Below are 144,179 nucleotides of genomic sequence, written 5' to 3'. Positions count from 1 at the left end.
CTGGGCAACATGTTTTTTTAAATTGTAAATCATCTCCATGACAACACAGGAAATGTGCTGATAACAGATACTCAAGGAAGTGGGTTAACACTCCTCTGGTCTGATAAGGAAGTGAAGGCATTTGTTCTTAATTGTTGAAGTGTCACCTCAATTTGATCCAATTGGGGCTGCTATACACACACACATACATATGTCTATTTTCCAAGCCGCTTACCCTCACAAGGGTTACTATCCCAGCTGACTTTTAGCTAAAGGTGGACCACACCCTGAACTGGTTGCCAGTCAGTCGCAGGGCAGTATGTTAATAATATTACGTAAAATGCGTAATGAAATCAGGCCCATGAATAAGAACATCATTCAAATTAGAATGCATACAACAAATGAACCAACCTGCTCTGCGTAGGACAAGTCGAGGCTGCAGATTGAACACAGCGTCCTGGCGTTGACGTTGTGGTCGCTCCTCCTTTGGTGCACAAACTTCTTCCTTGTACTCTCCTGTCGTTATTGCACACATTTTCACACGACTATCACAACACTTTCTGCACTACATAAGAGGGATGAGAAAACCAAGTGAAAATCGGACATCTTATTTATATCACGATTCAGATTTAGATATTATGAGTGAAAGAGTACATTAGTAAAAATGGCAAAGCGCCCAAAAGTCAACAAAAGGAAAAGATAAGCGATAATGATGACGGCTATTTTGTTTTCTTTTACTCAAGGAGAGATCGTTTGTGATGAAACATAGACATTATTCAACAAAAGGATTTAGAATCCATCCATCCATTTTCTGTGGCACTTATCCTCAAAAGGGTCACGGGGCGTGCTGGAACCTATCCCAGCTATCTTTGGGCAGGGTACACCCTGAACTGCTTGCCAGCCAATCGCAGGGCACATATCAACAAACAACCATTCACACTCATTCACCCGTCCGGGCAAAATAGGGTCTTCAATTAACCTACCCTGCATGTTTTGAGGAGACTTTACCCAAACTGGAACGGCTTGATCAGAATTGGCCAATAATTAGCATTTTCTGATGATCGGCCTATCAGTTTTCATGTCATAATTCCGTGATCCGAACAATGACATCATTGATCGGCAAAAAACATTTACATTTACTTACTTACTACTTTACTTTACATTTACTTACTACTACATTTACTACTCGAGGACAGTATATCTGAATCTAAAACTTAGTTTCTCTTTATTTAGTACTATTTATTTGGCTTTACACGATCAGGATTTTTGGTCAAATGATCACTGATCCGATCACAATGTGTCTCTTTAAATGACCTGCTCATTTACTGTACATACAGTACTTGTGTACTTAGTTGTTCAAAACATATTTACAGTAAATAATGTATCTATGTTTCTCGATTTATGCCAGCAAGTAATCGTGACATACAGAACAATTTCGTCTTTTATTAGATAGCAGTAAGTAAATACAGCAATTACAATGTTTATACTTTTTGTGACATTTGTTTGTTTGAGTCCCTTGAGATTTTTCCCGTGGTAAGAATGTCCCTTGGTTCCAAAAAGGTTGGAATTTGCTGCTCATGTCTTATATGTTCATCAGACGGCAGCATGTTTACAACCACAACCGCTAGCATTAGCTTGCTAGGCTACGGAACGTAACCCTTATAAAAAAGTCCTTTCCTTAAATATAGTAATTGTTTCATCATGTGATCGGCTCTTTTTTTTTATTTACTGATCGGCATCTAAAATTCAGAATGTTTAAAGCCGAGAGAAAATCCACACAGGCACGAGTAGAACATGCGAACGCTACACTGGTGGAGCAGGGTTTTGAACACAATCCTTCGAATTGTGTGGCAGACGTCCAGTCGTCCACCGCGCCGCCGAATCCAGAAACCAGATTACGATGATAATGATTTAAAAAAATAATAATTAACGACTCAGAAAATCGAGAATATTTTACCCTCGGACAAAGCCGACAGAACGTAGTGGTTGGTGTGTGTGTGTGTGTTTTTTTTTTTTCAAGCAATCTGAAGTGTGAGTTTGGCCAATCTTTACAAGAATGTACCAACAGACTTTCTTTCTGGTTGTTTGCGAAAAGAAAAAGACTTTACTTCAGTCTTGATTTCTGCTGGGGGGAGTGTTGATCACAAACTCGTCTCTTTCTTGGCAAGCGATAGCTTAACTGGGTCGAGACGGTTCAACATGCATAACTCTAACCGGACACAAAGATTGCAAGAATGATGTTTTAGTCCACTAAAGTAGACGATCAGGGACGTCTCACGTCGATGATTCACAACATTCGATCCAAATTCAGGAAGATTTACTAAAGTCGATCGAGTCCCCTACGCAATGGCAGAAGGACAAATAGATAAATTACCCACGATCCCTTGCGCCACAAATATTTAAAGCGAAAGACCAACGTCGCTGCTCCTTTAAAATTGCCAATATGGGGTGACCCTTCTTTGTTTCTCGATTTGGTGAGCTTGTCGCTTTAAATATTTCTGCCTTAAAGGATCATGGGTAATACAGTTCTCTTTTTTTCTCCTCCTCTTGCTAGGCAGTAGGATATTCGATCGCCTTGAGTAAAACTTTCTTAATTTGTACTGGATGTTGTGGAACGCGGGACGCCCGTCATGACGAAAGTGGATTGTAACATTATTCGTGCTGTCTTCGTGGCGATTGGAGTCGTTTCGTTTACGTTGAAGCTTATCGGCTGAGCTTAGCTTGGCTCGCTAACAAAGGGACGCGTTTGTGATCAACACTTCGTTATCCAGAGATCAAGCGTGAGGTGAAGTGTTCTTCTTTCCGTTACCAACTAGAAAGAATGTCTCCTCAAATACTGAAGTGTTTCGGGAAAGATGAATAAACGATAGAATGAACCAACAGCTAAACTACCTTCTATCAGCGTTGTTTGTCTGAAATTTTAAATAATATCCTGGAACGATTATTTCCTCTCAATGACAGCTGGGATAGGCTCCAGCACGCCCCTCAACCCTCGTGAGGTGAAGCGACAAAGAAAATCGATGTATGAATTATTAACTTAATATTGATTCTGATTCCTTTGTGAGAATCCTCACTATATTATAAACTATAAAGAAACCGTCTCAATCTTTAGTTAATTGTTTCACATATTCGTTTTTCACTTTCTTTTCTGATCCCTCCAAAGTGATCGTGGAGTGAAAATGTGTGCAAGAACGTCAGCAGCGTACCAGGATGAACTTTGGGGACCAAAAGAGGAAAAGAAGCCACAACGTCAACTACTGGACGCTGTGTTCAATCTACAGCCTCGAATTGTGCTACGCAGAGCAGGTGTTAATTTTTGTGATATTCCTCTTTATTTACGAGCCGTTTGATGATGCATATAAAATACCATTGTTAAAGGGGAAATCCAGTGGTTTGCATGAACAATGTATCCAGTAGGTCATGTAATATGTACTGTATTTTGACAATGTGATTTTAAATCCTCTCTCATTTAATTGTGTTTTGAGAAGATTTTTATCGACAATTACGAATTTTCAGGGGCGCTGCCATTTTCGCGAGTTACATGACCTCCGTAGGCGGGTGTGATCTGTCATTCCAAACCCTCGATTACATGGGACACCATTTATGCCCAGCGCTGATTTCTCAGATTTATCCTCATCTGATGAAGAAATAGCAGTATCTGTTGATCGGAAGATGGAGGAGTACTTCCAGACAGATTCGAACCTGTGGCTGTTGTAGGGATTTGCGAGAGTATGGAGCCTATGCATGTTCACGAGTTGAGGAAGATATGACCAATGATGAGAAAAAGTTAACAGCAAATGGATTTATTACAAAGGAATGTGCAATATAGACGTCCGGGTCTTATCTAGGTATCTGCCGCACACGAGACGTGTGTCTTCTGGCAGGATAGCCAACGGAGAAGACAAGAGCTGCCCGATAACACATGGTTTTTATATATATGGGTCCTTGGTAAAAGTGGTTGCCCCCTCGCAGTCTGGTCCTGGGCCGGGATGGTAACTTTCCGCTCCTTATCTGGTGTTGTTTGTCTCCACGGCAACGGCCGGGAGAGGAGGATGCCACCAGCCGGTTTTCTGCGTACAAAGATCAAGGACAACCACCAGCTCCACAACACATCCTTGTCTGATTAGCAAATGGGCAACACTTTATCTGATAAAATGTGTAAGGTAATATTTAAGCAAATAATGAAAAAACAAAAGTAAGAGTCTTCATTCCCTCTCTTGATCTATGAAATGGATCACAAAAACAATCATGAAAATCACAAAAGTAACACTTCAAGAAATATGGAAAACATTAAACCCTCTCTAATCGTCCAACCATACCTTTTATTTAACAAGTGCATAGTATCATGATTCAGAACACCCGTAAGCTTTAAACCTGCAGGACAGTACTAGACAACTCAAAAACAGCAAAACATTTCGAAAAAAGTAATATCACGCAAAAAGTATCAGAACAGAAGGGCAAGGGCAATGCAATCACGGGGCATGTCGACATCATGACAATCAGGAACTGGTGGAAGTTAAGTATCACTTTCAGGGGGAGCAATAGCAACAGTAAAATCATCTTGACAATTTTGTCAGGGCGGGGGTCTAATGAGGACATATAATTACTGCGGCCATCAGATGGGGGACCAGTCGCCTTCTCAATCAGACGGGTTAAAAGAGAACATATGCAAGGATTGCAACAGCATCCACAGAGGGTGAGAATAGAGGTGAAAACAGCCAGAGAGATGAACACTGATGAAATGACACCCTTCCATTTACCAAACACGGTCATCCAGTTCACCCACATCGACGTCTCAACACCAAAGTGTTCCTTCATTTTCTTAGCAAGGGTTCTAAATTCATCTACGGTCTTAGTGAGCCATCCGCCAAGTTGTGCGTTATTCGGCAAACACCTCCTTTCTTGGCCAACGGTGCATCCAATGTGATTCAATTTTGGAAAGCCATTATAGATGTAAGCCTTCAGTTGCTCATGTACAGCTTCAAGTCCTTAAAGGGTGAAATTGCCCAAACGTTGCACATTATAATGAATGTAATTGATACGGTCGACATTTTCGTGAGGAGTACTGGTGAAAAGACTGGAAATTACAGGTATATTTTCAAAATTGGCAGCTACCTGATCAGCCAGTTTATACTCATCTGGGGCACCATGGGGGGTGCCAATTGTGTCAATTTAGATGGGGTTGTCAGCACCGAGCCAGGTTGGTTTGGACCTACGTAAATGGTGAAATAGCCCAAGGGTGTCCTTGATGTGTTCAGGTGCGACTGCCAGATCATCCAGGGTGACTGGAACAACAGAAATAGGCAATTGTTAAGTTACTAATGCACATCTGCCCGTACTGTTGCGCGGGAGGCGGTCGAAGAGACAGTTCCCTCCACACCACCACCACACATCAGCAGGGCTGACAGGTTGGAAGAAAGGTGCTTCCTGGGTCTCTGCACACTGATCATCAGAGATATTGTCAATTGGGGGACCATTACCTTTAAGGAAAATACAGGTGAAGTTTTGGCACGCCACAGCACGATTAAACAAAGGTCTGTTGTTTTGGGCTGGTGTTACGGGGTGGGGAGTATCCCAAATTTTGCATTCATTTTTAGTCCGCACATAATTTTTCATAAGATCTAGAACACAGGTGGAGTTGACGGAAGAGGAAACAACACGAAACAAAGGTCTAGGTCCCATGCATACAACAGGCACTCTGGGTTTTATTAGACACTTGTTCTGTCATTAGTAACCAATTATCGTTTACTATGCTAACTCCTATCAAAACCCTAGACCACACCTCAAGAGATAGGGCTTTGTTTATAATACAACCCTTCTCTGTGATAAATATTTTCTGGGTGGGTTGTGCTAACAGCTGGCACTGATGTGGGTGTAGGTATGGAGTATTTTTGAACGATTTCCCGGATCAAAATAACCAACAACAATAACATTAATAATAAGAATCCCAGAGATTCCCTGCTCTCCCTCTCTTGGTCCGAAAAGCAATCGGACCATCTGTAGGAATCGTGGTTAATAAAACAACAATAAAATAAAAGTGCAAGTAAGAGTCTGTAGCAGGGCGAATCATAGAATAATGAAACCACTAAGTTCCTTTTTCTTCCAAGTAGACGGCTTTGGAGGTACGACCAATCACCTTGTAGGGGCCAGACCAATGGGGTTCTGACCACTTACGAGCCGTTTAAGGTAGACAGATGGCTACTCAGGAAGATCAAGTGCAGGAGGTGGGGATGGAAAAGAGTCTTGGATCTTTAAGGAGACATTAGAAGCAAAAGAATGCAGTTGTGTCCGAAACAGTTTATGAAAAAACTAAGGAGACACAGCGCCTTCCTCCAGCGGTTGGAGTGAGGAGGAAGGGCCAGGCATCAGACGACCTGTAAGAAGTTCATAAGGAGAGAAACCAGTAGGGCGAGACACAGTTTGTCTCACAGACATTAGAGCAAGGAGAAGAGCCTGAACCCAATTCATGCCACAAGAAGTACATATTTTAGCCAGGTTTTTCCTTCACCGTGCGATTCATACGTTCAACTGAACCTCGGTGGGGTGATAAACACAACCAAACTTGTGAGTTAACCCGAACCACTTCTCTACAGTAGCTAGGTGTGTGGATGTGAAATGTGTACCGTTGTCCGAGTGGATGAGAGCGGGAAAACCGTACGTTGGAATCCAGTGGTTCACCAAAGCTTTCATTACACAATCACACCTAGGGGCAATTTTGAGTGTCCAACTAATGTTGCGTGTTTTTGGGATGTGGGAGGAAACACACACACACAGGGAGAACATACAAACTCCATGATTGAATCCGGGACCTCAGAATTGTGAGGCCAACGCTTTACCAGCAGCTCCACTGTGCTGCCATAATATAATATAATATATAATAATATAAATAAGAATAGTCATCATGTTATTTCCGATGCGAGAGGACGCTTCACATCAAATCAACAAGACAGTTTTCACTAACCCCCCGCCCCCCTTCAGCGCCTCTCGCTTCCTCTGTGTGTGTGTGTGTGTGTGTGTGTGTGTGTGTGTGTGTGTGTGTGCGTGTGTGGGTGTGTGTGTGTGTGTGTATACTCACGTGTGATTCAGGGCGCGTGCGTGTGTGCGTGTTCGGCGTGCCTCCTTCCTCATTTTTGCAGTCCTTCACTCGCGTCCACATATCAAATACAACTTTTCTCAGCGCCATCTTCTTTTCCTCATGGACTCATTGATGCTCTCAACGTCACCTTACCAGCACGGGGGTAGTTTCCTGGTCCCGTTTCAACGTCCGTCACCGACACCATCATGAAATGCGCAGTGCGCCTTTCTCTGTTCACCTCTTTTAAGTTCCATGAGCCCTTATTTAATCTGTCTCTTACATCTTTCATAGTCTTATTTACATAGTCTCTGTCAATTTCCTATAACTTCATTGTCTGTTTGTCCCAATTGCGAATTTTACCCAAATTGTGCTTTTGCCATTATTTTAATGTGCGCTTCCTTTCTTTTTCTTTTTTTCAACATTAGCCATCATTTGCCGCTCAATTTCAATGTACATTTCATCTTTAGTTTAAATGTATTCAGCACATTCATGATCAAATTCACCATCCATTAATAATTTTTTTTATTTAGTGGTCACTCTTCTTTGACTAAACCCAACCAAATTCCTATCGCGCAACAAATTAGCCTACACTCTTAGTTTTTTTTTTGTTTTTTTGTACGCCACCTTGCGACGTTCCAGGCTCAAATCGACAGCAAACCCTCTGTTTTTCAGGGATCCCGTCCCCCTTAGGTGTGACGGGTAAACCTCACAGTGCAAATATACGTCTAAAATATACGTCAGCTACGACGGGATATACAACTTCTCTTATTCTCTATCTCTTATTCTCTTTATCTCTTATTCTCAATAACTCGTATGAGGCATGAACAATCTGGTACCAATGACTTCTCAAATTTAGGCAGTTCAATATGCAGAATTCGACAGTAAACAGGCTTCTGCTTACCTTTGGTTTTGGTCGCGACCTGGAGAAGTCAGAAGTACAGATGACCACCCTTGAATTGTCCGTATAACACTCCTTTGTTTCTCATATGTCTGTCTCTCTCTCATCTGTCGACGGCCAACACTCGTCTACCCCCTCGACTTATGGTCGGGGTCACCAAATTGTAGGGATTTGCGAGTTTGGGCCCTATTCTATTGGACTATTCAGCTGGTTCTTCAGGCGGAATGACGCGGAGTCTGACTACTTGTAGGCCTATGCGCGAGAAGCTCGGCTAACTGCCTCCTCGACCGCCGAAGCTCGGCTCGTGGCCCGGTGCTGGAGGTCGCTTGTCAGACTCTATGTCATTCCCGTCCGAAAAACCATCCGCAGCTGCCGGCCCGGAGTTCCGGGGGCCTTTGTTTACGCATTTGTGTCCCGCGCGTAGGCCTCCGAGTTGTCAGACTCCGTGTCATTCTGCCCGAAGAACCAGTCAACATTAATTACACCCACAGGTTCAAATCTGTATGGAAGTATTCTTCCATCTTCCCGATCAACCGATACTGGTATTTCTTCATCACATGAGGATAAATCCAAGAAATCAGCGCTGGGCATAAATTGTGTCCCTGGCATGTAGGTCATGTGACTCGTAAAAATGGCAGCGCCCCTGAAAATTGACCCCTTCGTAGAAATTGCATCATCCACGTCGCTGACCAATCAGAGGCCAGAGATCTGCATAAACCACGCCCCTTGTTGGCATCCGCTATTACCTCAGACAATGTTGCATGGTCCAGTATAGCTTTTGTTAGCGTTTTATCACGTATTTGGGTTCTTTAACAATAGATATGGTTAAGAGCTGTCATCACGGACTTTGTAATAGTGACGACAGGTATACTGAAAGGCTTGTTGGTGGAGTTCAATTCGTACCCTTTCCAAAACCGAAGACCCAGTACGAAAAATGTCTTCGATGGATCAAACTTTGTGGAAGACGGCATGATCAACTGAATCCATCTAAAATCAACTGGAACAGAAGACGACTACGAAAAATGTCTTCGATGGATCAAACTTTGTGGAAGATCGTATGATCAACTGAATCCATCTAAAATCAACCGGTGAGTGATATTTTGCGATGATCTGGCTGCACAAACGTGTCTCTGTTCGGCGGCTAGCGAGCTAAGCTAAACCGGACTATGTTTGCACGAAGGTATGCCCTATATTTGATTTTCAATACATGTCTCATATAAATGAATTAGCAGTTCTTCGCTTGCATAACATAGCTACGTGTGAATGATTGACACACTTGATCTGTGTTGAGCGATATTTTGCCATTATCTGACTGCACAAACGTGTCTCTGTTCGGCGGTGAGCTAAGCTAAACTGGACTAGGGAGTCCTAAAAGCATTCAACGTGCACCGAGACACCAAGACTGAAGAAAGGATGTTTGAGGACACTATGAAGTAGTGATTGTCATACTCAGTCGGGACTTACGTAGGTTCGGCACTAATTCAAGAATAATTATTGAGGGGAGCGCGTGACGTTACACAAAGAAAATGAGAGAAACAACTCTTAAATCAAGCCTTGCCTTCTTTTCCTTCATACGGCGGCTCACAAACTGCTATACAGATACACATACAGATTCTGCACACAAGTGTGATATGTAAGACGAAAATAGGAAACTGTCAATGACGAATTCGTCTTTGGGTTATAATATATTATATTATGTGGCTTCTCGGTCTTCCTCTGACTCCGGAAAGATCTCGCGCTAATATCAATGGTTTCTCCTTCGATATGCATGTAAATACTATTGAAATACCCCTCGCTGAAATACTTGAAGCCCTGCTGTATGCTTTTCAACGATATTTCACTATTCGCTAAGAATGCGAGTGAGAAATCAGCCGGTAAATCGGACAATTTCGCTCTAGTCTTTTCTTCCTGCGCCGCCATTTTTGCTAATTGTTTGTCTGAGGTTAGCACATGTGGGGTGACGTAACTTCAGGAGGCGTGGTTAAGTACCCTGTACGGAGGGCTCAATTGGTAATTGTTGATAAAAATCTTCTTAAAACACTATTAAATAACAAACATCATTAAACATCACATTGTCAAAATAGAGTACATATTACATGACATACTGGATACATTGTTCATGAAAATTTACCCTTTAACAACCGATGTGAATTATGTGGGACTGCAGGAGGGGCAGAGCTACGCGGTGGTTACTGCCACCGATGGGCCACCCTTGAATAATAAAAAAATATATATTTTTGTGAGCCTATCCCAGTAGTAGTAAATACCTCAGCTTGCAGTTTACACAACGTGTGGACTAGCTGGCATCCATGTAATTCTTGGCCTCCAGGTGGTCTTAATTGGCTACATCTTTATAACCTTCTGTGCAAATGTGCCAGGAATCTTTAAGGGCTGCATAGTAGTTTAAATTAGAAGTAACTCTTTATGGTGCAATTAAACATAAAAAAAATCAAATAAGTAAAATAAATGGATATTAAGAGCATGCATCTATTCTCTGAGCCGTGTATCCTCACGAGGGTCTCTGGAGTCCTGTAGCCTATCCCACCTTTCAGTGGGAAGGAGGCGGTGTACACCCTGAACTGGTTCCCAGCCATTTGCAAAACACATGTAGACAGACAACAGTCACACAATCACACCTACAGACGAGTGTTCAATTAATGTTGCCTGTTTTTGGGATGTGGGAGAAAACCCACGCAGGCACGGGGAGAACATGCAAACTCCACAGACTGGATCGGGAATTGAACCCCGGTCCTCAGAACTATGAGGCTAATCCTCTAACCAGTTGCTCCAATGTTCCACTGGATTAAACTCATTTATATTAGTTGTGGAAAAAATATTTCAGCGTTTGAACAAATGGGACTTTGAGCACGTCAAAAGAACAACTTATTTCCCAACTCTAAGTTTCCACTGTATATGTGTGACCGGTGGACTTCACTTAAGCAGTTTTAAAGACCACGTTGTGATACAAGAGTCATCTTGGAGCCAATCTCCATTTATTTGACACAGCTGTCGTAAACAAGGTGAAACAAACACTTTGTAGTATATGTAGCATCAAGCTAGGACCAAAAACTACATAGTTGAAAAGGGGGACACCCAGCATATTAGCAAACATATCTGCTGTGAACAAGGTGAAACAAACACTTTGTAGTATACATAGCATCAAGGTAGGACCTGGACAAGGGAAACAAATATATTATCCTCTATACATACTACAACGTGCGAATATCCCTCAAACACTGTGTAGCTTACCGAAATGTACATCGTTGAAAAGGGGAGGAGTGAAGATGGTCGCGGTACTTATTATGGGAAGGTGTGTCCCCTCTAAGTATATGTAGGGGTGCAAGGGCGGTTTAATTGCAATGTTCCACTCAGGGTTAATATGTCAGACAACTAATTACAAACTAAAATAAACAAATATACAGATACACCCCTCAGAAGAAAATCTCACACATGAATTATTCCATTGGAACTGGGCTCAACCCCTACAACAGACTCAAGTTGTGTCATGGACTCAATCAACCGACAGACATGCCTAATGACCCTGCCAAAGCGTGAGGTAAGCCGGTCCTCAACATCTGATACCAGGGTGCTGTCAGAGGATGCAGGCGTTGGGCACGGTGGGGATGGAGGGGCTGCCACAGGTGAAAGTGAAGGGATGTGAAGACATGGGGGTATGTCATTGATCATGAACCCATGAGGTAGTGCTGCCACCATCCTAGTCAACATTGGAAAGGGAACCAGCTAGGGATGGACTAGCTGTTGCAGCTGGAGAGTCCAACCCCGAAATCTCAGTGCCATCACAGTCAGGCGGAAGAGGGTCATCAATCTCACTAAGAGCAGGCATGGTCACCGGAGCATCGTCACCCAAGGTTGCAGCCAAGGGCTGAAAGTTGACCTGAAGAAGCAGGTCCCGGTGAACAACACATTCATCTCCATCTCGATCCTTGATCCGGTAGACATGCAAGGTAGCTTTCGCTGCCACAACAGTGTAGACATTGGGTTGCCATTTGTCAGAGAGTTTAGATTTGCCTTAAACACCTTTGCACGCCAGAAGCACCTGGTCCCCAAGAGATAGAGACTGACCCTTGACTCGCTTGTTGTACTGATTAAGGTGATGTTTCTGCTCAGCTGAGCAGTTCTTCTGGGGCGTCATGGCGCAGTGCAGGTCATCCAGAAGTGTTTTCACAGACATTATAGTCAGAGTCTCATCATGGAGAACGTTCTTGAAGAGGAGGTCGACTGGCAGTCTAGGGACCTGACCAAACATCGGATAGAAAGTTTCAAACCCTGTGGTCTTGTGAACAGTGCAGTTGTGCACAAAAGTCATGGTCTGGACCATCTGTGGCCATTTCTGATTAGAACGAGGAGGCAAAGACCTCAACATGTTGTCCAGGGTGCGATTGAACCTCTCTGTTCAGCCATTCCCCATTGGATAAGAAGGTGAAGTGCCCAACTTGCCAACTCCAGGCAGCTTCAAAAGCTCAGCAATTCATTTGCTTTCAAAGTTTGCGCCCTCGTCAGAGTGCAGGTCTTGGGGAAAGCCATACAGTGCTTTGTGAAAGTATTCGGCCCCCTTGAACTTTTCAAGCTTTCCACATTTCAGGCTTAAAACATAAAGATATAAATTTTTCCTTTTTTTTTTTGTTGACCATCAACACGCAATCGTGAAGTGGAACAAAATTTATTGGATATTTTAAATTTTTTGTGACAAATAAAAACCTGAAAAGTGGGATGTGCAATATTTGTCGTCCCCTTTATTTTAAGTGTAGCAAACTCACTCCAGAAGTTCAGTGAGGATCTCTGAATGATCCAATGTTGACTGATGATGATAATCGAATCCACCTGTGTGTAATCATGTCTCCGTTTAAATGCACCTGCCCGTTGATAGTCTCAGCGTTCTGTTTAAAGTGCAGAGAGCATCATGAAGACCAAGGAACACGACAAGCAGGTCTGAGATAGTGTTGTGGAGAAGTTTAAAGTTGGATTTGGATACAAAAAAATTTCCCTAGCTATAAACATCTCAAGGAGCACTGCTCAAGCAATCATATTGAAATGGAAGGAGTATCAGACCACTGCAAATCTACCAAGACCCGGCCTTCCCTCTAAACTTTCAGCTCGAACAAGGAGAAGACTGATCAGAAATGCAGCCAATAGGCCCATGATCACTCTGGTTGACCTGCAGAGAGCTACACCTGAGGTATATCTACTATAACGGTCGCGCTCGAAAGATCGGAGGAATTTGTCGTGTCGGAAAAATGCATTTACATCAGCTTTAAAAAGGTGAAATGGGACGATTTTATGGCTTTCATTGAAGCTAACCTGGAGGACGCCCCTACCAACATTTTTTCCGGTGAAACACATTTCCGTACAGTGGTGAATAGAGCAGCCAAACGATACCTTCCTTCCGGCTATATACCAATGGTCTGCCCAAACTACCTTGCCTCAGCGGCCTTTCTCGCCGACGAACGTGACACCATCCGGCAAGCGGACCCATTTGATGCCCGACTTCCCAACATCCAATGCCAGATTATCGTCTGGTGTCCGAGCGCCGGCAAAATTGGTGGATTGAACATATAGAAAAATCCAACCTCCGGGGGCTGAAAAATCTCTGGCCTCCCATCAAAGCCTTGAGCAAGCCAGCCAAACGGCCAGACAACACTGGCATCGAATTTAACGGGGTCCAATCAAAAAACAACCGGGACGGATGTCAACGTTTCAACCAACAATTCGTTGAACATCCACCTTCCAACCGTTCCATTCGATCTATGTTGCGCTTCCTCTATGGAATAGCGCGCGAAAACCATCCTCGCTTCATGACAGCGCAAGTCTGAACAGCCATCAAACCGTCCAAAAACTCAAAGGCGCCTGGGGCCTGATGGCATATGCCTGGTAATGATCATACACCTTGGACCGAACGCAGTCCAATACCGCCACCGTGGCCATGACATCCCACTTCCCAAACCAGGGAGACCCATCGGTGAAGGACAGTCTTATCATCCAATCATTGAACCGATACCCTACACACTGTCTACCCAAAGTCTCCAACTTTCGGCCGAAAAATCATTGGCCACGCTGCTCACCACCTGGAACCTCGAAGAGTCAACAAGACTCGATCGAAATCAGAGGCAATCAGATTCCTACCATCCATAATCCGAAAATTCTTGGTGTCACCTTCGATCCCTCGCTGACGTTCCATGAACACGTGAAATTCGTGCGCTCCAAACTCAATAAAAGAAACAACGTTCTGAAGTGCTTAGCTGGCACCACGTGGGGTCAGACCAAGGAGACCATCCTCACGACGTATAAGGCCATTGGAAGAACGATCCTGAACGACGTGGTAGACGTGTGGACTCCCAACCTGAAGCCAACTCACTGGGACTCCGTTCAGGCAGCTCAAAACACTGCCCTTTGAACCGCCATGGGCTGCCACAAAATGGCTTCCATCGATCACCTACACGCTGAGTTGAAAGTCCTTCTGGTACGCTAGCACAATTTGATGCTCATAAAACAACACGCGCTTCAGTGCTACCTCGCAGGACATTCCAATCACAAGATGACAAGGCAAGACGCGTGCCCCAGAGCGTTGCGCAAAACCGTCAGATATCGAGCCATCAGTCCAGCAGTACATTCATCGCCCATGCGTTAATGCAGAGGACTACAGGCCCGGCCTCTCAGCGATCCATCAAACCGCCGTAGCCGATGGGATCACCGGCTACAAATCCGACATCGTGTTGGGTGGCTACCCCCCTCCAGTAGCCGAATCCGAAAGAAAACTCCCGCGGCCCGTGAGATCGACGCTATCACATCTTGTTCGGGCTGGTGTCACAAGCTCAACAATTATCTGCATCGACTCAACAACAACATCGTCAAAAAATGCCCATTGTGTGACGTCTCATAGTCTCTTCAACTGTCCTCAAAACCAACCACGCTGACGGTGGAACATCTGTGGTGTGCCCCGGCCGATCTGGCTCACTTTCTGGACCTCAATACAGAGTAAAGACCGTCGTACTTAGCTACTACAACAACAACAACAGTTGAGGTGGGAGAGTCTGTCCAGAGGACAACAATCAGGAGTATACTGCCCAAATCTGGCATTTATGGAAGAGTGGCAAGAAGAAAGCAATTTCTCAAAGATACCCATAAAAAGTCCAAGTTTAAAAATTTTTTGCCACAAGCCACCTGGAAACCTGTGGAAGAAGGTGCTCTGGTCTGGTCTAAATTGAACTTTTTGGCCACAATGCAAAATGACATGTTTGGCGTAAAAGCAACACAGGTCATCACTCTGAACACACCATCCCCCACTGTCAAACATGGCAGTTTATTGCTGCAACAACAAATAAGTCGTTAAAAAAATCATACATTGTGATTTCTGAATTTTTATTTTTAGATTCACTCTCACAGTGGACATGCATCTACGATTAAAATTTCAGAACCCTCCATGATTTCTAATTGGGAGAACTTGCAATATAGCAGGGTGGTCAAATACTCATTTTCTTCACTGTAATCCATCCATTAATTTTGTGTCCTGCTTATCCTCACTGGGGTCACAGGGATGCTGAAGCCAATCACAGCTATCTTCGGGCGTGAAGTAGGATGCACCCTGAACTGGTCACCAGCCAATCGCAGGGCGCATATGAGCAATTATTTGTGGTCATTTTTACACCTACAGAAAATAAAATGCCTTCAATCATCTTACCACTCATATTTCTGGGATGTGGGAGGAAACCGAACTGTCTGGAGAAAACCTATGCAAGCACTCTTAAGAATATCCAAACCTAATATGGGAGGGGCTGGGATTTCAACCACGGACCTCAGAACTGTGAGCCAGCTATGCAAACCAGTAGGTTGGTGTGGTACTTATTCACTACCTTTTTGACTAAGTCCAGTATTATATTTAGTTGGAAATTAGTTTTGTAGATTTGTGTGTTGTTTGTAATTTCTTCATTGAAAATATTTCTAAAAGAAGAAAATTTTCTGCCCAATGTGACGAAGAAATAATGTGTCTGAAAAGAGAACAATGGTTGTTAATTTTACAGTGAAACCTTTTTTTTCCTTGTATGCATAATTGCTCTATTGACTGAGCAAATAAACATTTCAATACCCAATGATTTACTTGCAATTTTAATTGTGTACGCCAATACTCGGCAGTCTTAATATTATCAGAGGTGTATGTAGACATAAATAAAAAAATGTGCTCATGAATGTCGATGATCGGCCGAAATTAATTTTGTTTTCACAATTTGTAACACATTAGATCTGGCAGAAAGTGACTAAATCTTCTTACCTGAAAATATAATGGTCAAATTATTTCTTTGTTTAAACAAACACTCTTCCAGCATCTTTCACAATCACTACACCACCACTAATATCACAACTACCACTACAACTTCAACCACCACCGATGATTACATTTACTACTTAATTTGCTACTACCATGACGACAACTACTACGACCTCCTACACTGCACACATTTTTTTAGTGTATCAGGTGAACAGTCCTCTGTGATCAGCCAGAAAAGGGATACAGACAAGACTTAATGTTTTCTTTTTTTTGCTGTTGAGGCTGCTGCAGCAACCCACACCAAGTAAAATGATCCAGAATTAATATATGCAAGAAACCACAGAGATCTCATCAGGTTTCTTCATGTATCATGTTTTCATTGACTTGGGAAAAACTACTCAAGTAACCCACTTTTCCTTTCGGCTTTTACTGTTAGGGGTCACCACAGAGAGTCATGTTTTTCCATTTAAACCTATCTCCTGCATCTTCCTTTCTAACACCAACTGCCCTCATGTCCTCCCTCACAACATCCATCAACCTTCTCTTTGGTCATCCTCTCGCTCTTGTGCCTGGCAGCTCCATCCTCAGCACCCTTTTACCAATATACTCACTCTCTCTTCTCTGGACATGTTCAAACCATCAAAGTCTGCTCTCTCGAACCTTGTCTTCAAAACATCCAACTTTGGCTGTCCCTCTAATGAGCTCATTTCTAATTCTAACCAACCTGCTCACTCCTAGCGAGAACCTCAACATCTTAATTTTTGCCACCTCCAGCTCTGCTTTTTGTTGTCTCTTCAGTGCCACAATCTGTAATCCATACATCATGTCCGCCGCACCATTATTTTATAAACTTTGCCCTTCATCCTAGTGGAGAGTCTTCTGTCACATAGCATACAAGAAGACACCTTCCACGGGCTGTTCCAACCTGTTTGGACCAGTTTCTTCATTTCCTTACCACACTGACCATTGCTCTGGATTGTTGACCCCAAGTACTTGAAGTCATCCGCCTTCGCTGTCTCTTTTCCCTGGAGCCTCGCTCTTCCCCTCCAGCCCTCTAATTCAAGCACATATATTCTTTACCTTCAGCTAATCCTAAATAAACACATATTGAAGATTGAAGATGTTTGTATTGAAACCAAAAAAGGATATTAAGTGCCACTGACAACTAAACACAGTCGACAACAACGCTGGGCCCCCAGTGGACAGTACGTTTTTGCAGCACTTCGGGACCTCCGCTGGCATAGCATCTTACCCCAGGCCTTTGCTAGTGGCAAGGGAATCCAGGGCAGTTGTTAGAGCACTGGTTTGCTGTCCAGCTCCTCTAGCATTGGCAGACACTCAACAGTGTTGAGAGGATTTTCTGAGACTGTTCTCTCTGGTTCGGGCCTCAGAATATTGTTCGACCCAATGTTCCATTTGTTTTGCTCGGTCCTCAAGGATGTCTCCAAAAGAGGAGGGGGCTGCTTTCTTTTGGTTAGTCCAAGAGCCTGCTTGATGCCATCGTACATCCCCTTGATGTTGCCAGTGTCAACTGCAGTCTGGATGTTGGAGCAGAGCTGAAGCAATAGAGCTCGTGCACGTGGTGTCACAATTTGCATGGCGCCACATTGCCGGTCAAACCAAGCTGCTCGGCAGTGCTGGAGTCGTTGAACCAGCAGATTTTTCAAATTGCCCAAGACCTGTTATGCTGTTGGTTGTCACAAGAGAGGAGACAGTTCTTCGAGGATATCATTCTAAAGAATACCAGCTGAAAAGACCAGAAAAGATCGATGGGTTGCTGGTCAAACAAAACTGCTCAGGAGTCTGCTGAATCGGAGCACATTGTTACCAATGTCCGAGACCTATTGTGATTTTAGTTATTACAATAGACGTGACAGTTCTTCAAAGAGATCATTCTATGGAATACCAGCTGAAAAGACAAAAAAATCGATGGATTTCGGCAGTTAAACGGAATGGATGGTGCCCAATGAAATACACATACCTGTGTACCGATCATTTCATTTCAGGTAGGATTTATTCTTCTCAATCTTGAGTTATCAAGAAGTATTTATAATCCCAAATTGACTCATTTGAGACCAATGTGTATTAAAAAGCATGTGGGAGGCAAATTTTTTTTTCCAGTCATCGTTAATGAATACGAGTTTGTGTAAAACCTTCTTTGCTTCAACTGCAAGTCTTATAACCAATGCATAAATTTCAAACCAGTTAGCTGGTTTGTTGATTTGGTTTCTGAATTTTGACATTGCCTAGGTGCAATGTTCCTTCTAATCTTTTACGTCTGAGCAAACACACTGAGGCCTTGAGCACTCCCTTTGATCACTGTGAGCAGCAACAGACATATGCGCTGTGTTCAATCTGTCATCCATTGAAGTTACATGGCTCATTAAAAGGTTCAGATTATATTCCCATCATAAGATTTTTCAGAACAATTTTGCGTTTTTGCAAATTTACACTAAAAATGTCACCAAAAAAAATGCATTGCTAACCAAACCAAGCCAACTATAAATTTGAAACGTTGCTTCCAACTTTATTTCATTTTTCTTTTTTCCACCCACAATAATATCCCTGTATCTTTTCCTTGGTGTAAAACTGAATTATTGCTTCCAGAATATCTTAAGCAATGCATGTTGAAAGTTGAATGATGCCCCCAAACAGTTTTAGGGTTAGTTATGTTGCCTCATATATTTAAAATACAGAATTAGATTTTTGTTCACTGTATCATCTGTGCTTTCATCTTCGATGAGGCTGTGCCAAGGTAGAATTTTAACATTACACCCCATCTCATCCTTTCTGCTTTGGCTTCAGACCACATTTTTGTCGCTCAAAAAAAGATAAAACCTCATCCAGTTTCACCACTTTTTCTTCCATTATTCACATGCTCCAACATTCATTAAAGCAACAGCATTTCGTTTTTAAAATACTTTTACCATTATTATCGAGAGTAAACCTAAGCAGCATGTCTAACTCGTGTTTGCTCTTTGTTGCCCAGACTGTGTTTTCAACTGAAATACTGGTGGTGGGCGGTGTTTGTAATTATGAGAATACCCCTTTAAGTGCGGAGGCGGCGGTGTCAGGTAAACTAGACAGTATAGTGTGTGGCTGAGCAGCAGGTTGTTTTGAGAGGCAGTGTGCTGCCGTGTTTAAAAAAATAAAAAATAAAAATGACGTCAGGCTGTAGTTCACTGCGCTTGATCTGTTTTCATCTGCGCTGAAATTGTGCAACAAGTATGCAAATGCATAGTTGCGCAGCTTAGAGGGAACATTGCTGAGGTGTACACAATGTCCCTCAGGTATTCCCACCTTTCCTATTTATTTTTGCTCTGCCATCCTTTTTGACATTTTACCAGTATTGCGGCAAATTCCGGTACCTTAATTGGATTTCGTGTGCTGGTGGTGTAGATATGGGGTCTGTCAGATTTCTTTGAGCGACATATTCTTCTGGTCTGCAGTTTTACCTTGATGCACAGTAACTAGTCGTCTGTATTGCAATCAGCGCGCTGTTCCTTGCGGGTGAGCTTTACTCATGATAGGCTGCGATGTTTGGTGAGAACCAGAGCAAATTCGTGCCAATGCTTTGACCTGGGGTTTCTCTAGGAAACTCGTTGTTGTGGCTTGGTGTTAAAAAAGGTGTTACACAGAGTTCAAGCAGACGCTGTCAGTTTTCATTCATGCATCAAACACCAAAACGACCCAGACCAGGAGGGCAGAGTTGTATGGTCAGCGCCCACTCTGGCATTGAAATCTCCAAGGACAAAGAGTGAGTGTATGTCAGGAATGTTTCTGAATGTAGAGCTGAGGTCGTCATGGAATGTGTCTTTGCGTCTGTGGAGGAAATGATGCTTGAGGCATGAGCACTCATGAGAGCGGCTGGTTTGGTTGCACTATGGAGCTGGAGGAACAGGATTCTCTCTGTTCCCTCTTTAGGTGGGATGATGTATCCCAGCAGCCTGTTCCTGACTGCAAAGCCAGCGCAGTGTTCCCCTGGTCTCGACTGGTGACTTGCCCTGCCAGAAAAATGTGAAGTCCTTTTCTCTCACGGAGTTCGATCCAGGGAGTTTGGTTTCTTGGAGGGAAACAATATCCATCTGCAGCCTGCTTGGATCCCAGTTAATGACGTATGTTTTGCGGGTGTCAGTAATGGCTTGGAGATTGTCTGAGAAACCCGATGCCATTGTTGTAACGTTCCATGTGCCCAGCATTAGGACAGCAAACTTATTTGCTTTTCTCTTTCTCTTGGTTTTCTAATTGCTAAGTTAAAAGGTGATGACTCACTTGTCGTATTTCACTCTAAACCTCATGCATCCAGTGAGGTTAACGGACCGTAGCGAGGCAGCACCTTGCTGGGTGGGGGCTGCCCAGCTTGAGGCAGGCGATAGTTAACCAATGAGGCGTGGTGGCCTCTCCTACCGTCGTAAGCAATCCCGGCTTCTAACTCTAATCGAGAAGAGGATTTATAAACGGCAGACTGCTGCTTCCCGTGTTTGGTCAAAGCTTTATAGCAAAGCTGGAGTGTCATCCCCAGTGTGTAAATGCCTGGGTAGTAGTGTATGGAGAGCAGACTGTTACCCATGCAGTAGGTCTCCCCTCTACACATCCCAGAATGATCCACTGGAAAAGCAGATGCCAGAACGGGCTGAGAACAACGGTGACCCATTAAGGACTTCAACTCCATCGTCAAGGTTTACTCCCTTAACTTTCTTCTCTCCTGAGATTCCTGCAGGCAGTAAACCTATTTTCCCATAACTGGGGGTTTGCTTTGTGATCCACCAGGGTGTATCCACACGCGAATGGTTCTGCATGCCACACATCTGGGAGCCAAACCTCCTCCAAGTCCTTGCCAGTTCTGCTTGAGACCATGAAGTACTCAGGTGACGGCGGGCTGGAGCTACTGAAGTAAAAGTCGTGTGGTGGTGAGGTTATGTACTGGCAGAGGAATACTTACACATTCTGCTCCCCTTTTCACAGAAATGCTAGCCACAGGTATAAGTTGGAAATGAGAAGTGATGAGCACTACGTTAAAAGCACACTAAGCACATCACACCTCCTTTGCCACCCACGAACGCTATGTCGTATACAGTATTTTGACATGAAAATAATTTAAAAAACACTGAACATTCCTTGCCACATAGTAAAAATGGGAATAGGCAAGTCTTTGTGAGTGACAAATTGCAACCCCCCCAAAAAAAAGATTAAAAATAATCATTAATCATGAACGCATTTTTTTTCTTTGTCATTTTATTTTCATTATTCTTACAGTCATGGATAGAGGTAAGTGTACAATTGTTACACTTGAGGAAGGGGCAGCTTAAAGGGCTACTCTCATGAAATGGATGAGTTTTAGTATGTTATTAATGAAAAACTGCAGCCAATATGCCAACGCCATGCATTTTTTCACCACAAAACATGAGTTTGACGTACACAGCTTTTTGTCACTCCCGCCGTGAAAATCCTCTTGAGGGATTTGTTTTCGAGAAGAAGCAAGAAGTGACATAAAATGTAGTAATGGTAAAAAAAATAAAAAAGTGCAGAAAAAAGAAAACGTATATAATTTCTTATCTACAGTCAAGAAAATTAAGTATTTGAACACCCTGCTATATTGCAAGTTCTCCCACTTAGAAATCATGGAGGGGTCGGAAATTTTCATTGTACGTGCATGTCCACTGTGAGAGAGAGATGATCTAAAAACAAAAATCCAGAAATCAAAATGTATTATTATTAATTTTTTTTATGATTTATTTGTGTGATACAGCTGCAAACAAGTATTTGAACACCTGAGAAAACCAATGGTCATATTTGGTACAGTAGCCTTTGTTTGCAATTACAGAGGTAAAATATTCCCTGTAATTGTTCACCAGGTTTGCACACACTGTAGGAGGGATTTTGGCCCACGCCTCCACACAAATCTTCACTATATCAGACAGGTTTCTGGACTGTTGCTGAGAAACACAGAGTTTCAGCTCCCTCCAAAGAATTTCCATTGGGTTTAGGTCTGGAGACTGGCTAGGCCACGCCAAAACCTTGATATGGTTCTTACGGAGCCACACCTTGGTTTTCCTGGCTGTGTGCTTCGAGTCATTGTCATGTTGAAAGACCTAGCCACAACCCATCTTCAATGCTCGGACTGAGGGAAAGAGATTTTTCCCCAAGTAGGCATGGTGTTCTTGGGATGGAACTCATCATTTGTCCTCCTCCAAACGCGTTTGTTAAATTATGACCAAAAAGTTCAATTTTGATCTCATCTGACCACAAAACCTTCTCCCCTGACTCCTCTATATCATCCAAATGGTCATTGGCAAATTTAACACAGGCCTTGATATGTGCTGGTTTAAGCAGGGGAAGCTTCTGTTCCTTGCATGATTTCAAACCATGATGTCTTAGTGTATGACCAACAGTCATCTTGGAAACAGTGGTCCCAGCTCTTTTCAGGTCATTGACCAAGTCCAGTCGTGTAGTCCTGGGCTGATTCCTCACCTTTCTAAGTATCATTGAGACCCCATGAGGTGATATCTTGCATAGGGCTCCACTCCGATTGAGATTGACCGTCGTGTTTTGCTTCTTGCATTTTCTAATGGTTGCTCCAACAGTGGACCTTTTTTCACCAAGCTTCTTGGTAATTTCTCCTTTCCAGCCGTGTGGAGTTGTACATTTTGGTCTTTGGACAGCTCTTTGTTCTTGGCCATGTTACAAGTTTGAGTCTTACTGATTGTATGGGTGTACAGGTGCCTTTATGCAGCTAACGATCTCACACAGGTGCATCTGATTTAGGATAATACATGGAGTGGAGGTGGACTTTTAAAGGCGGACTAACAGGTCTTTGAGGGTCAGAATTTTAGCTGATAGACAGGTGTGCAAATACTTATTTGCAGCTGTATCACACAAATAAATCGTTAAAAAATAAACTTACTTTGAGATTTCTGGATTTTTCACAGTGGAGAGGGACCTACGATGAAAATTTCAGACCCCTCCATGATTTCTAAGTGGGAGAACTCCCAATATACCAGGGTGTGTATATATATATATATATATATATATATATATATATATGTATATATGTGTGTGTGTGTGTGTGTGTGTGTGTGTGTATATATATATATATATATATATATATATATATATATACACACACACATAATAAGCACCACAGTTTCATATTGAACCTGAAATATATTTATTTCTAACTCTCAGACATAGCGGACGCCTCTTCCCTCTTCCTCTGTGATTGCGAATCCCTGTCCTTTTTTGGCCTTCTCCTTGTTCTCCTTCTCCTTTCTCTCCTCCTTTTTCTGCTTGTTCTAACGCTCCTCTACAGCCGAGGGGCTGCCGAGAGAGGAGGTGGGTTTTGCGTGACCCAACTCGTGGGCTAGGGAGTAGCGACCAAGCCGTCGTTGTCGGGCTGGCTTGTGACGACCAGTTCCGGCCGGTGGCTTGGGAGCTCGTCGTCTGAGTTGGATGAGCCCGAGGGATGTAAGATGCTCCACCGCGTCCTCATTGTTGGCTGGCTCCTCTGTGTCCTCCTTGTGGGCGGGCTCCTCCGCAAGCTCCTTGTCTGCGGCCTCCCACATGGCCGCGTCTGCCAAGGCCTCCCCCATGGCCGCCTCCACCGTGGCCTCGTTGACGGCTTTCTTCTCCTTTTTGTTCTTCTTCTCCTTGTTCCTTTTTTCATTCTTGTCTTTGTTCTTCTTGCCGGTGTCATTCTTTTTCCTCTTGTTCTTCTCGCAGGCCCCTGGGCCTTGTTTGCCTTCGATTTATCAGCGCCGCACTTGCTTCGCTGCGGATAAAAGCAAGGACGCGAACAGTTTAGCTTCGGTTACGGAACTTTGAGAAGGCTATGCATTGCCCCTTCTGCTGGTCCATTAATCGATCGAACATTTCATGCATGTTGCGTTTCCAGGAAAGCTCCTTATGCAGAGCATAAAATTAGCTCTGCATCTTATGACTATGGCATATGGAGGAGCTGATCTTCTGGCCTTCTTCCATGTTTGTTTTAAAATTCTGCAAAAGAGGAGAGGGGATAAGGCCGGCAGGGAGCTAACGAGTGGTAAACAGGGCTGTCATGCGCGTCCGACGCGGCAGCTGGTCTCGCACCCTACTCATGCAAGTGGCCATGGCGCTCCTTTTGTCCATGAGGGTGGGACTGAGAGACAAGCCAATCTTCTTCCACACCTTTTGAAAGTTCCTGACTGGGCCTGTGAAGGCCCCTTTTCCGTAGTTGGCAAAAACATACGGGTTGCCCAGCGCAGTCCAAGGCCACATCTTTAGCCAGCATTTGAACGAGTTGAATTCCTCTTGAGGAATATTTGTGTGTGCCGTTCCATACGTACGGCGCGTCTTGTGCTCCGTGACCTGCGACGGGAGAAGGACCAGAAAAATAAGCGTAAGAAATTACGGAATATTGCATGGGAAGAAAAGGGAAGAGAAAAAAATAGCAATCAAGGGGAGACAATAGGAAAATAAGCAGCAAGGGCAGCTCACCGCTGCGGGCCAGGTATTCATCTCGATCTGATAGCCCTCTTCTGGGCTGCCCCTGGCCTTCTCAACCTCTGCCACCCTCATGTTAAGGAGCACGCCAGACCGGTGTCTGGACAGGGCTGTGAGGTATCCAGCCAGGTATCCAAACAAACTAAATCTGACTTTTGTCTCTTTGGGCTTATCCTTTTCCAATTTATCTGAGAGGCAGGGAGAGACAGACACACACACACGCAATACGCAAATACAAAGTAATTTCTGAAAACGCTTACTTAGTTTTTCGGTGAAGCGAAAGCAATCAATACTTTTCAGTGACATCACACCTAACGTGTTTTATGTTTACAACACCATCTTGGATGGCAACATTGTGTCTACATATCACGGCGGACTCGTCATTGTTGGACCTAAACTCAACCGTTTTATCAGACATTGCAGAACAGTTGGACATTTATCACAATACAGAAAAAATACAAGCAATCTCCTCACCCCACCAACATGTACCTACCAGAAATGAAATTCTAGCTGGAAGAAGAGATTGGGGAAAGAGAAGTTTGGGTATCCCTGCTGAAGCTACTTCCTCCATGACCCGACCCGGAGAAGCGGTAGAAAATATATGGATGGTTTAATTCTAGAATGAGTGTCCTCTTTTTTTTTTTTTTTTTTTTTTTCTTCCCAAAGACAAAGGTTTGAACTTTAAGTGTTTAAATGAAAAATGTGAGAAAATATTAATGCATGTCTGAGAAAAGTTAATTGTGTAGTTAGGCGTTTAAAAGCCTTAAAACATATGGAAAAAAAATCTTGGAACTAAAAACAGGAAATAAAAAAAAAAATAGCGACAGAGTTTCATGTACATGAGAGCCCGTATTCGAAAAGCATGTACATTCACGATGCTGATTTTTTTTTTTTTTTTTTTTTTTTTTTTTGCTTTTTTCCAAATGACAGGGCACATTTATGCATGCTTTTTTGTTTTGCTGTGAAAATCCTCTTGAGGGATTTGTTTTCGAGAAGAAGCAAGAAGTGACATAAAGGACAGAGGCGCCCCCAAGTGGACTCGTTTGTTTCCATTAGTTTTACCTCCGGGAAGGTAGCTTGTTGTTCCTTTGTGTTAGCCAAAATGCCACCTCATTGCATTGCTGGACATTGCTTGAACACTCGGGAGAATGGATTTACCCTGCATAAGTTTGCAAGAGACCCGGTTCGGCGTGAAAAATGGATTGCAGGGGTTCAGAAGACGAGAGCTTCGTGGGTTCCAAATAACAGGTAGGTGTGGATACAGCTACTAAAAAAATAGTAGTTTGGGGCGGACCACGTAATCGGTCTCTCATAACGTAACAAAAGATCTGCGTACGAAATATGTTGATGTGCGTATCGGACGGCGTCGGGCTGCTGCATTGCTTCGCCAACGAAGGCTGCGCTTCGGGCTCCCGGACAGCGGCGGCTCTGAAGAACCCAGCCAAGAATGCCTCACTCAGCCACGTGCGCGCAGTAAAGCGCCCCGGCTTGACTGTGTTGTTCATTGTGTACTGTGGCGGCTATGAAGAACCCACCAAAGCAGCACGGCTCCATGAAATGCCACCACGGCACCGAAAATGAGCCACACCGACTGAGGCGCCGCGTTCGGCGGTCACTGCTTCTGCGAAGGCTGCGCGTCAGGCTTTGCGGACGGCGGCGGCTCTGCAGAAACCAACCCAGAATGCCTCACTCAGCCGCGTGCACGCAGTAAAATGCCCCGGCTCGACTGTGTTGTTTATCGCGGACTGCGGCGTCTATGAACAACACCCTAAAGCAGCACGGCTCGGCTCCGTCATAAGCCACACCGGCCGGCTGCGATGAGCCACGATAGCTCATCTCCGCCGCGGAAGTGGATCGGGCAGGGATGTGGTTTGGCTGTGATCGCATATCATCTGAATATGGGTCGAAACAATAGTGTATATTGCCCTGAGGGCTCGAAACAATAGTGTAATATTGCCCCGGTAACTTCACTCGGTTGTGTGGTGTTCTCCTTTTCGAGAAGAACTTCCGTGTCAGAAGGGGGGGCGCGTTTGTCTCCCATAGTTAGGGTGCACCGCGTGTTTTCATTGGTGAATGTCTGGGTGACATCACGGACGGAGGATGCAGCCAATATGGCGACCACTTGGACATCATAGAATGACACTTCTGCAACTTTGCACATGGATGACGCGGACTCTGCTCACATTTTTTTTCCGTATAGACATTGAAGTGATTGTTATATGCATTTTTCATTACAATATCTATTTTAGAATGTTTATAGGGATGACACTTGGGCTTTAAGTGGCACAGGAGCAGTTCAGAGTATTTGAACTTTATTTTACACTTTTCATGTTGTTCTTGACCTTCCCGATTTTATTATTTCTGACACGTCATCGTTGTTTGGCTTTCATATTAGACTTAATTATAAAAATAAATCATTTTACACTTGTTTATGTGAGTTCCTGGATGCACATGTCATCAAAACATGAATCCCAACCCGGGAACAATGAGTCCCTGGAGCTGAGTGAGGAAAACACATTTGGAAATCCTAAATTAGATCACGGTTCTTTCTTCATGGTCTTATTGTATTGCAGTTTTATAACTGTTCTTACCCTATTTTTATACTTCAATATTTTTATTTTGCATTGGTTTTGTTCTCCCTGTATATTAAATAATGAGGCCTGTCTGAAGATGCAGCTTGAGCGTACATTATGGGCCACTGCTAATTTTTGTGCATCTGAGACACTGTATGGACATCAAATGAGATCCTTGCATAATACACATTAGTCACAACATTTGATTGAAGATTTACCATTCTCTGTCTTCTTGTCTTGCAGACATCACTGAATATCTTCATCGTGAGCGGCAGAAACCAGTGCCCCCTCACGTTATAGAGGAAGTGGAGGATGAAGAGGTCCACCACATCGAGGAAGAGGAGACCAATTTGGTTATAAAACAACGGGAAAGAGCACACCCCCACATCAAGGAGGGAGAGAAATTGGAGCCCGCTCCTGTTAAAAAAGAGGATGCAGAAGAGTACCCCCACATCAAACATGAAGTAGAGGAGGACATCAAGTTTCCACCAATTGGTGTCTCTTTGAAAAGTGTAGATGAAGGTCGAAGTGAGGAGAGCAGAGGGGCAGAGCCCCCAAGCAGCAACTCAAGTCAACACGTGACATTAGAAGGTGATGGAAGCCGCCGTGGAGGATCACAGCCAGGTGGCCTCTTAGCTACCTTATCAGACAGTGATGACAAAACATCACACTCTTCTGACTATGATAATGAAGGCAGACAGTCTCAATTTGATATGACATTTCAAACTGACAACAAACAATGGAACTGTTCTCAGTGTGGCAAAACATTTGTGAATGAGAATATTTTGAAAAAGCACATGAAAACACACAGCGCTGAGAAACTTTTTGCCTGTTTAGTTTGTGGTCAAAGATTCTCTCGGAACCAACACTTAAGACATGCAAGAACCCACACTGGTAAGAAACTTTTTGCCTCTTCAATTTGTGTATGTATCAATGTTATTGCGTACAGCAAATGGACAGGTTAAATGGTTTCATTTACTTTGGTTTTGCAAGTTTTTTTGCTTCCAGTTTCATAACTGGTTGTGGAAATTACAAGTTAAGGTTACATGACTGTCATTTTTCAAGATTGGCAGTTGTGCTACAATAGTTTCACTTAAAAAATTACATTGGTTTTCATTCAGATATTTTTTATGTGACAGACCTTGTGATATAATGACTAGTACCAGAAGAGGAGTTTATGCAAAGACATTTGTTCCTGAGCCTAATTTTTGTCTTTTAATTTTTCACAGGAAAACCAGCAGGTCTTTTTGATAAAACACATTCTAATTGTGCCCGTTCCCTAAAGCTTGCTGCAGAAATGCCTAACAGATCATCAATGGTACAGACACATAAATCTACAAAACATATGACAAGGTACAAGCAAATAAAAGACAGAAAACACCCAACTGCAAAAGGTCTGTTGGAGTTGTCAGGTATACAAGGTGAACATTCATATGCAAAGCAAGCCACACCATCAGAAACATCTGTGACTAACTCATCTTCAGAATGTGTGGACAAGTCACCATTTTCTGTTGATGCGACATCATCTCGATCAGAAAATTTAACATCATCAGAATCTGCTGAAAAACAATCATGCAGTTCCCAGCGATGCAAGATGAAAAGGGATGAATATCAAAGACTTCTTATTGAAAATTCTCATCTAAAGTCAGCATTAAACGATTCAAGAATAACACAAGAGACTTTCAAAGACAACAACAAAAAAGTGAACTATTACACAGGTCTTCAGAGCTACAAAACAATGATCACTATTTTTGAGTACATTGAAGAATTCATTCCAGAGAAAACACACACACATCGTTCTTTAAGTAAGTTTCAAAAGTTCATTTTAGCCTTGATGAAACTGAGACACAATTTTCCTGAACAAGACCTGGCATATAGATTTGATGTATCTCAAGCAACTGTGTCTCGTACATTTTTGTCTGTTATTCATGTAATGTACATCAGGCTACAAAGATATATTTACTGGCCGGAAAGAGAAGACTTGAGAATGTCAATGCCGCTAGAATTTAGAAAATATTTTTCTTTAAATGTTTGTGTTATCATTGACTGTTTGGAAATTTTCATCGAGAGGCCTTCAGATTTGAAATCCCGCGCTCAAACATGGTCGTCTTATCAGCACCACAACACTGCCAAATATCTTCTTGGAATTACTCCTCAGGGTTCAGTTTCGTTCATTTCAAAAGGTTGGGGAGGTCGTACAAGTGATAAGTACATTACTGAAAACTGCGGGTTATTAAAAAAACTTCATCCAGGAGATGTCGTGCTTGCATATCGTGGTTTTGACACAAAAGAGTGTGTTGGTTTTATGTGTGCTGAGGTAAAAATACCTGGATTCACCAAAGGCAGATCTCAGTTGCCAGGATTAGAGATTGAGAAAACACGCAGTATTGCACTTATGAGAATTCATGGAGAGCGTGTTATGAATTTAGTGAGAAATAAATACATGATCTTATCTGGAACATTACCAACCGGTTATTTATTAAGTCCAAATGGTAGCACCCCTGCAGTAGACAAAATTGTAACAGTATGCTGCTGTTTGGCCAATTTTTGCAGTTCGGTTGCTCCTTTCAATTGATGTATGGTTTGCAAACTGTTTTTAAGCACATAGAAATTGTACATACAAGCTGCTTTTCAACATTTGAATATTGTAAAAAACAAGCAATTTTTTTTTTCAATATAAAGTACTGGTATGAGTGTTAACATACATTGGACTGTGACCAACTGAAGATATTCTTTTGAACTATCCGAATTATCCAATTTAAGTATTACCTGCATTATTCTAATGACTATCTTACAACTTTACTTCCTGATGTAGCATCAATATTTTTGTACAAAATGATTTCCAATTACAAAAGCAAAATTCATATTCGTTGTTAATCAGTGAAATATTCGACTTCCTTACGTGTGGATTTTGTTCTATACCTAGTATAGAATTTGAAAATCAATAACTTATGCCCTTTTAATTTTGATAAATTCATTCAAAAATTTCACTCCTCTGCTACTGTGTACAAAAATCAATTTTATTCAATACACGGAACACAAAAAAAGATGTTTTCACAAGCTGTAAGAATCCTAAAATTGCTCTAACACTGAAAGTATGATACACAGGGGTACCTGGACTTATAAAATTAATTCATTCCTGAAGTTGTTTCGTGATGTGAATTTTTCATCAGTAGACATGCTTTTTACATGTACAGTGAAGAAAATACGTATATGAACACCCTGCGAGATTGCATGTTCTCCCACTTAGAAATCATGAAGGGGTCTGAATTTTTTATCGTAGGTGCATGTCCACTGTGAAAGAGATAATCTAAAAAGAAAAATCCAGAAATCCGTTTAATTACTGTATTTAGTTTACAGTAGTTTACTTTGTGCATGTGACACCTGCATTGTTTAAGTTAAAATCAAAGTCACTGGAAAAATAAATTTAAAATACAAATAAAAATATAAAAAAGTCTTATCCTGCTGTGAAAAAAAGGTCAATATAAAACAAAGCAATGTCATTTAAATTAAAATGTTCCTCTAAAAAAATCTGTTACTGTAGCTTCTTGACACTCCTGCAGATCTTTCAGCATTTTGGCTAGAGCTTAGAGCTTTTCCTTTTTCTCAGCCACACTTTTGCGATAAACATTGGATTTGGACACTAATGTGAAGTCCTTTTTTTTTTTTTCCTGCATTCACTGCCATTTCGTCTGCCTCCTTCTGCATCATCTCACTGCTTTTCATTATCCTTCTCTGTTTTACTTTGACATTTCTGTGTCTTGCTGGAGCTCTCTTTTTGTCTCATTTGCAGTTTGTTCTTTTTTTCATCCTCGAAGTACTACACACACACACACACATATATATATATATATATATATATATATATATATATAAAAAAACCCTGGTTTACCAAACCAATGCTCTAACCACTGTGCTACGGGGCCTCACACATATGTATATATATGTGTTGTATATATATTTATATATTTTCTAACTCCTTTGCAGTGTTGGATTAAGTCTTTTGGCGGGGCTTCATCAACTGCATGCTCAGCCATTGAATCCATGCACAATGCTATCGGACTCTTCTCCTTCAAGTTTTCTACTAGGATGTCCTTGTTGATGGAGTACCCTCGCTCCACCGCTGTTTGTCTATGAGACAGAGTGAAGAGACATTTCATCATGTCCCACAGTGCTGCATACTCTGCTCTGCCAAAACAAAACTGACAAAACTGCCAAGAAATTCTTCAAGCTTGCAACCGTATGAAACATTTTGGAATTCTGCATTAAGGTTTGCACTTGCATGCAATGAGAATGGTTTTTTCTTTTTTTTTTATATTGAGCAAGGATTTTGTCACACTCTGAGGCAGTGCACCATCCTGCATTGAGGAGAGAGACCCTGTAGGAGTTTCCCAAACATTGCTATTGCATGCTCAGTCTCTGTCACCATGATCACAGGGTCCAAGGGAGCTCACGTGTTACACTGCTGGGTACACAAGAGGACTTTTCTCCATAATTTTTTTTCCGGTCACAGCAAGGAAGGATACTCATTCCTTCTTGAACACCTGTATGTTCGCTGGATTTTCATGGAGTTTTTCAGATGCCTTCTCTAAAGCTTGTTTTGTGGCAAATCCTGTGTCCAGTTATTTGAGTGGCACATGGATTGATTTGTTTTGGAGGTCAAGTTACAGCAGCTGGACATGTGTTTTCATCTTTTCCAATTCTTCCCTTTTAATAAAGCATGACAGCAAGAATCTCAGGATGGACTGGAGCTCTTTTGCTCAGAAAGGCACGATTGGTGCATCAGTCTGGAATTTCTCCAAAAAAGGTTTCAGCTGTCTAGCAACAAATGCAAAAAAACGGAGCTTAGCCTGAAAAAAGGGTCAGCTGTGGGTTCCCTCTCCTGTGTCTGTTGGAGTCTTTCCCATGAAATCTGTCATTCTTCTCTCCCTGTTTAATTGTCCAGAAATCTTGACATGGCCTTTTCCTCCTGCATGACTCCTGAGTCCTGAGACACCTATGTTACCAATCTCAAAAGGCTTCCTGCGGAGCTTGCAATATGCCCGATGCACATCTCCAGACATTTCTCCTCACCAGTCCCTGAACTGGTGGTGTTGCTTTCACTCAATTTTGAATTTGCACTGTCTTCCTGCCATTGTCACTAATTCCTGCAATTTCACAAATAAACACATATTTGAAAGTCTATTACTACTCATATTGACTGTTTTCACTGTAAATTACTTTCCATAGCTGAGCCTTTTCATATCGTTCATATTCTATGTATTATAAGATATAAGAAGGTTGATTGTCATTGCAGTCAGTGCAATGAAATTCCGTTGAGCATGTCTCTCTGTAGGAGTATAAAAAAGGAAAGAGTAATACACACCAAAGAGCTCCCATATGCAAAGTTTATTTAGCGTGTTTGATGTTTCGAGCGAGACTGCTCTGCCTCAGACTACATTATGTAGAAAAATATAATGTAGAAAAATGTATATTATTTAAGATTCTTATATTCGTATGATGGAGTAATATATATATATTACTCCATCACATATACAGTGCCCTCCATAATTATTGGCACCCCCGGTTAAGATGTGTTAAAACCCTTAAAATAAATTCAGTGTTTATTGCAGAAGAATACTGTCACACTGAAAATTTTAGGAAAATGTAACTCAAATGAATTGTAAGAAAATGAAAAAAATCCCTGACTAAAAATAATTTTTCATTAAATAACCTGTTTCACAATTATTGGCACCCTTAACAATTCCCAGGAAATAAATATATTTGAAACATTTCTGTCATTTCTACAGTAGTTTACAAAGTTTACCAGAGTATGTAGGAACATTTAATTAGTAATTCATCACTTCCTGTTTCCCTGGGGTATAAATATGACGTGACACAGAGGCTATTTCTCTTATCCACTCTTAAACATGGGAAGGACAAAGGAATACAGCATACAAGTGAGGCAGATGTGCGTCGACCTTCACAGGTCAGGCAGAGGCTACAAGAACGTTGCCAGTCAATGGCAACTGCCCATATCCACTGTGAGAGGAATAATTAAGAAGTTCAAAACAACTGGAACTGTGGTAAACAAGCCTGGAAGAGGACCCAAATTTATTTTGCCACCACGCACAGTGAGGAGAATGGTAAGAGAAATCTAAAGATCTCCAAAGCGCAACTGTTACAGAATTACAACAAATGGTAGCATCCTGGGGTCACAAAGTCTCCAAATCAACCATCAGGCGCTGTCTACATGCCAAGAAGTTGTTTGGGATGCATGCACGGAGAAAACCTTTCCTCACTCACAATAATAAACGCAGACGTCTGGTGTTCCCCAAGCAGTATTGGGGCTTCAACTGGGACCGTGTGCTTTGGTCAGATGAGACCAAGATTGAGCTTTTTGGCAACAAACACTCAAAGTGGGTCTGGCGTGCCGCGATAGATGCGCATGCTGAAAAGCACCTCATACCCACTGTGACGTATGGGGGTGGGTCAGTGATACTGTGGGGCTGTTTCGCTTCCAAAGGCCCTGGGAACCTTGTTAGGGTGCATGGCATATACCAAGACATTTTAAATCAAAATCTGTTGCACGAAAGCTGAAGATGGGTCGTCACTGGGTCTTTCAGCAAGACAATGACCCCAAACATATGGCCAAATCGACAGAAATGGTTCACCAAATCAAGCTCCTCCCATGGCCATCTCAGTCCCCAGACCTCAATTGCCACACATTGCCTCCATTTGAAAACCTGTGGGGTGAGCTGAAGAGGAGAGGACCCAGGTCTCTGGATGATTTAGAGAGATTCTGCAAAGAGGAATGGCTGAAGATCCCTTTCTGTCTTTTCCCATCTTGTGAAACATTATAGGAGAAGATTAGGTGCTGTTTTGTTGGCAAAAGGGGGTTGTACAAAGTCTTAACACCAGGGGTGCAAATAATTGTGACTCACATTATTTGATGTCAAATAATTATTTATGTGGGATTTTTTCCGCACTGAATAAATGCACTTGTATTGAAGGTTGGATTATTAGAAGCTACAAAAACACATCTTAACCAGGGGTGCCAATAATTACGGAGGGCACTGTACCACCTAAAATTATAATGTGTACCTTGTGTGACTGTACTCCCAACATTTGGAGATGTACCATGTGCATCATGGGTATTAAAGATGGCGACTCGCTTGTCATTATTAGCAGTCTGACGAAGACCACTCTTGCTCGCTAAATAACCTTTGCATATGGGGGCTCTTTGGTGTGCTAATAACTTTTTCCTTTTTGATTCTTTATTTGGAGATCCAGCACCCAACCCATGTGGTTTCAGGGATGTGTGTGTCCTATTGTTACTATATCTCTGTTGCAATATGTCATAAAATGTAGTAATGGTAAAAATAAAAAAGTGCAGAAAAAAGAAAACAAATATATAATTTCTTATCTACAGTCAAGAAAATTAAGTATTTGAACACCCTGCTATATTGCAAGTTCTCCCACTTAGAAATCATGGAGGGGTCGGAAATTTTCATTGTACGTGCATGTCCCCTGTGAGAGAGAGAGATGATCTAAAAACAAAAATCCAGAAATCAAAATGTATTATTATTATTTATTTTTTTTATGATTTATTTGTGTGATACAGCTGTAAACAAGTATTTGAACACCTGAGAAAACCAATGGTCATATTTGGTACAGTAGCCTTTGTTTGCAATTACAGAGGTAAAATATTCCCTGTAATTGTTCACCAGGTTTGCACACACTGTAGGAGGGATTTTGGCCCACGCCTCCACACAAATCTTCACTATATCAGACAGGTTTCTGGACTGTTGCTGAGAAACACAGAGTTTCAGCTCCCTCCAAAGAATTTCCATTGGGTTTAGGTCTGGAGACTGGCTAGGCCACGCCAAAACCTTGATATGGTTCTTACGGAGCCACACCTTGGTTTTCCTGGCTGTGTGCTTCGAGTCATTGTCATGTTGAAAGACCTAGCCACAACCCATCTTCAATGCTCGGACTGAGGGAAAGAGATTTTTCCCCAAGTAGGCATGGTGTTCTTGGGATGGAACTCATCATTTGTCCTCCTCCAAACGCGTTTGTTAAATTATGACCAAAAAGTTCAATTTTGATCTCATCTGACCACAAAACCTTCTCCCCTGACTCCTCTATATCATCCAAATGGTCATTGGCAAATTTAACACGGGCCTTGATATGTGCTGGTTTAAGCAGGGGAAGCTTCTGTTCCTTGCATGATTTCAAACCATGATGTCTTAGTGTATGACCAACAGTCATCTTGGAAACAGTGGTCCCAGCTCTTTTCAGGTCATTGACCAAGTCCAGTCGTGTGGTCCTGGGCTGATTCCTCACCTTTCTAAGTATCATTGAGACCCCATGAGGTGATATCTTGCATAGGGCTCCACTCCGATTGAGATTGACCGTCGTGTTTTGCTTCTTGCATTTTCTAATGGTTGCTCCAACAGTGGACCTTTTTTCACCAAGCTTCTTGGTAATTTCTCCTTTCCAGCCGTGTGGAGTTGTACATTTTGGTCTTTGGACAGCTCTTTGTTCTTGGCCATGTTACAAGTTTGAGTCTTACTGATTGTATGGGTGTACAGGTGCCTTTATGCAGCTAACGATCTCACACAGGTGCATCTGATTTAGGATAATACATGGAGTGGAGGTGGACTTTTAAAGGCGGACTAACAGGTCTTTGAGGGTCAGAATTTTAGCTGATAGACAGGTGTGCAAATACTTATTTGCAGCTGTATCACACAAATAAATCGTTAAAAAATAAACTTACTTTGAGATTTCTGGATTTTTCACAGTGGACAGGGACCTACGATGAAAATTTCAGACCCCTCCATGATTTCTAAGTGGGAGAACTCCCAATATACCAGGGTGTGTGTATATATATATATATATATATGTATATGTGTGTGTGTGTGTGTGTGTGTGTGTGTGTGTGTGTGTGTGTGTGTGTGTATATATATATATATATATATATATATATATATATATATATAATAAGCACCACAGTTTCATATTGAACCTGAAATATATTTATTTCTAACTCTCAGACATAGCGGACGCCTCTTCCCTCTTCCTCTGTGATTGCGAATCCCTGTCCTTTTTTGGCCTTCTCCTTGTTCTCCTTCTCCTTTCTCTCCTCCTTTTTCTGCTTGTTCTAACGCTCCTCTACAGCTGAGGGGCTGCCGAGAGAGGAGGTGGGTTTTGCGTGACCCAACTCGTGGGCTAGGGAGTAGCGACCAAGCCGTCGTTGTCGGGCTGGCTTGTGACGACCAGGTCCGGCCGGTGGCTTGGGAGCTCGTCGTCCGAGTTGGATGAGCCTGAGGGATGTAAGATGCTCCACTGCGTCCTCATTGTTGGCTGGCTCCTCTGTGTCCTCTTGTGGGCGGGCTCCTCCGCAAGCTCCTTGTCTGCGGCCTCCCACATGGCCGCGTCTGCCAAGGCCTCCCCCATGGCCGCCTCCACCGTGGCCTCGTTGACGGCTTTCTTCTCCTTTTTGTTCTTCTTCTCCTTGTTCCTTTTTTCATTCTTGTCTTTGTTCTTCTTGCCGGTGTCATTCTTTTTCCTCTTGTTCTTCTCGCAGGCCCCTGGGCCTTGTTTGCCTTCGATTTATCAGCGCCGCACTTGCTTCGCTGCGGATAAAAGCAAGGACGCGAACAGTTTAGCTTCGGTTACGGAACTTTGAGAAGGCTATGCATTGCCCCTTCTGCTGGTCCATTAATCGATCGAACATTTCATGCATGTTGCGTTTCCAGGAAAGCTCCTTATGCAGAGCATAAAATTAGCTCTGCATCTTATGACTATGGCATATGGAGGAGCTGATCTTCTGGCCTTCTTCCATGTTTGTTTTAAAATTCTGCAAAAGAGGAGAGGGGATAAGGCCGGCAGGGAGCTAACGGGTGGTAAACAGGGCTGTCATGCGCGTCCGACGCGGCAGCTGGTCTCGCACCCTACTCATGCAAGTGGCCATGGCGCTCCTTTTGTCCATGAGGGTGGGACTGAGAGACAAGCCAATCTTCTTCCACACCTTTTGAAAGTTCCTGACTGGGCCTGTGAAGGCCCCTTTTCCGTAGTTGGCAAAAACATACGGGTTGCCCAGCGCAGTCCAAGGCCACATCTTTAGCCAGCATTTGAACGAGTTGAATTCCTCTTGAGGAATATTTGTGTGTGCCGTTCCATACGTACGGCGCGTCTTGTGCTCCGTGACCTGCGACGGGAGAAGGACCAGAAAAATAAGCGTAAGAAATTACGGAATATTGCATGGGAAGAAAAGGGAAGAGAAAAAAAATAGCAATCAAGGGGAGACAATAGGAAAATAAGCAGCAAGGGCAGCTCACCGCTGCGGGCCAGGTATTCATCTCGATCTGATAGCCCTCTTCTGGGCTGCCCCTGGCCTTCTCAACCTCTGCCACCCTCATGTTAAGGAGCACGCCAGACCGGTGTCTGGACAGGGCTGTGAGGTATCCAGCCAGGTATCCAAACAAACTAAATCTGACTTTTGTCTCTTTGGGCTTATCCTTTTCCAATTTATCTGAGAGGCAGAGAGAGACAGACACACACACACGCAATACGCAAATACAAAGTAATTTCTGAAAACGCTTACTTAGTTTCTCGGTGAAGCGAAAGCAATCAATACTTTTCAGTGACATCACACCTAACGTGTTTTATGTTTACAACACCATCTTGGATGGCAACATTGTGTCTACATATCATGGCGGACTCGTCATTGTTGGACCTAAACTCAACCGTTTTATCAGACATTGCAGAACAGTTGGACATTTATCACAATACAGAAAAAATACAAGCAATCTCCTCACCCCACCAACATGTACCTACCAGAAATGAAATTCTAGCTGGAAGAAGAGATTGGGGAAAGAGAAGTTTGGGTATCCCTGCTGAAGCTACTTCCTCCATGACCCGACCCGGAGAAGCGGTAGAAAATGTATGGATGGTTTAATTCTAGAATGAGTGTCCTCTTTTTTTTATTTTATTATTTTTTTTTTTCTCCAAAGACAAAGGTTTGAACTTTAAGTGTTTAAATGAAAAATGTGAGAAAATATTAATGCATGTCTGAGAAAAGTTAATTGTGTAGTTAGGCGTTTAAAAGCCTTAAAACATATGGAAAAAAAATCTTGGAACTAAAAACAGGAAATAAAAAAAAAAAAAATAGCGACAGAGTTTCATGCACATGAGAGCCCGTATTCGAAAAGCATGTACATTCACGATGCTGATTTTTTTTTTTTTTTTTTTTTTTTTTGCTTTTTTCCAAATGACAGGGCATGCTTTTTTGTTTTGCTGTGATCATTACCCCTCAGTAACAGGACTGCCACCGCGACAAAATGTGGGGTACGCCAAAACGATGCGAGTCTAGCCCCGTGCGGTGGTCTGGTGTTTGTGGCGGTCGACAATGGTCTACAGTCCCTGAGCCAATTTGAATGCACCACACGATGTGAAGTTTCCCTGAGCGAATCAGGAACAGAACACAATGTGCAAAAAAAAAAAAAAACCCTGCTACACTGAAAATATAATTCACACACACGCACACACACAAAAATATGTGGAATGAATGAATGCCATTTTGTCATTCTTGCGTGTCTTCTTGCATGTCTTTTGACGTAAATCTGTAAATATTTGATGGTCAGAAAAGTTATTTAAAAAAAAAAAAAGTGTCTGAGACAGACGTGTACTATAATGGCCAGGTTCTGAATACAAAGACACATTTGTTCTTTCACTGTTGCACTGTCAGACTAGTGGATTAAAAACTTGTATTCTTATACCACAGCATCCAATTCTTTACAATCATTGGGTTTTATTTAGTAAACTCAAATATGACCGCAGTGGCGTAAACAAGAATGGATCGCGCCGACTATTCTCTATGTTCCTTGGCTCCATAAAATTTTGGAAATCACTGCTCGTCGGGTCATGTATTCTAAGTCAAGCAAACATTACGTGACAGAATTTGGGTGCTAAATTATTGTAATTAAAATACTTGATTGAAATAAAATTACTTCACCCACAACGAAACTTTAGAACATGATTCCACAAAATGGATGCAGGTTTACATACAACCATTAACGCCAGAACTCGCTTGCTAGGCTACATAATGTTTTGTTGCCTGCTTGCTAGGCATATTAAAAGTACATGAACATACCTCAAGGAAGTCTGACACACACGTCCCCTCTTGTTCTGAGCACCGGTGATCTCCAACACACGTTTTTCAAAAGTTTCTTCTCATAATATATCCAGAACATGTACCTACCAGAAATGAAATGCTTGCTGCACAGTTGAGAGTACATGGGTTCCATGTCCTAAATATTTATTCCAGTCATAGTTAATGAATGCGGATTTGTGTATGTTTTAAAACATTTCTGATACCTCGCTCAGGAGTTCGGTATCAAATTTTAATAGGATCGTTGGAGATAGGCACTCAGAAATGAAGACAAGACACACTTCTGGCTACCAATAATTGGCACTTTATTGGTCCCACACAGAAATGGTAACACAAGCACAAGCACAAATCACGTGGTATGAAGCTAAGTAATATCCAACCAACTCTTAGAAGAATATCCAGCTCTTACGGTGCGCCAATAGGAGGGAGAGCCAACACTCCAGGTAGAGCGAGCTTCAATACCGGCTGGGCGTCCGTACGCAACCCGCAGCAGACTCTACCAAGAGTATCCAAAGTTCTCCTTTTATACTCTAAGCGTGTGCGGAAGGAGGGGTGAGTGGCCAATTCATCCCACCTGACGCCACACTATTCTTTGTTACCAACAGATGGCGTTGCACGACCTCACATGTTATGTCATCCCATCCTTTTATGATTTCGCTGGTTTATACAAAGCTATGGCGATGATCTTTTAGGTTATACAAAGCTATTGCGAAACATACGAAGCTATTGCGAAACATCTTTTAAATATGGAAAAACAACACAATAAAATTATTCTTACTTCATTCCACTCTTGATGTTTGTTTTAAAACATTTCTGATACCTCGCTCAGGAGTTCGGTATCAAATTTTAATAGGTTCGTCGGAGATAGGCACTCAGAAATGAAGACAAGACACACTTCTGGCTACCAACAATTGGCACTTTATTGGTCCCACACAGAAATGGTAACACAAGCACAAATCACGTGGTATGAAGCTAAGTAATATCCAACCAGCTCTTAGAAGAATATCCAGCTCTTACCGTGCGCCAATAGGAGGGAAAGCCAACACTCCAGGTAGAGCAGCTTCAATACCGGCTGGGCATCCGTACGCAACCCGCAGCAGACTCTACCGAGAGTATCCAAAGTTCTCCTTTTATACTCTAAGCGTGTGCGGAAGGAGGGGTGAGTGGCCAATTCATCCCGCCTGACGCCACACTATTCTTTGTTACCAACAGATGGCGTTGCTCAACATCATATATAACAAAGACATCTTTTTATGACATTGCTGGTTATCCAAACATTCTTTTATGACATTGCTGGTTATACAAAGCTATGGCGATGATCTTTTAGGTTATACAAAGCTATTGCGAAACATACGAAGCTATTGCGAAACATCTTAATTATGGAAAAACAACACAATAAAATTATTCTTACTTCATTCCACTCTTGATGTTTTTCCATCATTCAAAATGTAAGCAATTGATTATAGGTGATTATATATTTCCTTCTCTACCTCAAGCCGGATGCGTCGCACATAATAGCAAGTTCCCATATTGCATAGCGTAAGCACACAAATAACAATCATTAACACGATCAAGGGTGGCAAGAAAGTAGTACACGCAGTGGAGGACATTCCTGTGAAGATGTCCCACCAATGATGAGCTGAAGCCTGTTGTACTAATTTAGCGGCATGCACTACTTCCCCTTTTACTACCATAGTTGACACCATGAGACTGGAAATGTTAGACGCATGTGACTTGATGAGTTTTTGGATGTCTGGAGAACTCTCCAATGCGCATTTGAATCGTTCCAGAGACACTGACCAGGGGGAGCGTAGTACCTCCCACTGGACCGCAGTCAACCTGCGGGACTCCGAATAGTTAGTCAAACGATACGTCATGTTTCCCCAGCGCCATATGTGTACATCTTGAAGGCATCCTACAAAAGGAACCGAAGGTACTTGTGAGTTATTTTGTGTTGTAGCCACACAGAGAGTATGCGGTCCAACTTGCCACATCATCTCTCTGGCTGGCTCCCTAGTCCAATCACAAAGTACAACCTCTGAGTCGGTTAGGCACGGATTCGAGTACGCATGTTGTAATCTGCAAGCCAACCCTTGGTCTGTTAAGTCACATAAATCTGTTTTAAAGGTTTTGTTGGTTTTTGGTTCAAACCACTCTCCGTCCATGTGTAAAAACCAATATCCACTTGTCGTTATAATAGGCAAAACTTGATATTTACAAACCACCTTTGTTGTCGTCACGTTGTACTGAGTCCAATACCCCGTACATTTATGTTTGTCACATTTGGTATGTTCGGGATGTAATGTCAACCACAAAGAGTTGGAAATGTTCCAAACCTTCTACCACTCTTGATAATTTCCCGACGTAACTATCCTTAGAAATGACTCTTTTTGAGCCGCAGCGTGTAGAGTTTGAATACCACATACTGTCCAGCTACTCTGTTTTTCCAAGTTCTGAAACACTTCCCCTGCTTCGTACCATAATTTGATATCCCAATTAAACACTGTTTTCCAAAGTTCTGCATTTTCTTTTTGTCCCACCAGAGCCTTAGGAAGCCAAACCCCTATTTGATGCAAGGCCCTGGCAGAGTGTTCTCCAGTATTGGACAGCATGGTTCAAGTTACCTCATTATCAGCAGTATTTGCCAATCCCAATACAGTTCCCGTTCCCCCCAACAAAGTATCATACCATGCCCTTTTTATTCTGTTACATATCGGACTCGGGGGAAAGTGAATTGTCCAGTATATCTTGGTTTCAACCACTGCTTGAGCTAGGTGTGTACAGGTATCAAGGATGGGAGTCAAGTGTGTTTGAGTTATTTTTGGCGTCATTGTTTCTTTAGAAATGACCGTGATATCATACCCCCACCTCATATCACCATCATCCCCAACCTCCCCGATGGTGAAATCCTCTTCTGCAATTGCTGTCCAAGTCGTTCCTCGATGATCAGCATGACACCCCCTATATCTCCATTCGTCCAATTCCCACATACAATGACTGAGGAAGCGGAGACTGTCACCTTACTCCCCCGTATCACCTCGGTGGTGGACTTACATATCATCATGGGAAGATCACAGGTGATGTTGACTGAAAATCTATATTTCCTTATCCCGATGAACTGGCTTGTCTCGCACTCATGACCTTCGGTCATTCCCCAGGAGAGTCGGACCATGGCACCAACGGCAAGGAGGCAGATGACCCAGTCATTTCCAATTCCTCGGCGCCGGATGTCCTCCATCTCTGCGTCCTCCCGTCAAGGGTCGTCCAATCAGCAGCTCCCACTTCAACAAGCACACACCAAGCTGCAACAGATATGGTTACCACGATTGACAAAAGAAAACATGATTAGTATTCTCGTGAATAGCATTTACTGATGGGTACATTTACCCATTTTTCCCGTCCTTGATACAACACGCTGACTGTTGCATCTGATCCCTGTGCAATAATTTCGGCAGCCTTTGGTGGCCCGAAGGCTTGTTTAACCCATACTTTAGCTCCCGCTTTGTCCGTCGAGCCGAATCCTCCATCCTCCCTCATAGTTTGTAATACAGGTTTTGGAATTTCCTGTCACCAATGTCATATTACAGGTTTAATTATCAATTGAGCCAATTTGCTTCCTTTTTCCAAAATCAAGGTTTGGTCTGCGAACAATTTGCATATTATTCCAATTTCCCCTTGGTAATCCGCATCGATTACCCCTGCTTGGATGGTTAACCCTTTCAGGGATAAACCACTCCTTGGTAGAACATGACCATATGTCCCTTTCGGACATTGTAGTCCCAACCTTGTTCTCACAATTTGGATTTCTTGTGGGAGGATGGTTTCTGTATTTAGTGTCCGCAAATCCAGTCCAGCAGAGCCTGGCGTGGCTCTTACCGGAATTTCCGCATTTGGATCTATTTTCCACATTTTAATGGTTCCCTCAGTGCTTACCGTTTCTTGATTGGAGATCATCCGGATCAGTGGGGTCACTCCTGATCCCACCGGTCGGTTGTTGAGTTGTTCAACCGACAACTCCAATTGCTCTCGCCATTTATTGAGGGTTCTGTCAGAAGCATTTTTCCTCATCGTTTCCTTCAATAGCCCATTCATGTGTTCAATCAATCCTGCAGCTTGTGGGTGATATGGAATGTGATAAATCCATTCCACATTTTGTTCCTGAGACCATTTTCGCACCGCATTTCCTGTGAAATGGGTTCCGTTGTCTGATTGTATTTGGAGGGGTGTTCCATAATACCCTTTAATCAAATTCAAGCACTTGATGGTGCTATTCTGATTGGCATGTTTGCAAGGGTGTACCACCAATACTCCTGAGAAGGTGTCAACAGCAGTACACACAAATTTGCACCCTTTTGATAGGGGCATCGGGCCAATGAAATCCATTTGCCAAATTTGTCCTGAACTTTTCCCTCTATGCAACTGTCCTTGGACATGTTGCGGGACTCCCCTCTTGTGATGTTGGCATTCCTCGCAATTCATGATTGCAGTTTTGACATCATCCAATTTTAAATCAATTCCCCGGTCTCTTGCCCACTGCAGTGTTCCCTGAACGCCCCAGTGTCCTGCCTTGTAGTGCGCCCACCTCGCAAGGCCTGGACTCGACTCTCGCTCGACCACCATGATTTTTGCTAGTTGGTCGGCGGCTTGGTTGTACAGGGCTTCCGCATCTGTACGGTTGGTGTGTGCATCCACATGTGACACAGTAATGGGAATTTCCTTTGCCTTTTCCCATATCTGTGCCCATCGTTCTTTGCCCCACACTTCCTTGTTGTGTATCTTCCAATTAGTAGCATGCCATGTTGGCATCCATGTTAGTAGTCCTTGTACCACTGACCATGAGTCTGAATACAGGTGGGCTCCCATGGGTCCTCCCTGCATTATTACCATGTGCACAGCTTTTAGCTCAGCCCACTGACTGCTCTTTCCTTCTCCCATTTCTTCTAGGGACTGTCCTGCCTGTGGATTGAACGCCCCAGCTTTCCACTTTCGCTTGCCAGCATGATACTGACAAGAACCATCTGTAAACCAGGCATTTTGTTTCTCATTGTCTGTCAATTCAGCCCACTTTTTTCCAGCTTTCACCGGGGAGGCTTCACCTCGAATGGGACCTCATCCTTCTCGGGAACGTCTGCAATTTGCTCGTGCAACATCGACACGCCCTTTATTCCAGTTTTCACTTGCTCTGAAATATACCATTTCCATTTTATGATGCTTGCCTCCTGTGCAGTCCCTATCCTGTGGGTGGTGGAATTACTCATCACCCAGGTCAATAAAGGAATATGAGTTCTCATTATTACTTCATGACCTACTGTCTGTGCTTCCGTCTCTACTAACGCCCAATAACATGCTAACAGTTGTTTTTCAAAGGGAGTATATTTTATCCCTGCGTCAGTCAGTTTTCGTGACCAAAGGCCTAGAGGCTTTCTGATTTTCCCCTGCTTTTGCCACAAACTCCAATTTGCGTAGTCGTTTAACGCAGACACCTGCAGCTCCACAGGTCCTGATTGCATTTTCCCCAAAGATACTGCCTGTTGAATGGCCTCTTTTGCCAATTCAAACGATGCCTGTTGTTCAGGCCCCCAATCAAAATCCTCCTTCCTAGTACATTTGTACAAGGGTTGGAGAATTTGTCCCAAATGGGGAATGTGGTGTCTCCAAAACCCAAAGAGCCCAATGTATTTTTGAGCGTCCTTTTTGCTGTGTGGCACTGGGAAGTTTGCCACCTTTTCTTTTGCTTTGGTTGTAATCTCTCTTTCCCCCTTGTTCCAAATTATCCCCAGAAATTTGGCAGTCTGGGCAGGTCCTTGGATTTTAGCATGGTTGATTTCCCAACCAGACTCTTTCAGTTGCTCAATGATTTTACTCAGCCATTCTTTCACTTCCGGTTCAGTGTTTCCTTGTATCATGATATCATCGATGTAATGTGACACCAACATGTGTCGGGGCACCGGTACTTCCGCAAGGTGCTCTGCCACAATCCTGTGACATATCGTTGGGCTATGCAGGTACCCTTGGGGGAGACGAGTAAAGGTGTACTGTCTTCCTTCCCAGGTAAATGCAAACTGTTCCATTTTGTCCTCGGGAATAGGTATGGTGAAAAAGGCGTTGGCCAAATCCATCACTCCATACCAGGTTCAACTGTGATGCTGTATCCTTTCAATGATGCTAATAGCATCCGGGACAGCTGACGTCAGTGCTGGTGTCAGTTTGTTCAAGCGTCGGTAATCTACCGTTATGCGCCAGGTGCCGTCAGATTTTCTCACCGGCCACAAGGGGTTGTTCCACTTAGTTGTGATCGTCTTCAGAACTCCTCCCTCTAAGTATTCTTTTATGGTGGCAGCAATCTCTTCCTGTCCCCCAGGAATTCTGTATTGTTTTTGGCAAACAGTTTCGGTAGCCTCAGGGATAGGAAACGGGGTCATTTTCACCTTCCCCGCTAAGATCGAATGTTGATTTCAGTTCCAAATTGGAATTTTCCCATCTGTAAATACAGTGTCATTCCAGCCAGAATGTCCATTCCAACTATCCACTCTGGTACTGGAGTGACCACCACTTCAAATTTGCGAATTGGCATTCTTCCGATTTTTAAAGGCAACGTAACTGCCTTCCCATTTACAATTTGACCTCCCAAGCCCCTCAATGGAACTATTTCTCCCCTCATTTTGTCAGGGTTCCCGTGAATTAAAGAGGCCTCCGCTCCTGTATCAACCAGTGCAGATACACGTTGTACCGAATTAGCCCAATAAATTTCCATTGGAACATGGGGCCGGATATCCCCTATGTTCCATCGATGTGAAGTTTTGTTCTCCCTGGTTATCGGAGTTTGACCTCTATCCTAGCTAAGATGATCCAAACTTTTGGACCTTCGATCTTTACTTCTCCCCTTTCCTTTTCCCTTGGCCTTGCCTTTTCTGACGGCAGCCACGTAACTGGGGCCTCTTGTCTACTAGCATGTCGTCGCTTGAGTCTGTATCTTCCTCTTCCTCTTCTTCATCCTCAAATACATCCAAGGGAGGGGCTGTTGGTTGAGCTGCCGGCGTCATCATTCCCTTTAAGATGGTGGCCAGCTGAGCAATTTCTGATTTTCCCTTTGATCCCCTGCTCAAGCAACTTACCTTCAATCCCCTTTGTTTGCATCTTGCAGCCAAGGCACTTGTGTGTAGCCCGTCAATTTCTCCTGCCGGTACTCCCGCTGCAATGAGTGCTTTCCACATTTCCCGCCTACTGCTCCCGCCTTCGGGCGGTTTCGCGCGCGGTTGTCTGCCATCTTTTTCGGACCTGTAATTCTCAGGGCGAGGCTGATGTACTGTGTCTCCCCAATCTCCCAAAGTCGCCAACTCCAACAAGCGTGTTTTCACGTCACTGAAGCTGTTATCGACTGCTCCTAACAAAATGGTAAGTATCGCAGACCTGTAGTGAGGGGGAGCGTCTCGAATCATTGCATCACGCACCACCTTTGGCACTGCTGCTTCATCAATAAAAGCATGACCCACTCGCGATATCGACTCGCGCGTACACAATCTCCCCATCCTGTGAATTGCATCGCGGATGGTTACCCAAGGCCCTTTGATCTCGGGCCAATCATGCCACGTTGGATACACAGATTGCGCTGTCATAGCATACAAGGCAAATAGCGAAAAAGAATCACCTACCGCCATTGCTCTCCCGTTTGCACGGAACTCGGCATTCATTCGAGAATCTGAACTCAATCCTCCAAATCGCGAAAAGTCCTCTGAGTCAAGCTCTATGGCGTCAGCTACTTCCTCATACATCCGCCTGAGCCAAGAATCAGCTGGTTCTCCCTGCTTTTGTCGATACTTTGATGTTAAATGGGCTATCTCTTCCTGAGAGAAGTCCTCTTTTGTTATCGTCATTCTGGGTGGCGGCTGAGGCTGTTCTATTCGCCTCATTATAGGGTTTCCTTCCCTATCAACTATAGGAACATTATTCTCATCTCGCTGTTCTTCAAAGACGGGCAAGACAACATGCTGTTCCTCCCGTCTCCGCGAGATGGTGTCATGATCCTGCCGCTTCAGCACGAGCTGTGCGGCTGCGCTGATTGGGAGGCACACACCTGTGCCTCATGCGGCCTGATCATCCCCCGTATATATAGGACCCGGTGACGACTGGTCCTCCGCCAGTTCGTTGAGCTTTATGTCCCGTTCCAGCACTCTCGTACTCCTGATTGATCCTGTGTGTACCGACCTTCGTCCGTTCTCCGACCAACCCTGTAAGCCTGACTCCTTGATACTTCTGCCCGCGTTGATTGTTTCCCCGTGTACCGACTCCTGCCTGTCCGCTCATCTGCTCTCTCGCCCGACGTCACAACTACCGCTGCTGCACCGGACTGCCTGCTGGATCCCCGACCTCTGCGTACAATAAACGTGTCTCTTCTTGAACTACCTTGCGTCTTCCGAGTTCCTGCATTTGGGTCCTAACTCCCGTTTCCGATGGGACGTGACAGAACGAACTGGCCATCACAGGACCCAGCAGGAAAGACCTGGCGTCGCCGGGATCGACGCAAGGTAGACCGTCTGCCGGAGGACCAAGCCTGTCCGATCCGGGTAGGCTCCCTGATGTCCTCCACTTCCGTGTCTTACGCTCCGCCAGCAAGGTATGAATACGTCCCGAACACAACCCGTCCGGCTCCTCATATTCTTCTAGACTCTGACTTTTCGGAATATGAGGAGAACCGTGATTTGTATTACCGGCTGGCGGAGTACGACTCCGATTATTCTGACTATGAATCTGCTCGTCCGATCTTTCATCCCAGTCAGTTTGTTTCACCTCCCCGCGTTTCCAGCACCCGAACGTCTTCACCCGTTAGTTTTAAGTACACCAATCGGTACGAGGGAACCCGATTGGCCATCTACCCGGGACCTCCGCGGGGCGGCCAGAGGAGACGCCCCGGCCGGGCGCTTCCTGGTGTCTCGCTGCGCGGCAACGAAGATACAGTCCTCCCACTCCTCCGCCGGTAACGGTGAGACCGGCAGACCCGCAGCTGGTGGCGAGGCTTCCAGCCCAGAGGGAGGAGGTGCCGCCAAATCACGAGGCGTTCCGCCGCGAACTGCGGGCGGAGATTGAGCGGCAGAGCGCGGAATTGGCGGCTCTCACGGTCCAGGTCCGGCAAAGATTGGCGACCCAGCCGAGCTACGCTGACGTCGCAACGGCGACGGACTCACTGCTGACTCAGGTTCACGTTGCCGTGGAAACCGACTCGCCCCCTTGCCAAGTGCACGCCACAGTGGGAACAGACTCGCCACCTCGCCAAGTGCACGTAGCTGTTCCGAGCAGAGCTCACGCGGCAGTTGGAACTGACCCGCTCCCGAGACACGCCCACGTGTCAGTTTCGACTGACTCCCCGCCTACTCAGGTTCACGTTGCCCTGGAAACGGATTCGCCACCGCACCACGCCCACGTTGCTGTTTCAACGGATGCACTGCAAGCTCACGTGGCAGTGGGGACCGACCCGATGCCGCCTCACGTTGCTGTCCAGGAAGTGGCGACGTCTCCACAGCCGCTTCTTGTCCATGCTCTGGAGTGGCAGTGGCGACCGGCACGTGGACGCTCCACACTCCTGCTCTGTCGGCGACCGGCCCGCGGACGCTCCCCGTTCCTGCTCTGTCGGCGACCGGGCCGCGGTCGCTCCCCGTTCCTGCTCTGTCGGCGACCGGGCCGCGGTCGCTCCCCGTTCCTGCTCTGTCGGCGACGGGCACGTCCTCACATTCCTGTCCAGGAGGTGGCGACAGTTCCCCAGCCGCCTCACGCTCCCGTCCAGGAGGAGGTGGAGTTGGTGATGCTGCCGCCGCCTTCTCACGTTGCTGTCCAGGAGGGGGCGGTACTGGCGCCGCCTTCTCAAGTTGCTGTCCAGGAGGGGGCGGTACTGGCGCCGCCTTCTCAAGTTGCTGTCCAGGAGGGGGCGGTACTGGCGCCGCCTTCTCAAGTTGCTGTCCAGGAGGGGGCGGTACTGGCGCCGCCTTCTCAAGTTGCTGTCCAGGAGGCGGCGGCGATGGGGTCGCTGCCTTCTCACGTTCCTGTCCAGGAGGAGGCGGCGACGGGGTCGCTGCCTTCTCACGTTCCTGTCCAGGAGGAGGCGGCGACGGGGTCGCTGTCTTCTCAAGTTGCTGTCCAGGAGGAGGCGGCGACGGGGTCGCTGTCTTCTCAAGTTGCTGTCCAGGAGGAGGCGGCAGGGGGTCGCCTTCTCAAGTTGCTGTCCAGGAGGGGGCGGTACTGGCGCCGCCTTCTCAAGTTGCTGTCCAAAAGGGGGCGGTACTGGCGCCGCCGCCCCAAGTTGCTGTCCAGGAGGGGGCGGTACTGGCGCCGCCTTCTCACGTCCCTGTCCAGCAGGAGCTGGGGAGTTCTGTGGAGCCACCCAGGAGCTGGAGAGACTTCGGGGTGGCGGTCATGGCTCTGGTCCTGCTCTCCATCATCCTATTCGCTCCAGATGGCTCCCAGCCGCTTCATGACCTGGCCTCGTTGGCGACCAATCCCTGGTCGTCTTGCAACGACGGCGTGGGAGGTTCTCGTCCGGAGCAGTGGCCTGCCTCGTTCTGGTTCCTGCTTCGCAGTTTTGTTCCTCACAGAGGTCGTCCGCCCGAATCGCCCCGTGGGGCCCCTGGTGCTTGGCGTCCGGGTCGTCCTCCTGACCTGTCCACCCGGACGCCTCGTGTTTGGTGGCCTGGATGGCCACCAGTCTGGGGTTCGGGGGGGGCGTCTTCCGAGTTCCTGCATTTGGGTCCTACCTCTCGTTCCAATGGGACGTGACAGATGTCCAAGCTGTGGGTACAGCGGTTGAGGTTTCATTTCCCCGCCATACTGCATGTCGCCATCTCCCCATACGTCGCCATTCCATCCCTCTGGCTCCCAGCCTTCCTGGAGTGCCACAGCGAAGGAGCGGACCTGTTTTGGGTCGATGCGACGCGGTCTTTTGTTACTTTTCTCGCGCGCCATAGAAGAAATAAAAGCCACTGATTTCTCCAAGATTTTCTGCACTTTAGCTTGGTCAGATTCAAGCGCTTTAATCTTCTCTTCAAGTTGCGCTATCGTTTTATCTTTTTGCATTTCAGAAGCGCACACTTTATCCAAAGCCTTTGTTCTTTCCTTCCAGGCTTCGGCAAAAATCCACAACATCTCTCGGACTCCACCCAGCGTGGCTTTGTCCCTCACATCCACCCTGCTTAACATGCACTGTAGCAGCGGTGGACACTTCCGCCTCCTTCACAGTTTTGCTCTTAAAGCAGCAAGCCATTTCTGAATGTATTTTCCGCGATCCTGCCGACAACGCCAAAAATGTTTTAAAACATTTCTGATACCTCGCTCAGGAGTTCGGTATCAAATTTTAATAGGATCGTTGGAGATAGGCACTCAGAAATGAAGACAAGACACACTTCTGGCTACCAACAATTGGCACTTTATTGGTCCCACACAGAAATGGTAACACAAGCACGAATCACGTGGTATGAAGCTAAGTAATATCCAACCAGCTCTTAGAAGAATATCCAGCTCTTACCGTGCGCCAATAGGATGGAGAGCCAACACCCCAGGTAGAGCGAGCTTCAATAACGGCTGGGCGTCCGTACGCAACCCGCAGCAGACTCTACCAAGAGTATCCAAAGTTCTCCTTTTATACTCTAAGCGTCTGCGGAAGGGGTGAGTGGACAATTCAGCCCGCCTGACTCCACACTATTCTTTGTTACCAACAGATGGCGTTGCACGACCTCATATGTTATGTCGAAACATCCTTTTATGACTTCGCTGGTTATACAGAGCTATTGCGAACATCTTTTAGGTTATACAAAGCTATTGCGAACATATACGAAGCTATTGCGAAACATGTACGAAGCTATTGCGAAACATCTTTTAAATATGGAAAAACAACACAATAAAATTATTCTTACTTCAGACGTTTTTTAACAAAACCGTTTGGATCATTATGTCTTAAACTAGGTATATACTGATCCAATCGTATTGCCAGGGCTTTGCAAAATATTTTTGTATCGCATCCTGTCAAGCTTATTGGTCTATACGAGGAACATTCTGTAGAAGGCTTATTAGGTTTGAGGATCAGGGTAATCAGCGTAAGTCTCAATGTAGGATGAAGAGTCTCCTTATTATATGATTCTATATACATGTCCATCTGAAAGGAGTGTTAATTAGTGATGCTTCCCATAACCGTCGAATACCCGAATGTATTGTGCAACCATGGTTATATAAATTGTTTTTCACTCACCTGCTTTTATATCTCACTTGTTTTTCTGGTCAAGACGTCTTGACCATTTCACTCTCACTTGTTTTATCTCGTTCACATGCATATCTCACTTGTTTTTCGCATACTATCTTGTTCAAAGAAGAACATTGTTGTGGGATATCTTGACTGTTATGTTTCTCAGAGCCTGAAGGACACACTTAGGTGTCAATAGTAAATTGGCTACAATTGTTGCGGCGCCAGGTGGGACGGGTAGGCCACCCGCCCTTTCTCTCGCACGCAACTGAAAATTATAATAGAGAGATGCAGAGTACAAACAGGTAGAGTCTGCTGCGGGTTTCGTACGGACGCCCAGCTGGTTGACAAAGCGGACCTCTACCTGGGTGACTGGCTCTCCACCTTCTCGGCATAGGTAAGGGGCTCATATGATTGATTTCACGCAATGTCAACTGTGTTTTGAGAACTTGCATTTGGTCGAAATAAATATTCCAGTTATTGAGGCTAAATAGCATTTGGGAATGTTGGTCTTTTGTTGAGTGTCGTCTTTGTCTCCTGAGCGCCGACCAGCACCGATCCTTTCAATAAAACACCATCGATGGAGTCAATAATTGTTTTTGACATGCTTTATAAAATTCTATAGTCAGTCCATTGGGCCCAGAGGATGATTAGTGTTAATAATTGAATGGCAGCAGAATTTTTTTCTTCTGTGAGATGCTTATCTAAGTTTTGCTTTGCCTCCTCTGATAGCAGTGGAAATACAAATGAATCAAGAAATGCATCCCTCTCAAATGAAGTCTGCTCTATCTTGTTCATAGAAATCCCTGAAAGTACTCTTAAATTCTTCAGGGTCAACAGTCAAATCTCCATTGGATGTCCTTATGCTATTAATTGCCTGTTCTGTTTGTAATTTCCTAATCCTCCAAGTCAAGAGTTTACCCGCTTTTTCACCTTGATCGTAATAACGCTGCTTAAGCCATAATAAACTTTTTTCCACTTTATCTGTAGATAATTTATTATATTTACTTCTTAAAAATAGCAATTCTTTATGTTTAAGTGGATCATCTACTTGATCTAAATCATTTTCTAACTCCTTTATTTGCTTCTCTAAATCACACATATCTGCTTTTTGTTGTTTATATTTAGAACTTGTATAACTAATACTTTCTCCTCGATTGTAAGCTTTTAATGCTTCCGATGTTGTACAGGCTCCCGTTTGATCTGTATTAATTTAAAAAAATAAATCAATTTTACTTTTTATGAAGGAAACAAAGTTCTCATTCTGCAGCCATATAGATTTAAATCACCAAGTGCAGGGGCAGTGATAAAGTTTGTCTATTTGAATATTCATAGATATTGGTGCATGGTTGCTAATCACTATACTGTCATACCAGCAGTTTTTAACCTTTGACAGAAGGTTTTGAGAGACAAAAAAGTAATCAATGCGCGATCGAGATTTCTGGGAGCCTGAATAACATGTAACTTCCATTTTAGAAGGATTAAGATATCTCTAAATTTGAAATAAATTTAAATCAATACTATATTTTCCTTGTTTTTGCTTTACTTGGATCTAAACCTGAAGTATGATCCAACACAGGATTTAATGTGCAATTAAAGTCTTCAAAAAATTTAGGATTGTCCTCATTAGGACCATATACACATACCAAATTTAATGCGAGAGAGAAAATAGTACCCTGGACTATCACATACCGCTCTGCTGGATCCTGAATTATATTAGAGATTTGTAATGGTATAGTTTTGTGAATGAGAATTAAAACACCCCGTTCATAATTATTGTATGATGCATATAGTACATTTCAGGCCACCTATTTCTAACCTTTTTGATTTCTGAATCAGTCAAATGACTCTCCTGAAGGAGGACTATTTTAGGGTTCAATAATTTAATTCTATTAATAACCTGTTTCAATTTATTGAGATTTTTAAGATCCCTGACATTCCAACTAGTAATCTTTAAATCAATAATTTTATGACTTGTACTTTCCATAAGCATACAAAATACAATATCAAAACTGACTTGGATTAACATGTCTGTGCAACTTAAACTAAACAACACAACATGAACCTTTATAAAAAAAAAAAAATCTATAAAGCATCCCCATCCCTTACTCTAAATAAAACAGATATGGAGACTAACACCAATCCACCTTAAGGACGAGTGGTAAAACTATTGAAGCAAATGAAAAACGGAAAGAAACATAAATGGTGGCATCCACCCAACCCGCCCAAAAAATAAATAAATAATACTGTAGCAACTCTACCTTACCCGAAACTTACTACTCTTTTCCCCCCTCCACAAGAATAAATAAACAAATAAAATCAAAAGAAAAAGTAATAGGTCAAACTAACTAAAAATGAGCAATGTTGACCAAGCACACACTGAGCAATAACTATACAAACTAAACCAAAAACCGGGAGAGGGGCACAACTTATAAAGATCTGACATACAGGGTTCGCACGCGGCCCTAAAAGTCCCTAAAAACGCCTAAATTTTCTAAGGTGCATTTAGGGGCTCCTAAAAGTCCTTGATATCCGCGAAAACTGGTGAAGCCCCTAAAAAGGCCTTAAATTAAAAAAATATCAAAGGGAGGACCTCTACGGCCAAAATTCTCCCTAAAAAATAATCTTTTATGTAAAAAAAAAAAATTGCGACCCGTCTGGCGTCCAAATCAGCCGGAAATTGTCAACGAAGGTCACTGTGTTGACAACTAGTCGCCATCTTGTCGATATTCCATTGTTTGTTTCCATGAGTAGGCATTTCACTTCGTCTTCGTTACGACGTAGCGTAGTTCTTTCATCGATCCAACTTGTATCACGGGGAAGTGCATTTTTCAAGAAGCTTGGGTTGAAAGTAAGGAGTTTGGGAACTGGGTTCGTCGAGATCCAAAAGATCGGCACATGTTTTACTGCCATCTGTGCAAGCAGAGTTACCAGCTTGAAAAGATGTGCGTCAAAGTGCTGGAGTTGCACCGGAAAAACAGGAGACTCTCTCATCTTCCATTGGTATGAATCTGTTTCTAAAATATCAAGATAGTGAAGCATCAACTTCAGGCAGTGGTACGAGCAGTGCCGGCGCACTAGGGATCGCAAAAAAAAACGCTTACTTTCATAACCGTTTTTAACCGAAAAGTTGTAGCAAAAAAAAAACCATAAATCGGTACCATAGTGGTGTTTACATAATTCACCCGCGGGACCTCGACTTGGGGTGCGGGCTTCCGCACGGACTGTTTTTGTTGTTGCTCTTCCGGAGTGACGAGTTCACAGAGTTCCCCCTGTTATGCGAGTAGTCTTTTGATGTCTGCCAATAAAACAAGTTAGACTTAGAATTGAACAATGCTTTGTTTGACTGGCAATATCGCCAGTCACGTGATTTTGGTGACCTAGGTGCACGAGCTCTATACATGCATACAATGTGGCACTACTGATCTAGTATAAATGATGCCTAACCTGAGGAAAATACACTCCATGTAGCCATTTGAAACTGCCTTCCAGCTTCAATAATGAGGACTCTTCATTAGAGGTCTCCAAGCTTGCATGCCGATTACTTAGCTCTCAGAGATCAGTAGAAGCCTTTTTTTCTGCTTTTCCCTACACATTCCCTTTGCCTCTCCTCACTGGCTTTGACCCTCTGCTGTTCACTCGTCAAAGCTTAAATACAGTGGTACCTCGGTTTTCAAACGTCTCTGTTTTCGTACAAATCGGTTTTCGAATGAAAATTTTGAGATTTTTTCGCTTTTGTTTTTGAACGAAAATCGGTATTCGAACGACCCATGACGATTTGTTATTGTGCTTTCGAACACACCCCTAAAAAAAGGGAAACGACGTAACGCGCGGCGCAACCAGTTGACCCACACACTCCTCTGCACGCGGATGTGTCCCGGTAGTGACTTTTTTTTCTTCCAATTGAGCAATATTGACCCCGATCATGGCTCCGAAGAAGGCAAGTGGAACTGCTGGTGCTGAAAAAGGAAAGTGGTGCGTAAAACTGTCAACTTCAAGAAGGATTTGATAGCCAAATACAAACCTAGTGTGAGTGTTTCTGAGCTATCGAAGAAGTATGGCATGGCGAAATCGACGATCAGCACCATTCTGAAACATAAGGATGCCGGCAAAGTAAGTGATGTTGCTAAAGGAGCAACCGTGTTGACCAAGCAGAGGCCACAGATCTTGGAGGAAGTCGAAAAGTTGCTTCTTATTTTCATAAACGAGTAGCAGTTAGCTGATGAGGCTGAAGGCAGGAAGGATGTCTCAAGTGTCGATATAAAAGCTATCTGCGATAAATAAAACGGCATCCATAATTTTGTAAAACTCCCATCACCCTAACAAAGCAGAATGTTGCAGAGCACTGCAAAATTTCAATGACGTTGTTATGAGCCACTTCAGGAAGGTGCTCAAAAGACGCCAGAAACAGTCTACGTTAGATTCTTTCTTTGTTAAAAAGGGTTGAGTCACCCCCACCGAAGACATTTGAAACATATGTTTAGTATTGCTTTTTTCTTTTGTTTCATTAACCCTACCTCTAGTTGCAAGATATTTTTTTTGTACGTTACGTACTTTCTGTGCAAATAAAAAACATTTTGTCTGTTTTTTTTCACCCTCATTATTGCTTGTTTAAAGGTGTTCTGCACTTTTGTTAATAAAAAAAAAGGTTTACAAGGCTGGGGGCCAAGTCGTTACAGATACGGCAATGCACTCGCAGCCTAGCATACTCTACTACTAAAGCATACATTTTATGCAAAAAATAAATATATTTCTTAAATGATTTAATTATATAAAGTATTTCAACTATACATGTATTTTACTATGCAGTTTATTATCAGGAAAATCTAAAAAAAAGAACGCTTTAAAAAACATTTTTCATCATCTATTAATTGTAATGGGAAAACATGCTTTGGTTTTCTAACGTTTCGGTTTTCAACCAGCCTTCTGAAACGGATTGTGTTCAAGAATCAAGGCACCAATGTATGTCCCCCTGCAAGTCCTTACTTGTTTTCTAAGCAGAATTGTCTCATTTTTTGCCATAGATTGATTGTTTATCTATCCATTTTCAGAACTGCTTACCCTCACAACTGTTGCAGGGAATGCTTGATCATATCCCAGCTTTCTCTGGGCAGGATGCCAATATTTTTCATTTTCATTAATTTTCCAATTAGGTGTCTCCTTTAAAGATCATCTTTATCCATTTATTGTTGTTGGTAAACATCTGAAATCATCCTTTGTTTCTCACAGCAGACATTTAAGGACATCAACAAGTCTGTCATTAAGATATATAGTTTCTACTTTTCTATATTATGATATCAATGTAGAGCCAAGCAAGATCACATTTGTTACTATGGCAACAGAGGCAGCACAGAACCCGTCCGTCTAAAAGCAGGTCTGTTTTGTGTCTGTGTTTTTTTTTTAATGGCTGCTGCTTTAACTGTTTTTACTTTTACTTTTGTTGTTGTTGTTCTTGGATATTTTGCATGTGACTCTGTACAGAAATCTACAGCTTGAGTAATTCGCTTCTGGCCACCCCGTGGAAGAAATTGCTGCTTGGCAAGCGTCACTTCACCACTAGCATTGTCAACAACATGTCCTTGTCTATTGACGGACTGGTGCAAGAGCTGCTGGCTGTGCTTAATAATGAAGAGCTGTATGTGGAAACCATACATACAACACACCATGAACTGGTAAACACAATAATCAAAACTGTCATATGCAAGGCTGGACCACGGCAAAGAGAAAAACTCCTCGCCCGCCTCACTTACCCGTCCTGGCGGCGACAACTCCTTGGCCGCCCCACGCAACTGTCTTGATGGCGACCGGTCCACAGTCATCTCACGTCCCTGTCTTCACGCCGACCCATCCACGGCCGCCTCCGTTCCTGTCTCGGTGGCGACAGATATACTACCGTGTCACGTTCCTGTCTCAACAGCGGCAGGTATACAACCACCTCGTGCTCCTGTCTCAATGGCGATGGGCCTGCAACCACCTCCTGCTCCTATCTCAATGGCGATGAGCCTGCAACTGCCTCGCGCTCATGTCTCGATGGTGAAAGGCCCGCGGCCGCCTTCCACTCCTGTCTCGACGGAGACCGAGCCACTGTCGATCCACGTCCACGTCTTGACGCATCAGCCGTCCGATGCTCACGTCCCTGTCTAGATGGCGACCGGCCCACGGCCGCTCCCCGCTCCAGCTTCGACGTCGACCCATCCTCTTCCACCTCACACTCCTGTCTCGATGGCGACCGCCACGAGGCCGCTTCACGCTCCTGTCTCGGCAGCGACCAGCACGAGGCCGCCTCACGGTCCTGTCTCAGCAGTGACAGGTATTCTACAGTCCCATGTTCCTGTCTCGACAGCAACAGGTATTCTACAGTGCCATGTTCCTGTCTCGACAGCAACAGGTATACCACCGCCTCACGCCCTTACAACGACGGCAACCGTCCCATGCCCTGCTCACGCCCGTCTCGACAGCAGCCTCCCTCTCCTGCTTCGATGGCACCCGGTCCGCGGGCGCCTGATGACCACTCTACAGGGGCAACCGATTCCCGGCTGTCTGACGGGCACGCCATGGCGGCGAACGATCGTTGGCTGCCCCGCAACCATAACTCAGCGACGACCGGTCCACAGCCAACTCACGACCAAGCCTCAGTGGCGACCAATTCCCGGCCGCCTCATGACCACGTCCTGGGAGGTCTTCGTCCAGAGGCGTCACCTGGTCCCATCTGGTTCCTGCTTCGCTTCCTCCTTGACGACGTCGACCCGAATCGCTCCGTCGGGACCCTGGTGCCTGGCGTCCTGGCTGACCTCCGGACCTGCTCGGCCTGGCGCCTCGCTTTGGACAGCCACCAGACTGACTGGGGTTGGGGTGTTGGTGCCCTCCCCCGGTCCCACTTCCACCCTCCCATGGTAATGGTTTTTGTTCTGTTTTTTGGTTTTCGTCGGATCTGGGATCTGCACCTTGAGGGGGGGGGGTTCTGTCATATGCAAGGCTGGACCACAGCAAAGAGGAGCATGGCTTGGCCATCGTTCTGAGTGGTTTCATCTATGACACTTGTGACGGTCACAGCTGCTTCACATGAGGCATGGTGATTAGACCATGTATTTAAGTTAGAGTTTCGTCAGAGGCATTTGCCAGTTCGTTAAGTATGCTTTACCACAGCCAGGGTTACTCCGCCACTGCGCCATTATCGTCCAGTCCCGCTTTTGTTATACTCTTTAGTTGTCTCATAGTTATCGGATCATGTTTCTTGTTTTTTGGATCCTGCCTTCTTTGAATGTGTTGTCGTGCACAACTTTAGTTGAGAATAAAGCCCATTGAACATCATCTCCCCATCTTGGAGTCCTGCATTTGGGTTCGCCCACGCACTGTTGGTTCATGACAGAAACTGTATTCAAATGTAATTCTTTAACAGTATAGGTATCTAAATACCTGTCGACGTCTTATAAAGTTGTTTGCTTTATAAGCCTTAGATTACTGTGTAATGAACTGGACTAAACAGATTAAAAATACATAAGGAACAAGGGAGTCATAAATATGAGGACTTGGGTTGTGTTTTTAAACCTTTTGTATTGCAGGTAATTTTTCAAGCAATAATGTGCCACATATACCGATCCGCAACTTCACCATTATTTCCACTGCCAAATAGTTGGTAATTAAAAAAAAATTACAAATGAGTACAAAGTACAAATTTCATATCACATCTCGCAGAAGCTTCTTTTTTCCCTTCCTGGAATCATTACTGCAACTTGTCCCAATACTTCAGTCCACAATGTCTCGGTGAAATTATAGAATGCCTAAACATTGACATGAAAAACGTAGTCTGTTGATAAGGTCATGGTGCCAAATCCCTCAGTCTGCAGCTTGTGTCTGTTGAACAGGAAGTCACCTGATCCTTCTCAAGAGAACCAAGGTGAAGGTTGCAGCAAGTCAATGGTTCGGGCTGTGTCAGCCGTGTGCGTTGGCACTCCTGATTATGGCACAAGGTTGGTTACTAGACTGACTAAGCCTAGATTTCAACAAAGGATCCCCCTGGCTGGGGCTCAGGTCCAGGCTAAGTGTCTGATGCAACCATCCCCACGTCCAGTGAAGCAAATTAAGCGAAAAACGTGCCCTGCCCTGTTCCTGTTTGCATTTTAATGCTGTTTGTTCTTTCAGGACCAATGCAATTATCCTGATGGATGCGGAGGGGAACATGGCCTTCAAAGAGCACACCATGCTTAGTTGTGACACAAACAACTGGTGCACCAGTTCTTTCCGATTCAAGCTGCACACATGAAAAAGTCGTATAGGAAACTTGTGCCTCGGAGCCCAGCTGATTCTGGCTTTATCATCACCCAATAATCATTTAGTTTCTGAAGCCCCTGTCACTCGAGCAATTGAGCAGCACTACCAAACTTGGCTGCTTAGGTTTGGCGTTTTTGTTTATTACTAACCTATAAAACACTTAAAAGATTGCCAAAGAGATTGTTTTTTGATGAAGTTGTTTATAAAGACTGCAAATATGTGAGTTTTATTTATTTTAGTAATGTATCTACAGGTACAATAAATGATAATACTATTAATTGAGTTCAGTAGTTTAAAAAAAATGTCATTCATAGAAATGCACTCCATGCACTTATTGAGTGAAATATTTCACAATTTGGAGAAATGCAATTAATTCATTAATAGCACTGCGACAGAAAACAAAAACTCAAAATCGCTACTATTTACAATATTACATAAATTATCAAGAACCTACCAAATTTTGAATGTAGCAATTAAGCAGGAATTTGTTTGTTGTAGAGTATTTTCCTGATTTGTTTTAATGCATCTAAACCTAAGGAACCTAAGAGTTGTATTTTGTTTTGTCTGCAACAGTGGCGCTAGACTCCTACTTTCAGTAACCAAGCAGGAAACAGGAAGTAGTTCAGCGAGGTTTAGGGCTGTTGATTTTTTTCACTCAAAATTTTGAGCAAACAGCTATTCTGCTTTTTGACACATTATCCTAACAAGCAATTATTATTACAAATGACACATTGTTTTCTTGGGTTATGTAAGATTTTATCCGTGGTAAAAAGGAGATAGGGTTGTCACTGCGTTCCATTGGCTCGGGGGGGGACCACGGGACCCAAAACTCACTGACATTGTCCAACATTCTTCTGATATAAACTTTGAAAACAGCACAGTTGCCAATCATTGTAAACCATTGATCGGTGCTGTTTGTAAGACATGTCCATATATGAGTGACTATCATTTGTCGATGTGTACGGCACCATAACTTTGGCTGGTAAGCTGGAGAATGGCCTCCTCGCTTAAGGCACAAACCTTCTCGGTCTTTTGTCTGAGACTTTGACTGCCTCCTGCTCATCTGATTCTCATATCTGTAGTGGAGTCAGGTTTTAGAGATTCCAAGGTGTGTTTGTACAATTTGTGTATTGGATAGCATTTATTTGTTTTTGGTGAAATCTGTAAGGGTAGGTGTTTAATTTCTGAATTTCATTTTTTCTCAATCTGATATTGTGCTGTTCCTACATGGTGGAGGGCCACATTGTGTGCTTCTAAAGATTCAGATGTGGAACGTCCTTTCCAGCAAACGAACTTTAAAGCAGATGTCCTGAATTGTATTTTAACACTACATTTTAACTAAGATTTCGATGTTATTTTTACTTCTCACATGCCCTGAATTGTATTTTAACGCTACCTTTTAACAAAGATTTCAATGTTATTTTTACTTCGATGGCACACTTGCACAATTTCTGGACACATTTTGAGGATGAGAAAGCCCAGTTTTTGGCATTCAATGTTGAAAAACTGACTGACAATGCTACAAAAACTGTCATTGTCAGAATGTTTAATGAAACTGTGAGTGCATATGACATTATTTATTGGCAGGGTATACATTGCATGATTAAAGGCCAAGCTATGAAGGTGAGCGATGAGGACGGCTCTGGAATTGCACCTGGAGTGTCCCCATTCAACAGTGGCAAGACTCTCGAGGTTTCCAGGGCCTGAAACATCTCCCATCCATGATAGTATTGAGAGAAAACCATGGTTACATTTATTATCAAGGGCAGCCCAAGCTTTGGTACAAGTGTAGTAAGCATGGGCACCTGGCAGAAGCGTGTCAGCAAATCATTTGTGGTAAATGTAGAGAAATTGGGCACACTTTTGAAGAATGTCCCAGTGGCAGAAACTGCAGTCTCTGTGGAGACTCAAACCATCTTTTTAGAAATTGTCCTGAATCATTTTCCAAGAGATTAAAAGCAGGAAAAGGAAAAATGCAAGAAAAAAAGACAATGAAAGGGAAAAAGAAAATGGAGAACCGATAATGAAACTTGTCAACGAAGGATTGGAAACAAGTGAGGTAGAGCAAATGCCAGTTCCCCCTCCAAAACCAGCAAAGGAGGAGGAGGAAATGCGTGGAGAGAGGGGAGGGACCAGTACAATCAATGGAGAGTAATAGAGAAATCAGTCCACTGCAGGAAATGCCTCCCTGTGTCATGATCCTGCCAGTCATAGCTCTGGCTGTGCATGTCCCCCGACACACCTGCAGTCATCAGGAGGCGCACAACTGTGCCTCATCCCCAGTAATTACCTGCAGTACTTATCGGACCCCGTGGACGGTCTTGCTTTGCCAGATCGTTGCCATTGATGCCTCGTTCCCACACTTCCTCGACTCTGATCTTGACTCCTGGCGTTCCGACCCCTGCCTTTCTGCTAACCTACCCCGTAAACCTGACGTCATTATCACTACTGCTCTCGTGGACTGCCTGCCTGGTTACCAACTCTGAACTGAATAAAGATATTTCCCAAACTGCCTCCACATTTCCCGAGTCGTGCATTTGGGTCCAACTCCGCGTTTGGGTTATGACAGAACGATTTGTCTAAGACATGGACCCAGCCGACACAGCTGAGATCCATCACTCCCTACAGATCCAGGGCAGACGCCTGGCCGAACAGGAGGCTGCTCTCCAGGTAACGAATCAGAGACTACTCAAAATATGTGCTATTTTAGAACCGTGGCTCACGCCTAGGACCAACGCTGCCAACGTCAGTCCTACAACGCCCACCGCCGCGCCTCCCTTCCCGCCAATCACGGATGTCCAGCAGTCGGTGTGCACGGCACTCTCTCGGCCCGAGCGGTTCTCCGGAGACACTGGTGATGTTAAGCACTTCCTCGCCCAGTGTGATCTCCATTTTGAATTACAGGCTTTTGCCTTCCCAACTGACCACGCACGGATTATCCTCGTGATATCCCACCTGACAGGGAGGGTGGAGGCTTGGGCTATTGCCGAATGCAGCCGCAATTCCAACACTTGCCACACCTGGACCTCCTTCGTGTGCTCGATGATGCCGGTGTTCCAGTAAGGTTCCCCGGAATGCGAGGCGGCGGCTTCATTGATCACACATTGGCTTTGACAATGTCGCGTAGCAGACTATGCCATTGAATTTCATATTCAAGCAGCACAGTCGGTGGAACAAGGAGGCTCTTCTCGTCGCCTTCCTGCAGGGACTCACCCCGCGGATTCGTAACCATCTCATCGCAGTGGAAATGCCCACTACCCTGGACTCGGTCATCGTCCTGACCCTCAGGATCGATCAGAGGCTAGCGATCCAGGGAGGGGTTGACACATTACAGGAGGGTGAGCAAGGAGCCCTCGCACCACAGCCTGTGCTCCAACCAGTGCTAGCACCTGAGACAGAGCCTGTGTAAGTCGAGGAGCTCAACGGCCTAGCTGAGGAGTGGCAACGACACCGACGAGAAGGTCGATGCTACTACTGCGGAAGGCTGGGTCACCTAGTGGCCCATTGCCCCCTGTCAGGTTTGACACCCAACCGCTGGACTGAATATGCAATTAATTAAGGACAATGAAGAGGTCTTTAATTGGCTCATGAAGAAAATGGGTTTGGGTAACCAGCTGCACCACCAAACCACGTTCTAAGTCCGCCAAACTGTTGTTCCTCTTTTTATTGCTTTCTCAAGTTATATGGTTACACAGTACAGATGGCTACACCCACCTCAACATAAACACTAAGGTACATGTTTCTTCAAGGTTGAACAGTGTCCTGATAAACCCATGAGAGGAAACGGCATTGTTTAAAGACATGTTTATGGCATTTGGGAGTATCCGCATGTGGTAGAAGGGGAACATTGCCTCCCCGTGTTGAGGAGTATCTGCTTAAGTTCAGCAGGGAAACACACTGAGGTCACAATGGAGAGATTGCTTCCCAGTGTATGGGAGTATCTGCTTGAGGTCGGCAGGGGGCCATCGCCTCCCAGGTGTCACTGGGTCACACCTCAAGTCTCGCACGCTCTCACAGGGAGAACAATTCAGAGCAAGACTAACAAATAAATGCATGATAAAACAATTTGAATAACTAAAATAGTAATAAATTCTTTAACACCCTGTCAGCCCCTGGCTCACAAGACACAACCCACACATCGATTGGTCCACCGGTCAAATCATAGCATGGGGCGCGGAGTGCAGCGCAGCTTGCTTCGGGGCTCCTGAAGAGGGGAATCCTCAGGTCGCCCTGGTAGAGCTGCGGGAGCCACAACCAGAATCGGATCTGTCACTAGTTCCATCTTGCTATTGGGACTTAAAGGAAGTTTTTTTCCGAAACGGCGCCATTAAGTTATTGCCCAGCACCTCACCACCCCGTGGGAGGATTTTTTCGTTAATGAGAGCAATGGAGAGTGTGGTACGGAAGTGAAGAAACGGGTTGAAGTGGGGTGGAACAGTTGGTGGAAGGTGTCTTGTTTTCTATCTGACAGAAGATTATTCGCCAATGAAGGGCAAAATTTATAAAACAGTGGTTAGGCCGGCCATGATGTACGTATTAGAGATGGTGGCCCTGAATAAACAACAGGAAGCAGAACTTGCGTTAGCAGAAATGGAGACACTGAGGTTCTCGCTTGGTGTGAACAGGTTGGATAGGATGAGAAACGAGCTCATTAGAGGGACAGCCAAAGTTGGATGTTTTGGAGACAAGGTGAGAGAGAGCAGACTTCGATGGTTTGGACATGTTCAGAAGACGAGACTATCCTTGACGATGACACAGATGGACCAAAAAATCCTTGTGATCAAATTTGGTAAAGATGATGAAGGGAAAACAAATTGGGGCGACGTGATAGGGAAAGTTTGGAAAAGCCTTGGGTTATGGGGACAAGACAGTTTATTTTTTTAGGGAAAGTGTTAATTATAAAAGCAATTATTTTACCCCTGGTTTTACTTCTTCTTTTGCTTTCGGCTTGTCCCTTCAGGGGTCGCCAGAGTGTGTCATGTTTTTCCATCTCGTGCATCTTCCTCTCTAACCCCAACTGCTCCCATGTCTTCCCTCACCACATCCATAAACCTTCTCTTTGGTCTTCCTCTTGCTCTTTTGCCTGGGAGCTCCATCCTCAGCATCCTTCTACCAATATACTCAATTCCTCGCCTCTGGCCATATCCAAACCATCGAAGTCCAACCTTGTCTCCAAAACATCCAACTTTGGCTGTCCCTTGAATTAGCTCATTTCTAATCCTATCCAACCTGCTCACTCCGAGCGAGAACCTCAACATCTTCATTTCTCCAACCTCCAGTTCTGCTTCCTGTTGTTTCTTCAGTGCCACCATCTCTAATCCATACATCACGGCCTCACTATTGATGTGAAATTAAAAGTTTTCCTTGGTATTTCAATCTTAAGATAATTGCGATTGGTGGACTTTGCAAAAAGGATGGAGATGGCTGTAGTGAACATTTATTTCCAGAAGAGGGAGGAACATATAGTGACCTACAAGAGCGGAGGTAGAAGCACATAGGTGGATATATTATATTTTGTGCAGACGATGTAATCTGAGGGAGATTACTAACTGTAAAGTAGTGGTAGGGGAGAGTGTAGCTCAACAGCATAGGATGGTGGTGTGTAGGATGACTCTGGTCGTGGGTAGGAAGATTAAGCAGAAAAAGGTAGAGCAGAGAACCATGTGGTGTAAGCTGAGAAAGGAAGAATGTTGTGCGGCCTTTCGGAAAGAGGTGAGACAGGCTCTTGATGGACAGCAGAAGCTCCCGGAAGACTGGACTACGACAGCCAAGGTAATCAGAGAGACAGGCAGGAGAGTACTTGGTGTGTCTTCTGGTAGGAAAGGGGAGAAGGAGACTTGGTGGTGGAACCCCAAAATACGGGCAGAAAAAGCGTGTTAATGGCCGCAAGATGAAATTTCAAGAGATGGAGGAGATCTTCTACTTTGTTTGTGGATGCCGAGGAAGTGGGCTGTCACCTCAAGATGGCACCTGAGACAGTTGACTTCCTGTACCAGTACTGGAAGCTGAAGCGCAAAGCTAACCTCAACCAGCTGTTGCTCACGCCTAAGAAGGACGAAGAGGACACTTTTGCCAGATGTGAACACGAGGTGTTGCTGAGACGACTGCAGCATGTGCGCGTGCCGGCGGGATACAGCGACGGCACCCTGCGCATCTTTTGGCTCGCCATCTCTGAAATGAAGAGGAAGCTACATTCCCATCGCATTGCTGTCACTGCTGTCCAGTACTCTGCCAATGGTGATGTGATCCTCTATGGTGGGAAAAAAATGGTCTCATAGCTGTCAGTCGTGCCCTGGATGGATCAACCATTCGCAATTTCAGGGACCACAAAGCGGCAGCCATCACCATCACCCAGTGTGTTCGTGAACAGAGTAAGGACTTTGGACTGGTTGGGAATGAGCTGTGGTTGGCTGCCAACATTGACAGGCGTGTCAGTATATGGGCAGCGGATTGTTTCAAGTGTAAGTGTAATTTACTGGACTGTCTCACACTTCCTGTGCAACCGAATTGCCTTCCAAGTTGGGGAAGACTTCGCTCATTATGTCCTTGGTTGGAGAGGAGTTCCCCAAGGAGGTTCCATCTCGAGCTGAAGAAATCACCATCCCTGCTAACGTCACTCTGGAGAAAGTGCTGACACACATCGTGGACTGCTCAGAAAAAGACCAGAATGATGAGACACTCAAAGCAGAGATCCTCAATCCTTCTAATCATCCTTGTGGGGAACAAGTCAGATCTGCGTTCGGGTAGCTCCATGGAAACCACTCACCCCATCATGAATCAGTTATTTGAGATTGAGGCGTGTCGAGTGTTCTACAAGGAATCTGAAAAACATATCAGAGCTGTTCTACTACGCACAGAAGTCGGTCTTCCACAACATCGGCCCTCTGTATGACTCCAAAAACAAACATCAGTGTGTCAAAGCGCTCAGTTGAATCTTTTACATCTCCGACCAGGACAACCACCACGCCCACAGCATCGTTGAGCTCTTCTGTTTTCAAAAATTTTGTTTTGGAAATCCACTGGCACCAAAGGCCTTAGAAGATGTACAGAGAGTTGTTTTGGAAAAATACGAGCGATGGAGTGCAGGACAATGGTCTTACTTTAAATGGACATGGACTGAACTGTCACCAGCAGAGCTGAAGAATCTCTTCTGTGTTTGCCCTTACATGCCGTGGGGCGCCAAAGTCTACATGACTGTCCCAATTACCAGCGAGAGTTATATCTCTAATCACGGCTTCCACTGTCAGTGGAGGCTGTGTGCTTATTTTGACATCAACTGTTGCCTTTCTCCTACATGTTTCCCGACTGTAGTACCTAGAACATCTACACCAGACTTGCCTCTGCTGCTGTGTCATCGCACTTGATTGGTTCAGAAATTAGCAACAACTGTTTATTTATTATTATTATTATTATTGGTTCTGGTTCACCTCTGGACCTTAGTATTTTGTTATGATGAAGTTCCTTGTACCTGTAATTACTATTTGTTGATTTCTGTGTTTGTTCTGCCTTTTCACGATGCGTATAATCCCACCTTCGAAACCTATGATGGTTAGAGCAAGGTCAAATGTTTTTGTGAACTATGCCCTTCTACAACAAGTAGACCCTGATTATATGCAGCTACAGCCAAAAGGAAACTTTTGATGCCTTTTATACGCTCAAGTGTAAATGATGAACTTTCTGAAAATGCAACAGCATTCTGATGTCCCAACTCGTATTTCCAAAATGATAAACAGGGGGGAAATATTAAAGAAATTATTCATATGTTTTCATTTTGTAACATACTGTGGTTAGTTTCCACATCACCACCTAGCTTCTACCTTAGAACTCATTGTCTTGAAAACAGATGTCATCAATCAGACAGATATCATCAATCAGATCTAGTCAATCAAACAGTCACACACATACTCATCATGTGATTTATGTGAATAAAAAGAAGCTGCAAAGGGACACAAGTTGGAGTTGATTGGAAGCAGGGTGAAGTCCTGTCGCTCTCCTTGCAGCAAGTACAACTTGAAGCCTTGTCTGTTCGCCTTCTTCTAATAGAGAGTCAAGCTTTTTAAACCTGACAGTGTGTGTTTGTGCGGCCGCAATATGCTTCCATGTGGAGGAGCCGACTCCCTGTCCTCTTTTTTTCCAATCATAGTTAATGAATGCGGTTTGTGTAAAACCAGGGGTTATTTATTTAAATATTGGTATTTGTATTGAATATTAGCTGAAAAGATCAATGGTTTCTAGCAAAGGTTAACGTGTAGCCTGTTGCAGAAGCCATCAGTTATTATCTTAACTCCGGTGAATAAAGCAAGTACTTTACCGATTCTGGTTAAAATAGACGACGTGTACAACTCCTTAAAAAATTAGCCTGAATGGAATGATCCGTTTGTTCACAGCACATCAGAATGTTGCCATGTATATATTTTTTTTAATCTTCCGCCATGAAAAATCTGTGGACCGTGTGGGGTTGACAAAGAAGCCGGAAGTGACATATTATCCAGACAACGTCAGCCGCATAGTCAAGTGCATTTAACTCTTGTACTGGCTAGACATTAGCTGTTTTTTTTCTGCATTTTAGCCAAAATGCCGGCTTGTTGTATTGCTGGATTTTGCTCGAATACTCGGGAGGATGGATTCACTCTTCACATGTTTCACAAAAGACCCGATTCGTCGTCAAAAATGGATTGCACAGGTCCAAAGGACACGAGCTTTGTGGGTTCCAAATGACAGGTATGTGTGTATAGAGCAAGTTAAAAAATATTGGGGATGGGGGGGGGGAACAAATTTGTCTCACAGTTTCTAGCATAGCTCAAGATTAATTTTGATAACATCCATGATATTTACTTCCCCGGCATGGGTCCTCCTGAGAACGCTACAGACACAAGACTGATGAAAGATACAGTAACTGGTTAAAGGATGTGTTGAAAAGACATAATAGTGTACAAGTTAATAAAAGCATACAGCGCTTCCGAGCAGTTCACTTAAGTACAGTTAGGAAACTAATTTTATAAATCCCCAGATCTGTTTTGTGCTCTGCCCACTTTGAGGAGTCATGCTTTGACTCACGTCCTGCTCTGAAGGCAAGTTTTGGCTTTGAGGTCCGCTGCCCGAGGATTCTGCTCAACACGGCTGTACCGACTATCTTCCCTCAACCTGAACACGGACAGCGGGATTCTTGTAAAAAAGACGCCCCACCAAGAAAAAGGTCTGGGTCCAAGGCTATTGAGAAGCAAGAGAAGTTACGAGTAAGCTGTCAAATACCTGTAATAAGTTGCCCTCACATGGTTTACATTCAGACTAAAGTTCAAAACCCTCATTATGTTCATTAAAAGGTTTTAGCCGAAGCATGGGCAGTGACTCTGTTACCACAGTTGCCACCAAGGCAGAGGCTTCCTTCCCTGATCAAAATGTAAGTACAAAATTTGACATTCGTTATAAATAGTTGGTTTGATTGGCACTAGTGCTGTCATGATCTTCACTTGTTGGAAAGGGAAATTGAATGGTAAAAAACAGTATAAGGATGGTTTTGGAAGACAATATTGAAGGAGTCTCACAGTGGAGTAGCGAAATAGCAATTTTGTCTTGATCTGTGCATTATATTTCATTTGTCAGCCACCTCATCACTTCCATGCCACTGATTGTTTTTTTTTTTTTTTTTTTTTTTAGATCAGCGACTCAGACAGCCATTCCATCTTTAAAGAACCCCAGTTCTGTTTTTACTTTGGTTTGGGGAGTCGACGTATCATATTCACTGCCCGCTCGTTTCACCAGGATAATGGTTAGGATTAGCGTTACAAATTTCCACCGCACTGTTATTGTTATGGAGTGTTTTCGAGCAGAGGACATTCGCAAGTAATCGAGTCGGTGGTGTGTCGCTTTAAATATTTCTGGCGCAAAGGATTCTGGGTATTACGTTTTTCCACTTTCGCCATGCGGTAGGCGAGGTTCGATCGGCTTGCTTAAATCTTCCTGACTTTGGATCAAATGTTGTGAATCCCCGACGTGGGATGCTCGTGATTATTACTTTAGTCGATAAAAACATCAGTCGTGCTGTCTTCGTTGTCCAGTCAGAGTCGTTTCGTGCACGTTGAAGCTTCTCGACGTAGCTAAGCCTAACCTGCTAACAAAGAGACGCGTCTGCATCAACTCTTCCCTCAGCAGAAAACAAGCCTCAAATAAAGTCTTCTTCTTGCCACCAACTAGTAAGGTTTGAAAGAACGGACACGTAAGTGTGTTTAAAAAAACGGACATCTGTCACTAGAAAGAGCTTTGAAAACCCTTTAAAATATTGCGTAAATGATTTCAAATAACATAAACGGTATGACCATTTAAAGATTGGGGCAATTTGCACTTATTTTCATTATAATTGCATAAAAAGCAACAAATCCTGTAATTTTACCAATTTTGCAATGCGGCCAACTGTTTTGCGAGCGTTAAAAAAATAGTGCGAGCAGTCACATTTGAATATAAAGTTCTATAAATTCTTCTCTGGCAATTTTAAAAATACAAAATGGAGGTTGTAGATGGATACGTGGCCTACAACATCAAGTTCTTGGTGCAATAATAAATAAGCCTTGTATATGCAAAATAGTGATGCACATCGTACTCCAGATAGTTTCATATACAAGCACAGGCAGATCCATCGCACAGTACAATGAACGGCTGGGTTAGTACTTCGTCTGAGTCGTTATTTCTTATTATTATCGTAATCTGGATACTGAATCTGGCGGCGTTGTGAACGACTGGTTAGTGCGTCTGACACACAATTCTGAAGACGGTCGTTCAAATCCCTGTCCCGTTAATGTAACATTTGCCTGTTCTCCTGGTGCTTGTGTTGATTTTCTCCTAAAAACCTTTTGGGGCTGATGAGGAAGTTAAAAACAAAAACGATCCGATCACAAGGTGAAGCAATGACTATTTTTAAAGGGCTCATGACAAAAAAACATGTAAATGTTTTATTTATTTTTTTTTACCCAAAAAATTTAGCTGGAATGGAATGATCCGTTTGTTAACAGCACATCAGAATGTTGCCATGTAAATATTTTTTTTAATCTTGCGCCATGAAAAATCTGTGGACCGTGTGGGGTTGACAAAGAAGTCGGAAGTGACATATTATCCAGAGAACGTCAGCTGCATAGTCAAGTGTATTTAACTCTTGTACTGGCGATACATTAGCTGTTTTTTTTTCTGCATTTTAGCCAAAATGCCGGCTTGTTGTATTGCTGGATTTTGCTCGAATACTCGGGAGGATGGATTCACTCTTCACATGTTTCCAAAAGACCCGATTCGTCGTCAAAAATGGATTGCACAGGTCCAAAGGACAAGAGCTTTGTGGGTTCCAAATGACAGGTAGGTGTGTATAGAGCAAGTAAAAAATATTGGGGATGGGGGGGACAAATTTGTCTCACAGTTTCTAGCATAGCTCAACATTAATTTTGATAACATCCATGATATTTACTTCCCCGGCATGGGTCCTCCTGAGAACGCTACAGACACAAGACTGATGAAAGATACAGTAACTGGTTAAAGGATGTGTTGAAAAGACATAATCGTGTACAAGTTAATAAAAGCATACAGCGCTTCCGAGCAGTTCACTTAAGTACAGTTAGGAAACTAATTTTATAAATCCCCAGATCTGTTTTGTGCTCTGCCCACTTTGAGGAGTCATGCTTTGACTCACGTCCTGCTCTGAAGGCAAGTTTTGGCTTTGAGGTCCGCTGCCCGAGGATTCTGCTCAACACGGCTGTACCGACTATCTTCCCTCAACCTGAACACGGACAGCGGGATTCTTGTAAAAAAGACGCCCCACCAAGAAAAAGGTCTGGGTCCAAGGCTATTGAGAAGCAAGAGAAGTTACGAGTAAGCTGTCAAATACCTGTAATAAGTTGCCATCACACGGTTTACATTCAGACTAAAGTTCAAAACCCTCATTATGTTCATTAAAAGGTTTTAGCCGAAGCACTGGGCAGTGACTCTGTTACCACAGTTGCCACCAAGGCAGAGGCTTCCTTCCCTGATCAAAATGTAAGTACAAAATTTGACATTTGTTATAAATAGTTGGTTTGATTGGCACTAGTGCTGTCATGATCTTCACTTGTTGGAAAGGGAAATTGAATGGTAAAAAAAGGTATAAGTGTGGTTTTGGAAGACAATATTGAAGGAGTCTCACAGTGGAGTAGCGAAATAGCAATTTTGTCTTGATCTGTGCATTATATTTCATTTGTCAGCCACCTCATCACTTCCATGCCACTGATTGTTTTTTTTTTTTTTTTTTTTAAACATTATTGGCTGTCATATATTAACACTACAACATCAAAAGACACAAAAAAAGTATAAATATGACGTCATATTTCACAGATCCGCTCCGAGAAAAACATTTACTCCGTGTTGCCATCGTGCCTGGTATATCTCAATCTAAACGTGGGTTTATTTTCACATTGTCCAAACAGGTAGCAGCTTAAAAAGAAGGCTCTGCCCAGCACGATCATAATTCAATAAATCCTGCTGATTTTAGACAGAATGTTGTGAATACTCGACGTGGGACACTGCTGGAGACAATTTCAGTGGACTAAAACCACTATCTGTGCAACCTTAGTCGTATCGTTCGTGTCGAAGTAGCTTGGCCTAAGTTAGCCTAGCCTAGCTGGGACCGCTAACAATGAAAGCGTCTGATTTTCAATATTTACTGAGGAGGAAAACATCAAACGCTAGTATCTACACGTCCTGCAAAATGTACGTATCCTATACAACAAGGATAGTGAGTACCAAAAAGAAGCTGGGTGAGTGGAAACTGCAAGATAAACTTGCTTATTGGTCTAGTATTCCTTAGCTTAGCTTGCTAACAACAAGATGCGTTTGTGATCAATTCATGGATGTTGTTGAAACATCGAACGTGAGGAACTTCATAACTTATACGAGGAGGGCCGGGAGGACTTAGGAAATTTAACAAGTCTTATCTTAGTACCCAAATTGGTGCCGTATCGTTCGCATTGAAGCTGCTCGGCCCAAGTTAGCCTACCGCGCTAACGTTTTGCCTACGTAGATTATACAACGAGGACCAAACATCAATCATCGACTCAACTTTGAACTACTAGTGAGGGCCATTGTGGTTTGAATCCCCTCCATCCACGTATCCTTTAAATCGCCATATCCTTTATTTTTAACATGGGTAGTATGTGATTTGTTAGAAAAGCACTGAACAGAATGAAAAATTGAAAGACAGTTGGTCCCGATGGCATATCAGTGGAGGGATGGAAGCAATTTGGAGAGGTGGCTGTGGAGATTTTGACCAACTTATTTAATAGAATACTAGCAGGAGAGAAGATGCCAGAAGAATGGCGGAAAAGTGTGCTAGTCCCCATTTTTAAGAACAAAGGCGATGTTCAGAGCTTTGGAAACTATAGAGGACTAAAGATGATGAGCCACACAATGAAGTTATGGGAAAGAGTAGTGGAGGCTAGACTCAGGACAGAATTAAGTATCTGCGAGCAACAGTGGTGGTTTCATGGTTTCATGCCGAGAAAGAGTTCCACACATTCACTATTTACCTTGAGGATCCTCGTGGAAAAGTAGAGAAAAAGACAGAAGGAGCTACACTGTGTCTTTGTGGATCTAGAGAAAGCCTATGACAGAGTACCAAGAGAGGAACTGTGGTACTGCATGGGGAAGTCTGGTGTGGCAGAGAAATATGTTAGAATAGCACAGGAGATGTATGAGGACAGCAGAACAGTGGTGTGATGCGTCGTTGGAGTGTCAGAAGAATTTAAGGTAAAGTTGGGACTGCATCAGGGAATCCGCGCTGAGCCCCTTCCTATTTGCGGTAGTATTGGATAGGCTGACAGATGAGGTTAGACTGGATTCCCCTTGGACCACGATGTTCGCAGATGATATTGTGATCTGCAGTGAAAGTGAGCAGGCAGAGGAACATCTAGAAAGATTGAGGTATGCACTGGAAAGGAGAGGAATGAAGATTAGCCGTTGTAAAAGAAATGTGCGTGAATGAGAGGGGCGGAGGAGGAAGAATGACGCTCCAGGGAGAAGAGATAGCGAACCTGGACGACTTCAAATACTTGGGGTCAACAAGACGGAGCAAAGGAGAGTGTGGTACGGAAGTGAAGAAACGGGTTGAAGCGGGGTGGAACAGTTGGTGGAAGGTGTCTTGTTTTCTATCTGACAGAAGATTATTCACCAGGATGAAGGGCAAAATTTATAAAACAGTGGTGTGGCCGGCCGTGATGTACGGATTCAAGACGGTGGCCCAAAAGAAATAACAGGAAGCAGAACTTGAGGTAGCAGAAATGAAAATGCTGAGATTCTCGCTCGGCGTGAGCAGGTGGGATAGGAATAGAAATGAGCTCATTCGAGGGACAGCCAGAGTTGGATGTTTTGGAGACAAGGTGAGAGAGAGGAGACTTCGATGGTTTGGACATGTTCAGAGGCAAGTATATTGGTAGAAGGGAATAGGATGGATCTGCCAGGCAAAAGAGCGAGAGGAAGACCAAAGAAAAGGTTGAAGGATGTTGTGAGGAGGACATGAGGACAGTGGGTGTTAGAGAGGAGGATCCACGAGATGGAAAAAGACGACACGCTGTGGTGACCCCTAGCGGGACAAGCCGAAATAAAAAGTATTTCGGACTACTGTAAATATTTGAAAGCCAAAAAAAAAAAAAACATCAGCACAATTTGAGAGATGAGGCAGCTAAGATAGCAAATAATGCGCTGATCAGAATACAAGACAAATTTTCTCTTTCAGAATTTGTACTATGTCAGATTACGGCAATAAAAGCTTGTATTCCAAGACCACCGCATCAATTTTTTTACAGTCTGTTTTTATCTGGTGAATTCAAATGTGACTTTCTGCACTCATTACCGTGGCAACAACAAGGGTGCATTGTGGCGAAAATGGGGAATGGTGAAAAAATGGGTTGGTAGACACTGTTGCTCGGGACAGGAAAGGACTTCTTCTAAAGCTTGCAAGAGGTATGTACTTTTAAAGCAATACGGCTTGGAAACCATCAAAATGTTACATGGCCAAGCAAGAAAATGCTAGCGATCACGGTTGTCTGTAAACATGCTGCTGTCTGTCGAACACATGACAAAAACAGAGCAGCGAATTCCACCATTTTTGGAGCCAAGGCACAGTTAAAAAATCTTACGGCACACCAACAAACAAAAACTTCCCAAAAAGTAGGTACATTAATTGCTGCATTTACTTCAGACTGTATAGGAGAATACTTAAATTGTTCTGTATGCCACTTTTCATCACTGGCATCAATAGATAAACATAGATACATTGTTTATTGTAAATATATATTTTTGGAGCAATTAAGTACAGAAGTTTATACAGTAAATGAAAAAGTCATGAAAGAGACTCATGTGATCAGATCTGTGATCGGTAATTGTTTTTTTAAACTCTGTTATTGGCCCCAAAGTTCCTGATTGTGAAAAGCCAAATAAATTAGGTTTTGGAGTCAGATGCACTGTGCAAGACTGTGGCGAGGAGAACATGTCTTTTGTAGAGCTGATTGATGATTTCATTTTTTGGATCGGCGAATTATGGCATTAAAAATGATTGGCTGATCAACAAAAAATGCTAAATATGGACCAATTCTGGTCAGAAGACCCAATTAATATAAAGTCTACTAAAAACATGCATGGTAGATTGAATTGAAGACACTATAAATTGCCCATAGGTGTGAATGCGAAATGTTGTTTGATTTGTGCCCTGTGATTGGCTGGCAAGTAAAATGCCTTCCTGTATCGCTAAATTTTGCAACAATTCGGATAGAAATAATCCGCGAAATGTTCGCTGGCATGTTCTGTCCAGTAAGAAAAAGAATAATTGAAGGACCGGAAACCGGAATGCCCCGGAGAAAACCTACGCAGGGACGGGGAGAACATGCAAACAATTCTCTTCACGCACACACGCACACAGACACACACGCACGCACGTGCACCCACACGCACACAAACTCCACAAAAATAAAATCCGAGTCCTCAGAACTGTAAGGCCACGCTTTGAGAGCTAAGCTACCGTGCTACCTGTTCTGGAGGCAGTATTAACTTCCACAAAGTAATCATCATCATTTAATTCTCACTTGGACCCCGGCCTCCCTGTTGGCTAAAACAACCTTTCCCACAATATAAGACAGGGTTCACACGCGGCCCTAAAAGTCCCTTAAAACCCCAAAATTTTCGAAGGTGCATTTAGCGGCTCCTAAAAGTCCTTAAAATCCGCGAAAACCGGTCAAGCCCCTAAAAAGGCCTTAAATTAAAAAAAAAAAATCAAAGGGAGGACCTCCACCGCCAAAAGTTTCCCTAAAAAATAAATTAATCTTTTATTAAAAAAAAAATAGCGATCCGTCTGGCGTCCAAAACGGCCGGAAATTGTCAACGAAAGTCACTGTGTTGACAACGAGTCTCCATCTTGTCGATATTCCATTGTATGTTTCCGTGAGTAGGCATTTCACTTCGTCTTCGTTATGACGTAGCGTAGTTCTTTCATCGATCCAACTTGTATCACGGGGAAGTGCGTTTTTCAAGAAGCTTGGGTTGAAAGTAAGGAGTTTGGGAACTGGGTTCGTCGAGATCCAAAAGATCGGCACATGTTTTACTGCCATCTGTGCAAGCAGAGTTACCAGCTTGAAAAGATGGGCGTCAAAGTGCTGGAGTCGCACCGGAAAAACAGGAGATACGCTGATTTGGCGAAGACTCTCTCATCTTCCGTTGGTATGAATCTTTCTAAAATATCAAGAACAGCTGTAGCAAAAAAACGGTACCATAGTGGTGTTTACATAATTCACCCGCGGGACCTCGAGTTGGGGTGCGGGGTTCCGCACTGACTGTTTTTGTTGTTGCTCTCCCGGAGTGACGAGTTCACAGAGTTCCCCCCGTTATGCGAGTAGTGTTTTGATGTCTGCCATAAAACAAGTTTACTCCCATACTTTGGAGCGTTTCCTCGATGCCATGTTCGATGTTTCTTTGATTTAACTGAATGTTCTTTTGAGTCCAACTTTACTCTAACAGCAAAACTTGAAAAAAGTGGAAATGATGTTGAAAAAATAGCGCAATGTGGAGTACCGGAACCGGAAGAAATGATTGGAAATTTTAACCGATTTCGAAAGTCCGATTACGGTTTCGGTTTCGAAAACCGGTTATAACCAGTTAGGATCCCTAATGCGCACCTACAGTTGTCCAGCCAGAAGTCAGCCTTTTTGAACGTAGTTCAATACACGAAGACGGACTCGTTAAAGGCAGAGATCGTGTGGACTTTAAAAGTGATCTGCAGCCATTACAGTTACAAATGTTGTGAAAATAATTCGAAAGTGTTTGCAGTCATGCTCCCAGACAGTGACATTGCTAAAAACTACCACTGTGGGGAAAGGAAGACTTCGTACCTGGCTACATTTGGCATCGCTGCCCACTTTTCATCTCTGCTGCCTCAAAGCCAAAAAAGCCAGAATAGAGACTGACATATCAACGCTAATTGAGAAGGCTGACAGGCTGTGTGAGGAGGCAGAAGAAAAGAGGAATCTGAGGTTTATCACAGAGGCCAATGCACTCAGAGGCAGAGCAAAGGACAAGAGAGCCACTTTGGCACCTCTGCAGCAACAAATAGAGGAGGCACTGGGTAGGCTCAATGAGCTAGAGTAGGGGTGCTGAGACAGACATCAGTAGAAGACATTTGTGTATATAGTTGCAGTTGTAGTTAGAATCTGTCTTTCTGTAGACTTATGTGAAGACATTGACAAGGGTCATATCAATGAACTACCACAAGGGGCGACAGGTGATCACTGTCACAGGTACTGGAACATTTGATGAACCAAGAACGGTTGATGGCACCATTGGGTGAGTCTTTTTTCCTTACTCTTGATTTCCCAGGATGGCCCTAAATTTTTTGTGTCTGCCCTAAATTTTTTTTCCGTGTCAGCCCTAAATTTTTCGTGTCAGCCCCTAAGAATGCCCCTAAAAAGCCCTTAAATTTTTTGGTCGGACTGAGTATGAACCCTGTAAGACCTACCTTTCACTAATCGGTTCTCCCATTCTTCTTGGCCACAAGTGCTGTCCTCAGTGCAAGTCCTCCACTGGCTTGCCTAAACGCACTCCAAAATCGATAGGATGGATGAATGGTGCGTCCCGTGTGTCGGCCGACTCGCGTTCTTCATCAGATGAGGATAAATCAGAGAAATCAGCGTTGTCTGGTTGTGTAGGAATGTAACCGAGCCTTTGTTTACGCACTTAATGTCCCGCGCGTTGGCGCAGTAGTCAGACTTCTCGTCATTCCCGTCCGAATTACCATTCGAAACTTCTACATTTATAGCCACAGGTTAAGATCTGTATGGAAGTATTCCTCTGTCTTCCTGATCAACTGCTATTTCTTCATCTGATGAGGATAAAGCCAAGAAATCAGCGCTGGCCACAATAGTTTCCCAACGTAAGCGAGTCTTTGTTGCCGCGCCTAATATGTCACACCCGGCATGTACGTCATGCGACTTGCCAAAATGGCGGCGCCCATGAAAATTCGTAATTGCCGATAAAAATCTTCTCAAAAAAACATTAAATGAGTCTGGATTAACATCACATTGTCAAGGTACAGTACATAAGACATGACCTACTGGATACATTGGATCCACACCACCGGCATTTCCCTTTTGAGATGTCTGATTTTCACTTGATTTTCTCATCCTTCTTATGTAGCGCAGAAAGTTTTGTGATCGTCTTGTGAAAATGTGTGCAAGAACGTCAGTAGAGTACAAGGAAGAGGTTTGTGGACCAAAAAGGGAGGAGGAGCCAAAACGTGAACTACAGGACACTGTGTCAAATCTGCAGCCTCGAATTGTGCTACGCAGAGCAGGTTGGTTCACTTGTTGCATGCGTTCTAATCTGAATAAAATTCCAATTGACGGGGCCCACTTGATGCGTTTTACATCACATTATTAACATCCCAACCTGCGACTGACTAGCAACCACTCCATGGTGTTGGCCACTTTTTAGCCGGATGCCCGTAGATGCATTTTTTGCTTCAAGGGTACTAGTGGAAAAGTATAGAGAAGGTCAGAATGAGCAACATTATGTTTTTGGAGATTGAATGCAGCCCAATGGGGGCACAAACCAGTGCAATCTGTAGGCCGGTCCCAAGCCCGGATAAATGCAGAGGGTTGCGTCAGGAAGGGCATCCGGTGTAAAAACTGTGTCAAACAAATATGTGCGTTCATCTAAAGAATTCCATACTGGATCGGTCGTGGCCCGGGTTAACAACGCCCGCCCCCCCCGGCACTGCTAACCTGCAGGGTGTCGGTGGAAATTCAGCGACTGGGTCGAAGACAAAGAAGAGGAGGAAACCGGATCCATCGTCAGAAGAAAAAGAGGAATGCACAGAGCCTACAACTGAGTGGAGGGACTTTTAATGTTGGGACTATGACAGGAAAAGCTCAGGAGCTGGTTGACATGATGATTAGGAGAAAGGTTGATATTCTGTGCGTCCAATAGAGCAGGTGGAAAGGTAGTAAGGCTAGAAGTTTAGGAGCAGGGTTTAAATTATTCTACTACGGAGTAGATGGGAAGAGAAATGGAGTAGGGGTTATTTTAAAGGAAGAGCTGGCTAAGAATGTCTTGGAGGTGAAAAGAGTATCAGATCGAGTGATGAGACTAAAATTTGAAATTGAGGGTGTTATGTATAATGTGGTTAGCGGCTACGCCCCACAGGTAAGATGTGACCTAGAGTTGAAAGAGAAATTCTGGAAGGAACTAGATGAAGTAGTTTTGAGCATCCCAGACAGCGAGAGAGTTGTCATTGGTGCAGATTGTAATGGACATATTGGTAAAGGAAACAGGGGTTATGAAGAAGTGATGGGTAAGTACGGCATCCAGGAAAGCAACATTGAGGGACAGATGGTGATGGCTGTATTGAATACTTATTTCCAGAAGAGGGAGGAACATATAGTGACCTGCAAGAGCGGAGGTAGAAGCACGCAGGTGGATTATATTTTGTGCAGACGTTGTAATCTGAAGGAGGTTACTGACTGTAAAGTAAGTAGGGGAGAGTGTAGCTCGACAGCATAGGATGGTAGTGTGTCGGATGACTCTGGTGGTGGGTAGGAAGATTAAGAAGACAAAGGTAGAGCAGAGAACCATGTGGTGGGAGCTGAGAAAGGAAGAATGTTGTGCGGCCTTTCGGAAAGAGGTAAGACTGGCTCTCAATGGACAGCGGAAGCTCCCGGAAGACTGGACAACGACAGCCAAGGTATTCAGAGAGACAGGCAGGAGAGTACTTGGTGTGTCTTTTGGTAGGAAAGGGGACAAGGAGACTTGGTGGTGGAACCCCAAAATACAGGGAGTCATACAAGGAAAGAGATTAGCGAAGAAGAAGTGGGATACTGAGAGGTCTGAGAGGTGAAAGGAGTACATCGAGATGCGACGTAGGGCAGGGGTAGAGGTGGCAAAGGCTAAACAAGAGGCATATGAAGACATGTACACCAGGTTGGACATGAAAGAGACAGAGGTATAGAGATGGGAAGGATGTGCAGCAGGTAAGGGTGATTAAGGATAGAGATGGAAATGTGTTGACTGGTGCCAGTAGTGTGCTAAATAGATGGAAAGAATACTCTGAGAAGTTGATGAATGAAGAAAATGAGAGAGAAGGAAGAGTTGAAGAGGCAAGAGTGAAGGACCAGGAAGTGGAAATGATTACTAAGGGGGAAGTCAGAAAGGCGCTACAAAGGATGAAAAATGGAAATGTAGTTGGTCCTGATGACATACCAGTAGAGGTATGGAAGCAATTTGGAGAGATGGCTGTGGAGTTTTTGACCAACTTATTCAACAGAATACTACCGGGCGAAAAGATGCCTGAAGAATGGAGGAAAAGTGTTCTAATTCCCATTTTTAAGAACAAAGGGGATGTTCAGAGCTGTGGGAACTATAGAGGAATAAAGTTGATGAGCCACACAATGAAGTTATGGGAAAGAGTAGTGCAGGCTAGACTCAGGACAGAAGTAAGTATCTGCGAACAACAGTATGGTTTTCAGCCTAGAAAGAGTACTACAGATGCATGATTTGCCTTGAGGATGCTAGTGGAAAAGTACAGAGAAGGTCAGAAGGAGCTACATTGTGTCTTTGTGGATCTAGAGAAAGCCTATGACAGAGTACCAAGAGAGGAACTGTGGTACTGCATGTGTAAGTCTGGTGTGGCTGAGAAGTATGTTAAAATAGTACAGGACATGTATGATGGCAGCAGAACAATGGTGAGGTGTGCCTTAGGTGTGACAGAGGAATTTTAGGTGGAGGTGGGACTGCATCAGGGACCAGCTCTGAGCCCCTTCCTCTTTGCAGTGGTAATGGATAGGCTGACAGATGAGGTTAGACTGGAATCCCCTTGGACCATGATGTTCGCAGATGATATTGTGATATGGCAGTGAAAGCAAGGAGCATCCAGAGGAACAATTAGAAAGATGGAGACAAGCACTGGAAAGGAGAGGAATGAAGATTAGCCAAAGTAAAACAGAATATATGTGCGTGAATAAGAAAGTTGGAGAGGGAAGAGCTACAGGGAGAAGAGATAGCGAGGGTGGACGACTTCAAATATTTAGGGTCAACAAACCAGAGCAATGGTGAGTGTGGTAAGGAAGTGAAGAAACGGGTCCAAGCAGGTTGGAACAGCTGGCGAAAGGTGTCTGGTATGTTATGTGACAGAAGAGTCTCTGCTATGATGAAGGGCAAAGTTTATAAGACAGTGGTGAGGCCGGGCATGATGTACGGATTAGAGACGGCGGCACTGAAGAAACAACAGGAAGCAGAACTGGAGGTGGCAGAAATGAAGATGTTGAGGTTCTCGCTCGATGTGAGCAGGTTGAATAGGATCAGAAATGAGCTCATTAGAGGGACAGCCAAAGTTGGATGTTTTGGAGACAAAATTCGAGAGAACAGACTTCGAATGTTTGGACATGTTCAGAGGCGAGAGAGTGAGTATATTGGTAGGATGCTGAGGATGGAGCTGTCAGGCAAAAGAGCAAGAGGAAGACCAAAGAGGTTTATGGATGTGGTGAGGGAAGACATGAGGCCAGTTGGGGTTAGAGAGGAAGATGCAGGAGATAGGCTAAGATGGCAAAAGATGACATGCTGTGGCGACCCCTAACGGGACAAGCCGAAAGGAAAAGATGTTTTTGTAGACTGAGAGAAAGCCTATGACAGAATACCAAGAGATGAATTGTGGTATTGCATGTGTAAATATGGTTTAGCGGAGAAATATGTTAGAAGAGTACAGAACATGTATTACAGCAGGTGAGGTGTCCTGTAAGTGTGACAGAAGAATTTAAGGTGGAGGTGGGAGAGGGATCAGCTCTGAGCCTATTTCTTTTTTCTGTGGTAATGGATAGGCTGACGGATGAGGTTTGACTGGAATCCCATTGAACCATGATGTCTGCAGATGATATCGTGATATTCAGTGAAAGCAGGGAGAAGGTGGAGGAACAATTAGAAAGATGGAGGCATGCACTCGAAAGTAGAGGAACAAAATTAGCTGAACTAAAACAGAATATGTGAATGAATGATGGGGGCGAAGGGGGAAGAGTGAGGCTCCAGGGACAAGAGATATCAAAGGTGGACGACTTCAAATAATTGGGGTCAACAATCCAGAGAAATGGTGAGTGTGGTTAGGAAGTGAAGAAACAGGTCCAAGCAGGTTGAAACAGCTGTCGGTAGGTGTCTGGTGTGTTATGTGACAGAAGAGTTTCTGCTCGGATGAAGGGCAAAGTTTATAAAATAGTGGTGAGGCCGGCCATGATGTACAGATTAGAGATTGTGGCACTGAAGAGACAACAGGAAGCAGAATCGGAGGTGGCAGAAATGAAGAAAGTGAAAGTTCCAAAACTACGGGATACTCACAACACACTATCATTCTCCTGAATAACACCCCAAAAAAAAAAAAAAAAAGCAGCAATCAACTTTCCAGTTTGCGTTATTGTTTCTCAAGTCATCTTTTAATCCAGAAACGTAATGAAAAGCTTTATGAGTGTGTATTGTTGGGTGGAGGCAGACGTGGGTTTTGGTTATTTCAGGTTGATTTTGCTTCACTCGACATTTAGGTTGGGGGTTCGCCTGCCAGATTGGTCCATGGGTTGGTATTGTCTGCAATTATCTTGCGATTGAAATACCAAGGAAAACGCTCTTGTAGGTCACTATATGTTCCTCCCTCTTCTGGAAATAAATGTTCACTACAGCCATCTCCATCCTTTTTGCAAAGTCCACCAATCGCAATTATCTTAAGATTGAAATACCAAGGAAAACTTTTAATTTCGCATCAATAGTGAAGCCGTGATGTATGGATTAGAGATGGTGGCACTGAAGAAGCAACAGAGTGGACATGCAGCTACTATGAAAACTTCAGACCCCTCCATGATTTCAAAATGGGAGAATTTACAATATAGCAGGCTGTTCAAATGCTTATTTTCTTCACTGTTGATGACATTCAAATATTCTCCCCAGACCCATGTCCGACACGTTCAAGTGGTGTTACAGTGGTTGCTGCTTACATGCCCCGTATGTCAAGGCTGAAAATTGTGAGTTTCACCGATCTTCCCTGTTCTTTCTGGCCTTCGTGTTGGCGGAAGGAGAGGTCTGTATGGATCCCAGCATAGTTGAGGCCATTTCACATTGGCCCAGGCTGTATGTCTTTCCTCCACACAAGGTTAGGCATCGCAACCCAATCGGTGATAGAGCAACACTTTTAGAGACCTAACATCAAAAACGACATCACTCACAATCACTGCTCAGGAAAATTTAGAATCTCCAATGAATGCATGTTTTTTTTGAATGTTGGAGGAAACCGGATTGCCCAGAAAAAAACCCACACAGGGACTTGAAGAACAACCAAATTCCATACAGGCAGTGCCAGGATTTGAACCCTGGTCCTCGGAATGGTGAGGTCCTGCACAGCCTTGCCACCATGCCACCTCAAAAAACCTCAGAGATTTAAAATGTTGAGAGAACAAGAATGAGTTGAGTTTCGGCAACACCGTGGACGACTGCTTAGCACATCAACTTAAAAGTGCCAATTTTTCACAATAATTCCTACAGTTAATACACTCCAATACTCTCATCTTTAAACAACAAGACAATATAACGTGTAGATGCTCAGCCTTTTCGTTCTTTATCGAGTTTGTCAAAGGATTGTGCGCATTAGAGCATGCACTTGGAGCCAATCAACGCAATTGGGCAGCAACTCCATGCCAATTAGCCTTTACATGGCAACAATGCATAGACCTTTGATGAACGTGAACTTCCTGGATGGATCTTTTCCCTTTTTCACCGGAAGGTATTCCCTCAAAGAGCAAATATCCCTCTAAAACCATTCACGGAGGTTCCATGGTGTAATGGACCAAAATGCCCCTCCCACACCAGTCATGGGGTTTCCATGGTGTAATTGAGCACTGTGGACTCTGACTTTAGCGATCTGAGTTCAAGTCTTGGTGGAACCGGAAAGTGTTCGTGTCTCAATTGAAAGACTTGATTGTGTCAACGTTAAGACATTCGTTCTTCATGCATAAGACCAAATGTCCTCCCACACCAGTCATGGGGCTTCCAAGATGTAATGGTCAGCATTTTGGACTTTGAATCCAGTTATCTGACTTCAAGACTCAGTGGAAACTGATACTGTTTGTCCTTTCACTTGGAACAATATTCGATTGTTTGAAGTTTACTTTTTTCACAAGGAGTTATTCCCTCATAGATAAGACCAAATGCTCCTCCAGAACCAGTCATGGGGGTTCCATGGAGTAATGGAAAGCACGCAGGAATCTGAATTCAGTGGATTGAGTTCAAGTCCTGGAGGAACATAATAGTGTTTGTCTTACTTGAAACAAGTTTAGATTGTCTACTTTTCTTTACCAGATGGTATTCCCTCATACATTACACCAAATGCTCCTCCCACACCAGTCATTCGAGTTTGATGCTGACCATGACTGCATGGAAGTCCCATGACTGGTGGGGGACAGGCATTTAGTCTTATGCATCAGGGAAGAACGTCTGTAAAAGGAAAGTTGTCACAATGTAGTCTTGTTTCAATTGAGAGACGAACACTTTCCGGTTCAACCGAGACTTGAACTCAGATTGCTGGAGTCAGAGACAAAAGTGAGCACCATTACACCATGGAACCTCCTTGCCTGGTGTGGGAGGGGCATTCGGTCCATTACACAATGGAACTCCTGTGACTGGTTGAGGAGGGTCATTTTGTCTTATCTTTGAGGGAATACCTTTCTGTGGAAAAAAAAAAAGAAAACTTCATGCAATCCAATATAGCTTCAAGTAAGAGAACAAACAGTTTAAGGTTCCACCAAGACCTGAACTCCAATAAGTGGATTCAAAGAACAGAGACCTGACCATTACACCATGGAAGTGTGGGTGTGGGAGGGGAATCTGATCTTATGCATGAGGTCAGGATATGAAAGTGGGATGAGTGGAAGACTGCATTCAACGCACCCACTGGTCCTTCTGAATATTTTATGATGCGTTTTGGACTGACAAATCCTCCTGCAGTGTTTCAGAGCTTTGTCAGTTATGTTTTCCACAATATGCTCAACATTAAGGTCTTTGTGTATATACAGTGAAGAAAACAAGTATTTGAACACCCTGCTATATTTTGCAACTTCTCCCACTTAGGAGAATGGAGGGGTCTGAAATTTTCATCGAAGGTGCATGTCTACTGTGAGAAAGATAATCTAAAAAGAAAATCCAGAAATCACAATGTATGATTTTTTTTTTTTTCTAGCGTTTTATTTGTGCGATACAGCTGCAAACGAGTCTTTGAACACTTGTCTATCAGATAGAATTCTGACCCTCAAAGACCTGTTAGTCCGCCTTTAAAAGTCCACCTCCACTCCATGTATTATCCTGAATCATATGCACCTGTGTGAGGTCATTAGCTGCATAAAGACACCTGTCCACCCCATACAATCAGTAAGACTCAAACCTGTAACATGGCCAAGACCAAAGAGATGTCCAAAGACACCAGAGACAAAATTGCACAACTCCACATGGCTGGAATGGGCTACAGAGAAATTGCCAACTAGGTTGGTGAAAAAAGGTCCACTGTTGAAGCAATCATTAGAAAATGGAAGAAGCCAAACATGACGGTCAATCTCAATCAGAATGGAGCCCCATGCAAGATAGCACCTCGTGGTGTCTCAATGATCCTTTGAAAGGTGAGGAATCAGACCAGGACTACACGACAGGACTTAGTCAATGACCTGAAAAGAGCTGGGACCACCGTTTCCAAGGTGACTGTTGGTAATACACTACGCCCATGGTTTGAAATCATGGATGGCACGGAAGGTTCACCTGCTTAAACCAGCACATGTCAAGGCCCGTTTTAAGTTTGCCATTGACCATTTGGATGATATAGAGGAGTCATGGGAGAAAGTTTTGTGATCGGATGAGATCAAAATTGAACTTTTTGGTCATAATTCCACTAACAATGTTTGGAGGAAGACTAACGATGAGTTCCATCGCAAGAACAATCCCGACTGTGAAGCATGGGGGTGGTAGCATCATGCTTCTGGGGTGTTTTTCTGCACACGGGACAGGAAAACTGCACTGTATTAAGGAGAGGATGACCGCGGCCATGTATTGTGAGATTTGGGGAACAACCTCTTCCCTCAGTCAGAGCATTGAAGTTGCGTCGTGGCTGGGTCTTTCAACATGACAATTCAACAACAACTCAAAGCACACAGCCAGGAAAACCAGGGAGTGGCTCCATAAGAAGCATATCAAGGTTCTGGCGTGGCCTAGCCAGTTTCCAGACCTAAACACAATAGAAAATCTTTGGAAGGAGCTGAAACTTCCTGTTTCTCAGCAACAGCCCAGAATCCTGTCTGATCTAGAGAACATTTGTGTGGAGGAGTGGGCCAAAATCCCTCCTGCAGTGTGTGCAAACCTGGTGAACAACTACAGGAAACGTTTGAATCTACACATCCTGCAAACCTACGTATTGTATACAACGAGGATAGTGAGTACCAATCAGAAGTTGGGCGAGTGGAAACGCCAACTTAAACATGCTTATCGGCCTAATATTCCGTAGCTTAGCTTGCTAACAACAGGACGCGTATGTGATCTATTCGTGGATGTTGAAGGAACCTCGAACGTGAGTAACTTCAAAACTTGTACAACGAGGGCCTTGGGGACTTATCGGAAATTTAAGTATAGTGAGGTAGTATGTGATTTGTGTACCTTATGTGCTGACTGTGTTTATTGTGATTGCTTTTATTTGACCTTAAATTTAGCATCGATTACATGGAATGTGAATTGTGTCTTATGTGCTGACTTTGTTTATTTGATTGCTTCTTTTTGATTATCTGCATCCCATTGGGCAGCACATTATTGTGCCACCTGTCGGCCAGTCCCAAGTCCGGATAAATGCAGAGGGTTGCGTCAGGAAGGGCAACCGGCGTAAAACTGTTACAAACATAAATGAGCGGTGAGTGGCTTAGTTGGAAGAAGAGGAATGCACAAACCCTACAGCTGTGTGTAGGGACTTTGAATGTTGGGACTATGACAGGAAAAGCTCAGGAGTAAGTTGACATGATGATTAGTAGAAAGGTTGATGTATTGTGCATCCAAGAGAACAAGTGAAAAGGGAGTAAGGCTAGAAGTTTAGGACCAGGTTTTAAATTATTTTACCATGGGAGTAGATGGGAAGAGAAATGTAGTAGGGGGTCATTCTAAATGAAGAGCTGGCTAAGAATTCTTGGAGGTGAAAAGAGTATCAGATCGAGTGATGAGACTGAATTTGAAATTGAGGGTATTGTGTAAAATGTGATTAGCGACTATGCCCCACAGATAGGATGTGACCTCGAGTTGAATGAGAAATTCTGGAAGGAACTAGATGAAGTAGTCCTGAGGATCCCAGAAAGAGAGAGAGAGAGAGAGAGAGAGCATTGTGATTGGTGCAGATTTCAATGGACATTTTGGCGAAGGAAACAGGGGCGATGAGGAAGTGATGGGTAAGTACGGCATTCAGCAAAGGAACTTTGAGGGGCAGATGGTGGTGGAGTTTGCTAAATGGTGAACACTTATTTCCATAAGAGACAGGAACATAGGGTGACCTGCAAGAGCAGAGGTAGAAGCACACACGTGGATTATATTTTGTTCAGGTAGTGTAGTCTGAAGGAGCCTACCGACTTTAAGGTATTGGTGGGGGAGCGTGTAGCTTGAGAGCATCGGATGGTGTTGTGTGGGATGACTCTGGAAGTGGGGAGGAAGACTAAGAAGACAAAGGTAGAGCAGAGAATCAGGTGGTGGAAGTTGGGAAAGAAAGAATGTTGTGTGGCCTTCTGAAAAGAGGTGAGACAGGGTCTAGATGGACAGGAAGAGTTCCCAGAAGACTGGAATATTACTGCCAAGGTATTCAGAGAGGCGGGCAGTCGAGTACTAGCTGTTTTCTGGTAGGAAAGGGGCGAAGGAGACTTGGTGGTGGAGCCCCAAAATACAGGAAGTCATACAAGGAAAGAGATTCACGAAGAAGAGGTGGGACACTGAGAGGACTGATGAGAGGTGAAAGGAGTACATTGAGATGCGACGTAGGGCAAAGGTAGAGGTGGCAAAGGCTAAACAAGAAGTTTATTACATGTACACCAGGTTGGACGTGAAAGAAGGAGAAAATGATCTCTACAGGTTGGCCAGAAAGAGATCGAGATGGGAAGGATGTGCAGCAAGTGAAGGTGATAAAGGATAGCGATGGAAATATGTTGACTGGTAGTAGTGTGCTAAGTAGATGGAAAGAGTACTTTGAGAAGTTAATGAATGAAGAAAATGGGAGAGAAGTTAGAGTAGAAGAGGCACGCGTGAATGAACGGGAAGTGGCAGTGATTAGTAAGGGAGAAGTTGGAAAGGCACTGAACAGAATGAAAAATGGACCCTATGACAGAATAGTGGAGGTATGGAAGCAATTTAGTGAGGTGGCTGCGGAGCTTTTGACCAACTTTTTCAATAGAATACTAGCGGGAGAGAAGATGCCAGAAGAATGGAGGAAACGTGTACTGGTCCCCATTTTTAAGAACAAAGGCAATGTTCAGAACTGTGGAAATTACTGAGGAATAAAGATGATGAGCCACACAATGAAGTTATGGGAAAGAATAGTGGAGGCTAGACTCAGGACAGAGTGTGTGCTTTTGTTTTGAAGATCCTCCAGCCGGATGTGTTTTTATTTCCATGATGGAACAGGAAATTGTGTTCTTTGGTGATGGGTTAGGGGCAAAAGCTAAAACAGCTAAACAGATGGTTAACAAAGATATAGGAAAGAAAGAAATTTTAGATGGGTGTGGAAGAATTCATGACGATGTTAGTTATCATGATAAAAGTATATCATTATTATTATAGTTACTGTTGGAATTTTTTTATCATGAGTTTGTTTCTGTTGGTCTTAGTCTGACTTATTCTCTTTGTGAGCTTAGAATGTGACCCTGAACACTGCGAAGCGATGTCTCCATCCTGACTGACCTCAGCGTGTTTCCCTGCCGGACCTGAGCAGATATTCCTTAACATTGGGAGGAGATATCCCCTTTCTACCGCAAGAGGATACCCCCAAAAGCCATAAACATGTCTTTAAACAATGCCCTGCTTTTTCTCTTGTGGGTTTATCAGGACACTTGCATCCTTGAAGAAACATGTACCTTGGTGTTTATGTGCTGTTGGTGTAGCATTTGGTCAGCATTTTCACTGTGTGAGCTTGTAACCATGTAACCCTTTGACCTGAGAAAGCAATAAAAAGAGCAGACGGGGACTCCCACTTTGGCAGTCTGAGGGAGCACACTCGTGTATTGGGTCTCCCTGCTGTCCCTCGCGAGAGACAATATTGGTTGGTTTGAGTTCACTCTCTACAGTCCTCAGGCTTGTCTTAGCTATTTTTCTAGGAACATCTCTGACAATGGGTCAAGTGTCGGTTGAGAAGTGAGACAAGTTCTTACGGTGGTCATAGGAATGACATTCAAGGCAATTTGACAATCAGTATTCTCGACCTTAAATTCAACCAGTCTGCTACAAAACCTTTATTTTTTAATCTTTCAGCTTTTCAAATTTAACGAAATTTTGGGGTACTGCTATGTTCATCTGTGTGTGCAATGGTATATCAATGTAATACAAAGTATCAGACCATCTCTTACAAAGCGATGTTTAGAAACTCGAGATTTTTTTTTTTTTATTTCAATGAGAACTGGTCAAATTGAGGTGGTGAAATTCCGCCGGAGTCCGATTTTATATGAAATAACTTTATAATGCCCTTTCAATAAATCCCATTTTCCACACCATCTACGCAGGGAATTTGGTCTCCACTTCTGTCATTCAACATCAAGACGGCTCAATTTTTGTGACGACAAAGCGCTTTTCAAATGGTATTAAAACTGATACTGTTGTCAATGACTGACGCTTTCATTGTATTGGCCTAAAAATACTTCAAGATAATTTGTTGAGGAATTGCGGGCCATGTAAATTATTTCCCCATTTCAGTTATGGATTTTTTTTATACTCGTGGCTAAAAGCAACCCAACTTTGACTTTCTTCCATACTGAACGTTTGTCCTCTGGCACAATAAAAATCAGTGGTGATCTGTCACAATTGTTACTGAGTAATAACACCCCATTTCCTCTACTACATTGTGGAGTTGCAGTTAAATACTGTGAACAAATTCGATTTAACCACTTTGTGTTTGTGTTTTGTCTTGCAGATGTCAATGACTATCTTCATCCGGGCTGGAAGCTGTCAGTGTCCGGTCACATCAAAGAAGAAGAAGGTGAAGATGTTCAATGCATTAAACAGGAGGAGGAAGAAATCCTCCACGTGAAAGAGGAAGAGCAGGAGGAAAGCATCCAGGTTCCATCCACTGGTGTCCATTTGAAGACTGAAGATGTTCAAAGTGAGCAGGGACAAGGGGCGGTGTCTCCAAGCATAAATAGCTCCAGTGATAGAGAGTGCAACAGTGGAGGATTACAAGTAGACGGTCATGATGATGATGATGATGAACAATCAGAAGGTGATAGGACATGTCATGCTGGCAACAAATGCTGGAAATGTTCTCGGTGTTGGAAAACCTTTGCTTCTAGGAGGAATTTCAAACAACATGTGAAAATACACACAGGTGAGAAGCCTTTTGCATGCTCAGTGTGTGGTCAACGATTCACTCGGAAGGGACATTTAAAAAGACACACAAGAACCCACAGTGGTGAGAAACCTTTTTCTTGTCCAGTTTGTGAGAAAAGATTCACCGAGAAGGGACAATTAAAAATACACACAAGAACGCACACTGGTGAGAAACCTTTTTCCTGCTTATTTTGTGCTCAAAGATTCACTCGGAAGGGAGATTTAAAAAGACACACACGAACACACAGTGGTGAGCAAACTTTTTCATGTCCAGTTTGTGATAAAAGATTCATTCGGAAGGGGCAATTAAAAATACACACAAGAACACACACTGGTGAGAAACCTTTTTCATGTACAATTTGTGATAAAAGATTCACTGTGAAGGGACATTTAAAAAGACACAAGAACACACACTGGTGAGAAATCATTTTCCTGCTCAGATGTGTCCAAAGATTCTTCTGAAAGAAAGTTTAAAAAGACACAAGAACACACAAGAAGCTTTTGCCTGCTTACTTTGGTCAAAGATTCTCTTCTAAGAACTGTAATCCCTTGTTTTTTGCGGTTAATGGAAGCCGAACTCCCCGTGAAAAGTGAACCCGTCCAACACACACCCCAGGAATTTTCATGTGTGGTATCTGGGTACCTTAATGATTAAAATATATAAACAGTATTAATACTTTACATATTTGAGACTAAGATTACAACAGTACACGTATTTACCTTACTGTTTAATTATGAAGCTTTTGCTGGGGCCAACGCTGAAGTGGCATTGTAACTACATCAAAAAATGTTATCACTTTAAAAAAAGTTATCACAACACTAACACTGACATATGCAGATGGTCAGCAGCGTGCACAACAAGGAAATGGGTGGGACAAGGAAAGTTGATGTATGAGGCTTTGATGATGTGTGACCAATAAGCTCACGGATAAAGCCACTCGTGCTCTCATTGGTCGATGTCGTGCTGGGGATCTTGCCTTGTTGTAAATGGTACGTACTGTAAGATGATTTGCCTTTTTTTGGGGGTGGGGGGGCGGAGACATGATGCACTGAATTATTAAACTGCCTTGAGTCTGCATATGTTTTGGTGATGACTGACATTTTTGGGACATGAAGCAACATTTCTTGGGTGAGCCTTGAAAGAAAATGGTACCCTGCGGCGTTGGTCATTTTTAGGAAGACGTTCTTTTCCATCCCAATCCATAAATTTGTTTTGTTGTTGTTTTAAGCACAATAAATTTGTGAGAAAACACAATTTTGGGGGTACTTGCTATTTTTCATGGGATGTGATTATATATAACAGTATTATAAGATACACTACCAACTTGAGTAAAGTGGTGCTTATAAACTCAAGCAACCTGTATTTTTTTTTTTTAATTTCCGGAAAATTTTCAATTTTGAAGTTCATAATTCTTCACTTCAGAAAATGGTAGATTCCTTTTTCCATACCAGCTTTGCCAGTGTATTTTAAAGTTTGATTTTGTTGATGAACCCTTTTGATGTTTGAAAGGGAATTATTTTACCAATTGCTCCAAAATGTATTTTTCATTTACCTGAGCATGCATGCAGTTTGTCCAATGTTTGAATGATGTCAATATCAAATAAGTGATTGATTGATTGAAACACTGGAAAGAATCTGAGTTTTGGTGGTAAAATATATTTGTGATCTTAAAATACAGTCAAGCTGACTCCAATAGCTTGTACATAAAATCCATTTACCCCATTAAAAATAAAATGTATTTCAGAATCAGCTTTATTGGCAAAGTGTGTAACAGCACACAAGGAATTTGTTTCTGGTAGTCAGTGCCACCCTGGTACGACATTCAGAACATAGACCAAACAAGAAGAACAGAGAACAAGAACGTTCAGTTACAGATGCGCAAGATGCAGTCTCCTTCATGTAGTGTTAAGAGAGTTAAGTTAGAGTTAATAGTTAAGAGTGCGTCAATTCCCCACATTATATTAAGCTTATACAGAGTGCCCTTACCCGATTGCAGTTTACATAATAGACCAGTGCAATGAAAGTTGTGGAAAGGGAACAGTTTAACGTGATGAGTTGTGCGATTGTCTATAGAATATATTACCATTATTAAGACTAATACTGATGGAGGCACGGAGGCTCAGCTGGTAAAGCGTTAGCCTCACAGTTCTGAGGACCCGGGTTCGATCCCGACCCCGCCTGTGTGGAGTTGGCATGTTCTCCCTATGCCTGCATGGTTTTCTCCGGGCACTCCAGTTTCGTCCCACATCCCAGAATCATGCAACATTAATTGGACACTCTAAATTGCCCCTTGGTGTGATTGCGAGTGCAGCTGTTTGTCTCGATGTGGACTGTGATTGGCTGGCAACCAGTTCAGGGTGTAACCCGCATCCTGCCCATTGACAGCTGGGTTAGTTAGTTTGGTCTTCATTGCCCGCAATAAGTCGGACTCGTTTCCGGTGAGAGTTGGACTCCGCCAAGGCTGCCCTTTGTCACCGATTTTGTTCATAACTTTTATGGACAGAATATTTAGGTGCAGCTGAGGTGTATAGGGTGTCCAGTTTGATGGCCTCAGCATCGCATCTGTGCTCTTTGCAGATGATGTGGTTCTTTTGGCTTCATCAAGCCATGATCTCCAGCTCTCACTGGTGCGATTCGCAGCTGAGTGTAAAGCGGCTGCGATGAGAATCAGCACCTCCAAATCCGAGACTATGGTCCTCAGTCGGAAAAGGGTGGTGTGCCCTCTCCAGGTCAGGGATGAGATGCTTCCCCAAGTGGAGCAGTTCAAGTATCTTGGGGTCTTGTTCACGAGTGAGGGAAGAATGGAGCGGGAGATTGACAGGCGCATCGGTGCAGCATCTGCATTGATGTGTACTTTGTATCGGTCCGTTGTGGTAAAGTGGGAGATGAGTCGAAAGACGAAGATCTCGATTTTACCAGTTAATCTGCGTTGCTACCCTCACCTATGGGCACGACCTGTTTGTCGTGACCGAAAAAATAAGATCCGGAAACAAGCTGCTAAAATGAGTTTCCTCCGCAGGGTGTCCGAGCTCTCCCTTAGAGATAGGGTGAGAAGCCCGGTCATCTGGGAGGGACTCAGTGTCGAGCCTCTGCTCCTCTGGATTGAGAAGAGCCAGATAAGGTGGCTGAGGAATCCGGATCGGATGCGCCCTGGACACCTCCCTGGTGAGGTATTCCGGGCATGTCCCACCGAAAAGAGACCCTGGGAACGTCCCATGACACGCTGGAGGGACTATGGCTCTCGGCTGGCTTGGGAATCCCTCGGGATCCCTACCGAAGAGCTGGAAAAAGTGGCTGGAGAAAGGGAAGTCTGGGTATCCCTGCTGAAGCTACTTTCCCTGCGACCTGACCCGGAGAAGTGGTAGAAAATGGATGGATGAGGAAACTCAGATCTTGATGTGCCCCATGTTCATGACAAAGACTGTTCTTCTTTTTCCAAGTCTCCTCATGAAGACTTGATAGCTCCTGTATGTCTGGTGATGACTTTCACCCTCGTTTAACATTTTTAGTTTTTTTTTTTGCAGGGGGGAGGGTTTGATTCTACTATGACTTATGGTGACAAACATCCCTCCCATCATTTTTCCAAGATGTGTATCCACACAAGGGTGACAGGAGTGCAAGAGCCTATCCCAGGCAACTTTGGACACAGGATGGACGATGCTATGAACTGGTTGCCAGTCATTCATAGGGCACCTATTGACACCAAGAGGAGAAAATGAACCTCTCATACCCGCACCTACCGCAGTGTACAGGACTACTACACCATTCCTGATTCATAGTCTGAGATAAATGGTTTTTTTTTTCTCACAGCAGTCACTGAAGCATCGTTTCCGGGTTCATCACATCGCACATAAAGAGGCATAACTGACTCGTTGTAGGGTTAGGTTTTAGGTTTTAAAAATAAGGTGGAAATATCTTCAATAAAATCTTTGCAGCTGTAAAAGAGTATGGTTACACAGCGCTGTGAAGCCATGGCTGACGTCGAAGGACATCGGGGATTGTGAGTGTTTCTCACTGCAGTTGGATGAATCCACTGACGTGCGTGACACAGCCCTGGTTTGCATTTTCATTCGTATGGTGTTTAGTGACCATCAACGTGAACTCAGATAATTTTAAAAAAATGTTTGTTATGTTGTGTAATATTGGCTCGTGCCATTATGCAAGGCACACAAATATGCATTTACACATAAAGAATCCTCATTATACTTTTGCATTTTTGTAGTGAGCGGCACGGTGGATCAGCTGGTAAAGTGAAGGCCTTATAGTTCTGAGGTCCCGGGTTCAATCCCAGACCCACCTATGTGGAGTTTGCATGTTCTACCCGTGCCTGCTTGGGTTTCCTCCGGGCACTCCGGTTTCCTGCGACATCCCAAAAACATGCAACATTAATTGGACACTCTAAATTGCCCCTCGGTGTGATTGTGAGTGTGGGTGTTTGTCTGAATGTGCCCTGCGATTGGCTGGCAACCAGTTCAGGGTGTATCCCGCCTCCTGCCCGTTGACAGCTGGGATAGGCTCCAGCAACTCCCCACAACCCTCGTGAGGATAAGCGGTGAAGAAAATCGATGGAAAATTGATTTTTTTAGTGGGTAGATCTTTTCCACTGTCATGAAATGCATGATTTTTAGTATGTTACTAATGAAAAAACGGCAACCGACATGGACCCATGCCTTTTTTTTTTTTTACCACAAAACATGATTTTGACGTATACAGCCTTTTGTAGCTCCCGCCATGAAAATCCTCCCGAGAAATTTGTTTTTGAGGAGAAGCAGGAAGTGACGCACATGGCAGGACCGCCCTCAAGTAGATTTTTTGTTTTACCTCTGGGAAGGTCGCTCGTTGTTTCTTTGTGTTAGCCAAAATGCCGGCTCATTGCATTGCTGGACATTGCTTGAACACTCGGGAGAATGGATTTAACCTTCATAAGTGGACTGCACAGGTGCAGAGGACGAGAGCTTTGTGGTGTGTATACAGCTACTAAAAACAATAATAGTTTGGGGCAGACCACGTAATCCGTCTCATAATAAAAGATCCGCGTCCGTATGACAGGGGTGCTAAATGTGTCGATGTGCGCGTAGGACGGCTTCCTCGTCGGGCTCACCTGCGAAGGCTGCCACGTCGTGCCTTGTGGACGAGCACGGCTTTGGCCAGGCTGGCTCATACATACTCTCTGGGAGTCTGTCGCCGCCGCGGCAGTATGTATGAGCCAGCCTGGCCGAAGCCGTGCTCGTCCACGAGGCACGACGCGGTAGCCGTCGGGTACGCCACTTGTCTGCCTCCAAGCGTGAGGACCAAGCACCCCCAATCCAAGTGGGCTCCATCTTATTGCCCTCACATACCTTGTTGCGTGCACCGCCCTTGTGTCATTATTACTTCCCGACCACGACCACACATTTTGCTGAACTCTGATTTTTCGGATTACGAGGGAAATCGGAATTTATAAGACTGGCTGCCTGATTCCGACTCTGACAATAACTGAATTTTCTCTCCAGGTGATCCAGCCCCCGTGTGCTTTCGTCTCGTGCCTCCCGCTGCTTATCGACCAAGCCAAAGCCGACGTCCGTCCACGTCTTGCCGGCGACAGATCCACAGCAGATTTCCGCTAGTGATCCAGCCAAAGAAGACTACCTATGTCTGTTGTGACAACCAACAGCACAACAAGTCTCAGGCATTGTGTACATTCTGCTCCGGTTCAATATCCCACACACTATCAAGCAGCTCTTTTTGACCGGCAATATGGCGCCGTGAAAATGGTGACGTCACATGCTTTATATCCAGTTGTCCAAAACAAGCAGAAGCGAGTTAACAGTCCAATTTCTTAGCGGCATTAAATATGGGTCCTCGATGCCAAGTGTCTCTACTTTTTCCACATACCTTTGTTTATTATCACCTTTTAAATGTTTAACAGTATTGGACCAAACTCTGGGCGTCGTGCTATAAGATGTATTTTCGCATCATCTCCAACCAACTTAGCATTGGTTTGTTTGACCCGCACTTCCGGCCAGTGATGTGATTTGATGACGAAGGTGCATGAGCTCTGTATTCATGGATCGCATAAACAGCTAGTACCGCAAAATTATCTTCACTCAAATTTACTGTGCTGAAACCCCCCCCCCCCCCCACACACACACATATATTTATGGATTGGGATGGATAAAGGATGTCATCATAAAAATGGAAACAGCAGGGTAAGGATCACTCCCTTGCAAGCCTCACCCAAGAAATGTTGCTTCATTTCCCAAAACTGTCAACAATTATCACCAAAATATATGCAGACATTTCTACTCAAGGCATCTTAATACTATATTATCCATCAACTTTCTGGGCTGCTTTTCCTCACGAGGGTCGCAGGAGTGCTGGAGCCTATCCCAGGTGTCATTGGACAGGAGACGGGGAAGATCCCGAACTGGTCCCAGCCAGTCACAGGGTATATGGAGGCAGACAACAGTTGCACTCACAATCATAACGAGGGGCAATTTAGAGTGTCCAATTAATGCATGTTTTGGGGATGTGGGAGGAAACCCAGGCAGGCACAGGGAGAAAATGCTGGGACAGGAGACCTTTGTTATGTTAAAGAGATTGTAATGTGCATTTTTCAATGCTAGATGAAAATATATGTTCAACTGTACCATAAAATACGTATCCTGTTAATGTTTTTTTTCCAAAGTTTTATAATTAAAGTCAGCAAACTTTGACCTAGTTTCCATCCCCTGAAAAAAATGACTCATTTCGGGGGTGGAGCCTCTGGCGTCACTCAAGGTGGACCGGCGGTGCGAATTATAGCAGCACGGAGACTCGCTGGGTTCGAGAATTCCTCAGTGATTGTAAGCTAAAACCAATCCATAACAATGGCAAACATGTGTGTGGTTCAGTTTAGTAGCTATTCAGATAATTCTGGTCACAGTGTGCATTATTTTCCCAAAGACCCAAGCCTCAGAAGACAGTGGGTAATCTTTGTGCAAATGAAGAGGACTAATTTTTCTAAACCCAATCAACACTGCTGTCGCTCACATTTGATGCGCACGACCGCGCCTGCGCGCCTCCATGCTCGCAAATCTGCAGTCGAGCACGAAAAATCACGCACGCAAAATTTGTTTTGAGTAGAAAAAATAGATATTGAAAGACATCACTTATTTTGTGTAGTCTTGACATTAATTTACGTGTTTATTTCATAAACGTTGTGAACTAAACAAGCCTGGTCCTAAACAACCAGCATTCACCCGGAAACACGAAATGCAAGTTAACCGTATTGAGCATGTGTGGAAGTTAGGCCGAAAGCGCACGTTCAGAGCTGCTTCACGTACTGTGAGCGCATTTACGTCAAAGTCATGAACATCATGAGCCATGTCAAAGGAAATTCAGTTACACTGGGGTGGTCAATGCGTCGATCGCAAAGCAGTTTTGGTTGATCGTGTGACGGCATGCCCTCCCCCCAAAAAAGACGTTCGACTATCATCCACCTTTCGCTTGATTCAGGTGTGGCCAATACATCGAGCGCACGGACATAAAGGCGCGTTCTAGCAAGCCGGCCTCTTATTTATGGCAGTCGTGGCTATGCGCACGTGTACCTCCACCCGCCCTGCTAACTATAATAAGTACGAGATTGTGATTTACTTTGACTTGATCTAAGTTCCAACAGTCATTTTCCCCATGGTACGCGTTATCTTGAAGTTGAAAACCTTTCCTCTCTACATGCTTTAAGAAGATATAGATCATCTAATGCTAGTTTTCATCAATGGATTGACAATAAATAGCGCCATAAATTACACTAGATTATAACAATACATCTCGACTGCCGACAGGAATGGTTGTTACAATGTATCGCTAGCTTGTCACCACTAACGCCGATTATGTTGAACTAAACATTCAGCATTTTCAAAACATTGCGGGTATAGACTGTTCATGTTTATTCCTTGACAGGCACATTTAACTTTTCTTCAGCTAAAGTTTGTCAGATTAATAATTGTTATTGATGAAACATTTTAAATACCGTTTAATATTATGTTCTACTAATATCAGTTGAAATTGGAAATTATTATTTCTGAGTTTGAAATTGTAGCTTTCTATTTTAGTTATGTATTTGTTTATTTTTTTAGTTATGTATTTGTTTATTTTAAGTTTTTTAGTTTAGTTTATTTTAATTTACAGTAATGTTATATTAATCCAGTAAGTTATTTTAAGGTCTTGAGATTCCATCCCTAATCACACCTGGAATTTTATCTGTGAGCATGACTGACCACACCTGTACATTGTTCAAATGTGAGTGACTGACACTGTCACAATGGAAACTGTTGGTCTCACAGAATTGAGAACCCATGTTCTCCATGTGTGGAGTTTGCATATTCTCTCCGTGCCTGACTGAGCTTCCTCCCACGTGCCCAAAACATTAATTGGAGACTCTAAATTCCCTATATGTGATTTTGAGTGCGGCTGTTTGTCTCGATGTGCTCTGTAATAGTTTGGCAACCAGTTCTGTGTACCCTGCCTCTTGCCTGTTGAAAGCCGAGATAGGCTCCAGCACTCCGGCGACCCGCATGAGACTAAGTGGCTAAGATAATGGATAAAAACCTTTTGTTTGTTTATTTATTTAATAATTTTGTTGGTGGTTTTTTAATTTTAATAAAATATTACATAACATTAAAACAAGCAGTATTATATACTAGTCAGGACACCTGTTTGCAACTTATCAAAAACAATTTGTGAACCATTAAATAGAATGAAATAAACCTGTGCTTCATCAATACATCCATCCATTTTCTTTGCCGCTTATCCTTACGAGGGTCGTGGGGACTGCTGGCGCCTATCCCAGCTGTCAACATGCAGGGTACACCCTTAACTGGTTGCCAGCCAATCGCAGGGCTTATAGAGTCAAACAGGCACACTCACAATCACACCTAGAGGCAATTTAGAGTATCCAATGAATGTTGCATGTTTTTGGGATGTGGGAGGAAACCGGAGTGCTCGGAGGAAACCCACGCAGGTATGGGAAGACATGCAAATTCCACGCAGGGAGGACAGAACATGTCAGTAAAATATATAATGTTGGTATTTATGCACATGTTTAAGTTCCATCTTGTAGGCTGTCAGCAACCTATGTGGACAACGCAATAGCTGTGTGTGCAAGTACGAAACAGTATGACAACCCTTGGGAATAATATTCAAGCGTTCTTATCCATGATTAAACACATCACGTGAATACAAATATTTTGGGCCTACATTTACGTGTAAGTCCATACGTTCAGACCGATAGAGGATGCGTATACTGCCATAATTGATTTAAATGAATTTTTCACTATGAATGTAGATATTTCAAATCAACATGTTTATGTAATGTAAACATGCAAACTTAAGATCTGCATAGACCAAAGCCCGTTTTTGCTCCCGCCATTTTCTCTGACAACATTGAATGGCCCAGTATAGGTTTAGTTAGCGTTTTATCGTGTATTTAGGTTAGTTAACAAAAAATATGGTTAAGAGGTGTAGTCACGGACTTTGTAATAGTGACGACAGGTATCCTGAAAGGCTAGTTGGTGGAGTTCGATTCGTACCCTTTCCAAAACCGAAGACCCAGTACGAAAAATGCCTTCGATGGATCAAACTTTGTGGAAGACCGCATCATCAACTAAATCCATCTAATATCAACCGGAACACATATGTTTGCACGAAGGTATGCCCTATATTTGATTTTCAATAGATGTCTCATATAAATGAATTCGAAGTTCTTCGCTAGCATAACACTGCTGCGTGTGAACGATTGCCACACTTATTCTTTGTTGAGCGATATTTAGCGATGATCGGACTGCACAAACGTATTGATTTCTTGCTGGCTCGCGGCCGAAGCTTAACCAGACTGTTTCCACGAAGATATGCCCTAAATTAGATTTTTAATACACGTCTCGTATAAATGAATGAGACGTTCTGCGCTAGCATAACATTGCTACGTGTGAATGATTGAATGAAATCAGAAGCATGGCGTCTCTCTCAGTTAAGAATGTATTGTATTTAGAATCTATAATATATCGTTGATTTGAATGAAATCAGAAGCATGGAGTCTGTCTCAGTTCAGAATGTATTGTATTTGCCATTTTTACTGTTTGTCTTACGTCAGCGCACGTGGCGTGACGTCACTTCAGGGGGCGTGGTTAAGTGCCCTGTACAGAGGGGTCAATTCAGGCCTTTCTGTACACTCTTTGTCGATATTTCTGATACCATGGGCAGAAAGGAAACAGAAATGCTATTGGGAATTTGCTCTAATGAATCGCTCATAACATGCTTTGGCCGCACTGTGTCTGCCATTTTGATCGGTAGCTTGGGGTGCTTGACAACAGTACCTAAGTAGGTGTGGATGAGGTGCCCTGCGCGGATCTGTGAACTGGTGGCCAGGATGTGGAGAATCTGAAAGGATCCTGTCTGCTCTGGACCTATTTTGTGTTGTGTGCAAGTCCTCAATAGTGGGTAGCGTGTTGCCAACAATCCGTTCAGTGGTTTTTTTTATTGTCTGTTGCAGTCGGAGTTTGTCTTTTTTGGTGGTGGCCCCAAACCAGACTGTGATGGAGGTGCACATTACTGATTGGATGACCGCTGTGTAGAACTCTCTCAGCGGCTCTTGTGACAGGCTGTGCTTCCTCAAAAGCCACAAGTACATCCTTTGCTGGGCTTTTTTGAGGATGGAGTTGATGATCGTTCCCCACTTCAGGTCCTCTGAGACTGTAATTCCCAAGAACTTGAAGGTTATGACGGTTGACACAAGACAGTTGGACACCGTCTGAGGAAGCTGTGGTGAAGGATGCCTCCTGAAGTCCAAAATCATCTCCACAGTCTTTAAAGTGTTCAACGCCAGGTTGTGTTCACCACACCAAAGCTTTAGTCTCGCCACTTCCTGCCGATATGCAGACTTGTCATCATCTTTGATGAGGGCGATGACCAGAGGGGAGAGGACACAACCTTGGGGTGCCCCGGTGCTGATTGTCTGTGTGGATGAGGTGGTGTCCCTAAGCCTCATCTGCTGTGTCCTTCTCGTCAGGAAAGTGTAGATCCACCGGGAGATGCTCAGATGCTTCTCATCAGTGTGCATTCCTGTGTTTTTTTTTAAGTTTCCCTTGTCAGAGAATTTTTTTTACCATAAACTGAGCACAAAAAAAGTTTTTCACCAGTATGTGATCTTGTGTGTATTTTTAAGGTTCCCTTCTGAGTGAAATTTTCACCACAAATGAGCAGCCAAAAGGCTTCTCTCCAGTGTGGGTTCTTGTGTGTATATTTAAATCTCCTTTTCGAATGAATCTTTACCCACAAACCAACAGCAAAAAGGTTTCTCGCCAGTGTGGGCTACTGTGTGCCGTTTTAAGTGTCCCTTTTGAGTGAAACTTTGATTACAAAGTGAGCAGGAAAAAGGTTTCTCTCCTGTGTGAGTTTTTCTTTTATGTTACTTCTCAATCTTTTGCCACCGAATGAGCAGGAAAATGGTTTCTCACCAGTGTGCGTTCTTGCGTTTTGTTAAATTTCCCTTTTCAGAAAATATTTTGCCACAAACTGAGCAGCAAAATGCTTTCCCACCAGTATGCGTTCTTCTGTGTATTTTTAACTTTTCCTTCTCTGAGAATCTATGACCACAAATAGAGCAAGAAAAAGGTTTCTCACCAGTGTGTTTTTGTCTCTTTTTAAGATCATCTTCCGAGTGATTCTTTGACCACAAACTGAGCAGCAAAATGGTTTCTCACCAGGATGCATTCTTCTCTGTATTTTTAAGTTTTCCTTCCGTGACAATATTTGAACACAAACTGAACAGGAAAGAGGTTTCTCACCAGTATCTCTCTTATGAGCGAATCTTTGAGTACAAACTGAGCATGCAAAATCTTTCTGTTCTGTGTGTATTTTCACGTGTTTTATGCTGGTCTTATCAGCAAATGTTTTCCCACACTGAGAACATTTGCGTTGTTTGTTTTCATTGTGACATGTCATATGACCTTCAAACTGTCCATCACTGTCATCAGTTTTAGGCGAGTCTGATGTCATTTCATCGCGATCTGACAGTGGAGGTAAGTGTTCATCTGCTTGTGATCCTCCAGAATGGTCTCCATCAGCTTCTGTTGTCATGTGTTGACTTGAGCTCCTGCTTGGCGGCTGTGTCCCTCTGCTTTTCTCACTTTCACCTTCATTTTCACTCTTCAAAGGGAAACCAGTCGACAGAAACTTGGTGATATCCTCCTCTTCTTCCTGTTTGATGTGGGGTCGTGCTTCCTCCTCCTCTTCCTCTTTGATGTGTTGGACCTCTACGTCCAACACTTCTTTAATCTGAGGGGGGCTCTAACTCTTGCCACTCAGGACCAAGATCTTCAATGATGACGGCAAGACAGAAAGACGAACATACACTCATTAATAGATCTTTTCTCGTGTGACTTTAAAGTGCCACTGACACCTAAGACATGAAATTTAGTGTGTTGTTAACCAAAACAAATCAGCCCGAATGGAATTTGTTCACAGCACACCAGAATGTTGCCATATATTGTTTTTTTTGATCCCTCATCATGACAAAATCTGTGAGGTATTTTGCAAACATATATAACTGCTGAGTCGAGTGTATTTACCTCTTGCACAGCCGAAAAATTTGATGTTTTCTTCTGTGTTTTTGCCAAAATGCTGGCTTGTTTTGTTGCCGGATTATGCTCGAATACTCAGGAGGATGGATTCAGTCTTGGCACGTTTCCAAAATACTTGATTTGTCGTGAAAAATGGATTCCACAGGTGCAAAGGACAAGAGCCTTGTTGGTTCTAAATGACAGGTAGGTGTTTATAGAGCTACAAAAAAATGGGTTGGGGGGACTAATTTGTCTCACAGTTTATAGCATATGTGTTTAAGACAATTTAATCACAGAATACAAAACAACACAAAACAATAACTAAATAGAAGTACAAAGATAGTTTAGTAAAGTGTAACATGAGCGAACTTGCCGTAATGTACGTAACGACGTACACTCACCATAGTCTAACGAATGTTCCAAATAGGGGAATGTTATTTCCAGTGAATGTTCTGGAAATCTCCAAAAGATGGAGGTCAGTGTGGCATCCGTGTACTTGTGTACTTTTCCAAAAGCAGCAGCAGTAGTAGTAAAGAAGCTCCGTCCACAGCCATCCTCTCAAACATTCCAGACATCCGTGTCTGATGACGTAATGGAGTCCTCCTCTCAGAATGTGTCATGGCCCTGCCGTTCCAGCCCTGACTGGGCGTGTCCCAGCAGACCGACGATGATTAGGAGGCGCACATCTGCGCCTCATCGCCGCTGATTAACCCTGGTACTTGTAGGACCTAGTGGACGACTGGTCTTTGCCAGAACCTGACTCGTTGGCATAAAACATTACACACTTCATTCAGCAGGTCAGTGATACGCTAACAAAGTGAAAGTTGCTCTCCTGTAATGTATGATTCCCTGATAATAATTAAATCAAACTCAGAGAAGATACTTCTCCCTCACTTACCTTCAAACATACAGCCTTGTGTTTGTTGATATTGTTCAAATTTAGTTGTACGTTTTCTTCCGCGAGCCTTAATCCATCGTAGACACTTCTTCAACTGTGTTTTAGGCTTTGGAAAATGAATCAACCAGATGCCTTGTAACCTAGCAGGATATCTTTCATCAGAATTGCACGTGCGCCAAGCGCATCTGGGGAGAATTTTCTTCGGAACATTAACTTTTCCAAGCGCACGCTACTGAACCAGCATTGCTTGTGGGACAATACGGTGAGAGGGGTGTGTCAAGCCAGGGGTGAAGACAATGCGGCTATCTGATTGACTATTATTGTACAAGTGATTGACAGGTCGGAAAGGTCCATTATGGGACAGTCATGTAGAATATTTCCTCGGGTCAATCGTCCACCTCATTTATGTCTGTAGCGGAGTCTTGTGTCAGAGGTGAAGGGATGCGCATATTGTCTAAATATGGCTTTAAACAATAGGATAAAATGGCCCCGGTCGCTTCATTCACTTCGGAGATGTTTTCTTCCTAAAAAAGAGCTTTAGTCTCTGAAGGGACGTCAAAAAATTGCTCTCGTTCATCTGCCATGGCATTCAGCACAGCACGTTTTCAATGTCAGGGGCTCTAGTGTAAACAACAAACAAACAACATGCACGAGACGTTACATGACGTCACAGACAATATGGCCACTACTGGGATGCGCATCGTGTTGAGTCAAGACATACGCAACTATGTGCTTTTAAAAAACGCTCCCAGCTCACTGTTTCCGACTGATATTATCAACAAAGGGATTAATATGATTCGTAGTTTTGATAGCAATAGAGCTCGTGCACGTGACGTCACCATTTTCACGGCACCATATTGCTGGTCAAAAAGAGCTGCTCGACAGTATGGGAGACATTGAACCAGACCAGAATATTCATAATACCTGAGACTTGCTATGCTGTAGGTTGTTACAACAGACAAGACAGATATAAAGAGGTCATTCTATAGAATACCAGCTGAAAAGACCAGAGAATATCAATGGATTTTGGCAATTAAACGTGACAGATGGTTCCCAACCAAATAGACACGAGTGTAGCGATCACTTCAGATAGGTATTATTCTTCTCAATCTCAAATTAGTATTTATAATGCCAAGTTGGCTCATTAGAGAACAATGTGTTTTAAAAAAATAAAGAAACGACAGGGAGTCGTCTCCAATGTACACGGAAGTCTGCCTGCAACATGCTTCCGTGTACGAGGACCGACTTGCTGTCTTTTTTTTTCCCCCAATCATAGTTAATGAATGTGAATTTGTGTAAAACCGGGGGTTATTTATTTAAATATCGGTATTTGTATTGAAAATATCTGAGTGTCTCCATCACTGTGTGGGATTTATTCTTGATTGACAACAGATCCAGCAATGAAGTATTTGTATGCGTCCAGACTTTTATACGCTTTCAAAATCTTCTCTTTAAATCTCAACGACTTACTCACCAGATACATGCGTATATCCAGTTGTCCAAGACAAGCAGAAGCGAATTAACATTCCACTTTTTTATCAGCGAAAATATCGACTTTGCCATTAAATATGGGTTCTCTATGCCAAGTCTTATTTTTCCACGTACCTTTGTTTATTATCACCTTCTAAATGTTCAATGGTATCAGACAAAATTCTGGTCGTTGTGCTACAAGACATATTTCCGTGTCGTCTCCAACCAACTTAGCATTGAGCAATGGTTTGCTTGCCCGGCAGTATGGCCAGTCACGGTATTTCGGTGACGTAAGTGCACGAGCTCTATTTTAAAAAATTTAAAAAATAAATAAATAAATAAATTTTTAAAACTTTAATGTTGTGTATTTTGGTTAAGATTTATGTTTGAGGGTAAAGTGAAGTTGGATAGGATTAGAAATGAGCTCATTAGACGGAGAGCCAAAGCTGGATGTTTTGGAGACAAGATTCGAGAGAGCAGACTTCGATGGTTTTGACATGTTCAGAGGCGAGAGAGTGAGTATATTGGTAGAAGGATGCTGAGGATGGAGCTCCCAGGCAAAAGAGCGAGAGGAAGACCAAAGAGGTTTATGGATGTGGTGAGGGAAGACATGAGGGCAGTTGGGGTTAGAGAGGAAGATGCAGGAGATAGGCTAAGATGGCAAAAGATGACATGCTGTGGCGACCCCTAACGGGACAAGCCGGAAGGAAAAGAAGAAGAAGTCATTTCATGCCAGCCGTGTTTCTCAAATTGAGAGAGCCAGGTGCCAGTCATTTTTGACCATTTTGATCAAACCCTACTGAAAATTCAGTTCTGTATCCATTAAAATGAAGAAAATAAGTATTTGAACACCCTGCTATATTGCAAGTTCTCCCACTTAGAAATCATGAAGGGGTCTGAAATTTTCCTTATAGGTGCATGTCCACTGTGAAGAGAGATAATCTAAAAAGAAAAGTCCAGAAATCATAAGGTATGATTTTTTTACCGATTTGTGTGATACAGCTGCAAATAAGTATTTGAATACCTGTCTATCAGCGAGAATTCTGACCCTCAAAGACCTGTCAGTCCGCCTTTAAAAGTCCACCTCACCATCGAAGTCAGGTCTCTAACCTTTGCTTTCTCTCACCTTGTCTCCAAAGGCTACTGTCCCAAATATTAACATTGTTTTTTCTTAGGTGTTCAAATACTTATTTGCAGCTGTTTCACATGAATAAATAATAAAAAAAATCATACATTGTGATTTCTGGATTTTTCGTTTTAGATTATCTCTCTCACGGTAGACATGCACCTACTATGAAAATTTCCGACCGCTCCATGATTTCTAAGTGGGAGAACTTGCAATATAGCAGGGGGTTCAAATACTTATTTTCTTCACTGTACAGGGTTTTGGCTATGAACAAGCAATTGGTCCTTTGTTGAGAGACATCCGTAACCTTCAAAGAGATGGGGTATTCATTGAGTCTATTGGGAAGGTAGTTCAAGGAACCGTCATGTGTGTGGTGTCTGACAGTCTTGCAGCCCATGATTTGGCAGGCTTTTCAAAGTCTTTCAGAGCAGAATATTTTTGAAGATTTTGCCCTGCAACACAAGCTAAACTTCAGGCTCATGAAGGTGCAAGCGGCGAGTTCAGTCAGGACAAAAAACAGCCATAATATTGATGTGTGTGCTGTAATGCATGTTTAGAGTAAGAATGGTGTTCTGGCAGATTGCGTACTGAGCCAGCATCGAGAGCATTTTCATACTGGCACTGGCTTTCCACCTGATTATCTTTTTGAGGTCACTGTGCCCGTAGACCTCACCCTGTTTTTTGGAGAGATGATCCGTTGCAAATATTTCACCCTTGAATATTTGAACGGGACAATGCTTTCATTTCCATACCAGCACACATACAAGCTTGGCAAACCTCATAAAATACCACAGACCTTTGCTGTACAGAAAAGCATTGGTGGTAATGCCCATGAAAATGCCACATTTCTTAGACTGCTTCCTTTGATTATTGGGAATGCAGTTCCTGAAGGGGATGGAGCATGGACTGTACTCATGGACTTAAAAGAGTTAGTAGAGTTATCACAGTGCTCAGAATTCACAGAGTCGTACATCCAGTATTTACAGTCTAAAATAAAAGATCATAGAGAGATGCTGAAAGAAACATTTCCAGATTTCAAACTCCGTCCTTAACATCACTACATCGAACACTATCCTGACCTTGTATGCCGTTTTGGGCATATGAGGTGAGGTTTAGGGGAAACACCATTTTTTCAAAAGAGTTGTTCATGAAACACAAAACTTTAAAAATGTGTTAAAAACACTTTTAGACAGGCATCAATACATGGTAGCATACCATCTCAGTGCCTGAGGATTCTTCAAACTTCACCAGCAGACATCAAATGTCTCTTCTGTCCTGGTGTCAGTGCTTCCAAATGTTGCCAAGACTGACATTGAAGAAATAACAACAAGCAATGTTATTTACAGCACATCAAAGGTCTGCATTGATGGAACTGATTATAATTTTACAATGTTTTTGTCTGTCGGACAAGAGGGGGGACTGCCTAATTACTCTAGAATTGAACAGGTTTTCCTGGTAAACAGTAGTGTTGTCTTTCTTTGCCAAGAGCACACATCACACTACATTGAAGACCTGATATCTTACGAACTCTTCCCAAAGACTCAGGTTGTTCACACCCCATCAAAGGTAAATGACAAAAAACCTCTCTGCGTTCACAACATAAATGGAAGATTGCTCTTGACACCCAAATGTTTCATATTATTACACTAAAGATTTGTTTATTAGATTTACACTGGAATCCCCTTGGACCATGATGTTCGCAGATGACATTGTGATATGCAATGAAAGCACGGAGCAGCTGGAGGAACAATTAGAAAGATGGAGGCATGTACTGGAAAGGAGAGGAATGATGTGCGTGAATGAGAGGGGTGGAGGTGGAAGAGTGAGGCTACTGGGAGAAGAGATGGGGAGGGTGGACGACTTCAAATACTTGTAGTCAACAATCCAGAGCAATGGTGAGTGTGGTAAAGAAGTGAAGAAACGGGTCCATCCAGGTTGGAACACCTGGCGGAAAGTGTTCCTTTTGTGTTATGTGACAGAAGACTCTCTGCTAGAATGAAGGGCAAAGTTTATAAAACAGTGGTGAGGCCTGCCATGATCTACGGATTAAAGAAAGGTGGCACTGAAGAGACAACAGGAAGCAGAACTGGAGGTGGCAGAAATGAAGGTGTTGAGGTTCTCGCTCGGAGTGAGCAGGTTAGATAGGATTAGAAAGGAGATTAGAGGGACAACCAAAGTTGGATGTTGGTTCGAGAGTGCAGACTTCGATGGGTTGGACATGTCCAGAGCCGAGAGAGTAAGTATGTTGGTAGAAGGGTGCTGAGGATGGAGCTGCCAGGCAAAAGAGCGAGAGGAAGACCACAGAAAAGGTTGATGGATGTTGTGAGGGAAGACATGAGGACAGTGGGTGTGATAGAGGAAGATACACGAGATAGGCTTAGATGGATAAAGATGCCACACTGTGGCAACCACTAACGGGACAAGCCAAAAGGAAAAGAAGAAGAAGACACTGAAGATTTGTTGAAGTGGGTAAACAGCTGACCGCAACATTTTGTTGGAGCTGTGCATGTACATGTTGTGTGTGCCATCTACACCTCTCCATTAAAATTAGTGTATTTTTATCTTTTGCGAACAAAATGATGGCTGGGGCCCAGAAGCATGTGCTGCGTGCATGTGTTGAACAGGACACTGCCCTGAAACTTACTCTACTCTAGCGACCAAAGTCAGTGGAAGAGCTGAAAGAAATAATGCAAGAGAGGTTCAAGCTGAGACTGGATGGGGAATTTAGCCTGCACTATGAGGATTCAGACTTTGATGGTGATCTTTGTCTTCTTGTGGACATCCAGGAGTTACCAGAGAAGGGCACATTAAGAGTCATCAGACCTAAAGGTGACTCCTCATCTACTGCATTTTCAGACAAAGACATACTCACACATGTATCTGTGATACACCGTCAGAGAAGTTAGCCTGATTACTTTGTTGTCCCTAGTTTGGGTTACGAAATGGAGCCTATACTAGATGAAGGAAATTGTGCTTATAAAGAATCAGGAAAGTTGCTGAAGTTAAAGAGGTCACAGAAGAGTGAAATCCTTAAAAAAATGGCAGAAACTATCTATGGTTTTGAACCACAGCCACATGAAAAGGAACTGGCAATGGCTGCTCAAGCTTTGATAACCGCTCATCCATGTCTCAGAATGACAGCTGGTGAAGATGGGGGTTTGGGATGGAAGCGTCACATAGGATACAAGGTTGTGTCTTACCGTAACCATCTGGCCAAAGTTAGGGTTGCAGAAGTAGCCATCAACACAGGGAGGCGGAGCCTAAACAACCCTGACAAAGATCACCCCCATCAAAACATAAAGAAAGCTCGAAAAGATGAGGTCAACTACATCATCAACCTACCAAAGGATGAAACCCCAGCCACTCTAGAAACAATGAGAGAAGAAATCATACATGAAGTCGAAAAGACTGAGAGAAACCAATTATTCATAGGCAAGCTCATGAACACAAACTATGCCCTTCCTCGCCAAGAAATCGTTAGAGCTCTTGTAGCTCCACGGGTGAAAGACATTGTGGAAAGAAGGCCAGCCCTACTTTTGGAGTCACAGGTGGAAAAAAAAAAAAGAAACATGCTCTGACATATTTTTGATATTCAAAGTAAACAATTCATGCAGAGGTTTTTATTTTAATTTAATTTAGAGAACATTATACTGCCTGTTTTTAATTAAACATTGACAATCAACTTTTTATTTGGTTCCGACTCATCCCCAAAAGAATTGCCCTTGGTAATGCTTCCTGCCAACTGAAAACGTCTTAAAATACATTCACTTTTCTTCATACATACATTCTTCATACATATCTTTTCCTAATTCATCTTTCCACATTTCTGTGTAATTCTGTTCACGTACAGGTGTTTTCAGAGTTCCATCAACTCAACCTTAATCTGTGTAACCAATTCTGTAAGGAGCTGGACAGACACACCAAAACTCACCTTGTTCAGAGACAAGGCCTCAAAGACTGGCACGATAGCAGAGCAGCTAACCAAGCTCATGAAGATTTATGATCTTCAGGTGATTTTTTTATTTTGCATGATGCATATTATAAACAGATTGCAGAACTGTAAGAAGACAGAATGTGAATCGCCTTGACTCTGCCCTGAGGTTAAGTGATTATGCCATAAACACAACATTGTCATCTCATCAGAGATAGACATCTTGATGAGATGTATGCTATCAGGAAGTGTTACCTTAAAAAGATACTTTATTATCTTTAATTTGAAGTTTTTATAAAATCTAATTTACAATTTTCAGTTTTTCCTACAAATACAATAGAAAGTTGTGAATTTTTTGAACAGTGAGGGAATGGTGACCCAGTATATTGAATCTACCATCTATAGCAATGACCACTGTCAGAATATGGAACTATTTAACACTTTTTTTTCAAAGTGTTTGGTCTGCATTTGTGTCATAACTATTGTAATGGATATGTTTTGTCTAATTAGGAACAACATGATGTAAACACGAGATGGGCCGTCGTCCTTTGTGCACTTCCTGTGTACCTACGTGAAGATGCCTCCAAGTTATTCAGGACCTGTAATGTAAGTGTACTGGCCTCACTATTAATCTCTGCCTAGCTGTTCAGTCATCTTAAACATATGACATAAATCAAAGAACTCTAGGAGAACCAAGGGGGTATTCCAGAAAGCAGGTTATGTGAAAACTCAGAGTGAACCCTGAGATGAAACTGTGAATTATCAATTCCAAAGGGGCACTGCAGATAAGAGGTTCAACAAACACTTAGCCTAAACCTAACCTCTGAGTTGACTTACCCTTTGAAGTGAAACTACGTTTTCAGTTCCAGAACAGCTGATCTGAGTAACGTAAGTCCTGGAAAAAGACTAACCAATTTCCTAGTCATTGGAAAAATGGCAAATGACAAGAAGGTCAAGGTAAGCTGTCTTGGAAAATTATTATCCTTTCATAATTCTTTCTATCCCTTTACCATTTTCAAAATTGATAAGAAAACAATTAAAAAGTTTGCAATGATGCATGATTTGTATTTATGAGGGGCTGAACTCATTCTTGTATTATTTGTGTTTTGTAGTCAGCAGATGGTCCAGACCTCACTGAGACTCCGGTGGCTCTCCTGACAGTTGCTACGGATGACTCTGCTGATGTGGCCTTCTTCAACCCTGAGAGCATCTTTATTGTTGTGGAGGATGATATACTTGTGAGTGGTCCCACAAATCTGGCTAACTCATTTCTCCTGTTATTTGGGTACATCAATGCACTAGACCTACAGTACCCAAAGAATCTCGATCTTACGTTCACATTTATCCAAAAAATTGTGATGTGTCTTGAGGACAACAAACCACTGAAAGGGCATCTACTGACGCTGAAGAATGATTTGTTTGATGAGTGAATCACTCAGAACGAACTATTTGCTGAGTTGAGTATCGAGGAAGTTTGTTGTTTTTTCCCCTCTTTACAAAATGCGATCATTTTCCTCTTCTACCTTAGATTTAAAATGTGCCGACTGTTCAATTCATGCACTTTACATGTGTTATGTTCTGTTGCCAAATGCTTACCTTGATGTTGCCAGTTGAAGTATTGCACTCGGGGTTCGCAAGCGGCCCTAAACCTAAATATTTTCGAAGGTGCATTTAGGGGCTCCTGAAAGTCCTTAAAAATCCGCGAAAACCGGTCAAGCCCCTAAAAAGGCCTTAAATAAAAAAAAAATCAAAGGGAGGACCTCTACCGCCAAAATTCTTCCCCAAAAAAATAAAATTATCTTTTATTTAAAAAAAAAAAAAAATAGCGATCCGTCTGGCATCCAAAACAGCCGAAAATTGTCAACGGAAGTCACTGTGTTGAAAACTAGACGCCATCTTGTCGATATTCCATTGTTTGTTTCCATGAGTAGGGATTTCACTTCGTCTTCGTTACGACGTAGCGTAGTTCTTTCATCGATCCAACTTGTATCACGGGGAAGTGCATTTTTCAAGAAGCTTGGGTTGAAAGTAAGGAGTTCGGGAGCTGGGTTCGTCGAGATCCAAAAGATCGGCACATGTTTTACTGCCATCTGTGCAACCAGTTACCAACTTGAAAAGATGGGCGTCAAAGCGCTGGAGTCGCACCGGAAAAACAGGAGACACTGATTTGGCGAAGACTCTCTCATCTTCCGTTGGTATGAATCTGTTTCTAAAATATCAAGATAGTGAAGCATCAACTTCAGGCAGTGGTACTACCAGTGCATGCGCACCTACAGTTGTCCAGTCATCAACTTCATCCAGCCGGAAGTCAGGCTTTATGAACGTAGTTCAATACACGAAGACGGACTCGTTAAAGGCAGAGATCGTGTGAACTTTAAAAGTGATCTGCAACCATTACAGTTACAAATCTTGTGAAAATAATTCGAAAGTGTTTGCAGTCATGCTCCCAGACAGTGACATTGCTAAAAACTACCACTGTGGGGAAAGTAAGACTTCGTACCTGCCCACTTTTCATCTCTACTGCCTCAAAGCCAAAAAAGCCAGAATAGAGACTGACATATCTACGCTTATTGAGAAGGCTGACAGGCTGTGTGAGGAGGCAGAAGAAAAGAGGAACCTGAGGTTTATCACCGAGGCCAATGCACTCAGAAGCAGAGCAAAGGACAAGAGAGCCACTTTGGCACCTCTGCAGCAACAAATAAAGGAGGCACTGGGTAGGCTCAAGGAGCTAGAGTAGGGGTGCTGAGACAGACATCAGTAGAAGACATTTGTGTATATAGTTGCAATTGTAGTTAGAATCTGTTTTTCTGTAGACTGTTATGTGAAGACATTGACAATGGTCATATCAATGAGAACTACCACAAGGGGCGACAGGTGATCACTGTCACAGGTACTGAGGTACTGGAACATTTGATGAACCAAGAACGGTTGATGGTACCATTGCATGAGTCTTTTTTCCTTACTCTTGATTTCCCACGATGGCCCTAAATTTTTCATGTCATCCCAAATTTTTTCCGTGTCGGCCCTAAATTTTTCATGTCAGCCCCTAAGAATGCCCCTAAAAAGCCCAAGACTAAAGCCTAAAATTTTTTGGGTCAGACTGAGTATGAACCCTGTGCACTGTACTACATACTTTTGTGATTTGTTTTATTTTAAAATAGTGAGTTACAGCCTTCAAGGTACAGTAAGTCCCAACAATTTTTAACAGTGTTGCATTTTTTACATTCTGATAGTTGTCATTGTTGTTGAGGATGGATTATATTTATAATCTTGTTGAATTTTGTCATGAATCCTTAATGAGTTTATATCATAATCTTTGCTGAGTAATGTGAGATGGAGACCCAAAATAAAGAATCTACCTTCTGTAGCAATGACAACTATTAGAATATGGAACTATTAACACACACTGTACTTTAAAATGAATTTTGTTTTGCTGGAGTCCTTTCTTTTTCCTTTTGAATTTATGAAGAGCACTTTGTTTTTATTCATGCCTTTTAAAAAGCACACTTTGATCAATAAAGAAGTTGTCATTAGCTGGTTGTAATTGTGTAGTAGCCAGACATCAGTATTTAAATTTAGAATTAATTTTAGGTAGACGTTCCCCATATTATGAGTTCAGAATATTTCTTAAATTTGTCGCTTTTCAACTTTCAGTTTTGCTATTTTTCAACGTGAAGATTATTCTGGCAAATGTTTGCCTTTCTTTCTTTCATGAGAGTTCAACCACAGTATCAAAATGTTTTTTTAAACTAAACTTCTAAAACATGAAATTAAATATTTACCTTTTATTGAGGGATATTCAGTTTGACAAGTCAAGAAATGCTGAACATGCATCTGCATCGGGTGTCTTCTTCTGGGTCTCCCTCTGGGCTTGTCTTTTGTATCTTGCAGGCTGCACTGTTTTTTTTATCCATTCATCCATCCATTTTCTTAGCCGCTTATCCTCACAAGGGTTGCAGGAGTGTTGGAGCCTATCCCAGCTATCAACGGACAGGAGGCGGGGTACATCCTGAACTGGTCTCCAGCCAATCGCAGGGCATATGGGGAAAGACAAAGTTGCACTTGCAATCACACCTAGGGCCAGTTTAGAGTGCCCAATTAATGTTGTATGTTTTTGGGATATGGGAGGAAACTAGAGTGCCCGGAGAAAACCCATGCAGGCATGGGGAGTATATGCAAATTCCACACAGGAGGGCTGAGATTGAACCAGGGTCCTCAGAACTGCTAGGCAAATGCTTTCCAGCTGCTCCATCGTACCGCCTACTGTTTTTTATATAGCAATAATTTCAAGTTGTGTGTCCAGCCAGATATAAAGTTAAAAGCAAACACCTTGGTCGTTTCATTATCGTCAGTAGACAGAAATTTGATATGCGGGAGACCGTAAAACCCCTAACTGCTGCAAGCAATATTTATTATTGAAATAATACAGGGACCTTCCTAAGTATGAAGGGTAACGCCACTAGGTCCATTTTTTTCACCGTAATTCTGAATATCTGATGAACGCATTGAGCTAGAGGCCTGAAAATGGAGATTGTGCATCAACATATCATGCATGATACGTCTTCTGAATTGCTAATGCATGTGACCTTCCCAAGTATGAAGGTCAACGACATTAGGCCCGCTTTTTAAGCGTAATTCTCAATATCTCATGAACACATTGCGCATCGACACATCATGTGCAATGAATGTTCCAAATTGTGAACACGTACGACCTTCCCAAGTATGAGAGGTAACTGCCATAAAAGGTCACCGGCATTAAGGCCCTGTTTTTAAGTATAAATCTCAATACCTGATGAACGCATTGAGCTCGAGGCCTGAAAGTGGAGATTGTGTATTGATACATCATGCGCGATGACTGTTCCAAATTGAGAACGCATGTGACCTTCCCAAGTATGAAGGTCAACGCCACGAGGCCTGCTTTTTAAGCATTATTCTCAATATCTAATCAACGCATTGAGCTTGAAGTCTGAAAATGGAAATTGTGCATTGACGCATCAAGTGTTCTGAATTACCAATGCGTGTAGAATTTGTTTTTGTGCACTGCATTGTCTGTGCTTTCATCCTGGATCAAGCTGTGCCAAGGTGGAATTTTAAAATTACTCATCATCTAATCCTCCAATTTCTACTTTGGCTTGAGACCAAACCTTTCCCACTTGGAAAAGAGAAAATCTAATCCAGTTTAACCACTTTGTTGTCGAATATTCGCATACTCCAACAGTCATTCCATCTTAAAGGTCATGAAATTGATGATTTTTAATATATTATATATATATTCAGAAAAAAACAGCAGCCGGTATGGACCCATCTCTTTTTCATCACAAAACATGATTTTGACGTGTATAGCTTTTTGTAACTCCCGCCTTGAGAATCCTCTCGAGGGATTTGTTTTCAAGAAGAAGAAGGAACTGATGTACACGGCAGTAGGACACTCTAGTGGACTTTTTTTTCCATTCGTTTTACCTGCGGAAAGCTAGCTCGTTGTTCCTTCGTGTTAGCCAAAATGCTGACTTGTTGCATTGCTGGATATTGCTCGAACACTCGAACACCCTTCATAAGTTTCCAAGAGACCCCGTTTGTCGTAAAAAATGGATTGCTGGCTCATACATACTTTCTGGGTGTCTGTCTTCGCCGCGTTCGCTGATCATGGCCTCGGTGGTGTTGTCGTCGCAAGCGGCTTTGTGTGCCATTGCCAGCAGCGTTTTTCATAGCCGCCGCTGTCTGCGGCGTGGTTCATAGGTGCCGCTGTCCGTGATGAACAACAACGCCGATGGCGGCAGCGGTAAACAATGCCGCCGACAATGCCGCACCCAGCCGTGAGCAACGACAACGCCGTAAAGCAGCCCGCCTTAGTGCCAGAATGAGCCACCCGAGCTTGGCACCACGATGAGTCACCTCAGCTTGGCGCCGCGATGAGCTACCTTGGTGCCACCCTGGCTGAAGCCGTGATCGGCTCATTGCACCCAGGACGCGGCGTTGTCATCACGCGCGGCTGAGTATGCTACATACTGTCATACTGTTGGGGAGTCTGTTGTGAGAAGTGATCCACATATCATCATTGTTTCAAGTCATATCACCTAAATATGCCTCGAAACAATAGGGTAATATTGCCCCAGACACTTCACTCGATTGTGAGATGTTCTTTTCTTTGAAAAGAGCTTCCGTGTCTGAAGGGGCGTGTCCCACAGTAGGGGCCACAGCGTGTTTTCAATGGTGAATATCCGGTGTGACGTCACGGGCAGGAGATGCAGCCAATATGGCGACCACTTGGATGTCGAATGAAACTTTCATAACTTTACACATAGATGAAGCGCTCTCCGCTCATATTTATTTTTTCATATGAACATTGAAGTGAATAATGGTATATTAATTTTTCATTTAAATATCTGTTTTAGAATGTTTATAGGGATGACACTTGACCTTTAAAACAGCAGCATTTCTTTTTTAACTTTCTCCATTAATATCAAAAGTAAACATAAGCAGCATGTCGAGCTTGTCTTTGCTCTACGTTGCCCAGACTGTGTTGCTAACTAAAGCAGCGGTGGGGGACGCAGTCATAATAAAACTAAACTAAAACATTAATGGGGTGCATAAGTACTGTAACATTTGTAATTATGGGTGTATGTCTTTAAAAGTTGGAGGGTGTAAGGTAAACTAGGTAAGAGTGGCGGAGCAGAGGTTGTTGTTAGAGAAAGTAGAGGGAGTTCCGTCTGCTGGTTAAAAGAAACCAGTGGCTTCTTATTTTCTGTCTTACCATACATATGTGAATTGTGCCATTGGATGTAACAACCAGTCATACCTCACTCATTGAATCACATTGCAAAATTCCACAAAAAGAGTAGCTGTATGTTATACTTTCAATTTGCATTGGATTATTATTTTTTTGCGCGCAATAGAGAATATCTGCGAAGAGACTGCATCAGCGGTGCACAATGGATGGATCCACGCAGGGCGCCTAAGCCACGCCTACTTTCATATTGTTGTTAAGCACCTCAAGCTACCAATGAAAATGACTGACGCAGTGCAGCCGAAGCATGTTATGAGCGCTTCATTACAGCGATTTCCTGATAGTTTTTCTGTTCCCTTTCTGACCATGATTTCTGAAATATTGACACAGAGTGTTCAGAAAGGCCTGAATTACTTTCAACAGGGATATATTCACAGTGTCAAGGTTTTCCAAACGGGAACGCCATCTAAGGTTTCTGCAATGTGTAGGGAGGACTACTGTTCCAAAAATGGGATGAGGGATAGAGGCCAGTAGCTTCCATGTGTCGGGCTCTCACACCTACAGAGCAGAGAAACACGCAAGTGGAGAAAGAAGCTCTGGGACTGACCTCGGCTTGTGAAATTTCCCCAACTTCGTCATAGGGAAACATTTCCAGTTGGAGCCAGACCACCAACCCCTCCTGATTCTCTTGGGGACACAGCCATTGGATGCTCTACCTCCTCAGATCCAATGCCTCAGGATGCGACTCATGCCAGGGAAGTGCCTGTGGACAGCTGACACACTGTCATTAGCTCCTGTACAGAGGGACGAAATGCCTACAGACAAGGAACTGTTTGAAGATACCAACATCTACATGGACGTGTTGATGGAGAACCTGCAGGCAAGTGTCCACTACCTGGAAGAGCTGAGGGAGGACCAGAGGAGGGACTGTGTCTGTGCGTGTGTGATGTAGCTGTGCGCGGAAGGCTAAGCTATATACAGGCATAAAGAACAAGTACTCAAGCTGTATTGGGCAGAGCAGGCGTTCCTCACAGTCCAGAATGGTGTCTTGCTGAAGGGACAGAAACTTGTCATTTCCTCAGCAATGAGAAATAATATCCTTGGGAAAATACACAAAGGTTACCAAGGTGTGGAAAAATGCAGACAGAGGGCACAACAGTCATTGTGGTGGCCCGGGCTGAGCCAGCAGCTGAATGAGTTGGTTCTTAAATGCCGAACACGCTGCAAGTAAAGGCAGAACCACAGAGAGCCAATGATGGAATCACCGTACTCAGGCCGACCAGGGGAGAAGCTGGGAGTGGATTTGTTTGTGCTCGGGAGTAAGGCCTACCTGCTGGTTGTGGACTACATGTCGAGGTATGTGGCGATAGCTCTACTGACATCCAAAAGCTCAAATGACGTGATCCACCACCTTAAGTAAATCTGCGCATGTCACGGGATACCAGACCTTCTCGTCTCGGATGTGGAGACCAAAGTTTATAAGAGCAGCTTTCTCAGAGTTTACAAAGTGTCACCAGCAGCACAAGATACCCACAAGGCAATGCAGAGGCTGAACGTGCGGTTCAGACTGTTAAAGGTCTTTTGAAGAAAGCAGACAACCCCTTCTGGCCTTACTCGCTTACAGGAATACCCCTTTGGAGAATGGGTATAGTCCAGCTCAGCTTCTCATGGCAAGGAGACTTCGGAAGACAGTGCCCGTCCTCTCGCCTGTACAGTTGGACTCACGTCTACGTTATTCAATCACACGACAGGGGTGTGGTGATTTGAGAAGGTTGAAGGGCTCCCTTAAAGTTGGCATAGCAGTCCCGCTGAATTCCACCGTGATTAGGTGACAGCTCACGCAGAAGATGTTTTGCAATCACTGTAAAAGAGTTATTTTGCTCGTTTTTTTTTTTTTTTGGAGAGCAAAGAAGTAATTAATCACTGATCTTTTCCAGACCAACTGTGTGAGTCAGAAGGATAAGGGGACACAGGATACAGTTAAGACACTCCTGATAATGATAAACTCCTTAATTGTCGAAAAGAGAATGCATTTCTGTTATAAGGAATGTTGAGTCTTTAGAGATATGAACTACGTGGTATAGTCATGTCTGATCATTAAGAAAGTTTATCGTTTTATCTTATTGATCTTTTTACCTTTTATTCCATTGGATTTGTCGCCTCTGGAAATGGTAATATGTCAAACTAAATGATCTATGTTAAACTGGAAGCTAAAATATTGACAAAACTTTTTAATGACAGCCATCCATGTCTCAAATTGGTAGTTCAAATGGAAGGAATTTTTTTCTGATGGTTATACAATTATGTTTTAAAAAATGTATTTTTTATCCAGTAATGGCCTCAGGAAAGGGAATGAGGTAAATAGAGTTACCACTGGGTTTTTTTTAAGTGCGTTTTTATTTTGAGCAAATCCTGCAGTACACACCAAGAGCTCCCTCACTGACAACAGCTTTTTTGCCACTCCCCCAAGTCTCACTTACACAGGTCCACCTCTGCTCTTAAAGGGGTACACACATAATTACTGATATTATAATCCATCTATCCATTTTCTTAGTCGCGTATCCTCACAAGGGTCGTGGGGAGTGCTGGACCCTATCCCAGCTGTCAACAGGCAGGAGGCAGGGGACAACCCAAACTGGTTACCAGCTAAGCGCAGGCCGTATAGAGACAAACAGCTGCACCCACAATCACACCCATGGGAAATCTAGAGTGTTCAATTAATGTTGCATGTTTTTGGGATGTGGGAGGGAACCGGAGTGCCCGGAGAAAAACCACAGTGGCACGGGGAGAACAGGCACGTCCGGGATTGAAACCGGGACCTCAGAACTGTGAGGCCAACGCTTTCCAGCTGCGCCACCATGCCGCCAGATATTTCAACACTCTCCACAAAAATCTTATAACATTACCTAATGAACCAATCTAACCTCTCTGAGAAAGAAAGTAACTGCTTTAATGATATTTTTAAGTTAGTGTGAGGAGCCTTTTGTCATGATCCTGGATTCCAGCCAGGGCTGGGCGTGGCCGTCTAATCGGAAGGGTCACACCTGCGCCTCATGACCTCCGATTAGACCCAGTACATATAGGACCCGGGGGACGACAGAGACTCTGCTAGATCGTTGCCTCTCATGCCTCGTTCCCGCACTACCGTACTCCTGACGTCTACCTCCCGTGTACCGACCAACGCCTGTCTCCCGACCTACCCCGTAAGCCTGCCGTTACTGATCTTGCTGCTTGTTTGGACTGACTCCCTGGTAACCGACATTGGAACGAATAAAGGCTTATTCCGCACTGCTTACCTCTCACCTGAGTCGTGCATTTGGGTCCACCCCCGAGTCTCGTCCGTGACACCTTTATGTTCATGGAAAAAACACGCTGTCTAGAATCACTCAGCTTTACTGTACTGTATCGTCACATTCACATTGATCATTTTGATTAATTTATATATGAGTAGGTGGGTGAGCATTGTCATTTCCAAAAACGCAGCTCAAATGAGAGTGGATTGTGGAAAAAAATGCTCCTTCTGCACTCCATCAATAGGCATTGCCGAAGTTAACAAGCTGAAGGTAGTGATTGGCTATGTAATTAACAACCCTGAACAGTAGTGAGTTAACACCAATTTGTCAGGGCGTCCTGATTAAGAACAAAGCGCTCCTCATTTAACTGTGGAACATTTTGCTGCTGTTGGATTTGACTACTTGAAGTGCGAACACTCCTGGTTTTAATGGGAAGGTAAGTCTCATTATTTTATGTTAATCATTGGTGGGAAGTGTATGCTTATGTACGGTTATGGAGAAAATATGCGGTGAAATATGTAGCGAGGAAAGACTCCATGGTACCATTACTCTGTTAATGAATGACGCCAACAGGTGGTCTCCAAGTGGAAGCTTACTTTGTTTGCGTTTGCGAATTAGCTGTTCTCACTGTAGTTATTGTATGACCTGCTACATAGTCATTTGTATTCTATTTTAGGCACCATGTTCAGTGGTTAGTTTACTGAATGTTATGTATACATGAATGTACTAAATGTAATTTTAGATGTCTGTTTTAACTGGGAGTCATGTGAAATTTCAGAGGTAGAGCTGTGCCAGTGTAAATTAAAGATTTATATTAAAAATTACAGTGGATTGAATGATGTTAAGATAAATCAGTTTTCCAACACCCATATTTGTTGAAAGAGGGTTGGCAGTAGGCACAAGTTTAGCCAACAGTACCTTTAATGCATAAAACTGATGCGTTTTTTTTTTCTTTATAGAATCAATGCCTTCTCTGAGATGCAGGAAATCACCAAAACAGGATGTAAATGTAGCTCCTTGTTCCCCCTCTATTGTGTTCATTCTTATTAGCATAATCCATTCTGGTCATCTTTCCCATCTCAACTTTTTTTCCCTCCCTCCTTTGGATCCCCTTTTGGTTCCAAACCAGACCAAAGACCTGTACAAAGACACCAGAGACAAAATTATACAACTCCACACGGCTGGAAAGATCTACGGAGAAATTGCCAAGCAGCTTGGTGAAAAAAGGTCCACTGTTGAAGCAATCATTAGAAATTGGAAGAAGCCAAACATGACGGTCAATCTCAATCAGAATGGAGCCCCATGCAAGATAGCACCTCGTGGTGTCTCAATGATCCTTAGAAAGTTGAGGAATCAGCCCAGAACTACACGACAGCACTTGGTCAATGACCTGAAAACAGCTGGGACCACTGTTTCTAAGGTGACTGTTGGTAATACACTAAGACGTCATGGTTTGAAATCATGCATGGTACGGAAAGTTCCCCTGCTTAAACCAGCTGAAAGGAGTGTTAATTAGTGATGCTTCCCATAACCGTTGAATACCCGAATGTATTGTATCTAACTTGTTTTATCTGGTTCAAAGACGACATTGTATTGTATCTCATTTGTTTTATCTGGTTCAAAGACAACATTGTTGTGGGATATCTTGACTGTTATCTCACTTGTTTTTCTAGTCAAGACGTCTTGACCGTTTCACACTCACTTGTTATCTGGTTCAAAGTCGACCATTGTTGTGGGATATCTTGATTGTTATGTTTCTCAGAGCCTGAAGGACACACTTAGGTGTCAAATGTAAATTGGCTACAATTGTTGCGGCGCCAGGTGGGACGGGTAGGCCACCCGCCCTTTCTCTCGCACGCAACTGAAAAGTATAATAGAGAGATGCAGAGCACAAACAGGTAGAGTCTGCTGCGGGTTTCGTACGAACGCCCAGCTGGTTGACAAAGCGGACCTCTACCTGGGTGACGGCTCTCCACCTTCTCGGCATAGGTAAGAGGCTCATATGATTGATTTCACGCAATGTCAACCGTGTTTTGAGAACTTGCATTTGGTCGAAATAAATATGCCAGTTATTGAGGCTAAATAGCATTTGGGAACGTTGGTCTTTTGTTGAGTGTTATCTTTGTCTCCTGAGCGCCGACCAGCACCGATCCTTTCAATAAAACATTTTTGGCGTTGTCGGCAGGATCGTGCAGGCTACGCGCAGGAGATAAAAACAGGATGCGTTGTTTTAGAAGGGAAAACTAAGGGTGCGCAAGAGGCACCAGAGGAGGAGGTGGCGCCCGGGTGGGAAGGAATCACTTTCCGAGAGATAGAAGCTGTCTTACGGGAGCGTGGGGGACGCCCCGGACTGTGGACAGGAATGAATCCCGCTGCCACGCCGCTGGCATTATGTGATATGTTGAAGCGGGTGGATGTGAATGCTCGTGCTCCGCTGGGAGGCACGGAGCAGATGTTGTGGATGTGTGCGGAAACTTGGAAAAATTGCGTGTTGGAGTTGGATAAGGTTAGAAGCGCAGAAAATCAAAAGGCGCAAGAGGTTATCCAGCTAGAGGTTATAGTGAAAGAATTAAAGGAGCATTTGGCAAAAATGCAGAGTATAACGAAAAGAGCTGTAATGCATATCTCCCGAGTGGCGCGAAGAGGGCGAAAGAAGAAACCTCGTAAAATAGAACAAGCGCAAATCCGTTCATTCACCACTGGGCTCTCAGCGCAGTGGAATCCGGAGGAGTGGAACGGGGATATGTGGGGTGATGATGATAATTATGTTGATGATGAATATGATAAAGGTGTAAGACCGGACCCGCCACCACAGACCGGGTTGTATCCCTCGTTAAAGGGGCTGCAGATACACCCTATCACGCGACGAAAAGAGCAGCGACGCGTGATACCGGATCAAATCCAGGATCTGATGGGGGCGGACGGTCGACCGATTCTGGATGAAAATGGCGAGCGAGTGCGGGGGCTGGTCCCACAAGCGCAGCCAGAGGCAGAATTGTTTATGACTAGAGAAGATTATACACAGGAAGAGACTACTCATATTGTAACAAAGTATCATCAGAAACCGGGTGAACCGATCGATGTTTGGCTCATTCGGTTGCTAGACGAAGCAGCTGATGCCGTTATTATTGATGCTGGGGATTATCAGCGGTTCGCAGCGCTTTCCACCGATAGCCAGCTAAACGCGGAATTCCAGGGAATGTGCAGAGTCATGGGCGGTGATGTAGGGCTCCCTCTCTCGGCGTTATATGGGGCAGCCACGCAGCTGATATTTCCATCATATCAAGATTGGCCAGAACTGAGAGGGCAATGGTCAACCATCAGGGATGCAGTGATGAGATTGACACGGTTGTGTATGAGGCACTCAATTTCGAGTGATGGCTCTGTGGAAATAAGAGATGGGGAGGTCCCGAAAATGATCCGGGATGCGATAATACATGATGCTCCCCCACATTATAGAGCGGCGGTATTAACTATTTTGTTGGGAGCCGCTGACCTGACATTCTCGATGGTGAAAAGTAGGTTGGCGGAGTTAGCAACGCTCGGGGACTGGTCTAACGTGAGTGTGCCGCGTGATCGTGAACCACGTGAAAAACCGAGGGAAAATCGGAACAGTTTCGCGAAAAATGGAAAACCTGAGGGAAGCAGAAGTGATATGTGGAGGGCACTAATCAAAGCAGGGGTTCCAGCTGAGGAAATTGACGGGGTTCCTACGTCAGCGCTTGCTGAAAAATGCAGACAGAAGAGACTGCAGGTTAGATGTTTCTCTGGAGGAGGCTTTCCTCAAATGACGATGGGCGTGGCGGAGTTAACCAGTATGCTCAAAGAGTTGATAAAGCCCCCTCCCATTGTCTCTCCTACCATTCCTCCTATTGCACCTCCCACAGCACCTCCCTTACCACGGGAGGAGGAGGAGACTTCGTCAAGCGAGGAGGAGGAGGAGGAGGAAGTAAGGCAAGTAGCAGCAGTGCAGCGACGGAAAAAGGGGAAGAAAGGCAAAAATAAACGACGCCATCATAGTGATGAATAGGATGATGGCCAAGCCCTGGTCGCTCGTCAACAACCGGCTCAGCGATGGTCTACTAGTGATATTAGACCTCATGTGAGGATGGAAATTTATTGGGATAAATCAGTTCAAACAGTAACAGCGTGAGTAGATACCGGGGCGGAGGCCTCAATAATTTATGGAAATCCAGAGAAAATGAAAGGACCCCTAGTACCATTAACAGGACTAGGAGGAAAAGTGGTTTATGGAAAACATGTAAACTTACCTTTGAAAATCGGAAATATGCCTGTAAAAACATATATGGTGATTGTAACCCCTATCCCAGAGTGGATAGTGGGCATGGACATATTAGCCGGAATGACACTTTGTTTGACAGCCGGGAGATTTGAATTCGGTGTAAATCCACTGAAAGTTCATGCAGTATTGGTGGGTAAAGTAAAAATGCCACCTTTTCCGATACCACAAGCTACACAGGTAGTTAGTCAAAAGCAATACCGGATACCTGGAGGACAGGAAGAAATTTCGGCGACCATTAAAGAATATTTAGAAGCTGGTGTATTGAAAACGGTGACGACAAACTGGAACAATCCGTTGTGGCCAGTCAGGAAATCAGATAACTCTTGGAGGATGACAGTAGACTACAGAGGATTGAATAAACACACACCTGCATTGATTTCCACGGTGCCCGACGCAGTGACAATTATAGAACGAGTGCAACATCATCCCAGAACGTGGTATGGGGTCATAGATTTGGCTAACGCATTTTTCACTATTCCCATTCCTGAGGATAGGATGAATCAATTTGCGTTTACCTGGGAAGGGCGCCAATACACGTTTACCAGACTACCTCAGGGTTATTTATCCCACAATCTGCCACCGGGTGGTAGCAGAGCACCTGGAAAAGCTAAAAGTTCCTAAAGAAATAATGATATCACATTATGTCGATGACATACTAGTGCAAGGAACGAGCGGGGAAGAGGTGAAGGAAGTTCTAGGACAGCTAATACAGCACATGAAAGGGTTCGGATGGGAAATTAACCCTGCAAAGGTCCAAGGACCTTCGCAAACAGTGAAATTTCTAGGAATCATCTGGAACAAAGGGGAAAGGGAAGTGGCAGAAAAAGCTAAGGCTAAAATTGCTAACTTTCCAGTTCCACACACCAAGGCAGATGCTAGGAAATACATCGGGTTGTTTGGATTTTGGAGGAATCATATTCCTCATTTGGGACAGATACTTCAACCTCTCTACAAATGCACTAAGAAAAAGGAGGACTTTAGTTGGGGAGAAGAACAACAGCGATCATTTGATATGGCGAAGGAAGCGATACAGCAAGCAGTGTCATTGGGAAAAATGAAATCGGGACCGGTAGAATTACAGGTGTCAGTGTTAAATGAGTACGCTAACTGGAGTTTGTGGCAAAAGCAAGATAGGATTCGTAAACCCTTGGGATTCTGGTCGAGAAAGCTACCAGAAGCAGGCCTAAGGTACACACCTTTTGAAAAGCAGCTATTAGCATGCTATTGGGCATTGGTTGAAACTGAGGCTCAAACGGTGGGCCATGAGGTGTTAATGAGAACACATATACCGATTTTGACATGGGTTAAAGGTAACCCGACGACACATAGAATAGGAACCGCACAGGAAGCTAGTATTATCAAATGGAAATGGTATGTGTCTGAGCGAATTAAAATAGGGGAAAAAGGAGTCTAAAGAGTGGGCAAAGACTCACCCTGTAGAATGGATCTATCACATTCCCTATTATCCGCAGGCTAATGGGTTAATAGAGCGAATGAATGGAATTCTAAAGGAAACATTGAAAAAGCTATCTCGAAACAGAACGCTGGACAAATGGTGCAAAGACTTACCCGAGGCGGTGAATCAGATTAATAATAGACCGCTTGGGTCGGGAATAACGCCCCTAATACGAATGATAATTGGGGAACTGGTACAAAATTCCAATGGGGAAATTAAAATGTGGAAAATTGATCCTCAAGATGAAATTCCCGTACGAGCTACTCCAGGCTTAACGGGATTGGATTTGAAAATCCTCACAAACATCACTGTGGTTCCCAACGAAATCCAAATAGTGAAAACAGGATTGGGGCTCCAATGTCCACCAGGGACATATGGACACATTCTACCACGAAGTGGGTTATCACTAAAAGGGTTAGCAATTCAAGCCGGAATAATTGATGCGGACTATCAAGGAGAAATTGGAGTGGTATGCAAATTATTAGCAGAACAGCCCCTTACATTGGAAAGAGGGGACAAAATTGCTCAATTGATAGTGAAGCCTTGCCTTGTAACCAAGGTAAAAGAAATACCTAAACCTGTGATGATAACCACCAGAGGGGAGGGAGGATTTGGCTCCACTGATTTGGCAGGGGCAAAAAGTTTGGGTAAAACAGCCAGACGGTCCTCCCCGAGCAGCAGAAATTATAGCTCAAGGGCAAGATGCTACTGTGAGCGTGTTATATCCTGGAGAGGAAAAATGGGTAAATGTACCGGTGTCAAAATGTTATACAAGAGAGAACTAATCACATGTTTGTAGTATGCACTATTTGTCGTAACACAGATGCCGTGGTGGTATTTGCTGATTGGAAGACCATCATCGGAGAGGTGCCAGGGAAGACCGAGGGCCCAAGAGGTGGCAGTGTCGTCTGCTGGGTCACGCGTATCCTTGTCCTTGGTGCCATGGTCCAACTCTGCTGCGCAATGACGGAGGGTGACAAATTGGAGCAGGTCCAGTGGCTCCGCATAAGATGGAAAAGAAGTACCCGGGACCGTACTCAAGGAGGCTACACCTGTCCAGCTTACCAAACTTGCGACGTGGTAAACGTCACCAACAATTGTCAGATGTGGAAGTGCAAAAGGTGCCTTGGAGGGAAGGACATTCCGGTGGTGGAACAAGGATGCAACTTAACCGTTACTTCAGTAGTCCCCATGTGCCACTACAACAGGACGACCGAGACCTGCAATGAGCACAACTGGACGAGGTGGACAATTACCGTAAAAGAAACTCTGTTTTTTTTTAACAGCGCTGAAATCTCGGGACGGAACACATTTTTGTATATAATATGGGTGTTACCTGGGAAACCTAATGCTATAAGAACACACATAGCACCAGTATTAGATACCTGTACACACATGGCACAAGCCAGGGTTAAAACCCGAGTGTACTGGGAAATAAAATTCCCCGATATACCACACTGTACACGAAGACGTAGAGCTTGGTATGATACTCTCTTAGGAGGAATGGGAACACTGTTTGGTGTAGCTAATGCTGCAGATAACGAAGTAACCAGAACAACGTTATCTAACACAGGGCAACATGCATCAGAGGCTATACATCAAGTAGGGGTATGGCTTCCAAAAGCTATGATAGGGCAATTGGAAAACACAGATGTTTGGAAAAAGCCATTTACATGGGAGTTAAAATTATGGAATGAAACATATGATGCGTTAAAGAATCTACCAAATAGAGGTAATTGGACAACCTGTGCATTGCAAATGATACATGCGGAAGCTCAAAAAGAGCGATTCCAGAGAATAATGACAACGGAAAATTATCACGAATGGAGACGGGTTTGGAATATTAGTAGCAAACTTTGGTTACAGTTACACTTGGAGCGAACAAAATGCAACAGTACATATTGTGCTGGGTATTGGACTCAGTACAATGTGTCTACTGTCAAAACGATATGTAAGTATCAAGTATTACCGGTGATTACTGCCACAGGATTTTGGTTTCTACATCTGGATGGAGAGTGGATGGATGTGGGAACTAATACAACTGATGAGATGAAAATGTGTGACGAAACAGACAGAGGAATGGCGTGTACATTACAACAGGGACACAGCAATCCATGTTTAACCGACTCAGAGGCTGTACTTTGTGATTGGACTAGGGAGCCACGAAGCGAGATGTTGTGGCAAATCGGACCACATGCTCTATGTGTGGCAACAATGCAAAATAATTCACAAGTACCATCGGTTCCTTTCGTTGGTTGCTTATATAATGTGCACCTATGGCATTGGGGAAACCAGACGTATCGTGACGAATTACTCTGTGTCTAATCGGCTGACACAAGTACAATGGGATGTACTAAAGAATCCCTGGAACCTCTCACTGGAGCGTTTCAAATGCGCATTGGAACAATCCACTGAAGTTCAGAAAATTATACAGTCACATATGTCTAACATCTCCAAGCTCATGGTGTCCACATTAGTAGCCAGTGGATGGGTACAACATGCTGCTAAAATAGTACAACAGTCCTCAGCCCATCACTGGTGGGACATCTTTTCAGGGATGTCAGTCACTGCTAGGAGGACTTTGGTGCCCCCTCTGATTCTGTTGGTTATTATAATAATATTGCTATCACTATGTAATCTGCTAACGTGTATCTACGTAAGACATATCCGAGCTGAAGTGGAGTGGGTGATTATGCAACGCATGAGATGATTGTACGCCTTGAGAAAAGTAATGGACACTTCGGTGTCGAGAACTACACTGTTAAGTTGGTGCCTCACCCCACTCATATATACATTTATGCTAGATGGGAAGGATGTTTATCACATCAATATATTCACAGAAACCTCACGTTGCGGAAATTATGGTCCATGTTCTTTCATGACATCATGAATCACACTGGAAATGGAATAGTGTTACCATTGACGTTTGACGGGTATATCAACTAATATGTGAAGCCTCAAGAGTGGAATGAAAGGAGTGTTAATTAGTGATGCTTCCCATAACCGTTGAATACCCGAATGTATTGTATCTCACTTGTTTTATCTGGTTCAAAGACAACATTGTATTGTATCTCATTTGTTTTATCTGGTTCAAAGACAACATTGTTGTGGGATTTCTTGACTGTTATCTCACTTGTTTTTCTAGTCAAGACGTCTAGACCGTTTCACACTCACTTGTTATCTGGTTCAAAGTCGACCATTGTTGTGGGATATCTTGATTGTTATGTTTCTCAGAGCCTGAAGGACACACTTAGGTGTCAAATGTAAATTGGTTACAATTGTTGCGGCGCCAGGTGGGACGGGTAGGCCACCCCCCCCTTTCTCTCGCACGCAACTGAAAAGTATAATAGAGAGATGCAGAGCACAAACAGGTAGAGTCTGCTGCGGGTTTCGTATGAACGCCCAGCTGGTTGACAAAGCGGACCTCTACCTGGGTGACGGCTCTCCACCTTCTCGGCATAGGTAAGAGGCTCATATGATTGATTTCACGCAATGTCAACTGTGTTTTGAGAACTTGCATTTGGTCGAAATAAATATGCCAGTTATTGAGGCTAAATAGCATTTGGGAACGTTGGTCTTTTGTTGAGTGCCATCTTTGTCTCCTGAGCGCCGACCAGCACCGATCCTTTCAATAAAACACCAGCACATGTCCATTTTAAGTTTGCCAATGACCATTTGGATGATACAGAGGAGTCATGGGAGAAAGTTTTGTGGTCAGATGAGACCAAAATGGAACTTTTTGGTCATAATTCCACTCACCGTGTTTGGAGGAATACGAATGATAAATTCCATCCCGAGAACATCATCCCTACTGTGAAGCATGAGGGTGGTAGCATCATGCTTTGGGGGTGCTTTTCTGCACATGGGACAGGACAACTGCACTGTATGAAGGAGATAATGACAGTGGTCATGTATTATGAGATTTTGGGGAACAACCTCTTTCCCTCAGTCAGAGCATTGAAGATGGGTCATGGCTGGGTCTTTCAACATGACAATGACCCAAAGGACACAACCAGGAAAACCAAGGAGTGGCTCCGTGAGAAACATATCAAGGTTCTGGCATGGCCTAGCCAGTCTCCAGACCTGAATCCAAGAGAAACTTTTTGGAGGGAGCTGAAACTCCATGTTTCTCAGCAACAGTCCAGAAACCTGTCTAATCTATAGAAGATCTGTGTGAAGAAGTGGGCCAAAATCCCTCCTGCAGTGTGTGTAAACCTGGTGAACAACTACAGGAAACGTTTGACCTTTGTAATTGCAAACAAAGGCTTCTGTACCAAATATTAACATTGTTTTTCTCAGCTGTTCAAATACTTATTTGCAGCTGTATTACACAAATAAATCATGAAAAAAATCATACATTGTGATTTCTGGATTTTTCCATTTAGATTATCTCTCTCACAGTGTACATGCACTACGATGAAAATTTCAGACCCCTCCATGATTTCTAAGTGGGAGAACTTGCAATATAGCAGGGTGTTCAAATACTCATTTTCTTCACTGTATTTTAGACTCAAGAAATTTCTCAGTTGTGAGTTTAAAATAGAGTTAAAGTCATGGTTTCTATTTTTTTCTTTTCCTTTCTATACCTTAAAAAATAAATGGAAATTAACTACAAATATATAAGGATCTTTTTATTGGGCTTCCCACGTATGTAATTTAACAATTTTAATGTGCACACACATGTATTTTTGTGTGCATTTGCAACTCCCCACCCCAAAGATTTTGAATTGTATTGAGGTCAGGACTGTTCGATGCCCATTTTGTAATTTGTTTTCCCCTTTCCAAAAATTCCCGTGTGCTCTTTCATGTGCTTTATTTTCTTTTTGGAGGATTGTTGATCTTCAAATCAAACCAATTTTCCTTGCACTGGGTAAGACATTTCACTGCAAAATCTCTTGATTTCCTTATGCTACATGACAGCTGTAATACAGGCTTCCAGTACCAGATGTAGAACAGTTGTAACAAATGTAGAATGGGGAAAAAGCTGTCCTTGAATCTGATTGTGATAAGCCTGGGTTTGAGCTGTCCATCTCAAAACGGGCAAATAAATGGTTTAGATTCTCTGCCAGCCGTGTTTCCGGCACACATCTTGTTTTTACTGTTGTAGTTTGTGATGTGTTGTTACCACTCCCACATTTTTTGAGTTGTTTTCTGTGAAGCACTTTACGATATTTCTTTTGTAGGCCACCTTGGCCACTCTGATGCCCCTCTTTAAGTTGGCTCTAGTGGCACTCCACTTTGCCTTGTCCCCTGACCTGAAGCCGGCGTTGTAGTGTCTCAGGAGTGCCTTGGTTGGGGAAAACCCGGATCCGTCTATTTACAGTCACAGTGTCTATATAGTTTTTGATGTAAGACAGAACAGTATCTGTGTGTTCCTGGAGGTTCTGGTGTTCAAATGATTCCCAAACAGTGCATGAAGAACAGTCCTGGAGTTGAGACAGTGCATTCTCAGGCCATGTTGTAATTGTCTTTGTTTGAGGCCTTATTTGTTTACGTAAGGGGATGTATATGGGCGTGATGGTGACGCAGACATGGTCGGATCCAGCAGGATGCAGGAGGGGGGAAGCCCTTTATGCGTGTTTAACATTAGAGTAAACATGGTTCAGGATTTTGTCTCCTCTGGTGGGACTCGTCACATACTGGACAAATTTGTGTAAAACAGTCTTTAAACACGCTTGGTTGAAGTACCCAGCAATAATCAATACTTTATTGCGGTGGGCGAGCTGCTGTTTGTTTACAGTCATGAGCAGACGGCTAACTGCTGCGCTAACAATAGCGTCCGGTGGGATATAGACAGCTACGACAATGACTATCGTTAGCTCCCTCGGTAGATAAAAGGGTCTGCAAGAGACCGCAAGGACCTCTAAATCAGGAGAACAGTGAGTGTTGATGATTCTGCTGTTAGAACACTATTCATTGTGCACAAAGACACACAGCACCCACATTTATTTTTTTGTATAGACATTGAAGTGAATAATGTTATATGTATTTTTCATTACAATATCTGTTTTAGAATGTTAAAGGGATGATACTTGGGCTTTAATGGCTTTAATACATTTCCTTGTGGAATCATCAACCCAATGTTTATTTGGAAAAAAAGTTGAAATTATTTTTAAATGTGGAACAAAACAATATAATGAGCCATACGTCTGTGTACTCTCTCCCAATATTTTGTGATCATGACAAAACTACCATAAATTACATCAAAACCAATTAAAAAACCTCTATGTTAATAACAATAAATGTAAGTCTAGAGAAGAAACTAGAGGTATTAAGTCGATTAACCATTAAACAGTACTGTATTACTCTTTACCTGGACTTTTTTTTTTTCCCATAGCCTGAAATCTTTTGGTTGCTTTTGGTCCAAAGTTACATTTTCGTTTGCCTTTGACCATTCCATTGACTTCGAGCTTCGAGTATAATATGCAAGGAATTTCTCCTGGAACAAATGAGAATTCCGTTTGAAAAATTCAGAAAGTTGGGAGCCACTACAAATTTTGCATCTAAATAAATTGCATGGCTGTACAGGTACAAACAGTACTCACCTTGCTCAGCATGATCCAGATGAGTTTCGTGTGCGTTCTGTCCTCTTGTTAGTTCTGCAACATTCAAACACTCAAGATCCCCCACATGTATGGCAAAAACGCGCCAAGTGGATGAGATGATGGCAGAAGAATGGACATAAATTGGCGTTGTATCGATTGGGAAACAATATTTCTGGGTACAGCACGCCTTCGCGTCACTTCCTGTCCAGTAACGTGGAATGGTGTGTTGATGGATGTTGCGTAGCGGAAAACAATATACTTCCTGAACTGTAACGTTGCCGAGAACGTCTGAATAAGGATCCTCCCTTGGCTTTTGTTTTGGTGTTTCGGCTTTTGTTTAAGTGTTTTCGCTTTTGTTGTAGTGTTTTGCACTTTACAGCCATCGTAGTTCTGACATCCTTTGCTCATGTCTGTGACCTGAAGTAATCCTGCCTTCTCCATGCTGAATTGTAGCAACTCATGAATTTCAGACAGCAAATTGTAGCCGGTAGATTTTCAGGCAGCAAATTGTAGCAACCATTGAAAATGTGATCACTCTACATTTCAAATTCAAATCCGGTTTTCTGCGGCATCCTGGTGGCACTAATCTACTTCCATAGATGACCCATTTCTTTAAAAACCAGCTGCACAACTAGCCCTTGTAGTTGACATATTATAGTCTTCGTTTAAGTTGAAACAAACTCACGGGCAGTTGTTTCTAATGTTTGGTGCAGTAGCAACAAATATGCTACGCTAACGATCGTAAAATCCAAAGCTCCCCCTTGGAGGTCAGACTTCAGGTTGGTGACGCACATTACTGTAATACATATAAATGTGTAACATAAGACATCAAATATCATATCAAAATTTACATGTATACCTTCTTTTTAACCACTCTATGTACCTGTATATGACTATATAATGTGATTGTATTGTGTATTTTTCATCCATACCTAAATATAATGTGGTCTATTGACCTTTTGAAAATAATTTTGGAAAAAATTGCACATTATTTTCAAGAAATTCATAGCTTCAATGATGAAATGGGGGCAGATGCTGACAGTGTCTCTGGAGATGTATACACTGTCTTCTGGACAGAATTACTAGACTGTGCAGCAGAAGGTGCCCTCACTCTCCCCAAAACGGCAAGAGGAAGAATGAAAATCGGTTGCCAGGATATTGGCCAACGGACTGAATGACCATGGGTATTTTCCATTTCAGATTGCACAAGCATATACAGCAGCCATAGTTGGTGAACACTCTGTTTCACCTGATTTACTGTTTGACTCCCTGATGTATTTAATCTGTATGTAGTCAATCTGAATGTCATCTATTGTCCACTGCTTTGCAAGAAGCTGTTACTGGTGATGATGATGGAAGTGTTTCTTGGTCTTATGGGTCGCATGGGAGTAAGAATAGTACCAGGACAAGATAACTTGAGAGCTGTCCTTATCCAGGTTTCCCACAAGCAAATCATCCAGCATCCAAAATATGCATTGGATAATAATGCAGAAGTTGCAGGACCAACACTCAGAACGATTTCCCCCAATGTAGAGGTTATGAAAAAGCTGTATGAGGACTTTAAACCAACAACACAAAAGGTGATTAAGATCAGGACAGCTTTTCCAGCTAATGCAGCAGAGAACCAAAGTTTGCAATGTTTACATCAGTACATGTGGGGATCGGATGACATAAGTATCCGGACGTTCATGGGATTTCTGACTGGGTAAGATGTTATCTGTGTAAAAGAAATTCAAGTGACTTTCAACTCTTTGGAAGGGTTAGCACGATGGGCAATTGCCCATACATCTGCCACAACTGTAGAGCTGCCATCAACTTACAGTAGCTATCTTGAGCTTTGCGCTGAAGTGGAGGCTACATTGTCCAGCAACACTTATACAATGGACATAGCTTAAAGGTCAAGTGTCATGAAACGGATGATTAATTATTAATGAAGAAACGGGAGCCAGTATGGACCCATCCCGTTTTTTTCCACCACAAAACATGATTTTGACTTATATGGCTTTTTGTAACTCCCACCATGAAAATCCTCTCGAAGGATTTGTTTATGAGAAGAAGCAGGAAGTGACATATGGGGGAGGAGCACCCTCCAGTGGACTCGTTTTTTTTCTATTAGTTTTACCCGCGGGAAGGTAGCTCGTTCCTTCGTGTTAGCCAAAATGACAGGTCCTTGCATTGGTGAATAGATATTGCTTGAACACTCGGGAGGATGGATTTCCCCTTCCTAAGTTTTTAAGAGACCCAGTTCGTCGTGAAAAATTGATTGCACAGGTGCAAAGGACTGGAGCTTCGAGTGTCCCAAACGACAGGTAGGTGTGTAAACAGCTACTAAAAAAAAATAGTTTGGGGCAGACCACGTACTCAGTTTCTCATAACGTATCAAAAGATCCGCGTACGTATGACAAGGTTGTTAAACGTGTTGATGTGCGCATCGGACGGCTGCCGCATCGGCTCTCCGGCGAAGGCTGCTGCGTCGGACACGGGCTATGAACAACGTCGCCGGCAATGGCCCACTCAGCCGCGTACAACGACAATGCTGTAAATCGGCCTGGCTTGGCGGTGTTGTTCATCGTGGACGGCGGCGGTTAAGAACAATGCCGCGGACGGCAGCTATGAACAACGCTGCTGGCAATGGCTAACGATCGTAAAAATTGCGTGCGACAACACCGCTGTAAAGCAGCCCGACTCGGCACCATGATAAGCCGCCTCGGCGCTGAAAATGAGACACCCCGGCCGACAAGGCTAGCGGCTGGGTCAGCCTTGTCGACAATGCTGAGCCAGTAGGCTCGGCCTTCCTGGCGTTGTGGAGCCAGCCGCTGTCGGCCGGGGTGGCTCATCTCCATTGCGGAAGTGGATCGGACGGGGAGGTGGTTTGGCCGTGATCGCATATCATTTAAATATGGTGCGAAACAGTGGGTTAATATTGCCCCGGTAACTTCTCTCAGTTTTGAGATGTTCTCTTCTTCGAAAAGCGCTTCCATGTCAGTAGGGGCCACAGTGTGTTTTCCATAGCGAATGTCCGGGCTGACATCACGGACAGGAGATGTGGCCAATTTGGCGACCACTTGGATGTCGAATGACAGTTCCACAACATTGCGCATAGATGACACGCTCTCCGCTCATATTTATTTTTTCGTATCGACACTGAAGTGAATAATGTTACATGTATTTTTCATTACAATATGTATTTTACAACATTTATATGGATGACACTTGACCTTTAAGAGTAAGTGATTGATGACGTACAAATTTTTGTCTTCCCCATTCAGTTAGTGATGATTGCTTGGACTGTGAATGTGGGCCATAGCAGGTTTAGAAACGGGTCCAAGCGGGGTGGAACAGTTGACGGAAGGTGTCTGGTGTTCTATACGACAGAAGAGTCTCCGCTAGGATGAAGGGCAAAACTTATAAAACAGTGGTGAAGCCGGCCATGATGCACTGATTAGAGACAGTGGCACTGAAGAAACAACAGTAAGCAGAACTGGAGGTAGCAGAAATGAAGATGCTGAGGTTCTTGGTCGGAATGAAAAGGTTGGCTAGGTTTAGAAACAAGCTCCTTAGAGGGACAGACAAAGTTGGATATTTTGGAGACAAGGTTAGAGAGAGCAGACTTCGATGGTTTGGACATGTTCAGAGATGAGAGAATGAGTATTAGTATAGTAATTGGTACAAGGGTGCTGAGGATGGAGCTGACAGGCAAAAGAGTGAGAGGAAGACCAAAGAAAAGGTTGATGGATGTTGCGTGGGAAGACATGCTGACACTGGGTGTTCGAGAAGAATATGCACGAGAAAGGCTTGGACAGAAAAAGATGACGTTTGGGAACACAAAAATGCTACCAATATCTCATTTATATTTGACAATTTGGCATAGGTTTCCACAAGAATTATGGAAGTTGACACAGATGATTTGCCTTTGTAGGCCACATAAAATCATGTGACCGGCCTGGATCCGGCTCCTGGGCCTTGAGTTTGACACCAGTGCGGTAACTTTAGAGGGCTGCAAGGGGGGAGGTGCTCATTCTCCCTGAAACTGATGGGTGTAAGGTTTGGTTTCAAGGAGAGAAACAGCCTGGAATTGTGGACTTTAATGATCTCCTGACATTAAAAAAAAAAAAAAAAGGATCAAATTGCAACAGGTGATTTATTTATTTTTTAAAATTGGTTACCTTTTTCCCAAGGAAAAACAGACACGCATTGGAGAGTGTGGGAATAAGTTTATTAATACGGTACAGGATTCTGGTCTTGGGTGGCAGGGTAAGAGTGCCAACTCTTCAAGGTTCAAACGAATGGATTCAAATTCAAATTATGCGATTCAGATTTTCAAACCAATGTTTCAAATTAAAAAAACTATTTTCAAATTCACTTTTTGAATACAATTCAAATCCAGTTCCTGCTGTTACATACAGGAGATGACAAGTATTTAAAATCCATCCATTTTCTGAGTCAATTATCCTCACGAGGGTTGCGGGAGTGCTGGCCGTGGAACACCTTCAACTGGTTGCCAGCCAATCACAGGCACTGAAAAACATTTTTCTCAAATACATTTCACAAGTACTACTGACATGACAATTTTACTGGATGATGGGAACGTCCAAAGTAATCCAGACATTCAAACCAAGTACAAAAAGAGAAATTAATCAGAATTTTTAATCTATTTAATAATTTAAAGTGATGAGGAAAGTTTTAAACACACCAGCTGGTATTTCTTTCTTTCTTGGTAAGAAACGCTATATTGCAATGATAGCGATAAAGCTCTGGCACGTGATGTCACCATTTTCACGGCGCCATATTGCCGGTCAAACAGAGCTGCTCGACATTGTATCGGAGGAACATATTCACAATGACCGAGACTTGTTGTGCTGTTGGTTGTTACAACAGACAAGACAGATATTCAAAGAGATCACTCTATAGCATACCACCTGAAAAGACCAGAAAAGATCATTTGATTTTCTTCAATTAAACATGATGGATGGTGCTCAACCAAAATACACACATGCCTGTGTAGCGATTGCTTCATTTCAGGTAGGAATTATTCTTCTCAATCTCAAATTACCAAGTAGTATTTAGAATGTCAAGTTGGCTCATTTGAGAACAATGTGAATTAAAAAAAAAAAAAAAAAAAACTGTTGCAGAGGTTTACAGAGGTTAAGTGTTGCCACAATCGCTTCAATGTACAGAAGAGATGACTCCCTTTCCTAATTTTCCCCCCCAATCATAGTTAATGAATGCGAGTTTGTGTAAAACCAGGGGTCATTTATTTAAATATTGGTATTTGTATTGAATATTAGCTGAAAAATCAAATGGATTTAGGCAAAGGTTAACATGTAGCCGAAGACGCTTCCATGTTCACAAGCCGTCAATCCGTCTTTTTTTTTTTCCAATCATAGTTAATGAATGTGAGTTTGTGTAAAACCAGGGGTCATTGATTTAAATATTGGTATTTGTATTTGATATTAGCTGAAAAGGTCGATGGATTCCGGCAAAGGTTAACGCGTGGTTGAACGCTTTCGTGTTCACGACCCGTCAACCCGTCACTATGTGAGATTTAGTCCTGATTGAGAACAGATCCACCAACCAAGTATTTGTATTCATCCAGACTTTTCCATGCTTTCAAACTCTTCCGTGTAAATCTTAACAACTTACTCACCAGATACATGTGTAGATCCAGTTATCCAAGACAAGCGGAAGTGGGTTAACGGTCCAATTTCTTATTGGTGAAAATGTCCACTTCGGCATTAAATATGGGTCCCCTATGCAAAGTGTCTCTAATTTTTTCACGTAGTTTCATTTATGATCACCTTCTAAATGTCTAACGGTATTGGGCAAAACTCTGGATGCCGTGCCAGAAGACATATTTTTGTTATGTCTCAACGGAATTAATTTGCAACAATGCTTTGTTTGACCGGCAATATGGAGAGTCACGTGATTTTATGACAGGTGCACGAGCTCTATATTTAGTGAGAAATATGTTGACGTGGTAAATACATCAGTTGCCATATAGCCCATAGAAATGCCCCAGTTACTAAATCAGACGAATATCGGGGATAAAATTTCATCATCTGATTTAAGCATAATGTATTTGTCAGTAGTAATGTCATATAAGAAACATTGGCCATAAAATAAAAAAAAAAAAACAGAAAATATTCATGCAGAGCAAAAAGCACACAAAATATAAAAGGACAACATTTGTTCAAAAGAAGGACAAAACTTTACCCAATTAAATGACCCAATATTATAAGAACTAGTAAAGAATATTCTATAGCAAACTAAAGGAGCAAAACAAGCAACACACAAACTGGAGAGTATTAAAATACGATTAAAAAATGTTCCCCCCAAAAAAGAAAAACACTCAGAATATTTTCTAAAAGTAAAAAGAACTTTTTTAGATGTAGCTAATGAATTTAATAACTGTCCATATTAGTTGTCAAGAAGCAAAAGAAATTCTTCAACAGCTCAGGAATTTCAATTAAAAAAAATAAACATCCTGTTGATTAATGCTAAGAAAGAAACTACATATTGCAAAACACTTCAAAATAAAATACAGTTTTGATATTATGGTCGAGATAAAAAGGTATTATCGAGAACAAATTCTTTTCAAACTATAACTCCCCCCACCAAAAAAATGAAAAGGTAATTCCTACATATCAAAAAATATAAAGCATAATATAACTAATATAATACAATATAACAGCAATACAAAAAACAGAAAACATGTGCGTAACTTATGTTAAAAAGTCAAGGAAAAAATATATATGATGGCATGAACAAGAAATTGCATTAATCTTATTTTGTGTTAGATTGCAGGGAAAACATTGTACGGATTGATTTATGTTTAAAGATTATTTTATTTTTCATTAATGAAATTTCAATCTGTAGTTATTTAATGCTTTGAAGGATTTTTTTTTAGGTTGTAATGGTGGGGATTTGGTGGGTTAAAATCAGCATAGGCTTAAAAAAAACAAAAAAACATGGCCTTACCCTTAGCCTATAAATGAAAACTTAAATATATTCTTACCTAAACTAGGGTTGCCTAAACATTTTTTTTTTTGCCCCAAGATCTAATTTTCACCAGCACCTCATGACCTACCTTTATTTTTATCTTGGGGAGTGGGTCACAACAATGTCTACGGTTTGAGAGCGCAGACAAATAGTGAGCTAAAATTCTGGGCCGCCGACACAGTTCAGTCTTGCACAACACATTAATTCATAGTGTAGTTTCTTCCAAATGATCATCAACGGACCTTTCCGACTGGCGATCTTCAGCTCTGCCCCACTTAGCTACAGTTGCCATGCCCCACAATCTTCCAAAATGGCGACTGATTTGAACTGGATTCTCTATCACGTATTCCAGATAATATTGGGGTATTTTTTTTCCCAAATGCGTCAGACTTGTCCAAGAGAGTTCTACAGAGAGGCCTCAACGATTTCACGCAAAGACATGTACACAAATTTAAGATTTTGAACGGAGCAAGACGCAATGTCAAGAGTTACAGCGAAACGTTGATCTATGCAAAAAAGTTTGACGCCTCACAAACTTCATATTGAAATCCAAATAGGATCAATTGGTGGAATCGTACTGCACATGTAAAGCAGGGTGAGTACTTTTTACTTGGAAAGAGTAATATCTTTGTAGTCTTATAAGTGAGTGGGTGTATTCATTTGACTTGGCTCGTAAAGGAACCCAGTGCCCTGTCTTAAAACTCCAATGCGATACAAATGGGCAAATAGACATTTCTCTTGCATGACATCGCGTATATACGCATTACTTCATTTAGCAGGTCAGTGATACACTAACTAAATAACTGAAAGTTGTTCTCCTGCAATGTATAAAGCACTGATAATAATTCGATCAAACTCAGAGAAGATACTTCTCCCTCACTTACCTTCGGACATACAGGCTTGTTTGTTATTGTTTACATTTAGTTGTACGCACGCTCTTCCACGAGCCTTAATCCATTGTAGACACTTCAACTGTTTTAGGGTTTGGAAAAATGAATCAACTGGGCCCCTTGTAACCTAGCTGGATATCTTTCATCAGAATTGCATGTTCCCCAAGCGCATCTGAGGACCATTTTGTTCGTAATATTAACTTTTCCAAGCGCACTCGTCTGATAACCCCCATTGCTTGTGGGGCATGACAACAAAAGGCGCGGGTCAAGCCAAGGGTTAATACAATGTGGCTGTCTGATTGGCTAGTATGGTACGAGTGATTCACAGGTCGAAAAGGTCCATTAGGGTGGAACGGTAAAATATACAGTAATAAGTAGTAAGCTTTTCTCTTCTAGGTCCACGCCAAATTCATTTTCATACCCTCGGATAAAAAGTGGAGATAACTCACTGACCTGCTTGTTAGTTCTGACATACTTAGCAGCTCCAGTTAACTTTTAGCGGTTGTATATACATATGCGTGACAGAAAAATTCAGTAATGTCATCAATTATATTTGTATATCAATCGAGTGACAGGATGGATGATAGGCTTCTCTTTTTATGTCATTGGGTCATCCAATCGACCAACACTACCTTTGCGATTGACCCGATTGACGCACTGAGCACTCCCAACCTAAACTAATTTGAAATCTTTTTGCTCACAGCGATTCTCACCAGCACAGTTGCATGTCTTATGCCCATTCTGAGAAGATAATCTTTGTCCACAACTGGCACAGGCAAAGGTTTCTTTCCATTGTGTGTTCTCGTGTGCCTGTTTAAGCTCCCCTTCACAGAGAATCTTTGACCGCAAACTGAGCAAACAAATGGTTTCTCTCCGGTGTGAGTTCTCGTGTGTCTTTTCAAGTGTTCTTTCCGGGCAAATCTTTGGTCACAAACAGCACAGGCAAACGGTTTATCACCAGTGTGGGTTCGTGTATGTATTTTTAAGTCTCCCTTCTGAGTGAATCTTTGAGGGCAAATGGAGCAGAAAAAAGGTTTCTCTCCAGTGTGTGTTGCTGTGTGTCTTTTTAAGCTCCCTTTCACAGCAAATCTTTGATTACAAATTATGCAGGAAAAAGGTTTATCACCTGTGTGGGTTCTTGTGTGCATTGTTAAGCTTCCCTTTTGAGTGAATCTTCGACCGCAAACTGAACAGGAAAAGGGTTTATCACCAGTGTGCCTTCGTGTGTGTACTTTTAAGGCGCACTTTTCAGAAAATCTTTTTCCACAAACTATGCAAACAATGGGTTTCTCTCCACTGTGTATTCTTGCATGGATTTTTAAGCTTCCTTTGACAGAAAATCTTTGACCACAAACTGAGCAGTCAAAAGGTTTATCACCAGTGTGGGTTCTTGTGTGTCTTTTCAAGCCTTCCTTCTCAGAGAATCTTTTACCACAAACTAAGCAGACAAATGGTTTCTCCCCAGTGTGGGTTCTTGTGTGAGTTTTTAAGTTTCCCTTCCTTGAAAATCTTTGATTACAAACTGAACAGGTAAAAGGCTTCTCTCCAGTGTGTATGATCCTGTGCTTGATTAAATTTCCTTTTTCGGAGAATGTTTTACCACAATCTGAACAAGCCAAAGGTTTCTCACCAGTGTGTTTTCTCACGTGTTGTTTCAAATTGTTCTCGTCATGCAAAGTTTTTCCACACTGAGAACATTTCCATCGTTTGTTGTCAGGGTGACAAGTCATCTCACCTCCAGACTGTTCGCCGTCATCAAAAGAGTGTGATGTGTCGTCACTGTTTGATAGTGGCGCGAAGAGCCCATCTACCTGTGATCCTCCACAATGGTCTTCTCCATCACTCACTCTTTTCATGTGTTGACTTGAGCTGTTACTTTGAGGCTCCATTCCTCCGTTCTCGTGACTTTCATCTTCACGCTTCAAAAGGACACCATTCAATGGAAACTTTGCTATATCCTCCTTCGCCTCCTCTTCCCGTTTGATGGAGGTGTATTCATCATCCTCTTCTTCTTTCACGTCAGAGAGTTGAGGCTCCTCGTCTTTGACACGGGGGAACTCTTCCTCCTGTTCCTCTTTGATGTGGGGAGGCTCAGGTTTCGGCCACACAAGATCTTCAGTGAGATCTGGAAGACAAGCAAACATGGTTTCATTAAATCAATCGTGTTCTGACTTCAATGATGTGTACTGTGGTTTACATTCATATATAACGTTATCAGGAGAGCTAGATGAGTAAATGATGAGATTAAGAAGAGTAAAATCAGTTTTAGAAAAGTACCAATGTCATGGAAAGCTGGCATACTGCTGCATTTCTGTAAAATAGCAAATGATTATATTCCCCTCCAAAAGTATTGGGACAGAAAAGTCCATTCCTTTGTTTCTGTTTTACATAAAAGTTATTTGCGCTTCAGATCAAAGAACAGATGAGACAGGTTGAGAGAATTGACCCCTCCGTGGATATTGCGCAATATGCGTCACTGACCAATCAGAGGCCAGAGATCTGCATAAACCAAAGCCCGTTTTTGCTCCCGCCATTTTCTCAGACAACATTGCATGGTCCAGTATAGGTTTTGTTAGCGTTTTATCACGTATTTGGGTTATTTAACAAAAAATATGGTTAAGAGGTGAAGTCACGGACTTTGTAATAGTGACGACAGGTATCCTGAAAGGCTAGTTGGTGGAGTTCGATTCGTACCCTTTCCAAAACCGAAGACCCAGTACGAAAAATGCCTTCGATGGATCAAACTTTGTGGAAGACTGCATCATCAACTAAATCCATCTAATATCAACCGGAACAGATATGTTTGCACGAAGGTATGCCCTATATTTGATTTTCAATACATGTCTCGTATAGATGAATTCGAAGTTCTTCGCTAGCATAACACTGCTGCGTGTGAACGATTGACACACTTATTCTTTGTTGAGCGATA

At 43.2% G+C, this 144,179-nt stretch overlaps 4 protein-coding genes and 1 long non-coding RNA gene across 34 annotated transcripts in view; 3 read left to right on the top strand and 2 right to left on the bottom strand.

Annotated features, from left to right (window-relative positions):
• LOC133493215 (uncharacterized) overlaps positions 1-2,361 on the bottom strand; it is a 38,263-nt gene extending 35,902 nt beyond the window's left edge. The window contains exons 1-2 of the long non-coding RNA XR_009792895.1: positions 2,088-2,361; positions 391-495 (exon numbers count right to left, since the gene is read on the bottom strand). This is a non-coding gene — a long non-coding RNA (uncharacterized LOC133493215). The remainder of the gene's footprint in view (positions 1-390; positions 496-2,087) is intronic.
• On the top strand, positions 2,357-44,734 carry LOC133493199 (zinc finger protein 771-like). Of its 18 annotated transcripts, none has more exons than XM_061806249.1 (7): positions 2,357-2,453; positions 2,534-2,764; positions 3,143-3,285; positions 20,833-20,912; positions 21,004-21,101; positions 27,528-28,178; positions 28,514-31,093. In XM_061806249.1, exons 3-7 carry the CDS (start codon positions 3,190-3,192, stop codon positions 29,857-29,859), a joined length of 2,271 nt encoding a protein of 756 aa, XP_061662233.1. In that variant the 5' UTR covers positions 2,357-2,453; positions 2,534-2,764; positions 3,143-3,189; the 3' UTR covers positions 29,860-31,093. The 18 variants fall into 18 exon arrangements, with proteins under 18 accessions (XP_061662233.1, XP_061662234.1, XP_061662241.1 ...); XM_061806251.1 differs by lacking the exon at positions 2,534-2,764 and adding an exon at positions 2,941-3,001 and having other exon boundaries at positions 2,434-2,496; XM_061806261.1 differs by lacking the exon at positions 2,357-2,453 and adding an exon at positions 44,383-44,734 and having other exon boundaries at positions 2,460-2,764; positions 28,514-29,089.
• A 13,068-nt stretch (positions 44,735-57,802) lies between these two features.
• Positions 57,803-60,886, top strand: LOC133493209 (uncharacterized). Its single transcript, XM_061806292.1, has 3 exons — positions 57,803-58,551; positions 59,524-59,628; positions 59,801-60,886. Exons 1-3 carry the CDS (start codon positions 57,803-57,805, stop codon positions 59,919-59,921), a joined length of 975 nt encoding a protein of 324 aa, XP_061662276.1. The 3' UTR covers positions 59,922-60,886.
• A 7,552-nt stretch (positions 60,887-68,438) lies between these two features.
• On the top strand, positions 68,439-127,641 carry LOC133493201 (zinc finger protein 771-like). Of its 12 annotated transcripts, XM_061806280.1 has the most exons (15): positions 68,439-68,650; positions 68,940-69,165; positions 69,253-69,329; positions 69,587-69,698; positions 71,119-71,269; positions 71,554-71,779; positions 71,867-71,944; positions 78,617-78,773; positions 90,220-90,294; positions 90,627-90,815; positions 110,960-111,119; positions 111,551-111,646; positions 111,904-111,997; positions 112,153-112,278; positions 122,017-127,641. In XM_061806280.1, exons 3-11 carry the CDS (start codon positions 69,267-69,269, stop codon positions 110,989-110,991), a joined length of 1,083 nt encoding a protein of 360 aa, XP_061662264.1. In that variant the 5' UTR covers positions 68,439-68,650; positions 68,940-69,165; positions 69,253-69,266; the 3' UTR covers positions 110,992-111,119; positions 111,551-111,646; positions 111,904-111,997; positions 112,153-112,278; positions 122,017-127,641. The 12 variants fall into 12 exon arrangements, with proteins under 12 accessions (XP_061662264.1, XP_061662255.1, XP_061662262.1 ...); XM_061806271.1 differs by lacking the exons at positions 69,587-69,698; positions 90,220-90,294; XM_061806270.1 differs by lacking the exons at positions 68,439-68,650; positions 68,940-69,165; positions 69,253-69,329; positions 69,587-69,698; positions 90,220-90,294 and adding an exon at positions 69,707-70,145 and having other exon boundaries at positions 122,017-122,060; positions 122,187-127,641.
• A 9,929-nt stretch (positions 127,642-137,570) lies between these two features.
• The window catches only part of LOC133493204 (zinc finger protein OZF-like), a 10,952-nt gene continuing 4,343 nt past the window's right edge, over positions 137,571-144,179 (bottom strand). The window contains exons 3-4 of one of the 2 annotated variants that reach the window (XM_061806285.1): positions 142,377-143,375; positions 137,571-137,879 (exon numbers count right to left, since the gene is read on the bottom strand). In XM_061806285.1, the coding sequence (XP_061662269.1) occupies positions 137,815-137,879; positions 142,377-143,375 (1,064 nt within the window). In that variant the 3' untranslated portion in view covers positions 137,571-137,814. Of the gene's footprint in view, positions 143,376-144,179 lie in introns of both variants that reach the window. The other variant, XM_061806284.1, reaches the window with a different exon arrangement.

The sequence above is a fragment of the Syngnathoides biaculeatus genome, chromosome 20, assembly GCF_019802595.1.
Source record: "Syngnathoides biaculeatus isolate LvHL_M chromosome 20, ASM1980259v1, whole genome shotgun sequence".
NCBI lineage: Eukaryota > Metazoa > Chordata > Actinopteri > Syngnathiformes > Syngnathidae > Syngnathoides > Syngnathoides biaculeatus.
Note: the sequence above shows the minus strand (reverse complement) of the source record. Positions and strands in the feature narration are given on the sequence as shown.

Bases quoted from the DNA above. Each gene is read 5' to 3' on its own strand.
- LOC133493199 (XM_061806249.1), top strand. From the start codon at position 3,190: ATGAACTTTGGGGACCAAAAGAGGAAAAGAAGCCACAACGTCAACTAC. The intron at 3,286-20,832 runs GTGTTAATTTTT...TACACATCCCAG, and splicing joins AATTGTGCTACGCAGAGCAG to AATGATCCACTGGAAAAGCA. The intron at 20,913-21,003 runs GTTTACTCCCTT...GTGATCCACCAG, and splicing joins ACTTCAACTCCATCGTCAAG to GGTGTATCCACACGCGAATG.
- LOC133493209 (XM_061806292.1), top strand. From the start codon at position 57,803: ATGGCGACCGGCCCACGGCCGCTCCCCGCTCCAGCTTCGACGTCGACC. The intron at 58,552-59,523 runs GTAATGGTTTTT...TCTGTTGAACAG, and splicing joins CCCACTTCCACCCTCCCATG to GAAGTCACCTGATCCTTCTC. The intron at 59,629-59,800 runs GTTGGTTACTAG...TTGTTCTTTCAG, and splicing joins ACTCCTGATTATGGCACAAG to GACCAATGCAATTATCCTGA.
- LOC133493201 (XM_061806271.1), top strand. From the start codon at position 123,420: ATGAATCCCGCTGCCACGCCGCTGGCATTATGTGATATGTTGAAGCGG.